Source organism: Martes martes (assembly GCF_963455335.1).
Source record: "Martes martes genome assembly, chromosome: 6".
Classification (NCBI taxonomy): domain Eukaryota; kingdom Metazoa; phylum Chordata; class Mammalia; order Carnivora; family Mustelidae; genus Martes; species Martes martes.
The window spans coordinates 77,547,298-77,691,476 of record NC_137893.1 but is presented as its reverse complement, the minus strand read 5'-3'; the positions used below and the strand labels follow the sequence as shown (position 1 = coordinate 77,691,476).

The window sequence follows — 144,179 nt, the reverse complement described above, 5'->3', positions numbered from 1 at the left end:
CAAAGGGTTAACAATGTTTGTGATAACAAAATAGCAATGTAGTACCAATGTTTGTAACAATAAAATAGAATCAGAAAAAAACAAATGGTCATCTAAAAGAAAAGAGATCATGATATGTTCACACATGAAATAATAAAACAGTACAGATAAGCAAACTATGACTGGCAACAACATAGGTGCCTCTTACACATATAATTAAGTGAACAAAGCAAGCATCAGAAGGCTACATACAATATGACACAAATTTTGTAGCTCAAAACAAGCAAAAATAGTACTGTGTTGTTTAAGCATACATAACAATTTTTTTTTTTTAATTTAAGGCAAGAGAATGATATATCTCTGTGTTGACTCTCAGAATAGAGGGATAGTGGGGGGAATCAAGTGGATAGGAGCAACTGGGCAAGCACCCAGTTTAAATGTAAAACATGGGTAACATTTTTTAATTCAATGACAGATTCCTTGGTGTGCACTCTATCATTACACCTTAGAACTTCTATACATATGTTACATATATTCTTGTAACATAGCAGGTGACAAATTTTTAACTGAAAATAAAGGGAAAATGTTCAAAAAATGACAATCTGGAAAAAAACTTTGTTTTTTGAAAAAAAAAATTGGGTATAGTTATACGTGAACATAACATGTAAGTCCTACCATAGAGAAAGGGCAATGGAAGAACTAATAGCAACAGATGACAGTGGGAGAGTCAGAATTACAATGAATTTACTGGATTCATTACTTGTTTTTACTTCATTAACTTTTTTGCCCCATCAAAGTATTCTGAACAATAAACTTAGTTTGTCCAACATATGGGAAGAATTAGACAGAAAATCTTTTATTTCACATTGTCATGCCCAGAACAATCTCTTTGTTTAACCAGAACACTGGCTTTGTCCTCAAATTTACCAGGGACAAGTAGGAGGAGAACAGTTATGACAAACATAAATTCAAGTGTTTTTGTTTAGTTTTTCTATGTATTTTTGTAGCCATTTTTTTCACCTAGAATTCTTTCAGAACTTTGTTATCTGGTTGTGGTACAAAACCTTTACTCTTTGACTTAATATGAAAGTGATTAGAGATGCAATGTACCTAGAAAAACTTGACCTCATTATTTCTCATCTCCTTTCAAGAGATTTTTGTCGCTATTGCTCCACTCCTTGAGGGTCTCAGCATGACAAGACCCTTGTCATGACGTCATGAGGATAGTCATACTTGCCAGTCTCTCTGAATCCACATGTCTCCTTCAGGAAATTATTCTGTTGCAGAGGTAATGTTTTAATCATCAAGTCACATCAAAAATAAAGCATGTCCTTGAATAACAACAGAACACTGCTAACAACAGGGACCCTTATATGAATGAATTTAAAATACTGACTTTTCTATTGCAAGGGTAAACTTTGGGTCATCATGTTTCAGGGGATATGTCTTAAATGTCTCTTATTCCTCAAAGTAAGAGATACAAGTGAATGAAATATGAGTGAATATGAGTAAGAGATATGACTGAACAACATGTTTCCCAATCATACAAATCTATTGATTACTAAAAATTAAAAGAAACCCAGAGAAGTTCTGCTTCATTAGCATCTCTAAATTTTTCATTTATTCACTATAGGAGAGAAATTAATAAGAGGACAGCATAGAAATTTAGCAGCTAGGAGTTAACTAGAAATTCCTGGACCTCCTAAATGACTTGAAGAGTCCTGTTCCTTCCAATTCTTTATGCTCTGGTCCCCTTATCTTCTCTTACTTTGGCTTATTCAAATTTACAGAAGCAAACTGAAGAGACAGTAACCCCTTAAAAGCTAATAAATGCCACATCAGTAAATATTTCCTGAATAGGACAGTAGATTAAAAACAAGAATCTGCAGCCCATGCCCTAAAGAGTTTGAGAATCAGAATCTTTTAAAGGAATCCTTCCATGCCATGAAGACTTCTTTATCCAGTCTACCTGATTTAAGGTCATTCAGCCTCCAGTGATAGGAAATGCCTCACTGTCAAAGGAGGCCCATTCCATCAGCTGACAGCCTAGTTGGTTAGAAAAAAATCTTATAGTAAACTACAATTTACAGCTTTGTAGCTTGCCTACATTCACTCTTTACCAGCCCATTATAATAACAAGCCTGTCCTCATGTCTACATAAGGATTTTAAAGTAATGCCTGTTTAAAATCTTCCCTTTTTCTTCTTTGTTCCACTATAATGTTCCCCAAAGTACACGGTTTTCATTTTTTCTTCAGGTTTCCCATTTTTCTCCTGCATAGTATTTTGTCATTTGGAAGCAAATGTAATATTTTAGGAATTAATCACCTTATACTATAGACTCTATAGCCTTCTATTACTGCAACCAAATATGATGCTAGCTTTTCTATAATCCAATAATTATGCATTCAGCAAACATTTACCAAGTACCTACTAAGCACTTGGTTTAGGCTAGGCCTTGGGGATTCAAAAATCAAGCAACCCCTGCTCTCATTTGGCTGCATTAAACTATTTGCTCATGGGAAGCATACGATCAGTTAAAATCCCAGCTCTTCTGCATTTGTGTCTCTGCAAGCAGGTCACTACCTCTGTCTACTGATGTGTAGAGACCTTTAACACTAATGTTCACTGACTTTAATCACAGCATTTCTTTAGGAATGATCATTTTAATTCTGGTTATCAAAATTGTATACTCTATTTGTTATTCCTTTAAGGCAAAGATTAGGGGGACAAAAAATTTAGCTCTCTCATCTTCTCAGGTGGCTTTTATAAAAATGAGTAGCACGGTGAAGGACAGATGCCTATAGTGAGTCTTCCACCTCTCTGCTCTCTGTAAATCATCATGCAGCACACCTTAGATGCAATGTTTTTAGCCAGATAAGATGTTATCACTTCTTTTTTTTAAAAGATTTCATCTATTTATGAGAGAGAAAGCACAGGGGGAGGAGCAGAAGGAGAGGGATAAGAAGACTCTGCGCTGAGCACAGAGCCCAAATCAGGGCTTTGAAGATGGAGGATGCAGGGCTCAGTCTCATGACCTTGAGATCATGACCTGAGCTGAAACCAAGAGTCAGATGCTTAACTGACGGAGCCACCCAGGTACTCGGAATGTATCACTTCTACCATTCATCTTACATTGATCAATTGATTCACAAATGAAAATTAAGATATGTTGTGCACATATTCTCCTGGTTTGCCATATTAGCCACTGGGCTACAAAAGGACATAAAATTTTTTTATGCCATATTCTCAGTGAACTCATTTTGAAACTTTGTGATGTAACAATTCTCCAAAGTACTCACAATTTTTTTACCACTCCATTCGACCCTTTTGTTAGGGACTGAGATTATCGTTTGAGGTCTATTCTTCTCAATACTCTTCTTTTCATCTTCTGAAAATTAAACAATCTACATTTTCTGTTACTTTTCATCTCCCACCCTTCCCTCTCCAAAATTCTGATTCTTCTGGAAGCAGGAGGTCAATAATGGACTTAGAGTGATAGCAGCAATGACTGAGAGGAGGGTCCTCAGGCTCCCAAACAGCAATGACTTTGAAACTCCTTTCAGTTCCCTTTCAAATTCTTCAAGTGAAAACTTAGCTCTAGTCTAATAACTAAAGCAGATACAGCTGCTGCTCTAGTTGAAGGAAGGAAGCAGAGCCCCTCTCCTAGAACCTTGCTTCTCCCACGTTAACATGCATGTGAATCTCACAGGAGGATCTTGGTAAACTCCAAGTCCGGGATCAGCAGATCTGTGGTAGGGCCCACAAGTCTGCTCTCTACCACGCTCCAGGTGATGCCCACGGGAGCAGCCTTCGTGTAGCGGGACCCTGGGCCATCTTCACTATATTTCTAGGGTTCCCCCAAAGAATTACACTTATGTGGCTCTAGCATTTCCACCTGTTTACTCATAATTACATATCATCATCTCACACTATGGTACATACAATTATGTATGCCTCCTCCCCGAAGATGTCTGTGTCCTAATCTCTGGAGTTTGTGAAATATTACATTATATGGCAAAGGGAAATTAAGTTTGCAGATGGAGTAAGTTTGTTCATCAGCTGACCTTAAAATAGGGAGATTATCCAGGTGGATCTAACTTAATCACAAGATTTCTTAAAAATAGAAACGTAACTCAGAGTCAAAGATGTGACTCTTACTGAGTCACTTATTATGCAGATACTGTATTGCTGGCTTTGAAGATGGAGGTTGGAGCCTGGATCTAAGGAATGTGAACAGTCTCTAGAAACAAAAAAAGGCAAGGAAACAGATTTTGCCCTTGAGCCTCCAGAAAGGAACATAGCCCAGATAACAACTTGATTTTAGCCCCATGACTTGTGCCAGACTTCTACCTCATAGACCTGCTAGATAATAATTTGTGTCATTTTAAGCCCCCAAATTTGTGGTAATTTGTTACAGCAGCAATAGAAAACGAATACGCCCTTCTCACCAAGGTTTTTCACCAGATAACTGAAGAGCCAACTCTAATGGCCTATATAATGACTTTCTCTTAAAAAAAGAAAAAAAAAGGATAATATTTGAGTGAATTTCTCCCTGAGTTGCTACTTCATTTTCACACTATGAGTTGTATAACTGCTCCAATGGGTCTCTTTATGTAGAAGTCCATGATTTCTGCATATGACAATAGAGTATACATTACTAACGCTGCATCTGGATGTAAAAAGAAAACAAATTGTTAAAAAAAAACGTAACTAAATAAATAAAAAGAAAGCAATGTTTTCCTGGGTTTATAACAAGATTTACTACTCAAACTAATTGCCTAGGGTCTGACTTTGAAGGTTATGTTCTGTTTTTCAGTGTTCAAAAATGTGTCACCATTACTGCTTTAGAAAAAAAGTAACTGAAAACCCATAAAATGATTTTCATTACTACTTTTCTTCCTCATGGTATTTAAAGAGAGCCTTACCACAGTTACCACCAAATGAGTTTAAATGTCAGCATAGTAACTTTTCCATAATTCTAAATTAGTTAGAATTTTGGTTGAAACAAACCAGTACAAGTACTAAAATTGAAAGCATCAGGAGTCAGGCCTCTTACATTAACAATCTTTAATTTCCCAGAAATTTTTGGGCAAAGGAGGGGGGGAAATGTCAATAAAATTAAAGTATTCTAGGACTGCATGTCTCTAAACAATTGAAGCTGCACCATGAAATAGTTCAACAAAGGAAATTACCTAAAAATAGATGCACACCATTTGCATGGCAAAAGCTCCCCGTAGCAAGTAATGAAACTGTCACAGAATGTAAATGAAACATCACAAAACCTGTGGATAAGCTTTATCTACTCAGATATAGTGGCTTCTGCTTCACACATCATTCAATGACCTAAATGCAAGAAACGGTCACATCCAAGTGCCAGCAGGGCTAGTGCTCAAGGTAAAATGTGTGACAGCAAAGCTTATCACACTGAATGTTCCCATCTCCCACTAGGAGGGGAGACCAGAGAAGAGGACAAAGGGAGGTCAGGGTAAGAGAGGCATCAAAGGAGGCCTTAAAGGGAAAAAAAAAATCAGGGAAGGGCTCCAGCATAAGAACAAAGTAGAATAAATAGAGGGGCATGGGACACTCTTCAATCAGGGTTTAAAATTTCAAACAAAAACTCACCATGATTTTAGAAAAAAGACAATTTGTTGAAAAGTGGAAAGGTTACTCACACTTCTGTGAGTTAAAAAACAGGTACCAATGAGGGCAAGGAACCATGGTCAAGACATTCCACAAAACCAACCCAGAGAAATCACCGTTGCTTCCTATACTTAAGGCTGAATACCATGGGCTCCTCTGCCACTGCTTCTCACACTGGATATTAAAAGCCTTTTTTGGCCCTAAAAATTTGGTATTACTGCCACTACTACTGCCACCATCCATCACCAAAATGGATTTTCTCCAGTGTCTGCTCTTTTGAATCAGTAACTTCTGGAGCACCTCATGGCTTAGTTGGTTAAATGTCTGCCTTTGGCTCAGGTCATGATCTCAGAGTCCTAGAATTAAGCCCCACATCGGGCTCCCTGCTTAGCAGGGAGTCTGCTTCTCCCTCTCCCTCTGCCCCTTCACCTGCTTGTGCTCTCCCTCCCTCTCTCTCTCTCAAATAAATAAATAAAATCTTTAAAAAAAAATAACTTCTTATTCAAAGCTGAAGGAGGACACACTTGTCTGCTTGGTCGAATGTAGGTTATGTGCTGGGATCCTAGATGAGAGAAACCCTGGGAAAGCAAACATCAAGCATTCTCAGCCTCTACCTTATGCAAGATAGGCTCTGCTTTTCTCCAAGACTAATTATAGGGAAATTCCAAAAATATAAAAAGGAACATCTTTCCAGATGTTGGTCAGCCCTCCAGTCCCTCAAAAAAATGAGGCAGATATCCATTACAAGAAACCCAAATTGAATGAAAGAGAGAGTGGAATTCATTTAGTGTTGATTTCATTCAAATAAGCCTGAAACATTTTAGAAGAGCAGAAGACAGAAAACCTCTTTCTACTTTCCCACTATATCTGAGTCACCACCTGCCGTACAAGAATATCAGTTGAGGGGAGCCTGGGCGGATCAGTTGGTTAAGTGTCTGACTTCTACTCAGGTCATGATTTCAGGGTCCTGGGATGGAGCCCTACACTTCGGGGTCCCCTCAGCAGGGAGTCTACTTGTCCCTCTCCCTTTACCCCTCCCCCAGCTGGTGCATGCCATGCTCTCTCCAAAAAAATAAATTTTTAAAATCTTCTTTAAAAAATCAGTTGATTCTGGGGTGCCTGGGTGGCTCATTGGGTTAAAGCCTCTGCCTTCGGCTCAGGTCATGATTCCAGGGTCCTGGGATCTAGCCCCGATCAGGCTCTCTGCTCAGCAGGGATCCTGTTTCCTCCTCTCTCTCTCTGCCTGCCTCTCTGCCTACTTGTGATCTCTCTCTCTGTCAAATAAATAAATAAAATCTTTTTAAAAAATCAATTGATTCTTTGGGAAATTATAGTAATGAGTCAACCCCAAGGATGAGTCTGCATAAAATATTAAACAAACATAATACCGAATATGAACTTACTGAAGATTAAGACCAACCTTAATTTTTTTTTCAGGCAAAATATAAAATCAAATGTCTAGCTTTCTGGTAAGAAATAATAAAAATAGATTATTGATAAATCATACACTATCTTAAGCATTCAATCTTGCTGCATTAGCCCTCTCTGTTTAATAAAAGTATGCAAAAATAACCTAAGCAGAATTGAATTCTTACTCTGTGCCAAACATGATGCTAATTTTTGACAAAATTATTCTATTCTATCTTTATATACAATCTTATGAAAAGAGATCCTGTGACCATTCCATTTTAGAGATAAATTAACAGACCTGCTTCAGTGAGAGACTTGCCAAGGGTCACACAAAAAGAGCAAAGTGAAGGCTCTACTCCACTTACATCTTCAAGTTCCAACCCTGACTCCAAAGCCCGACTTTGACTAAAAGGTCCTGTAAAGGAAGCTCAGCAAAGTCGACCTTTCTCATTTTTGTTTTATTCATCATTCTCTCTTCAATGTTAAAAGGAGCTTATGAAAACTTCAGCAACAAAATCTGAAATTGCAATTGAAAGTACCATGCAAGTGGGGGCTACTCTAGCAGTGCGAGGCCCTGGGAAAAATATTTTTGCAGAGTCATTACCGATATAATGTGTTTGATCTTAAAATACATTACAAAATTTATGGTCCTTATGAAGATTAGTAACTTATTGATAATGATTTAGAATAACAGGTAGAAAAGAGGTACTTAATTGTTTATTGTCCAATCAGTTCTTGTGAAGATTCTTCATAATGTCCAGATGCCGTCTCTTCCCGTTCAGGTCTAGGAACTTTTTCTGTTCTTCATTGTCAGATATCTTTCACTGTGAGACTATGTTATCATCACAATGCCATAGTTCTTTGGAGCCCATGTGAACGGCAACAACTCATGTCTTCTTGTCTCCAAGGTGCCCTAATGCTGTTTGCATCATTACTCATGATGCTGAATTATCCTTCCTGCTGCCTACAGATACTGGCTTCCAGTGATTAACCCAAATGTTGCTAATATTCTCAAACTATAAGTACACAACACAAGTACAGTCTTACCCAGAGTATGTGGGAAATGTAAACAACCTTTAATGTAGAACAACACATCTGACTATAATGCAATAATGTTGACCATACTCCTACCTTCCGTGCACTACCCTATTGTGGAGGCATAGGATCCATAGGCAAAGTGAGAATGATCCCTCTTATTCAAGAATGCGCATCCCTTAATTTGCATGGCTCGTTGAGAACAGCCTGACACATGACAAGGAAACCAGAAAGGAGTTAAGGTGGGCACCCCGGGTACCAGCAGTAGGGATGGGGAAGTGCCAGAGGAAAGGATGCATACGATCCCACTCTACACAAGCTCTGGGCTGTACCATGTGCAACATGTTTGGTTTTGTAAATATTTCGCTTTTTGTTGCCTCTCTATTTCATTATCTCTTATCTTCACTTTCATCAGTTCTCTTGATTCCCACTTTAAATATCCTGCTCCTCCTGTTCCATTATATATAAAATTGAGGAATTGGTTAATATATTGCAGTGGTTCCTATTTTGACAAATGCCTATATGATGCTGCCTCAAGAGCAAATTTTTTTTTTAAGATTTTATTTATTTATTTGACAGACAGAGATCACAAGTAGACAGAGAGGCAGACAGAGAGCGAGGGGGAAGCAGGCTCCCTCCTAAGCAGAGAGCCCAATGCGGGGCTCGATCCCAGGATGCTGAGATCATGACCTGAGCCAAAGGCAGAGGCTTTAACTCCTGAGCCACCCAGGCACCCCTCAAGAGCAAATTATTAAACAAACAAATGGACCAAATACAAAATAATCAAGAAACACAATCTACTAAATATTTGCCTTTTGCTGAACAAATGTATATGCTAGAGGACATCTGTTTGAATCTATCCTCCCTAGATATAAATTCATAGTTTTGATCTTGTATTTTTGTGTTGGCATTAACTGTGATCCAAACACTCTTTGACAAAGCACCCTGTGTACAAAGATCACTGAAAAAAATAACATTTGCTGGAGGCAAGTTAGATCAAATCATGGGGGGGATAAATAAAAAGTATACTTAGTATAAAATTAGCAAAAAAAGTATAAAATTAGTAATGTTGAAAGGTTTTTGTGTTTCTGAGCATATTATATCTATGGTGAAAATAGGGTGTTTAGAACACAGAATTTTGTTATTTTCTGTTATTTTATGTTGCCTTTTTTCCTACAGAACAATACAGTTAATGTTTTATCAGAGGTTTATCCTTGTCTTTTTCAGTATGTGATTTTATTTTTTTCTTAAACAGAATTCTAACTAGCCAAGTGTCATCTCTAATCCAATAATGAAAATAATAAGAAAAATATATAACAGAATTCTCTTAACAAAGTTTTAGATAGCAAAGGTTTCTATTGCATTAAAAGAAGGGTGGGCAAGTGGCTAAGTGTAATTCATACTGTGAGATACCTTCTTTGGTTAAATAAATGCTTAGTTTTGACAACATCTACAGAAAATTGAAACATAGGAAGAAAGAATCAGACGTACTCCCCACAGAAATTCCTTTAATTTTTGATACAGGCCAAACTCTTCATCCTTGAGAAATAGTTTGTATAGAGAAGTGTCCTAAATTCTTCCAACAGTGCACTGCTCAGCTGCTCCAAGTAATACATTTTGTCCTTGTACGTGAGAAAGTGTTTAGTAAAACCAGATGGCCAACTGTTTTCCTGTCCTGAAGCACTTAAAACTGGCAAGAAGATATTTGAGGTCAAAAACCTTACAGATCCTAATGACATGAACAGACACTTGAAAACTCTGGTTCTTCTATAATTAGATTATTTCGATTATTCTCCTCCACCCAATTCTTATTAAGTCACACTTGGTTATCTGAAAAATATTATTCTAATACACACAGAGCTCAAATCTCCTTCATCCCCACCTTTGTGGAAGTCTGTACAAACTACACTGTCATTTAAAGCATTAAGAAACCAATAGGAAAATAAATTAGATTTCAAACCAGCCCTTACTCTACCCATCTTTATTACTGGATATCCTGAGTGTCACCCCTCAATATTCAACTCAGAGAGATCCACTCATGGACCAGGACTCAGCCACATGATAAAATCTATGTGCAAAGACAAGTGCACGTTGCAGGCCAGTGGTTCTTAAAGGCATCTCCTAGGGATCGTGTTAATATGAAGTTTCTGACTCAGCAGGTCTAGAGTGTGGCCTATGGATCTACATTCCTAATAAGCTCCCAGCTGATACCAGTGCTCCTGGACTGTGGACCCTTTGGAACAGCAAATTTCCAAGTGTAGACAATTTCAGAATTCTCCTGCTGCCATGCCTCCCAACTTCTACCATGATGTTCCCAACCTCTCTCTCTTTTCCATGACCCACCTTTCACGACACCCCACTACAATCCCTTCTGTTAGCTCTGGTGCATGCATGAAGTTTGTAGGTTTGTCTGCCTCTCCAGCCTCCACATTTCTCATCGCACAGGAAGATTCTTTCTTCAGTCTCTGGCTTCTAGAATCCCTTCCTTCATGTTAACATCACCTCCAGAGCTCCTTGGAGGTAACCAGTGTTCAGACAGTAACAGTGGGAAGAAGGGGTAAAAGAAGACACTAAAGTACCAAAAGGACGTATAAGATAGGAAAGGTACCTTTGGGGAATCTGAAATCCATTTGAAAGATATCAGGTAATTAAACCTAAAAATCTTTTCAGTGCAAGCCTGCATGTATGGACCAAGTGATCAACCAGTACTTACGAATTCAGAGAGAAGAGTAGTTCATCACAATAACTAAAGTAGGGGAGCTTCATGGGAAACTGGAGAGGGAAACTCTACTTTAAAAGTTGTGTAGGGATTAAATGGGTGAAGTGGTGTAGGGATGACAAGAGCAAAGGTGCAAGGGTAGAAAAGTTTAAGCAAAGAATGTGACAGGATCAGTGAATTTACCTACCAGAAAGACACAAAGAGTTAATATGAAGTTCCTGAATGCCAAGTTAGAAAAGATTTATTTCTTTTCATAGGTGGTGGAAGACACTGAGCTTGTATAAGAAGCGACATGACTAAAATGATCTTACTTCCCACTTTTCCTGGGACAGTCCCAGTTTACGCCACTGTCCAAGCTTAATTATCTTTACTGATACCACCCCCTTTAACTTTCCAAAATGTTTCAGTTTGAACAATGTATTATGTGGTCTCCCCAGACCACATATATGTGAAATATATGTATTTCACATATATACTAACCATATAATGGAGTTAGTATTTCACTCAAATGGATTAGAACAGGGGTGTGTAGCCTGTAGCCCCAAGATGCCTGGTTCATGAATGGTGGACTATACAGGATGCTCGGAGAGCATATTTGCTTGGTGTAATTATGCTGATTATTACACGTGGACCAAACTCTTATTGTAGTTATATATTATATATCTTAGATTTATAAAATATAGATAAATTAACTAAGTACCAGGCCCACTTACAAATGCAGTTTATCATTAGAACTTTTCAAAACATAAAATTCAGAATGAATAAAGAGATGTATGGAAGTTACAAGTGAATTAGAATATAGTGAGAATGAGTTAAGAAGGCGGTGGCAGGGACACCTGAGTGACTCAGTCAGATTAATTGTCTGAGGTTAAGTGTCTGACTTTGGCTCAGATCATGACCTCAGGGTCCTAGGATCAAGTCTCATGTCAATCTCCCTGCTCAATGCAAGGTGGGAGGTGGGGGGTAGTCTGCTTTTCCCTCTCCCTCTGCCCCTCCCCCCACTTGTCTCTCTGGCTCTCTCTTACTCTCCCTATCTCTCTCTCATATAAATAAATAAATAAGTCAAAAAAAAAAAAAAGAAGGCAATGGCAGCTTGGGGGGTATGGGTAAGTTGCTGATCAGGATGGCAACAGGGGTGGGAAAAAAGTTAGATGTTATATACATTTTAGATGGAAAATCAACAGGGCTTAGAACCTGCCTGGTTACAAAAGGCCAGAGAGAGAAAAAAAGAAAAAAAAATTTTTTTTTTTTAGTTTTAAGGTTGGATGCCTGAAATAAATAAATACAAAAGAGGCTACAGAGTAGGACAGAGGGGAGTTCAGAAGATGGGAAGATGGCATGATCTTCAAGTGGACATATCTAATATGTACTTCAATATCTTCTTGCTTAGGAACTGGATCCTTTACTTTTACTTTTTATTTATAAAGTCATATCTATATTGCCTATCATATCTTGCATACCTATAGATCCAGAGAAAAGAAAACTCAGTGAGAATGAATCCTTCCATTTTTGTGGAGATGTCAAATTACTAGTTTATATTCCTTGTTTCAGAGATGTGGAGGCTCAAAACATTTACGTCATTCAAAAAAACAGTACTTTTTAGAAATTAAGTGATCACCACAGGAAAAGTCACACTATGTGACCTTAGATACCAACTCATGCCTAAATTCAATGACATACAAGAGGGTGTTTTTTATTAAAAATCATACATGAAAGAGAAAACTGATTTGATCTACATATGTAAGGATTATTCTGCCTTCTTCTTTACCTAGATTCAGTTCACATCAGCAATATATTCCTGGTATACTTTATCTTTCTTCAGTTCCTAAACCAGACGTAATTGGACTTGAATACTGCCTCAACAGGAAGTATAGAAGGATTGGGAGGCAAAATGTGACCTCAACCATTGAAGTTTTCTTGTAGCTACTGCCTTAAATCTATCCTTCTATTCACTTGCCCGACACTTAATTGTTCTTGTGAGTCCCATAGGTTCAGACTTCTCGGACTTTGAAACCTCTGGCTTACTGTATCCTTGGTCCTATGTTCCCTCCTGAGTCCTATCAGGATATCTGATTTCCACATGCAAGTACACCTTGACTCTTGCTTTCCATCCTCGTTTCTAGCAGCGTTTCAAACTAAATCTTTTGTAGCCAGGGATGTTTCTGGGCTTATTTCCACCAGGTAGTTTGGTGATACTAGTATTAAACCCAGATCATAATGTTAAAGGCTGGGGGGAGGGGGGAATCTTGCAGAACACGCAGTAATTTTACAGATAAGGAAACTGAACTCGGAGAGGTAAGTACGCAGAATCATATAGAAAATTGATGGCAGATTTAAGACGAGAAGCCAAATGTCACATCTTGTAGCTCAAGGTTTCATTTATCACAAGTTTCTTTATTCCTTAGCTGTGGTCTCAGTGCTAAGATCAAATTTAACAATAGTTGTAGCCTGATCTTTAGCATAATATGCATCATCCTATCATCCATGCCTTCTTCTTATCCTCTTACTGAGCTTCATTTACAAAATACAGATAATTCATTTTCACCTGAAAAACAGAGATACTCCTAGGGTGAAATATAATAGCTACTAAAGCAATTCACCAAAAAAAAAAAAAAAATTAAATTCAAACAACAGAGAAATAACATATCACCAGTTTGAAGGATATAAGGAATCTAAATTGTGCTGAGTAACTATCAAAATGAAAAAAATAGATACAGCTCAAAAACATTGTCACCTTAGTAATGTTCTTGGGGAAATCCTACTATCAAGGAGAAGTTTCCTGCTGTTCTTATAAGAAGTTAAAACTTTAAGATTTCCCAGGAGCACAGAACTAATTAGATTGTAAAGCACTGATTTATTACTATTTCAAAAGAAAAATTCTATATTCTAAGTCACCAACACTGATGCTCTAACAAGCTGAAAACTCATTTTGTGTACAAATTTCAATTCCTTTTAAACATAAATTAAAGAGACAGCACAAATGCAATATCCCAACTCTGATAGTTGTTACCAAAAAAAAAAAAAAAAAAAAAAGATAAAAAATCACTGTGGAATTCCCGAGTCTCAAATGCACATCTTGTTCCAGCAACAACCCACATGAATTTTGTCCTTTCCCACTAAAAACCAAAACACTAATTTAAGCACTTCAAAGCTAGCATGGTTTTTGTGCAAAGCACTTATTGGATGCTTGACATGGAAATAAATCAAAAGATGGTGAAAAAAAGGTTTTGTAGGAGAGAATGAGGATTCAGAATCCAGGTCAATGTATTCTTTTCCTCTCCCTTTGCTATTTTCTATAGCAATCCCAAAGAAGACTAGACATAAATAATGAGACAGGAAGAATAAAAATTTAAATATCTAACCTCCCAAGCCCTCAACAGAAATATATCAAAAAAGATAAAGCTGAGGCTTGCTTGGTTTCTCAGCTACACTGAGTGGGTACTCTTTTTGTTAAAAATCCTTTTGTGTATGCACCTTTAAATAAAATAAATAGAGATAAAAATAACAAGGTTTTTAATAAAACTAACAAAATGAAGAGTTGTTCAGTTTGCTTTGCTTTGAGGAAAATGGATACGGACCTCTGAGCTAATGAAAGTAAGATACTTCACATTTACAACCAACATTAGAAATTACTATGTCTCTGTTAGATGTTTTCACCATCAGTAAATTAGAGAAGCATAGAAGATCTTATTTCTTACAATTTTAATCTCACAAACATTCATGGTAATAGCAAAAAGCCCAGGCATAGGTCAATCCCCCTTGCTATACTTCTGAAAATCTCAGGAGGCAAAGTAACCCAATTTATTGAACAACTGTTGTGTTCCCATTTTGTTGCTGAGGGCATTAAATACAATATTTACAGCAATCTTAAGAAGTATACATTATTGACTTTCTACTAGCAAAAGACTATCATGGCTCAGACAGTGGGCAAATGGGAAATAAGAATTCAAACCCAAATTTTTCTTACTCCAAAACCCATTCTCTCTCCATAACACTTATGTTATTAGTGCTACTGCTAATAACTCACATAATCAACCAAATACGTGAATTCTACAGTGATGTACTGCATTTACTAAAAAGATTTTATAAGCTCATTTAATTGCACTTACTGATAGCTAGAGAGAAAATACTTCCATAATTATTTTAACAGGCTATCTTGTGAAAACATTTATTAACTACCACTGATGTACATACAACAAACAAACTCTTCTAAGTAATGTAGAAAACTCCCCAAACTATTCAGTGCTTCACTGAATACGTATTTACTTACTCTCTTATTTTCTACATTTCCCTACTACAAGTGATAGTTTAATGATAAGATGATTTCACAGATGAAATTCCAAAGAACTATCATAAGAATCAACTTCAAGTTGATTCCCATTAATAAATGTATTTACACCAATCTTCAATTTTTTATGAGTATCTAAGGAACAGCTGTTCCAGAGACCTGAATAAAGCCTGTGGCCAAGGAACAGTATGTGTTTCTATGGGACACTAACTAGCACATAGAGAGAAGTAATATTGACCTTATTGAAATCAATTTGTCATCAAGTGAACTATCTAGCTTGAATAATCTTCGTGGTCCCTCCAAAAACCCAGAAGTTATCTATATGTATTGGGTCCAAATATAGTCATATATTTGGTCACAAAAACGAGTCACACATGACAATTTTAGAAGAAGTCTTCAAACACACTTTCAATTTAAAATTACTTCAGATTATCATAAGAGGATAAAAATGTTGGTTGCTCCTTTATCATACAGGGACAACAATAATCCACATAACATTCAATAATCAGAAACTTCTTAAAGGGAAATGTCTACTCCTTTAAGACTCTGAACTTTGCTTTACTTTAGAAAAGCGTGTTTGGCACTGGATTAATCTTCCTCAAAGCCACATTACTGCTGAGTGAAATAACAAAACTAGATTATTTAAGCATGGCAGCCTGCTAGGCAGCACATTTCTGAGTGGTTATCATAGATCATACCTCAGGTAGCTGTTGTAAGGCTCCAAAAGCAAAGTGATTCACAAGAACTGCATAAATCAACAGAAATTATTTTGTTTGGCATTCATACTGCTATTATGAAGTGAAATTAATATAGATGAATAAAGAAAAATCTGCAACATGCTAACCTCTTCCTGTGCCTTCTCCTCAAGTTCACAACACCCTTTGGTTTGAATGTACCACAGGATAGAAACCACATGTAAAATTCTCTGGCTTAAAACAGAAATTTTACAGCTTGTACCTGGTTTCTGGCTACTCTACCACGTACATTACCTACAGACACCAGAAACATTGTCAGAGTCACCTAGGTGACAAATGAGGCAAAAAGACCATGGGTGCAGTGAAGTAAAGAGAGGGAAATGTGTTTTTCATACATTCAGTAGAACAATGTCATCCTCAAAGAACTTCTAGAAAAGCTACATCAATTTTCAACAGGTGATTTTGAGTCTCCTGCCTGGAAAGTTGAAGAAAGCAACTAATGAGGGCAACTGGGTGGTTCAAATGGTTAAGCATCTTTAGCTCAGGTCATGATCTCCAGGTCCTAGGGTTGGGATCCCTGCTCAGTGGGGAGTCTGCTTCTCCCTCTCCCTCTGTCCCTCCCCTCCACTTGTGCCCTATCTCTCTGTCAAATGAATAATGAGTAAATAAAATCTTTAAAAAAATAAGCAACTGGGGCGCCTGGGTGGCTCAGTGGGTTAATCCTCCGCCTTCGGCTTGGGTCCTGATCCCAGGGTCCTAGGATCAAGCCCCGCATCGAGCTCTCTGCTCAGCAGGAAGCCTGCTTCCCTGTCTCTCTCTGCCTGCCTCTCTGCCTATTTGTGACCTCTCTCTGTGTCAAATAAGTAAATAAAAAATCTTAAAAAAAAAAAATAATAAGCAACTAATGAGCACCAAACAACTGTATATGTTACCAAGGAAATTCAGACTGCTGGCCACTCTACCTGGAATTCAGCAAATTTCAACAAAAAAAAAAAAAAAATGCAAAAGCTTAGTTACAGAATATAATGATAATAATGATAGGTAACATTTCTTGACTATATATTACGTGCCAGGAACTTAACATTCATTACCTCATTAAGTAACAACACCCTGATTTTAGGAAAGTTCCATTTTAGAAATGATGAAACTGGAGTTCAGAGATCAATAATATCTTCATTCACTTGAATATTATCTCAATCAGGGCAGACCATATAATTCACTAATGTACCCTCAGCTCCAAAACAGTACCAACCACACAGTAGGTGTTCAATAAATAACAATGGGAAGTCGAAACAATTCCAAAGTTAAAGGCACTTCTCCCAATGCCATGGTACTACTCCAGAGATACAGGAAGACAAGAAAGAAGGAAAGAGATAGAGAAAAAAAGGAAATAAGAAAGAGAAAAGAAAAAGAGTATTATTATTTTTTTATTATTATTTATTTGATAGAGAGAGAGATCACAAGTAGGCAGGGAGGCAGGCAGAGAGAGAGGGGGAAGCAGGCTCCCCGCTGAGCAGAGAGCCTGATGTGGGGCTTGATCCCAGGACCCTGAGATCATGACCTGAGCCGAAGGCAGAGGCTTTACCCACTGAGCCACCCAGGCGCCCCAGAAAAAGAGTATTATTAGTGGGAAGAAAAATCTTTTATATTTTCACTGGTTTAAAACCAATGGATAATTATTTTTATATATCTGTCTGGCTAATGAACAACTTTATGCTTATAAATTGAACAAGTTAGATGAAATGGATAAATTCCTTAGAAACTACCAAATCTCACCTGAAAAGAAACTGATAACCTGAACAAAGAAACAAAAATTAACTTTTCCACAAAGAAAACTGTTTTCCACTGTCACAATCTTTCTCCCCTTGTATATAGTCAATAACCCATGCTTATCAATTTTTCTTTAAAATTTCAATCCCTCTCTTCTACCACCACCTAGCCAAAGCCTTTTTCAACTTTTGCCTGAATTAGTATAATAGCTTCTAAACTGTTACTCTGCTTTAATTCTTTCCTGGTAAAAATCTCTATATTTCTTAAAGCACTTCCTTTATTTACCTACTTAAAACAACTTTAGGATTCCCCTTTGTTTACAGAAACAGTCTCAACTCTTTTGGGAGTCAATTTCCCACAGGCCTATCATATTTTGTTCATTGTGTGAAACAAAGCACTGACTGCCCTTTGTTTTAGATTATTATTTTTGAGGATGTTTATAAGGAAGATAGATACAATGTCTCTCCCTCTGGAGCAAAAAGGATTCATGCTACTTTCCAGTCTAGAATATTCTAGTCCCCTAAACTCATGGATCCTCTCCTATAACGAAACCTACTGTGTGTAACAGATGTCTTTTTTCTCACTCTATGGGAATTAGGACTCAAGGAGGCAGCAAAAAAAAAAAAAAAATCTGATATTCTGGCTTCTGATTTTCTACCAGTCATAAACTGTCCTTCATCTCCGACAAAGGAATCTCATGTTTTATACCAGTATCCTTGAAACTAACTTTTTAGTTATCAGAGTAAAATTTCAAACCCTTCACAGTTTTTGAGAATTAGAATTTTAAAACACTCATGTCCAGTCGCCATCATATCAATTAATTCAGAATCCCTGACAGTGAGCCCTGAACATTGTTTGTTGTTGTTGTGTTGTTTTGTTTTGTTTAGTTTTACTGGCTATTTGGAGTTTATTTTCCACTCCATACGAGACATGCAGTTACAGGATGATAGGAAGCTTTGTGTGTGGCTTGGTTAGCAAAACGTGGAGTTCTCTCAAGTTCCTGTTTGGTGTTTTGCTGTTTCCATATGAAAAAGCCCAACTGTTTCTGCTTGCAGCAGCCTGCCCAGGCTATGAGGAGGGCAGGGGGTGGAGGGGAGGAGCTCAGGCAAGCCTAGCACCTCCTGAAGCCAGGTAGTAGTCATTCAGGATTGGGGCCTGGTGTTGGCTTTGCCAGGCAGGCCACCAGGCTGCTTCCTCATGGCTTCCAGAGCCAACTCACAGGTGACTGACAGTGCCACTGGCGGCCTGGGAAGATTCCAAGCATTCTGGGGACTCCACACTGTAGCCACAAACAGGAGAGTGGATTTCCCCCAGAAAGAAGCTTGCGCACCAGTGACCCCATTGGGCCTTGGGGAGACAGCGTGGTGAGGGATGGCTTCCCCAGGGTATTCCACACTTCCACAGCAGCTGTCAAAGGAAGTGGAACCAAGGCGGTGCTAGTAACAGTCATGCGGGGGAAGGGAAGAATGAGTGAACCACTGGAGGGGATGGCTGCCGCGCTGTCACTTGTAGACTGGTGGAAACTTCACTGGTGACCCCCTGCAGGCCTCGGGGCATGATCATAGGTGGCGGAGTCAGGAACACTAGGCCACTGAGCCCATTGGCAGAGGAGACCGCCGAAGGCTCACAGGGTCTGAATATTGGATTTTTTAAAGTTCCCCAGGTAATTCTAATCTGCAGTCACATGAATCTATAGAATAGGATTTATATTCAAGGCACTCTAAAATCTGACTCAAATTTGCCTCTTCAAACTCATTTTTCTGGTGGAAAATTGGACACAAGTAAAAGAAGAGACTATCTAAACTAGAGGAAGAGAGACATCTTGACCAGCGAGAATCGAAATACAGAAAATAATGATAGATAAATATAATGGAGAAAACAAGATTCTGAAGGCCACAGTAGCCATACAAATAGGAAAAAAAAAAAATGCACTGAGTATCCAGGATTGTTTGCTGTTAAAGAATGCATTAGGAAAAAATAAAAAAGGAGAAGTAGAGACCGAGATCTAATGGCTACTAGGGCCCAACAACATCTGAGAGAGGAAGACAGAGGTAAAATCTCAAAAAACAAAAGAAATGATCCCCCGAGGGGGACCAGAATCCTGGAAACTATCAACAGGTGGCTTCTCAAGCTGCAAATATAGAGTCCATTGTCAAAGTTGTTGAGAAACAACCCCTCAGGCTTAGGAAAGCCAAGACTAAGTGGTTAAAATAAAAATCTGCATAGATTTGAGGGGAGAAAGGCAGGATCAGCATAAAAATACATTAAGAATTATTAAGTGACTTTCAGAGCGACAGTGTGTCCTGAAAGTACACGCCTGAAACGGGGGTGAAATTAGGACTCTAAGGGATGGCAAACCAAAGATGGGGCACAGCACAGTAGAGCCAGACAGGACAAAAGCAGATGGAGTCTGAGTTACATGTTGGCCAGATGGGAGAACATCTCCCAAGTGGGATTATCCAACTCAAAATGTATAAAATGGACAAGATATATTTGACAAGCTGAGGTTTTGATAGTCCCAGAATCCCATTATCCCCCTATCAGCATCGACACATAATCTGGAGGAACAGGGTAGTATTACAAAGAATAAGTTAAAGGGGAAAAAAAGCATTTAGAGGAAGCAAAAGGTGCTAAGAGAAGGAAATGAAACAATTTAAGAAGCTGATTAAAAATTCAATTGAGGGGAAAATTAATTAAAAAAAAAAAATTCAATTGAGGGGGCGCCTGGGTGGCTCAGTGGGTTAAAGCCTCTGCCTTCAGCTCAGGTCATGATCTCAGGGTCCTGGGATTGAGCCCCACATCAGGCTCTCTGCTCAGCAGGGAGCCTGCTTCCCCTGTCTCTGCCTGCTGCTCTGCCTACTTGTGATCTCTCTCTGTGTGTCAAATAAATAAATAAAATCTTTAAAAAAAAAAATTCAATTGAGCTTCTCTGAAGATTTAACAGAAGAGTAGAGAAAAGTGAAACTAGAGACAAATATCCTACAGCTACAGAAGACAATGTGGGAGAAAATAATGTTACTCAAGACCCGGAACATTGAAAAACCAAGAACAATGCCTTAACCAGCAGGCCCCTAAGGACACAGTTTTCAGAATTACCAAAAGGAACTTCAGTTCAGAAATCTATCAGAGCAACCCGCAGGTTAGCGCTAAGGAATAACTTTCCTACAGCAACTCCTGGTATTAAGCACTTCATAGGAAAAGGAAAGAACAGGTGCAGGGCTAAAAAGGCCTGTCACAAGATACTGGATGACTATGTCTCTAGACAGCGTCCACACTCATGAAGCTCTGGAGTGTCCGAAGCACAAGATTCAGATAGAAAAATTGAATTGGAAATTGAAAGTGTATAAATAAGCAAAAGGAAAAGAAAAACACCTCAGAAGAGACCCATGGGCCAAAGTTGCCACCACCATGATTTCTAAGCTTAGAGGAAATAAATACAGAGTACATGGATAGCTTCCCTTCCCCAATTCTGTTCATGGGATAGTGCCAAAATTAATTCTTGCTAGAAGAGATCTCAGGCTTTCAAGTTCCCTGATCGTAGATCTGAAAGAACTGTACTCATGGAGGGGAATCACAGCAAGTCTGAACTGAGAAAAATACCTCCACCGAACTTCTTTCTCTCAAATACTACTGGGACTTTAGCAACACTAAATACAGGGTCCTCAGAACACACTCTCATTGGGATTTCTGCTCTGTGAGATTGGACTTGGTCTGTTTTCTAAATTAGGTGGGTGTTCAGATCATCTTTTGTTCTATTAAATCCTTGGACATTTTTTTAAAAAGCAATGGTATGAAAGAGGTAAGTAATACAACTCAAGGAACTAACTGCATTTAAGTGAAAAACTGACCACACAAGCTAAAAGAAACTGACTCTCCCCAGGCACCAAACAGAATTTGAAATTTGGGAAGACTTAAAGTCCTTTGATTTTAATTAAATTTTAGCAATATAATTTGAGACTTCAATTCTTTGGAATCTCCCTGAAATATTATAATTAGAAGACATTTATATTCAAGTTTGGGACATCTTTGTGCCAATGGCAGTTTATTACTAAAGTGTCTTAATGTTTGCATTCCGTCTTACTGCAAACCTGACTAGGGATTTTGAACATTATGGTCAGCCTTGGTTACAAAATACTACTTTAATTAGTGAACTGGTCCAGTTTATTTCAGAGCCTTCTAGGTGCTACATCTACACTGATAACTAGTGTGGTAAGAGGCACAGCAATTGGTAGGGAGTGGCCTCATGAAAATGGAAGTGGTCTCAAAAGTTTCTCTGGTCCCCTAGGAAGGACAGCCACACTCCTGACTAACCATAGAAGGCTTAATAGTTAAACCCAAGGGTTAAAAGCAAAAAAAAAAAAAAAAAAAAACTCCATGGAATTTGGCAAATCGAGGTAACAGGAAACTGCATGTATTCATTGATGAATTTGGGAAAAGGAACCAGAAAAGCAGAGCTGAAATTAAGCAGAGCTGAGATCCTTCCCACCCCTCCTCCTTTATGGGAACAATTTGCCTGCACAAAGTACACATTATCCTTTATCCTTAACACAACTGAAATGTTACAACTCTGCCCCAGGGGAGGAGGCCTGCCAGAATCCAGACAGGCCTGTGAGTGGGAAAGTCTATTTATGGGATTCACTATAGATGGAGGTCAGTATCTTTGCCACATACCCCAGTGTCCTAACAATTCTGGCCATAATAAAACGAGCATTTAGGTCCTCCTCAGCTAGATTTCTTTGTCTGTCTCAACTGAATCAGAAAACAAAGGAAAGATGCAGGTTGATGTTATGTACTGCTCTTCTCTAAACCCTTATCTGGGTCTCAAAGCCCAACCAACACCCTTTTGCCTCACACCAGACAGCTCTGTTACCCTCCTAACCTGAGTAGATATTTGAGTGTGACCCCTGGAACAGCATTATCACAGCTGGAGTAAAGAAAAGTTTACTGAATAAGCACAGATGGAATTGGATGATAGACTGGTTCCGGGTTGGTAAAAGGAAGAAAATTTCACAGATGACACCAAAAATTTTATCTTGGGGGGCAGGGGAAGAATCTGAAAAATGATGGCGTTGCTGTTAAAAAAAAAAAAAAAAGAGAGAGAGAGAGAGAGAGAAAGCAGAGCTTAGCCTGATGTCACTACTCTTTCAGCTTTACAAGCACTTACTTACTACGTACTATGTGCCAAGAGGTATGTTCTGAGTTAATAGTACACAAATGAAAGGGCATGGAAGAAGTTCTCTGCCAATCACCTTACTGTCTCCTGCCGGCAGCACTACCAGTAACATCAGTGGGACACAGTGGACAACAGAAGGTAAGTTTCTGGCGTGGACATTTTACTTTAATCCATCAAAGAACATGAAAGGAAGATCCAAATGCATGTCCACGACAATACAGTAGAATCCTTTTCTTCTCAATTCCCCTGCTCCCACCAGATTTCCAGAAACTCTCAGTCCCCAAACCCCTGGTTTCTAAACCCAAGATTTTTTTACTGCCTCTTCTCACTCTTGGTTCTTCTCTTTTCATTTTCCTTTTGCACCATCCTTTGCGATGTTCCCAAACCTTCGCCACAGACTGACTTCCTGAGGGACATCATCTGGAATGTCCATGACTCTTCTCCCCATGGATCAGCCCACTGACTTTTTCTTTTCCATATCCGCACCTACTGTCCTCACTTGACATTACGAAAATGGAATATCCTTTCTAGAAATCTCTGAAGTCCTCTGAAAGGTGGTAAAGGCAAGGAAGCTAAGTGAACACAAACAAAATCCTCTTCAAGGGAAATTAGAGGGGGTAGAGCTAAGAACACTTACACAATTTTGTGCAATCATAATTATAATAATAAGCATAATAATTAAAATATTGAGTGTTTACTACATGCAAGGGCTGATGCAGAGCACTCTTACACAGACTATTTCCCTTGATGCACCAGTTCTTTGAGATAATTACTATCCCTACTATTATAGTTGACTCTTGAACAACACAGGGGTTAAGGGCCCCCACCCCATGCAGACAAAAATCCATGCATAACTTTTGACTCCCTAAATATTTGCTAATAGGCTCCTTTTGATGGGAAGCCTTACAGATATTATAAAGCATCGATTAACACGTTTTATATGTTATATGTATTATATACTGTTATTCTTAAATTAAGCTAGAGAAAAGAAAATATTCCTAAGAAAATCGTAAGGAAAATGCATTTACAGTACTGTATCATAAAAAATCCGCATATAGGCAGCACAGACTGTGGGCCCAGAGATCTCTTGCTTTAACAGTGTGTGGACGGAACAAACCCGAGGCCACCCCTTCGGGCAGCCTTGGACCGCCCTCCAACCTCTTTTCCAGTCGCAACCCTCAGAGCCGTCATCGCAGCCATCCCCGGCCTCCAGGACCAGCCAACACTGGTGTTTTGTTTTCTTTTGTTTTGTTTTGTTGTTGTGCACTTAGCTCCTCACTGCCGTCAACCATGAGCCCCAGATTCACGGGAATTATTCCAGCGACAACACGCATCTGCGGGGCTCCTACACCTGCCTCTCTCTGGGCCTCTGTTTGCCTCGTGACGAAGTGGCTCTGGAGGTCTCCGGCCACGTCCTCTGGCGTCGCTGAGGAGAAGCGGGAGGCCTCCGAGCTCTCCCAAATGCAAAACCAGCTCGGAAACCGCGCCCTCTTCCCGGGCCTGCACACGCCGCCCCAAGACGAGTGGTAAAACCCAGGACGCCCCGCGGTCGTCACGGTCCTGGACAAGAACCTGCCCAGGCGCGGGGGTCTGCAGGCCCTGGGTTCCCCCCAGGCAGCCAGACCCCACTTCTGACTCCCTGAGGAGCCGCTGTTTCCCGGCTGAGAGGCGAAAAGCGTCAGGAAGGAGGCGGCCACCCCACTCTCCTCTGCAGGCTGGCCTGGGCCAGTCTCTGGAAAGGCTCAAGGTCAAGCAAGAATTAGGAGCCCCCAGAGCCCAGCGGGCCTTGAGGGGTGCCTCTGGCATTCCCCTGGTGTTAGGGTTTCTGCCAGAGCCTCTCCCTTTCCCCCCTGGGCAGATTTTTAATGACCCTGGAGCCCTCTTTCAGGCCCTGGGCCAAATGGAAATAAAGCTTTTCACAGCAAAAGGACAACAACAACAAAACGTTTTTTAAAAACCACGTGTAAGTAAATGGACCTGTGCAGTTCAAACCCCTGTTTTTCAAGGGTCAATTGTGTTTCTGTTTTAGTGCGAAGACAACTAAAGCTTAGGAGTTAAACATTGCCTGAGATCACAAAACTCAAAAGATGTGAAGTCAGAACTGAAACCTAGGCCTGCCTGACTTGGAAACCCTTAACTTTTTCATATCTTATTTAATCCATGACAACCATATCTCACCCTTTTCTTCCCATCACCCTCTCCAAAATTGCAATTATTTTAGATATAGTACAAAATACCAGTAATCTTAAACTACTTAGAGCATCACCGTACATAAAAGCATGTCTGTGGTCCCACCACATTGTCAGCACTACAAGTAATATTTTTTTTTCACTTAGAATGTCTAAAATGAAATACCTCCACCCAGTCCACCCAGTCCTTAGCATCCAAATTTTCTTTATTATATAAAGTATATCATTTTACACAAACACACACACACACACACACTCACTAGATCACAACATCAATCTGGAGTTCACTTTCTTGCAAAATCTCTTCAGTGAATATCTCCTGTTGATTCTTCCTTGAAAATGTCCCTCTGGTCAATCTTTCCAGGACTACTCTCGTGCCTAGCATAGGCCCTCATCATTTTAGACTTTGAAGTACCACAGTAATACCTTAAGTGAATTACCATTTCTAGTTTCCCAATTTTGACACACTACATACTGACTTTTCACAGACTTTTCAGTGATTCATCAGTCTTTAGACTAAATTCCACATTCTTTTGTCACAGTCTGACCCCTACATCTCTAATCCCCAAAGACTCAGCTCCAGACAAATAGTCTGCTCATTGTTTCCTGAATATATGTTCACATTTCTTTTTTGTAAGTGAAATACAAACAACTAATAGTATTTTAAAAATGGGCTTGTATTTATTCACAATTAAAGGTATGCTCATTTAAACAGTGAAATACAATTTTTAATCCAGCGGCTAAGCAAAGACAAAATTTTAAAAAGTGTTAATAAACACCTTTGGGAAAATAGGCACTCCAATTCCTTAACAACAAAAAGTACTTCAGTGTTTGGAGGGCTGTTTCTATCAAAAAAATGTAAAAGGCAGGGTACCTGGGTAGGGCAGTTGGTTGAATGACTCACTCCTGATTTCAGCTCAGGTCATGATCTCAGGGTCATGAAATAGACCCCGTTGAGCCCCCGGTCAGGGTCCACACTCAGCACAGAGTCTGCTTAAGACTCTTTTCCTCAAATTGGATAGTATTGTTTCTTTTTTATAATTATGTTATAATTATAATTATAAACACTTGATTGCTACATGTAATAAATGACTTTACTGGGGGGAAAAAAAAGTATGTCTGTGCTGAAATAAAAAAAAAAAAAGACTCTTTTCCTCTCTCTGTGCCTCTCCTGCCCCTAAAATAAATAAATAAATCTTTAAGAAAAATGTAAAAGACATCCCTCTAAGAAGTTGTGCTATAAATACTTTAACACCAGGAAGCAAATATATATATATACACATATATATATATGCACAAATTTATTTATTAAACATTGTTGTGCTATTAAAAATAATATCTAGGAAACAATCCAAATGTCAAATAGGAAATAAGTAACCAATTAAATAAATTATGATGCATCTATACAATGGCATACTGTGCTTTTGTAAATACATGTATTGTATACATACATGTGTGTAAATATCTTTAATTGATCTCTATGTATTAACATAGATGCTTCTGATATAACATTAAGCACAAAAATCAATTGTTGCACTAATTTCAATGAATCTCTAGGGAATTATGATGAGTTTTAAAAAGACAATCTTAAAAGGTTACATCTATTTAATTCCATTTATATAACATTATGAAATCACAAAGGTATAGAGTTGAAAAGCAAATTAGTGATTTCCAGGAGTTAGGGATTAGGGTTGTAGCTGTAAAGAGGGTAGCACAGGGGAGCCTTGTGGTAACTGAACAGTTCTAATCTTATTGTGGTAGGAACTACACACAGTCAAATTGCATAAAGTACTCACACATACTCACATGCACGAGTGCATATGCAACTGTTAAAATCGGAATTAGTTCTATGGATTGTACGAATGTCAATTTCCTGATTGATACTGTACTATGGATGTTAACCTAGGAGAAGGGTGGGTGAAGCAGGCAGGGAACATCCCTGAACACAATATCTTTGTCACTTTCCATGAATATATAATTATTTCAAAACAAAAAGATTTTTTAAAACAGAGGTATCCTCCCTGCATTCACTGAAAAAGCAGTATTGAATATAAAGATTTTGTAACTCTTACTAGAATAGAAGGCTCAGTGATGGTAGTAGTTTAAGAAGGGTATAGATGTTGTATAAAGAGGAGTAGAATTGTTATAACATGCTAATGTCATCCTATAGTCTTATTTTTTTTTCCTTATGTAGGAGATGGGTTATTGCAGATAAAATTACGGATCTCAAGAGATCCTCCTGGATTGTCCAGGTGGGCCCTAAATCCAGTGACAGTTATCCTTATAGGAAACAGAAGCACAGAAGATATAAGGGGACGAGGAGAAGGACGCAGGAAAACACAGCCAGAGATTGGCATGAAGCAGCACCAAGGAACTCCAGGAGACACCAGAATCTGGAAGAGGCAAGGAAGGGTTCTCTCGGAAAGCCCCTTGCTCACTTACTAAATCTTTTAGTAAACTGCAGAAAATAAAAAAGGGCAATTTGTAGAATGGGCATGTGGTTATATCTTAATGATGTAAAATATATAAATACTTATGGATTAAAATATCCATATGTCCACCCCTAACTGTTAATAATACTGCCTCTAGAGAATGTGTTAGAGCGGGAGACAGAGGGGGAATTTTGTTTTGTACACTATACATTTTTTACTTTCTTTTATATTGGTATGCATTTCTTTTTATAATTTAAAATTGATTCAGAAGATAATGAAGAGGAAGAAACAAAAGGGGAAAAACAGGGAAATGAATTTCTTCCTCTGAGTCTTTGTTCATCCCATTTTTCAAGGCCCATGTTAAAACCTTTCTTCTTACATGAGGTCTCAACAGAACTCTGAACTCCAGAGGTATTTTACATATTGTCTACCCTACATATTTGGGATTTAGAAAAGTGTTTCTTGAAATAGTAGATCCTGAAATCACAGGGTTCTCAAGAAATGTTTATCATTCTATTAAGAATATCTTATATTTGCTAAAAATGCACTGTGGTATCTACCATGACAAAGAGAAGAAAAAAGATAATATTTTGAGAAACATGGACTTTAATTAAATACCATAGTCTTAAACTTCTGAGTTGATTAGTGATTTAGAAGAAAAAAAATACAACCTTAAAAAATTACTCAGTTTTAATAACGGAAGACTTCAGGGTTTTTTAAACATGTATATTTATTTTAAAAAAGCAATCTAAGTTTTAGAGACCATTAAAACTCATATGAATATCTAATACATGATACTGTCCAACTGTACCAGTCCAGTGTTCCTCAATCCATTGCGGTTACCGTTTCCTACAAAAAAACCTGCCCTGCCCTCTTGTGGTGAAGTCTGTCCTATGCAACAAGCGTAAGGGAAAGCTAATCCAAAATGTATATGCCGCTGCAATCAGACCTCCTATTCCTTTCACTGATGTTAGGGAAGAAACGGGAATTGTTTGATGTATATGAAGGCATGGCAGCAATACACACCTCCAAGAGCTAATCTTAAATACTTGGATGTAGATTTTTGTTTCTTTCTGCATTGCTAGTTGTATAGTTGATGAAGGTTTTGACAGTTGGATATTTATCCTTCACTTGAAATAACTGAAAGAAATAGATATGATATATCAAAGTTTTCATAATTAAGAACTAAAAAATAATTTTATTCCAATCCCAAGAAAAAATCACACCTGAGTTTATTATACTTCAAACAATATTCTATACATGCCAATATCTCAAAAATATGAAACAATATCATCTCAATTATTAGATTATAATGCACAGATAAAAGAGATTTGGTTTTATTCCAATGCAGAATTAAATATAGAAAGGCTTTATGTATTGTCTATTGATTTTTCAACATAACTGTGCCTTGTACACCACCTAGAGGAAATTTGTAAAATTTATCCTGAACCACTTGTACTGATTGAACAGTCTCACCATGAATTATAAAATAGAAACTATTTTCACCTGCCTGACATGATTTTCAGTAGTCAATGATTTTCAATGATGAAGTAAGATGTCAGTTGGAATCTAACATGGATATTTATAGTTGAAATTACTTAAATTTTTTTTCATGAATATAATATAAACTCCAATTTCTCTTAGTAAATTAGAGAGCCTAAAGCTAGATCTTCTTTAACATTAAACCAACTCTATTTTTTTTAAGTTAAATGTAACACTGTGTTACCAACAGATAGTTTAAACAAGTAAAAACCTCTCTCCTTAGTTCTCCATAAAAAAGCAAAATCTGTATTACCGACAGGAAAACTGAAAGGTAGGTTATAAAAACTTGCAAACCTAAATGTTTTATTACCAAAAAAGAAGGGAAGAGAATTGAACTTCATTCCAACAATGTTTGGCAAATATCTTTCTGGGTCTCATAGCATCATTGTGGTTAAGTGAGCTAAATTAATAGTTACCCTACCTCCTATGAGTAAATATTTTTAATATGTAACTCTGTCTTTATAGAAGACAACTCCACTTATTTTCTAATAATAATTATTACTATGACTTACAAACACATCTTTTTAAATAGGAAGAAGCTTCTTACTCTTACTATCCTATATTGAAAGCACTTAATCAGAACCAAAATTCTATGCCTTCATTTCTTCTCACATTACAATCTTTCTTCCTCATTAGTCTCATTCTATAATAAAGTCTTAGTTAAATGCCATTGACTCCAAGTTAATACCTGTAATAAAGCTCTCATATCTATATATTCAAAAGCCAACTCAGGGAAGGATGCTTGGGTGGCTCAGTTGGTTAAGTGTCTGCCTTCAGCCCAGGTCATAATCCAGGCATCCTGGTATTGAGTCCCACATCAGGCTCTTTGCTCGGCAGTGAGCCTGCTTCTCCCTCTGCCTATCACTTCCCCTGCTTGTGTTCTCTCTCTCTCTCTCTCTCTGACAAATAAATAAAATCTTTTAATTTTTTTTTTTTAAAGCCAACTCAGAATCTCTATTTGCACCTCTCAGGGACATTTCAACTCAGCATGTTCAGAACCATCATTAATCTTTGCCCCAAAACTTGCTTCTCCTGCAGTTCTCCTTGGTTTGGGCCATGGCGCCACGAAACTTGAAAGTTATCCTCGAAAACAGCTTCTCTCTCTCATTGCAAATCTAATCCACTGTCCAGATCACTGATTGAGCTTCTAAATGACTCTTAAGTCGGTTTACTCCTGTCCACCTCCACTCCTGCAGTTCTACTTCAAACAGCCAACACTTCTGGCCCGGACAATTATCATAGTTTCCAAACTCATCTCCCTTCATCACTACTGCCTATACTCAATTCAACACCCAACAGCCAGACTGTTGTTTTTGTTTTGTTTTGTTTTCACATTGTTCCCACCCCCACAAACCCTCTTAAAACCTTCAGTGGCTTCCTAGGGATGGAGGTTTCAGCTCTGAAGCTACCTAAAAAGGCCCCGTTTCCCCAGCCTCATCTGGCCAGTACCTGCTTACCCCTCTCACGTCACCCAGCTCTTCCCTTTGTCTTCCAGGCTGTAACCACCTGAATTCTCTCAGTTCTTCTAGGCACCATCTCTTGGAACTCTTTGGAACAGATGCTTTTTGCCAAGAACATTCTTCCTCCCACTCTATTGTAATCTACCCTATTCTCAGTTATCCCTTGTTTCTCAATTCAAGCTCACTTTCTCAAGGAAATTGCCTCCTGAGATTAGGCCAGATGCCCTCTCTTACTTACCTGCCCCCTTTGGTATCCCCATGAGCATAGAAACACTCTGTGGTCTTGCTTTTCATTCTATTTTCAGTACATGGCATAGAATTAATAAGTACTTAATAAATATTTATTGGATGAGCAAATGAAGTCATGAATGTCAATGGACTTTTCTATCATCACAAGAAAAAAAAAAATCAGATGAAAGACAATGTAACTGTTGATCCCTTCTCTTTCTCAAGACTCAGTGGAAATAATAGTAAAGGTATATATAAAAATGGTGTAAACAACAATGAAAAAGAGAAGAAGAGCAGGACAACCCGCAAATGATTTCAACAAATTTGGGGAAGACTGAAAGGAGATAATGAACCAATGACTGATAAAAAAGGAAATTGCTATAAGGTATGTACACAGAAAGGGCTATATAGGAAGTTAATCTGCCCAGTGGAATCCAGAGGACTGAGAACTTGGAAGTGCCACCTACAGTGGAGAGCAGAAGCGAGGCACAGGCTAAAATTGTCAGGATTCCCTGAAAGAATTCAGACAAAACATGTTTTCTCCGTCCGCACCCACCTCTGTCACCAAATATCTTTCTCAAAAGGTCTGTCACCTAGCATTTTCCCTCATCACAGCTCTGAGTGAAAGAAAGGAAAAGAGAAAGAAATAATGGGGTGTGGTGGATGGAAGAAGGGGGGAAAGGAGGGGTAAAAGCAGCCATTTTCTTCTCTGTAATAATTGAAAACACTGCTTGGAAGAAGTAGGGCAGCTTGTGTGGGAGTTGGAACTCTGACATTTAAGAGTCCCAATGATAATGTTCAGTTCCCCACCCACACACCTTAAAACAAAGCTTGCCAGCACATTCACTGCCTTGGGCAGTCACTCACTCAGCTTTTCTGTTACCTCTGAAAAATAAATGGACAGGCAAGGACTACCGAAAATCTAAGGGGAAGAAACCTACAATATGAATGAGAAAGATCAAAATAAACAAAAATGACCCCAGGAAAAACATAGGTAACTCATTAGTAGAGGGATCTTTAAAAAATACTTCTTATTATATCTTCAGAGATATTCAAGAAGATACCATATAATAAAAGGGGTCACCTGGGTGGCTCAGTGGGTTGAGCATCCCAGCTCCTGATTTTGGCGCAGGGTCATGACCTCAGGGTCTTAGGATGGAACCCTGCATCATCTTAGCTCCTCACTCAGCAGGGAGTCTGCTTGAGCTTCTTTCCCTCTGCCGCCCCTCTGAAGCACCTCCCCCCAACCACTCTCTCTCTAAAATAAATAAATAAATCTTTTAAAAAACAAACCAACATTATAAAAAGAAAAAAAATTTTTAAATGATTGCTGTGAAGTGTGTAAACCTGGCGATTCACAGACCTGTACCCCTGGGGCTAATAATACATTATATGTTTATAAAAAAAATTTTTTTTAATTAAAAAAAAAGAAATTTAGATGTGGATCATGATGTGGTTCAGTTGTTAACCTGTAAAGGATTGGTAGTTTTAGCACATTTTCCTCTTTCGAGAATATTGCACATTTTCCCTGGTCACAAGGGTAGAATTTAAACTGGGCTGGACCTGTTATATGAAATCTGCCTTAGATATAAATTTGTTTCGGAAATTTAGGAAATCCAGGTTGAATAGAGATTTCCCAAATTTTCTAATAGACTTACCAAAAAATAGTTTTTCTTCCCTCACCCATAAAATATGAAAAATAATACACCTCTTCATAACATTCTTTTGAGTAGGAATGGATGTTAAACAACTTAAAAATGTCTTGGCATAAAGTAAATTTTCAGTAAATATAGCTGAATACCAGCTATTATTACTGTTACTACCATTGGTATCACCTTTATCCAGGATTGCAAAAATGGTAGGTTATGCATATGTAGCTTCAGAGACCATCTTGCTCATCACATAAGGAATGTCTGAACAAAAACATAAAGCCAAGGAAAATAAATTCTTATGGATGAAGAAAAAGACAGTGGCCAAAGCTTACTGAGTCTATAGATCCAACCATGCCTGAATGCCAGGATATTCTATTAGAATTCTGAAATAAATGAGCCAATAAATTTCCTTAAAAAAAAAAAAAAAAAACAAGAACAAGAACTGGATGGCATTAAAAATTAAAAGCCAGAAATCAAATGTGTTAAATTAAAATATGTTTCAAATTAAAATACAAAAGTTAAAAATTTTATGGAATAACAGAATAAGATAAGAAGTAGAAAATATCAGAGAAAATGAGACGTAGATAATTACTCTAAGATGTCTGACATTAGAGGGAACAGAGATTACAGAAAGGAAGGGATGATAGTAATAAATAATAATCATCATCGTAGAAGAAATCTCCTACAGCTGAAGTACTTCAGTGAAAGTCAGGTTGAAAGAACCCACGAAGTGTCTGGCTCAATAAATAAAACAAAGACATACACAGAGCCATATCATTGTAAAACCTCAAAACAACACATAAAAACAATATAGTTAAATTTCCCATTGTGAAAATTTAAAAAAATTCCTTAAAAGGGAACAAAGCACAGTCTATAATCAGAATTATCACAGTACTAGATGATAGAAAACAATGGAAGAATGCTTTCAGAATTCTAAGGGAAAATGATTTTCCACCTAAAAATCTGAATAGTAAAATCATTCATCAAATGTGAGGGCAGAAAAAAAAAATTTTCAGACGTGTAAGCGATCAGAAAGTTTAGCTACCGGGAACCTGGGTGGCTCAGTGGGTTAAAGCCTCTGCTTTCGGCTCGGGTCATGATCCCAGGGTCCTGGGATCGAGTCCTGCATCGGGCTCTCTGCTCAGCGGGGAGCCTGCTTCCTCCTCTCTCTCTGACTGCCTCTCTGCCTACTTGTGATCTCTGTCTGTCAAAAAAATAAATAAAATATTAAAAAATATATATATAGTGCTCAATTTGACTTTCAGAGATCAATTTGACTTTCAGTATTTACACAATCACAATAACATTTTCAGTGTCTACTGAATTTTATATTGTAGAATCAACTTATGGACAATATATATGAAAGTATTACAGAGCAGAACGTAAGGGGTGTGCACTTCAATAAAAGCGAAAGTACAGTGACAGAAGGGGACAGGTGGAAAGGAAAATTGGAGAATTGAAAGAAGGAAGAGGGCCTGTGTTTTATAGAATGGAGACAAAAGCTACTCTCTGTAGTTTGAGAAACAAGCAATAAAGGTAGTAAAAAAAATTATACTACCTCGACTAAACTAAAGCTATAGCATAGAAGATCAAATTTTTGATACAAATATATTTGGAGATGGGGAAGTTGTCAAATTTGGTAAAAAGAAGCTAACTCCTCAGCTATCATTGCAAGAAGTCAATAAATAATACTGTATACTGATTGTATACTGTAAATGTATACTGATACATTTAGGAATAAAGCACACTTTGGAGATATCTTAGAGACTTACTAGCTGTGTGAGAGCTGAGTTACTTAACCCCACAGTGCCCATTTCCTCATCTGTAAAATGAGAATAATAATAGTATTTCATGGTGTTTACTGTGAGGATTATGTTAGCTAATATATGCAAATCCCTTATAATACCTTGTGAGTGCCACATACAAATGAACAGATATGTATTTGATGCTTTTGATGACTAGTACTGGTGGAGATGGGGAAGGGAACTACGGGGCTCTTAATTTTCACTATTTATCCTTTATTTTACTTTTTTTGACAAGGATACTTACTGCTTTGATAACAAAAGTCACTTGTTCAAATAACTTTAAAAATCATGTTTTACCATTAAATAAGGTTACTTCCAAAGCTCAGAGATGCCAAATTTAAACTTACACAATGAATTTTTAAGCTTTGCTATAAACTAGTAAAAACTTAGGTGAGGTCAAATTGAATTAAAGGATTAATTCGAGTGCTACTAGGCCAAATTCTCATCCTTCTGTGATTTTTTGGGGCAAGAGTGTTTGGGTGCTCCACTCCTCTTTGCTAGGGTACGTGATTGTTCTTTTCTTTTTCTTCTTCCCTTTCTTTCATTCCCACCCCTCCCCCACCTCTTTTTCTCTTTTATTGTCTTCTCTCCCTTTGTTCTCGTTGCCCTGCCTCAGCTTTAGAATGCTAGTGCTTGCTTATCCCTGTTGGAGATATTTAATTTTCAGTGGCTTGGTGACCATGAAAATAGATATTTCAGAAATTAAAATTTGTTGATTTCTGTAACATAGTCATTATTGTAATACATGTCATAAATGCAACATATTCAATAGTATAAGTATAATGCTGAAATGATTTCCTAAGATCTCAGAAATGACCATACGTTTTAAATTTAAGAAAATAACTTTTTAAAAACTTTTAAATAAATATGAACCATACCGGGGCGCCTGGGTGGCTCAGTGGGTTAAAGCCTCTGCCTTCGGCTCAGGTCATGATCCCAGAGTCGTAGGATCGAGCCCCGCATCGGGCTCTCTGCTCCATGGAGAGCCTGCTTTCTCCTCTCTCTCTGCCTGCTTCTCTGCCTACTTATGATCTCTGTCTGTCAAATAAATAAATAAAATCTTAAAAAAAAAAAATGAACCATACTATAAGAGTATTCCAAAATTCTGTTGTCCTAATGAATCATTGAAATAACTCAGAGAAATCATGTCTTTAACATCATCTAGACATTTTTTGAAAAAAATCATACCTGTCAATAAAATCATTGATTGAGCATTCATTTCCTTATCATTAATTTAAGGAAAACTGATATAATGTTAACTATACTTCGTTTTTACAAAAAAAAAAAAAAAGGAAAAAGGAAGGGAAAGAAAAAAAAAGGATAAAAAAAGAAAAGAAAAGAAAAATAAAGGAAAACTTATGTTAACCGAGGAGGAAAAAAAATCTGATCCTCGGGAATACAACTCTGAAGTATATTCTGTGACGTAGTTTTGTTAAGAATAAGCAATTCTAGCGCTGGGAGAGTGGAACTTAGGAAATTAATCATAAACATATTTTGGGGTCCTCTTAAGATGAGATTCAAATTTCTTTAGTAGGTTTTGGGGGGGTTGTTTGTTTGTTTGTTTGTTTGTTTGTTTTTTAAGTGAGGTCTCTTTTTGTGGTTTTGTTTTTTGCTCAGCATAGTGCACCCATCTACAGGTCGCAGCAGTAACGCAGCGTGAACAGCAGAGGGAGCCAAAGGGGCAGGCCAGAAGGTTAACGTCAGAAAGTAGCATTTCGCCACAGCCTAACCCTGCTGGAACTTCTCAGGAGCGTGCATATGCAAAACTCGGCACCATGAGAATGTGCAAAGCATATACACGGAAATAACCGGGAGGTTTCTTTATTCTTAGAAGTGGTATTAAAGAAAAGGTCAACTGTCTTTAATGGTCCCCACTATTGCCAAATATTATTTCTCAGACAAATATAATGTGGGAAACGTCTTATTGTCAATTTATCTTTTAAATACTCTGGAAGCATCATTTTCAAATATTTCAGCACCTCTATAATTCCTGCTCTAAGTACCATCAATTAGTGCAAAGATCCAAGACTCCTTACCTGAAGATTTTCCACCTGGGGTTGGGAGGTAAACCAAAACAAATCCCTTGATTTCTCCAAAGAAGAACTTTTAGGGTGGCCCTGTTACAGACTTATTCCCACAAATAAAGCATGTTTAAATTCCTTTTCACTATCTCTTTTCTATTGTTCCATGTTTTTCTCACTTATTTTCTTCATATATTTCCTTCCCTTTGAATTTTACTTACTCATTTTTCTTTCATTTCCACAACTCCTTCTCCTCAAATGTCTCCCAATTATTCTTGCCTAGTTTTACTTTATTTCTTGTTCCAATCACATTGTGTTTATTTATCTCTTGTTCTATCACGTTTTATACTTCTGCTTTTGTTGCTCTTTCATTTCTAATATTTTTTCTCCTTCATCTGGTCTTTTTTCCATCAATAAAATTCCCTTCGTGTATAATCTTAGCCACCGTCTCAAGAAAATTTCTTTTTTCACATTTATTACAAAGCTATCTCTTTTCCACTTCTGTGTCACAGGGATAACACTATCTGGACTTTATTCACTCAGTTATTTTATAAATGCTTGATAGATGCTTACACTGTATAAGACACTTACTAGGCACCAGGGTTGGGGGCGGGGGGTAGCAAGAAGGAATGAATAAGGAAGATAAAAATGAACAAAACAGAATTCCTATCTTCTGTTGTCCATAACATAGTAACAGACACAAATAAACATAAAAGCAGTATAATATCAGTACCATCAGAAAAATATATTTTTTTCTGGGGATATAGGATTAACATGAAAAATCTTTAGAAGGAGGCAATCTCTATGAGGAGTCTTGGGGAATGGAAGAGTATCAATGAGTATAGCGAACAATATGAGGTGAAAGGGAATGATTGTGGAAGAAGAGCTGGGAATTTTGTTCGTTATTTGTCAGACAATAAAGGTAATCCTTCTGCAATATTCATAACAGTCTCTGCCTTTTGGTAAACCTCTCCCACCTTTCTGTAATTTCAGTGGGAAGGACTGAATATTGCAATTACCAATTCTCATCCTTTTAAATCTTTTTTTTCTATTGTAAAATAGGTAAAAAGAGTACTTAATTCATCAGGGTTTGGCAACAATTAAATGAGTTAATATATGTAAAGTACTTACAACTGTTCCTAGAACATATTAAGCACTGTAAAAGTGTTTCCTCTTGTTGGTATTTTTGTTATATTAAGGGTTAATTGAGGACAACTCAAATGCCATATACTCCTTCCATGAAGCTTTTTCTTATCTCTCCAAACCTCTCTGATCTTTTATTTCATTGTTCTCCTTGTTCGTGTTACCTAGTTAATATTTAATTACTCTGTAATTACTTTGTGTATTTTCATTTTGTGTGATCATAAGTTCTTTTGGCAGGTACCACAAAGCATTGTATACTTGCTTGATTTGTGGAACTAATATGATTGAGGACACCTAATAAGACTCAAAGAAACATTAGCTAAACTAATCAATGCATTCCATATCTTACAAGTTAATAAGTAACTAGTATGAAATATAAGACTGCTCATTTGTTAGTGAAAGTTGAAAATTATAAATATGTTTGGGCGATATCTAAAAACTGCTCAGAAAAAAACAAACAAACAGTATTTTACTCTTTGGGGGTTATTTGACAGTATCAGGGGACAATTCTTGGACATTTACTGTTACATAGCAATTTATCCACAATGAATTCATTAGTTAACTAAATTCTCACAACAACCCTATGAGATCTTGTAAATGAGGCTCAAAGAAATCCATGGTCACACTGTCAATAATAACAACAGAGCTTGGGTCCAAATCTGTGTCTAAAAACTCCAAGTATTGTTGACCCTTAACGCGGATTTGAATTACACAGCCCCACTTACAAGCTAATTTTTTTCAATACAGTATAGTGCTGTACATATATTTTCTCTCCCTTTGATTTTCTTAATAACGTTTTCTTTTCTCTAGCTTACTTTATCGCAAGAATACAGTATATAATACATATAACGTACAAAATATGTATTAATCGACTGTTTCCATTATTGGTAAGGCTTTCAGTCAACAGCAGCCTAGTAGTAATCTATACATAGATTTTTGACTACACGGGGAGTGGGGGGGGGGGTCAGTGCCCCAACCCCCACATTGTTCAAGAGTGAACTATATGTGCTCTGCTAAGATAATTGGAGGAAAAAAAAGGTTATTTTTCAGCAAAACAGGTATATTAATAGACAAAAAATTACGGAGATACAAATAAGTGAGAATAAAAAATCAAAATGCGTATTTCTAGAGTTATTCAAGGAAAGCTAACAAGAACTATCACATGTTGAAATTTAATTGATTTCTTTTTAAAATTTTTTTAAAGATTTTATTTATTTATTTGACAGAGAGAGAGAGAGTACAGCAGGGGAGCAGCAGCCAGAGGGAGAGGGAGAAGCAGGCTCACCCAGCAGGGAGCCCGATGCAGGACTCTATCCCAGGATCCCGGGATGCTGACCTGAGCCGAAGGCAGACACTTAACTGACTGAACCACCCAGGCACCCCGAAATTTAATTGATTTAAAAGGTTTGAATCATACAAGTTTATTGCAAAATCTCAAAACATATTAATATTGAAATTCTTCAACGATGAGACAAATACTTTCATCTTACAGACGATATGGAAAATGTTGGACACATACTTATCAAGGGAGCAAAATTCGTCATAACAATAAGGTACTCTAATTTTTATTTCATGTTTTTAAGGATCAGCTTACATTTTTTCTTGAGCCCGTGAGTAAGCCATTTCTTTAATAACTTGGAGTAGGATTAATGCATTATTAAATACAGAGTTTGCCTTTGGGTCAAGTCCTTTAGCCAGCTCTGGTTATTAACTTAGTTGATAGGGTGTTATGGAAAATTTGCTCTTCTCATGCATTCATTTTCAAAAAATTTTTATTTCAAAATATTTTCAAAAAATATTTATTGAGTATCTATAATGTGCCAGGCATTCCTCTAGGATCCTGAGATACATCAGTGAGAAAGCAAAGATCCTTGCCCTTGCAAATAAGGAAGATAGGAAAAAAAGATCCTTGCCCTAATAAAAGGGATTAGGGATGCATGAAAGGGCGGTGGTAAGAAATCGTTGCAATTTTTAAAAGGCTGGTCAGGATGGTCCTCATAGAAAAGATGGCAGTTGAGCAAACACTTGAAAGCAGGGAGTTAGCTTTGAGATACTAAGGAAAATGCATTCCAGGCAAAGAAGCTGTTTCTACAAAGACCCTAAGGCAATGTGTTCGTGATGTGTTTGAAGAGTTAAGGAGTCCAGTACATCTGGGAAGAAATGAGGGTAGGAAGAGATGGAACTTGTTGGCTTTTTTAAAAAAAATATTTGTTTATTTATTTGAGAGAAAGAGAGCGAGAGAGAGAGAGCAAGGGGAAGGGCAGAGGGAGAGGGAAATAAGCAGGCTCCCTGCTGGATCCCAGGTCCCTAAGGTCATGACCTAAACCAAAATCAAGTGTCAGATGCTTAACCAATTAAGCCACCCAGGTGCCCTGAACTTGGCTTTTGCTTAAAGGGAAATAGAAAGACTTTGCAGAATTTTGAGCAGAGTAGTGACATGTTTTGATGTATATTTGCAGTTAAAAATAAATAGCATAACGCCATATAAAAACTTAAAGTAGGCTAGCAAAGGGGAAAAATGATTTGGCTACTTTGAAAATACTGATGGTTAATGTTTTTCTTCTTAGATATTAAAAATAGTATATTCCTTAAACCTTCTCTAGTTCATGATAAATATCATGGACTAAACTATAATTCTAATAGAGAGAAATAATTATCTTTTCACCTAGGCTTAGAATAATGCCTTCTTATATCATCATAAAGTTTTGATATTAAAATAAAAACACTAATAGCCTTTAAAATATATTTGTCATTGTATCCAGTCATAAATCAACTAGGTTAGTAAATATTTGGATTAGCGTTGCTTTAATAAGCAGAATGGTTGGATTTTTTGAATGACCTGAGTTTTCGGTGCACCTGAAGGTCATGAATCTCAGGCAGAGAGCACATTAGCAGTCTCAGTTGCAGGACTTCCAACAATGCCAGTGTGCAAGGGAGGAGGAGGGACTAGATCAAATCAGAGTAGGAGAGGGAACCTGGCTGCGGCCCAGATGGGAGGGGCTGGCCAGCAGATCCTATCACAGTATTCAGTGGGTGTGGTGAACTGCTCCCCTACTTAGGCCTGCACGGATGCCCAGAAAAGGGAAGCTGAGGAATAGTTGGGCTGCTGCAATGTTCACCTAGATATTAGTTTGCTAAGGCTGCCATAAGAAGATGTCACAGACTGAGTATCTTAAACAACAGAAATTTATTTTCTCATTGTTCTGGAGGCTAGATGTGTAAGAGCGAGGTTTTGGGGTTTGGTTTCTTTTGAGACCTCTCTCCTTGAGTTGCACCTGGCCACCTTCTCACTCACTGTGTCCTCAAATGCTTGCTCCTCTGTCTGTGTGTTGTCTGTGTCCTAATCCCTTGTTATAAGGACACCCGTCATACTGGATTAGGGACCATCCGTGTGACTTCATAAATTACCTCTTCCAGGGCCCAATCTCCAAACGGTGCCATTCTGAAGTACTGGGAGTTAAGATTTCAACATATAAATTGTGTGGCCTGAGGTGGGAGAGGGAGGGGGGACACAATCCAAACGATAACACCTAACATCAAGATCTAAAGGAGCTATCTGGTTGAAGCAAGCCTCGGGACCAGAGCACCCAATGATGTAACTAAGCACTAGGCAAAGCAGGAGAACCAAACATGTTTTTGTTTGTGCTTGTTTTGTTTATTGCAGATATTTATGTTTTTAAAAAGTATCAAAGGAGTCATCATGAGAAATGCAGAACTTGATTGCACTTTCTTTACTTAGTATCATAGAGTCTCACTTTGACTGAGGACTAAGAGAGCAGCAGCCCAGCCTAGAGGGTGGGCATTCCAGGCAGGGCCCTAGATCTAGCATTGGAATTGGAGTGCAAATCAGGAAACTATCACTGAATCCCAGTCATAGGGTCCAGAAGAGTACAGAGAGTCAGAAGGGAAGACCGTCATTATTGACAGGGAAAGCCAAGCACTCACTCCAGGCACACCAGCTAGGAGACTTGGGGTACTGCATTTGGTTGGAATTCCTTTAGGGTCCTCGAAGCGTAAATCCTAAGTAAAATTGAGGAAGGACATAGCTTTAAAGTAAACAAAGTTCCAGATCAAACAGCTGAATATGTATCATACCTATTGTGAATGTATGAAAATGTGATCAAACCTCTCTAGGTCTCCGTTTCAGTGAATATCTTCCTAACACTAGTTCCTTTCCCTTACCCTTTCTGCACAGCTGACAAAGACTACGGTAGATCATTGCTGACAATGATGAGTTTAATCCATTGCGAAGTAAACTAGAACTAAACTGGCCCAGAAGCAGCATATCTTCAGCCACCAGTGCCTGCAAAGTCATGTGTAATAAAATGTATAGTTTTCTGGCTTTGCATCAATTTATTGTGAAAACAGCAAAGAATAAAGGTACTCCTTTAATTTCCACCTAATAGTCAAAACTCCCGGTAGCACCAAATATTAGATCCTTCTCTAACAAGCTTAAACGTTTTCTATTGCCATAGAAGCATGATGTTGATATTTCTGGTTGCTAGGAAGCGTCATAGTGCTGGATCCATACACAATAGCATTCTGTTAGCTCAAACACGGGGATTTTTAATCAGCAGGACTTTTTATATACCAGTATAATAATAGAAAGTGTAGGTTTACCATGCAAATTCTACAAGAAAATCTGATTTCACTAATCTGGAAAATAAAAGCATGATTATTTAAAGACACGTCTAAGCATTTCTCTCTCTTTTTTTTTTTTTTGGCAGCATCTTTCAGAGCGAAATAAATAAATAAATGAAGGCCTTGAAACAAAGAGGATGCCCATCAGTAAGTAGCAAAATGGCTGAATATATTGTGCTTCACACACACCATGGAATACCATGGAGTCATTAAAAGAAGTAAATTATAGCTATGTCAGTTAACTTGAAAGAATTTCCAGCATGCCTTGTCAAGCAAGAAAAGCAAAATGCATAAAATTATGTATGTGCTGCAATGTTCACTGGAGTGTTACTCACAATAGCCAAATGGTAGAACCATTTAAAATTTAAAATGTATTAATTTTAATTTATATTTAATTTTAAATGTTATTACATAATTCTTAATTTATAACTTAAACATATTGATGTAACTTTTATTTGTCATTTTTTGCAACTTGTTTTTTTTTAAGATTTTATTTATTTATTTGACAGACAGAGATCACAAGTAGGCAGAGAGGCAGGCAGAGAGAGAGGAAGGGAAGCAGGCTCCCTGCCGAGCAGAGAGCCCGATGTGGGGCTCGATCTCAGGACCCCAGGATTATGACCTGAGCCGAAGGCAGAGGCTTTAACCCACTGAGCCACCCAGGCGCCCTGCAACTTATTTTAAATAATATTTCATGAAATATATTCAAATTTGGATTTTAAATGTAATTATTCACTGAAGATGATTACATTTTTAATACTTTGATCATTACTGTCAATAGAACACTGATCATGTGAAAGTCTTGATAGCAACCTAACTAATGATTTTGCTGAAATAAAGGCAAGAAAACACAATTTTATAGAATAAATATATGATAATTTATGAATTACATATGTATTTATTTTATTGGTCATCTAAGACACCACTTCCCAACCAACAGAATGCCAGACAATGATAATTAAATTTGGTCTTTTTGGATATTTACCAACTTAGTGTGTTATAAAATTATAGCTTTATACATATCTTTCAAATGTATTATTATGAAGACATTTATCAAGGTAGAAAGAAAGAATATATTTTATTCAACAGTTTTGTTAACGTGATATGTGATCTTTAAGTGTTCTAATATATGTGTGTGGGCCTCCATTTTTACCTTGACCCAGGCTACCCAAGTCTCTGGGACTGACCGGGAAAGCCTTCTGAATACAGGACAGGACCTATGAGAATCAAAGATTAGGGTACCTACAGAAGGGCATAGGCTCTGGCTCAAGATATCCTGAAGCCTAGGTTAGTCAACAGTAGAGAAAGCCTAGCCAATACACATCTCCTGAATTCAGTTCACCAAGGAAAAATCACGTCCACAGCCATTAGCCTAATTAACAAAATATGTGGTGTTGATGAGATAAATAAAATAAAAGACAAAGCCTTCAGGGAGTAGGACTTTGATTGGTCTTTCAAGTGCTAACTAACCACCCTTGGAGTATGCATTCCTAATTAGGGTATTTCTAATGTTAACTAACTACCCCAGGGTTAGATTACAATGAATTATCACACTATAGACCAGTATTTTGAAGTAAATTATAGCAAATGTAGTAATCCTCATAAGATCTTTATAAATAAGAGTCCTGCCATTAATTAACAGTTCTTTCATGTGTTCTTGCAAGTCCTTGATTCAAACAAGGCCAGATTTTTCTCTGGAAGGTCAGAAGTCATTCAGTTCTATCTATTCTAACCACACTGTGAGCACAAAACACTAGAAAGGACTTCTCCCTTTCCAGCTGGTCCCTGGATGCTGCTCATAGTACTGGGCTAAACTTTAAAGAGGTTAGATATGTTCCAGTCATTGCCACCTCCCCCTACACACCTCTCAGATCATGACACACATACATGACAGTGGTTACCTCCTAACTGAAGCCAATTTCTTCAGTTTAATCTTGTTTTCAAGGTATGAGTAGATTTCTGTACTCAAGCCATGTAACCCAGCTCATTTAACTGTTCAAGGGGCTCAGATCTCCACCATCAAATGATTTGAATGCAATGATCATTGAAACCCTGTTGTCTAGAAAGACGAAGTCCGAACACCTATCTTAGCCACTACTTCTACTTGGAACAAGACCAGTCCCAGGGGAATGGAAACTGGAGCCCTAGCATGATGCTATTCTTAGAAATAATGGAAGGCTTCTTCTATCACAGACCATGTTACTAATCTACTACATTTTTCTATTGCTTCTAGTCTTTTTAAATTTTCTGGCCTTAAGTTTTCTTTCATGTCAATGTCCCTCTTCATGGGTCTGGGCCTCCATTGGGATATTGATTTGCAGATTACATGGAGTTCTATTCATCAGCTGGCTGTTGGGATACCTGTGAAAGAGTACCTCCACCCTACTTCCAGAAAGGCTAAGTAAGAACTGCATTTAAATTTTAGATCTCTCATCCGCACCGGCCGCTATGTGAGTTATTTGGCTTAGCTTAATGAGTCCCTGCTTCCTGTCCAACGTCAATAACTGGAGGCAGCTAGAGTTAGTGTGACCAAACATCCTGGTTTCCCGGGGCTGAGGGAGTACCCGAGGCATCGGACTTTCAATACTGAAACGGAAAGTCCTGTGCAAACCTGACTTATCACCTTTGTTGGGTGATGGGTACCTTTGTTGGGTGATGGGTCAGATTTTAGCAAAGATGGCAATACAGTGGAAGTTTCACGTAGGGCAGTCCTACCCCCAGTCCAGAACAAGTGGCACTAACGCATGTTCTACTTAAAAGGCTTATTCAGCCAGGGTCTCTCCACTCAAGTTGTAGCCTTCAAAAAAAGAAGTTTCTTCTTTGATCTAATTAAAAACTTTAAGAAATTAACTTTCACAATTTTTTTTTCATTCGCCACTTATTTCAAAGGTTACTATATGGTCTTTAAGCATTTTGCCACTGTTACCAAAGTGTTGGTTGTTTCATAGACAAATGACCTCAAGCCTGGGACTCTAACATTTTATTAATGACTGGCATTTTCAGGATTCTGATATTTGCTCCGCTAATAGCTCCTCAATCGCATGTCTCTCAGTTGAGCTATCCTTAGGTTTTCCTTCTCTTCATTTTCTTCTCTTGCCACTAAAAAGTTATACAGGCTGAGACCTAATAAGTTACAAGGAGTTTCCTTACTATTAAGTAGAGTACATTCTATCCAAAGGGTTTCAAAAACCGGAATTATTCACTCAACGAATATTTATTGAGCAGTTCTTATATTATTAGCACTATGTTTGCTGCTAAGGATACAACAGTGAACATTTGTAAACACAATTTTCCAGACCAATGAGGGCTGCTCGGAAGTAAATGAGCAACAGCTGTGGGGTACAACCTTGAGGGCGAAGTTCCATGTACTATGGAAGCATAGGAGAGGGGCAACGAATCTCAAATTAGGGAACTACTAAAGACTAAATGGTCTTAATAGTCATCTGTCCAGGTATTCATTGATTAATTCAACAAATATTTATTGAGAGTTGAACATTTACAAGACACTGTGATAGCCATTGCAGATAAAAATAAATCTAAATGGGACATAGTCTCTGAAAAATACATGTAAATATATAAGTACTATAATAAAGGTCGCCAGGGAAGTTTCATGAAAAGAGATGACTTCTGTATGGAATTGTACTTGACCTTGAAGGTTAAGGAGAAATGTGAGGTATAATGGGTAGAAGAAGGGTCACCAAGACAACAGCTTGTAGAGATATGTAGAAGTGTGAAAGAACATGACCAATAGGTTATCAAGCAGTTAGGTGTGGCTAAGGGTAGGAGTAAGGTTAAGAGTGTAGCCAATGATAGGTGGAATCAGAGCACAAAATGTCCTTTATGCCATCGTAAGGGTGTGAATTTATTTTGAAATTTATGGGAAGCTACTGACTGGTTTTAAGTCAGGAAGTGACCTTTTCAGATTTGTGCTTCAGAAAAATATCTCAAGATTATGAGGTGGGCTGAAGGAAGAAGTAATTTATCTGATCCTCAAAACCACTCTGTGTATAACAGGTATTTTCACTCACATTTTATGTATAAGCATCTAGGACTTGGAGGTGTCCAGTGATTTGTCTAAGAACCCTGGGTCATTCCAAAATTGAAGAAACTCAACACTTTGTCCAGATAGGATATAGATGAAAACCTCTATGCAGTTCACCTTTGGTTTCAATCAGGCTGTTCTTGACAATAATCTTTAAAAGCTAGTGTGCTGCTTGTACTGCTGATTTCAACTAGTTTTGCATAATTGATCAGATAGAATTTGTACAGTCTGAATCAGAGGCTTTGAAGCATCACACTGTTACACAATATTGCTTTTCTGTTTCCTAAGTAAAAGCCTAGGTCACTCATATTTTCTTTTTTTTAATCTTTTTTTTTTATTGTGTTATGTCTTCTAAATCTTACACCCAGGCTGGAAATGAACCATGGAAATATTTTAACTTTTAAAATTTTGAGTCAATAGGAGGCAATTCACTTTAAGAAAGTGACATTGTTATCCTCTAATATTGTAAAAATTTCAAAATTGTGGACACTGGGTCAAATCTGTTTCTTCCTATATTAATGGGATTTGTAAGCAGCAAATAATTGTGAGTTAGCTTGATTTGGTTTTCCTCCCTTCTCAGTTTTATAACTGAGCACAATACAAATACAAATGGGTCAGTAATAATTTTCTCTTCCCTTCAAAATGTCTCTAGTACTTTGTTTTAATTACAATAAATATTAAGGATTAAGTTCATGAAAAAGAAAACACAGTAGTTTAAATTATTTCTGGAACATCTGGATTTTGTTAAAAGGTGAAGGGTGAATAACAAATCTGTACACGTTTGTAAAGGAAGGTCAGTTTACTAATTTTTCTTTCTAGAATAGTGGTTCTCAGGGTCAGCAGTATCTGTATCACCTGGGTATTTGTGAGAAATACATATTCTTAGCCTGAACCCCAGACCTACTGAGTGGAGTGGGAGGAAAAGCAGCAATCTGTTTTTCCAGATGCCCTCCAGGAAACTCTGACATAAGCTAAAGTTTGAGGCACACTGGTATAAAGGAAAAAAAAAAACAAACCCGATATGTTCCAGAATACAGAAGAACATGGTTTCAGTTCTGGGCTGCTGGGTGGTTCAGTCAGTTAAGCATCTGCTTTTAGCTCAGGTCATAATCCCAAGGTCCTGGGATCAAGTACTGCATCAGGCTCCCTGCTCAGTGGGGAGTCTGCTTCTCCCTCTCCTCCTCTCTTCTGCTTGTGCGTGCTCTCTCTCGAATAAATGAACAAAATCTTAAAAAAAAAAAAACAAAAAAACATGTTTTCAATTCAAAAGCCATGTGATTTTAGATACACCATCTATTTCCTGGTCACATCACCAGGTTTCCTGGTTAATAACTTATCCCATTAGCTGGCCTCATGAGTGGATAAATATTATCTATATGATACTTGTTATTTGTTGTAAATAAAGTATCCTCCCTCCAAGTGACTTGGATGCATATGTAAGTTTGAGAACCATTGGTCTGTAAGATGCAATATATTAAAAGCAGAGCAGCTTCAGAAGTTGTAGTGCTCAACGCAGAATTAAAATGTAGGGTGCCTTGTTTAAAAATGAAGAATTTCAGGACAGTGACAGAGAGCATTAAACCAAACATTTGAAGTACAGGGCCCTACAAACCCACAAGCCCGCAACTACACAGGTCCAACGCCCAAAAAGCAGTTTCTGTTTGTATCTATACACATTTTTTTTTCAGATGCAAATAGTACAATGCCATGAAAGTAGGCCATATTTTCCCCTCGGATACTATCAATCTTACCTTCTGAACTGTCACTCTCCATAGACAGATCATGCTCATTAGCCTCTCATTTTTGCTCATTGTTGTCTTCCTTTCAGCTATCCCAATGCAACTGTACTTCAAGACCCAACTTAAGGTCACTATCCTCCATGATGTCTTCCCTTACTACCTTAATTTACTTAACCCTTTCTAAACTTTCCTAGTATTTTTAATGTCGTCAATTTAGCTTTTTCTAAAAAATGATAATTGCTGATCATTGTGTTTATCTTGTTTCTCAAGTTAGAATACGAACATCTTAAGCACTGAGGTGGTGCGATCATCATGCAATGGAAAGAGCACAGGGTTTGTATTTTTTTTTATTTTTTTTAAGATTTTATTTATTTGACAGACAGAGATCACGAGTAGGTGGAGAGACAGGCAGAGAGAGAGGAGGAAGCAGGCTCCCGGATGAGCAGAGAGCCCGGTGCAGGCTCGATCCCAGGACCCTGAGATCATGACCTGAGCCAAAGGCAGAGGCCTCAACCCACTGAGCCATCCAGGTGCCGCAGAGCACAGGGTTTTGAGCTTAATAAACCCTGGGGGTAAATTCCCTCTCTGATTTACTAGCTGCAGTACAGGTAAATTAATTCACTTTTGGGCCTCAGAATCTTCACTCTAAAAATGGGATGACAATATCAGCTTTATTGGGTTGTTGTGAGAATTAGGAGAGATAATAAAGCCCTGGGCATATATAAGTGCTCACAAATATTAGTTCTTTAATCCAGATATATTGGATATATCCTGCCATATACCTGATTTTGCTTCAGCAAGCAGACGAGGTCTGAACACGAAGTCACTATTCAATAAACATTTGCTCACTGGAAATTGCCTATATTTAATTTTTTTATGTATTATTTTATATGCACCCAGGAAATAAACCAATCCTGTGGTGAATTAGTATAAAATGTTATCTCTAACTTCTTTGTAAATTCTTGTATTCACATGCTGACTTTTGCAAAAAATAAAGTTTAATTTTGTACGATATTTCACATTGCCACACCCATTAATATTATCTTACATGGGTAAAAAGAGGGATAGTCGTATTTCCAATGAGGAGATAGCTAAGTCTGGCACTGACAGAATAAGGGATTACTCTAAATTACACAGAACCAGTGTAATTTAATATTCACTTAAGTGTCCTTGAAGTTGGGTTTTAATTCAGATATACTGACTCCTTGTCCACCCCCCCCCCAACTTTATCAGACAGTCTCTGGGAAACAAGAATATACTTGTTAAGTATGTGCAAGAATAATTATTTTAATTTATTACAAGAGTGCAAGTGAAACTTTTTCTTTTTATGCCAGGCTTATAGTTGTTATTCAGTGTCTGCTGAATTAAAAACAGCGTGTCACGTGCCTATTATCGTTCCTGGTTCACTGTAGTACATACTTATTAAGAGTGAGTTAATATTTAAATTCCTCTTTTTGATAAACGTATTTTAATGTAACCATTTTCTCCTAATGAAAATTTAAGGGCAAGGTTTACTATTTTTAAGAGTTCCAAGTTGAGGCCTAGCACGTCACGTTTGAAAGCTGCTTCCCTCCCCTCCCCCTAACCCCCATGTGAATTATTATACTTCCTCCTGACTGGTGCAATCCACACTTGCCCGCCAAACTGATGTCTGAAATACCCCTGAGGACTTTCTGTAGACTCCCAGCCACAGCTCGGAAACCCAAAGCCGTTTACACGTGAAGCAACCAAACACAGTCCACTAAGCCTAAGGTCCGCTATAGTGACGGCTCCTGTATAAAAGGCGAATGAGAAGGCAGCGCCCCCTTTGTTCCCACCCCCTCTTGTCAGCAGCAGCCTATCGCTTTTCTTTGTTGTGCGATCCGCATCTGGGATTGGACGGAAACGGGACCAGCGCGAGACCAGTGCGCACGGGCCAAACGCCGAGACTTGTCCGTCATGTGCGGCCGCCCGTCCACCCCGCCTCGCTGCGCGCCTGGCGAGGCTCGGGGGGCGGGGCCCGAGAGCCGCTGCGCCTGCGTTGTGGGCGTTCTCCCGGAGCAGCAGCTGCCGCCGCCGCCGTCGCCACTACCGCCGCCGCTACTGCTGCCGCCGTGTTCGGGTGTAGAATTTGGAATCCCTGCCTCTCGTTAACAATGAAGCAGAGTTCGAACGTGCCGGCTTTCCTCAGCAAGCTGTGGACGCTTGTGGAGGAAACCCACACCAACGAGTTCATCACCTGGAGCCAGGTACGGGTGAGGGCACGGCGGCCTCCGAACCCCCTGACTAACCGCCTCCTCTCTCCCTCCTTTGGGGTTGTCTGTCGCGGCCTGCGACTCGATGCCTTCTGCGAGGCGCGGGGTGGCGGGGTAGCGTGGGCCCCGGCGTTCAGTCTCGCTAGGGACCCTTGTATTGTTCGCGCGGGGAGCCGCGGGGGTCCGGGCCAGCCCTGCTGGCTCAGGCCGCGGTGGGGGAGGGGCAGCCCGCGCCGGGCGCAGCGGCCCGGGAGGCCCCGTAACGGTCCGGCTCCGTCCGCGTTCGGAACCGGCCCGGCAGCACGAAGGCGGCCAACGAGCCGAGGGCGCGGGAGCCACGTTATTGCACACTCATTCTCCGTCCTCCCTCCGGGCTCGCGGGCTACGAATCGCTGAGGACACGGAGAGCCCTGGGCGCAGGGGTTTGTTTGAGAAATCTTTACCTCAGCGACCTGGTTCTCACTAAAAAATATACTCCGCTTTGCACCTGAATCTTTCTGAGAGCAGTCAGGGATATAGGAAAATGTTCAAACGCAGTAAACGCAGGCTACCGGTTATCAATAGGTTTTCAGATTTTATGTAGAAAATGGTACATCATTCTTTGCGAATTTTGAGCCGTTTGTAGAAACAGATTTTTATGATTATTTTAATAAAAATGCTTTTATACATAGGTGTTCAGTAATTTAGAAGCTAAAATGAATCACTAAATTTCACTGAACAGTTGCTGGGAGAGTGGTATATGATGCCTTGATTGTTGGTTTGATCGCAACTCTGCCACTAAACAGGGATGACCTTAGTCAAGCTCCTTATCTTGTCTGGCCTAAGTTTCATCGTCCTTAAGATGAATGGGTTGCCTGGGTGATCCAAGACTTTACAAGTTCCAAATACTAAGATTCTAAGTAGAATGATTATTACATAAATAATGCATTTGCGTTCAAATGCACTCTCAGGCTTTTGGAATAATTTTGTAAAGTGGGGTGGATTTTTCTTATTTTAGGTGATCACCTGTTTGGGATATTTTCTTGTTTAGTGAAAACTACCCTCACAGTGCCTGGCACCTGTTAAGTGCTGAGTAAATGTTGCCTTCTGTTTTTCTCCCTTTTCGATTCCCTTCCTATTGTAGAAGCTCTCAGTTTTACTTACTTTTATCTTAAGAGGGAGCACTGTATTGAGTACCTGAAGTTTTTGACCACTGTAACACTGTATTCTTTCTCATATTACTGTCATTTGTTCATTTTTTTATACCCCTTCTAGGACTTAATTTTCTTGAAGGTCAGTATCATCAGCTGGATGGTGTGTATTAAGCATTCGATGAATCCTGTACAGTCGTACAAAGAAAGGTGAAAATAATAAAGCCAGCCGCCAGCATACACTTAAAAATAAACAGATGTGTCATGCTTTTCATCGGTCAGAAGGATTAAAAGTTGACAGGGATGGATCAGCACAGTCTGCTGTTACTCAGCCTTGTATTCATATTGGAAACTGGACTGAGAGTCCTCCACCCAAGCTGATTTTATCATACCTTTTTGGCTTGTATGGCCATTTAAAAATAACTCTTATGTATCCCATTATTAAGTCTAAACTTATGTTTTACTCATTTTCTAATATATAATGGGACAGTTGAAGTATAAATTCAGTGAGGGCAGAGACTGCGTTTGTGCCGAGGACACAATAAGTATTTAATACATGTTTGATGTATCAAGGAAATCCTTAGACTGTGTAATGGAAATGGTGAGAATGATAAAGATAGAATTATGCCTGAAAAGACTCTTAGGGGTAATCTGCTTTAGCCTCATTATTGTATAGATGAGGATTTGAGCCTTAGATTAGATTTCTTATCCATAATTACAAAGCTAGCTGTTATTGGAGGTGGGACCTAACATAGATTTCTGACCTCCCAGATTAGTCTTCCATCAACAGCACTTCACTTAATGTAGGTTGGTACAATATTTAGCGTTATATCAAAATGTTATCCTTTTGCAAGTCAGTGAACAGTTCTGGATTAAGGTTGTCTAGGGCTTAGCTTGGTTGCTTAGGAAGTCTGTCTCTCTTACTTTCCCACAGATTTTTCCAAAAGCAGTGTTAACAATGAAATGAAAGGTAAAACTAAATAAACAATGATGTTAAATGGAAAAAACAAAATAAGTTACGCTCATCTTTTAGAAGTTGCTATTTATGGTTGTTTCTGGTTTCCTTCAAACATATTTTGCTGAATTTCTGTTGAGGTAATTTAGCATTTATACTATCTGAGTGAAAATCATATTAAGACCTTTTAGAAGCAGCAGATGTTTTGGAAACCAGGCAATCTTATATGCAATTTTTTTTTTCTTCACTTGTGAAAAATAATTTATTCCTCTCGCTGGAGTGTAAGGTGAGCGGGGAGAAAAACCAACTGCAGTTTGAAAAGCTTGGCTTAGTATTCCTGAAGACTTACTTATATAACTAGTTTTCCTTGAAACTTGCAGTATGACAAAAATGAAAAGTGAAATACCCCCGTCCTTATGATGAATTATAAAAATGTAATATTCCAGGCAATCAAAATTATACTAAATATGTTATCAATTCAAACAATGGAAATGCCTTTAGATCCAGAGTGTCTTTAAAACATTTGTACATATTTTAATTTTTCCCATATTTTCCCCTAAAAAGTTTCTTTTTTCTTTTTTGTTTTTACATTTCCTATAGCTACAAACTTCTATATAGCTATTTTGGTTCTAGTAGGCTGTCTGTTGCCAGAATCAGGGACAGAGATAGTGCTGTTGGACAACCTAAAGCTGTTTTAAGTGTAACCAAGTCCTAAACAGAAGGCACCAGTTTAACTTGGAAGCAACTGCAGATACTTGATATTCAGGGACAAGAGGTTGTGGAAGTTGGAAGCTCTTGCCATTGATAGTGAGGAACAGCCTTTACTGTTACTGAAATTTGATAGTGTATTTTGAAGTGAAGTAGTTACAAAGGCAGGAAGGAACTGGAAGTCATTGTTTTTTAGTGTTATTACCTTTGTCTCTGTTCTTCAGATTGTTTGAGAAGACCAAGAAATAATTTCCACCAAAGACCTTTGGTGCCTGGATGGCTCAGTTGGTTAAGTATCCAACTCTTGATCTCAGTTCAGGTCTTCATCTTAAGGTTGTGAGTTCAAGCTGCACATTGGGCTCCATGATGGGCCTGGAGCCTACTTAAAAAAAAAAAAAAAAAAAGACGTCATACCTATCTGGTCCACCTTTTTATGCCCTTTGACATGTGTTATTTCTCCATCCCTCTCAAATCAGCAAGACAAGTCAGGAACTAAGAAGGAAATGGAGCAAAACCAGTATTGGACTAGTGCTTTCTAGCTATTTTGGATGAATTTGAGCATCCAGAACTTGATATTTGGGTATCATTTTGAACTTCCCAGCAGCCATTTAATTATTACACTATTCTCAAGTAAAAACAAAACCACAATGTGGCAGAATGGGAGTAAAATCCACCTTAAATGAGTCTACAGAAAAGTTGAAAGACTGATTGATGAGTATTTTTAATTTGTATACATAAGAGAGAGTGAGAGACTCAGAGTAGTTGGTGAACATTTATAAGTTATGGATTGTTTTAAAAAAAGTTACAAATTAATATTCTGAAGAATTTTAAAGTAATGGGACTGAAAGATGATTAGTAAGAATATTTTGAATGTTTTTAACTTACTACCAGTTCAAGCAGTAACAATTGTTATTATTTGGAAGCTTGCCAATCATTATGGGTAAAACCTAAAAAGAAGCTACCCATCTCTCCTGCCTCACTCAGTAATGGCTTTCTGACCCCTGTGGAATGTTTTGGGAGAGTTCTGTATTGTATTGTTTGAGCCTCACAGGTTTAAATGGCGGTAAGGTGGAATTCTTGCACTCAGAGGTTCTCTTCTAATTTTAGAGTAGAGACTGAAGGAATAACATAAGCAGAGACACAGAATATGGGCGAATGAGGGTTGTATGAGAGGGAGAGCACATGGCAGATACAAGCAAGGGGCAGTCATCATTTCATTTCATATAATCCAAGAGTTGAACTTCTAAAATGATATTTTGGTCCACTGTCACCAAAAATTCATTTATTTGATCACTTACAAATATTTATCATGAATATGTTGTGACCAGATAGTGTCCTAGGTAGTAGGGATTCATTCAGTAGTGAACAAAGTGGCTTCATAGAGCTTATATTCTAATGGAGGACACTGATATTAAAATGTAAACAAACAAACAACATAAACACAGATAATGTAGTTCAGTTAGTGGTAAATACCATAAAGGAAATAAAACAGGGTAAAGAGAGAGATCAGGGTGCAATTAGGAGACCAGTGTCACGTAGTATAAAAGAAGAAAACTGTTTTTAAATATAAAGAGGGAAAGTTTAGTAGAATTACGGTATCAGGGGGATTAGAGTAAAAACTCTAAAGAATATAGGATTGGCAGTTATAAAAAGAGTATGACCACACCTCACTTAATGGCAAAGAAGGCACTGGTGGAACTTACTGGAAGTTCATCCTTCAAGATATACTTTTTTTTTTAAATTCTTTTAAGATTTTATTTATTTATTTGACAGAGAGAGAGAGAGAGAGAGATCACAAGTAGGCGGAGAGGCAGGCAGAGACAGAGAGAGGGGGAAGCAGGCTCCCTGCTGAGCAGAGAGCCTGATGCGGGGATCGATCCTGGGATCATGACCTGAGCTGAAGGCAGAGGCTTCAACCCACTGAGCCACCCAGGTGCCCCCAAGATGTACCTTCTAAGGCAGAGGTTTGCAAACCATGGTTCATGGGCCAGTCATCTGTTTTGTAAATAAAGTTTAATTGGAACATAACCATGCACAATCTATTTACATATTGTTTATAACTGCTTTGCTGCTACAATGGCAGTATTATGACGTTATGATCTACAAACCCAAAATATTTACTATCTAATGCCTTAAGAAAAGGTATCAGCCCTTGTTCTAAAGCACCCTTAACAGCTGTTCATGGGGACCTGTCTTTCCAGATATACTCTGATTTGAAACCTCCAGAGAGAGAGAGAATGTTGGCCTTGTGGTGCTGACCTTCTGTACTGCAAGAGCTAGGTGCTGGAGAACCTGCTTGCACTGTAGGAACCTGCCGTTGTTAAAGAAACAGGAAATAGGAAGGAGAACCCCCTTCTTTTGTAGTATCTCTCTAGTGTCTTCCATTGACAAAGCTTATCACCATGCCATCTAGAAAAAGATATTTAAAGGACCCACCTCTATATTTGCAAAGCAGACAGTGAGGAATGAATTTGGAGCAATAAATTGATAAACTAGCACATAACATAAATGGGGTTTGTGGGTATTTTAGGTAGACTGATGAGGAAAGCTTCTCTGAGGAGATGTTTGAGCAGAGATCTGAACAGTTTGAAAAGATGGGCCAGGCAAAGGGGAATGGCAAATGTAAAGTCTTGAACGTGGCATGTTCATGTAATTGGAGAAGGCCCATGTGGTTAGAGTATCTGGAAAATGTAAGATTGAGGTCAGAGTAGGCAGGAGCAGGTGGTATAGGGCCTTAGGGCTATGGTAAGGACACTGGAAATCTAGGGAACTAGTTTGTAGATTATCACAGCTTTCTACTATGTGAGTGAAAATAGTGTGGCTGAGACTAGCATATTTGCAGTGGAGATGATGAGAAGTTGTTGGATTTGATATTTACTTCAAAGGTAAAGCAGAACTTACTAATAAATTGTCTGGAGTTGCAGAAAAGACAGAGAAGAATTAAGAATGACTCAGATTTGGCCTGAACAAACAAGATAAATGATGACCCCATTTGCTCAGATGGGGGAAAATTCAGAGAAATGCAGGTGGATATCGTTTGGCCATATTAACTTTGAGATTACAGTGGACACTAGTGTTACTTGAAAACTGTTTCGTTTAGCTTAGATTTCATCAACCACACTTGGTCCAAGGACCATGCCTAATTTCAGAGGAGGTGAGGAAGTTCGGTGATAGGAAGGAGAACAGGAATATTTTTGAACAGCCTGAATGACTTCTACACTCCCAGGACATCTAAGTGGAAATGTTGAACAGGATGTTTGGATATAAGACACTGGCATTCAGGGTGGAGTTTGGAGCTTATGAGTGGTAAAGCCATGGGACTGGATGAGATCATCTAGGGAGACAAATGAAGATAGAAGCTGAAAGACACGTCATTCTGATTTTCAGAGGGCAAATGAGAATAAGAAAACCTAGCAAAGGAGAGTGAGAAGAAACAGTGCAACAGGAGAAAAAACGGGAGTGAGGTCATAGAAGTTAATGGAAAAAAATGGTTCAAAATCTAGAAGGTGATCAATTGTGTCAGCTGCTGTTATGTATATTCTTATATACTTCTCCTGGTGTATATAAGCAGGAATTTAAGATTATATACTTATATTAAGATTGGAATTGCTGGAAAATAGGGTGTGAACTGTTCAGCCTGAAGATAGTTCAAATTATTTTCCAAAGAGATTGAATAATCTTATACTCCTGTTAGCCAAGCATGAGATTTTCCATTAATCCACATCTTCAAAACTTGGTATTATCATTCTTCTTAATTTTTTTACCAATCTAGTAGATGTAAAGTATTATCTCAATGAGGTGTTAATTTATATTTCCGATTAGTAATGTGTTCAAATACCTTTTCATATTTATTGGCCATATGTGTTTCCTATTCTGTGAAGTACTTCACCATTTTTCTATTGGGTGGCTTGTCTTTTAATATTTGTAGGAATTCCTTGTGTATTCTGTATGTTCATTCTTTGGGTCTGTGTATGTCTTCTCCCAATTTGAGGCTTATCTTTTCCTTTTGATGAATACAGGTTTTTAATTTTAGTAGAATATATTCATCTTTTTTGTTCATGCTTTTTGTTTCTTCAGGATGTTTTTTCTTACCTCTTCTCTAGGGAGAGAAAAATACTTTTCTATTTCTCTTTTTTTTTTTCCTGGAAGTTTAATAGTTTGCATTTTATGTGTAAGCATTTAATTCATCTGGAATTGATTTTTGTGTGTGGTGCGAGAAAACCATTTTCATTGTTTTCCATATAAATTTTCAGTTGTCCTAGCTCCTTCATTGAATGTTTCCTCCTTTCCATGGTGATGTGTATTGCTCCCTCTGACTTAAAGCAAAATTACAGGTAGATACTATGATTTTTGCTTCTAGGTTCTCTTTTCCATCCCACTGAACAGGGTTTTGTTTTTTGGTTTTTGGTTTTTTTTTTGCTCTTACCACGTGTCTTAATTACTGTAGCTTTATAGTGTGTTACTTTTGGGAGGGCAGCTTATCCTTTAGGAATACCTTGACTGTTGTTGGTCTTTGCTCCTCTGTATGTTTTAAAATCAAGTTCCATTAAAAAAACTTACTGGGATTTTAATTGAGATTGCATTGAAACTGTAAATCAGATTAGGGAAAATGGATGTCTTTATGATATTGAATATGCCCACAAACAAGGCATATTTTTAAGTTAATATTGTTTAATAAAGTTTTCTATTTTTTGGTAATTAGGTCTTGAACATGTTTGTTTGATTTTCTTCCTAGATATCTTAAGATGTTGTAAGTGGTGTTCATTAGTTAAAATTACATTTCTAGGTGTTGCTAGTAGTTAAAAATACGAATAACATTTGTATGTTGATAATAAATTGGTGAGCCAATCATTTTACTGATATGGGATCTTGAAGTGTACATCCGTACATCTGTGAATGATAGTTTTGTTCTTTCAGAACTTGATACCTTAAAAAAAAGTTTTGGTTTTGTTGTGTTTTTTTTTTTTTTTTTTTTTTTTTTTTCCAGTGGCTAAGATCTCAGAAGTAGTGATCATGAGATCCCTTTTTCTTATTTTTAAAGGGAATGTTTTTCATATTTCCCCCCTTAAGTTATTAGCCATTAAAATTAAGAATTTTTTTTAAAAGATTTTATTTGTTTATTTGAGAGACAGAGATCCGAAGTAGGCAAAGAGGCAGGCAGAGAGAGAGGAAGGGAAGCAGGCTCTCTGCTGAGCAGAGCGCCCGATGCAGGGCTTGATCCCAGGACCCTGAGATCATGACCCGAGCCGAAGGCACAGGCTTTAACCCACTGAGCCACCCAGGTGCCCCCAAATTAAGAATTTTTTAATTTATCTTTTTCCTGTTGATACCATCGAAGGGAGGGGGCATGCCAGGAGGGAGGCTACAGAAAAAAAGTTGACTTTGGTGAGTAGGAAGATGGATTTGAAATAGATAATAGGTTGAGAACAAAGTGAATTAAAGAACATTATGTAAAAATGTTAACAGATCAAAAATTTAAGTGTGAAATTTGAGATGGTCGGGGCAGAGGTAATAGATGTGATTATAGTTAATAAATCATCATACTTAATAAAGTCAGTAGTTAGATACACTGGAGTGGATGAGATTGCCTAAGGAGAGAGTGTATAAGGTATCATGATCAAGGATAGAAATCTGAAAAACACTACCTCTTAATAGGTGAATACAACTGAAAGAAAATATGAGATAGGAGACCCAATAGTATATAGTTTCAGAGCCAAAAGAGTAGAGTATTTAAGGAGGGGATTGTCAGTAGTGCCAAATGAAATGCCACAGAGAGGTGTGGGAAAATCAGGACTGAAAGGAAGGCATTGAATTTGAGATTTTAGAGAAAAACGGTCTGAGTAGAGTAAGGGAGAACAAAACCAATTTTTAGCAAGAATATGTAGATGGTACTACATTAGGGAAGGGGGCTTTGAAATATTGTTTGTTAAATTTTGCAGTGAAGGAAAAGACAAATGGGGCGGGTAGATTGAGAGGGAAGTAAGGTAAAGGAAGTTTTTTAAGATAGGAAAAAAACATGCATTTTAAAGAGTTATTGCCTAATAACCAACTCTGATTATCATCAAACTTTTTAAATTTTGCCAGTCTAATAAGTGAAAATCATTATTTTATTTATTTATTTTGTCTGTACATTCAATTATAATGAGATTGGGCCCCTTCTAAATTTTACATTGGGTTTTTCATCTTACTGGTTCGTTAGAAATTTTTAATTATGCAGTTACCTGTCATAAATATCTTAAAAATGTTTATGTTAATTGACTTAATTGAATTTTCATAATAACTCTATTATGACTTAGTTTTAGTTTCAGACACAATAGAATTCCAAACAATAGGGGGACCCAGGTGGATCAGTTGGTTTAATCATCTGCCTTCCTCTCAGGTCATGATCAGGGGACCCTGGGATCAAGCCACACATGGCATCCGGGCTCCCTGCTCAGCAGGGAGTCTGCTTCTCCCTCTGCCTGCCACTCCCCCTGCTTATTCTCTCTTTTCTCTGTCAAATAAATAAATAAAATCTTTAAAAAAAAAAAAATCCAAACAGTGCTTTAAACAGAATAGATACATATTTTCTTTTTAAGTCTGAAGATACCTTCTGGTCTTTTCAGCCATACTTAGTTTCCACCTCAGTGGTTGTTGAAGCTTTAGTCATTATCTTCAAGTTCCAAGAAGGGATATGGGATATAGGGGTTTGACACTTTGGATCTTTCCCCTTTTAGAAGCTTTTCTGGAAGCCCTACTCAGTCCATTCTATTTATATCTTAATTGCCAGGTGTGCATTCAGCTGCCTCTGTTTGTTAGGGGTACTGAGAAATGTAGTTGCAGCATCAAACAGAATTGTGGTTCTGTTAGTAAGAAAGTTTTTGCAAATGAATTTCTTTGTTTTTAAGGCTATATGATGTTCCATTGTGTGTGTGTGTGTGTGTGTGTGTGTATGTATGTATCACAGTTTCTTTAGCCTTTCTTCCATTGAGGGACACTTAGGTTGTTTTCATATCTTGACTATTGTGAGTAATGCTGCAATGAACATGGGAGCACAGATAACTCTGTGAGATACTGATTTCATTTCCTTCGAGTGTATACCCAAGAAAGGAGTGGCTGGATCATGTGGTAGTTCTATTTTTTATTTTTTTGAGGAAACTTTATGCCATTTTCCATAATGGCTATACTGATTTACGTTACCACAAACAGTATTATATGAAAGTTCCCTTTTCCCCACATCCTCACCAACACTTGTTATTTTTAATTTTTTTAATAATTGCCATCCTAAAAGATATGAAGTGGTAGTACCTCATTTTGGCTTTGATTTGCATTTCCCTGATGATTAGTGATATTGAACGCCTTTTCATACATTTCTTGGCCATTTCTTTATCTTTGGAAAAATGTCTCTTTGTTTTCTTTTTTAATCGGTGTCCTTTTTTTGCCTTTTGAGTTGTATGTGTTCCTTACATGTTTGGATTATTAACCCCTTATCAGATATATTGCTTGCAAATACTCTTATTCTGTTAGGTTTTCTTTTTATTTTGTTGTTTTCTTTGCTCTGCATAAGCTTTTTAGCTTGATGGAGAAGGTATGTTAATTAGCTTGACTGTAGTTGTCCTTTATGTATGTAAATATATTAAATCATGTTGTACAGCTTAAAAATACACAATTTTAGTTTTAAAATAACAAAAATAAAGTAGAAGAATTTGGAAATAGGGTAGGCAGCTAGCAGTTTCCATGAATAAAATATAAATTCTTACATTATGACTTCTAGGTTTGCATCATAACTTCCAAGAGCATGGTTATAAAGAGTGATTGAGCAGTGAGTTAGCATTGAGCTTTTGCTTTTTGGTTTCCAAATGGAGAGTTCATGAACGAATTTTTTTCTCCTGATTTTTCCCCAATTTGAATGTTACCCGTACTTATTACCTGTTAAATTCTCAAGTAGATTTGTTGCTGCTTCTGTTCTCTCTAATTCCATTTATTTATTTTTTACTATCTATTCTTTAGTGCCAAACTCTTATAAACACTAAAATTCTGTCACTTTTATAGGATAGGGTTAACACCCCTCTTTTCATTGTTTTTTGTGTTTTCTTGCCTGTTGTTACATAATTATTTTACAAGTGAACTCTAGTACCTGATATTTGGTTGTGTTAGCATCTCCTCACATCCTCTCAAAAGATTTTTTTGATTGAGAATTTATTGCGAATGTATTGGTTAATTAGAATTGACAGCTCTACAGTACTGTATAGAGAAAACTATAGTTTAATATTCTCTTAAATGTTCTGTATATTTATCTTTAGCTATGTAAAATTTTTCTATTATTGGAATCTTTTATTCTACTTTAGTTTTAAATTGTTACTGTAAAATACACCTAACATAAAATTAGCTATTTTACCCAGTTTTAACTATATGCTTCAGTGGCATTGGGCAGATATACATTATTAAGCAGCCATCGCTACCATCTCCAGAATGGTTTTCAACTTTACATACTGAAACCTCATACTCATTAGATAATAGTTTCCAAGTCTTCCTTTTTCCTAGACCCTAATAACCATTCTGTTTCTGTCTCTGTGAATTAGACTATTCCAGATATCTCGTATAAGTAGAATAATAGAGCATTTGTCCTTTTGTGGCTAGTTTACAGAATTTCCTTCCTTTTTAAGTCTGAGTACTCATTGTGTGTATATTCCAAATTTTGTTTATCCGTTCATCTGTCAGTGGACATTTGGGTTGCTTCCGTTTTTTGACTGTTGCAATAATGCTATTATGAATGTGGGTATACAGATAACCTTTCTGAGTACCTGCCCAGTTCTCTGTGAATATACACAGATGTAGAATTGCAGGATTATATAGTAATTCTGTGTACAGTTTTTGTAGGAACTACCATACTGTTTTCCATAGCAGCTGCACTGTTTTACATTTCCACCAGCAGTGAGAAGAGTTCTAATTTCTCCATCTCCTCCAACACTTATTTTTAGTTTATTTGGTGTTTTTAAAAATAATTGCCATCCTAATGGGTATGAAGTGGTGATTGTGGTTTTGGTTTTCATGTCCCTCATGATTAGTGATGTTAGGCATCTTTGCTTACATTTTATTAACCATTTGTATATGTTCTTTGGAAAAATATTTGCTCATGTCCTTTGCCTATCGCTTACTGGATTGTTTCTTTTTTGTTGTTGAAGTTGTAGAAGTTCTTTATTATGGATATTAACCCCTTATCAGATAAACAATTTGCATATATTTTATTTGATTCTGTGGGTTTCCTTTTCACTCTATTGATAGTGTTCTTTGCATAAAAGTTTTTACATTTGAGGTAGCTTCATTGGTCTGTTTTTGCTTTTGTTGCATGTGCTTTTGATGTTAACCAAGAAATCATATTAACCAAGAAATCATTACCAAATCCAGTGTCATGAAGCTTTCCCACTTAAGTTTTCTTTTCTTTTGTTTTTTTCAAAGATTTTATTTATTTGAGAGGGAGAGAGAACATGAGTGGGTGGAAGGAGGGCGGGGTGGGGGACGGCGGGGACAGAGGGAGAGGAAAAAGCAGACTCCCCACTGAGCAGGGAGCCTGATCTGGACTGGATCCCAGGACCCTGAGATCATGACCTGATCCGAAGGCAGACTTAACCAACTGAACCACCCAGGTGCCCCCTTTTCTATTATTTTTATAGGTCTAGCATTTATGTTTAGGTCTTTGATCCATTTTGAGTTAATTTTTGTATATGGTATAAGGTAAATTTTATTCTTTTGCACATGAGTATCCAGCTTTCCCAGCACTGTTTGTTGAAAATTCTTTTTTCTCCTTAGATTGGTATTAGTACTCTTGTCAAAAATCTTTGGACCTTATAAGTAAGGGTGTATTTGGTGGTTCTTTTTCTGTTCCACTGGTCTGTCTCTCTGTGTTTATGCCAGTAACATGCTGTTTTGATACTGTATTATAGTAAGTTTCAAATTATTTTTTTGCATGGAAGAAGACAAGTGACTTTAAATATTAATTATTAATCTGATAGTTTACTGAATTTTTAAAATAGTTTTTCAGTTATTGTGCGAAGATAGGTCTGTTGCAATTAATGATAAAATACGACTTCCTCTTACAATTTGTCTTTTTTGTCTAATTGCATTGGCTTTAAAACAGTGTTAAGTATTTATGTTGCATACTTACAGTATTTCTTTTCTTCTGATTTAATGGAAATTCTGATATTTCACCTTAGTGCATGATGCAGCTTTGGTTTTAGACATACTCCTAAACTTTTGAGGTTGACATCAAAAAGCTTAATTATAGTTTGGCAGTTAATTGCAGCTTGTTTCTTGTTGCTGTTAATAGTATCATGAAAGGACTGCCCTGTTTTGGGGTTCATATTGTATCACCTAGGAGGACTTCAGCAAATTAACTTTTTCTTTCTTTTTCAGAATGGCCAGAGTTTTCTGGTTTTGGATGAACAAAGATTTGCAAAAGAAATTCTTCCCAAATATTTCAAGCACAATAATATGGCAAGCTTTGTGAGGCAACTGAATATGTGTGAGTATGGGCAGTAGTTTATTTGGAGTACGTCATCAGCCACTGATTAAACCATTTTTTCCCATTAGGTTGATAAAGGAAAGGGAAATTTTTTACTTTTAATGTAGTCATCTAAATTTTTTATCTTTTTCAGATGGTTTCCGTAAGGTTGTGCATATTGACTCTGGAATTGTAAAGCAGGAACGAGATGGTCCTGTTGAATTTCAGCATCCTTACTTCAAACAAGGCCAGGATGACTTGTTGGAGAACATTAAAAGGAAGGTGAGCTATTTTTAATGTGATTTATTTGAGGCATTACCATATAGCATACTTGGCCAGCACAGTATTTCACCTGTTGAAATTAAGACTGTACAGAAATACACAGGTATTCCTTGTTGGGATGACTCAGACTAATAAAGCTTTAATTATTTCCTTCTGTTTTATATTTTTCTCTGCAGTTAGCTGTTCTGAAAGCTCTGTCTTCAAATATGTTCTAGAGGGAAGGAAAATGTTTACATTCTGACTGAGGGTGAGGAAGCATCCGTATTGGGATGGCTCACTCCTTCTAATTTAGCTTAAAAAATGTAAGCTGATAGAATGTTGACTCCCTGGAGGGCTTTTTCTGTAGTTCACTGCTAAATATCCAATGCTGAGAGCAAGTCCCTTGCATATAGTAAGCACTTAATAATACATTTTTAAATGAATGGTGTCTTTTGCTGAAATAAAATATTTTTACTAAATCCACAAAAGAGGGGGATAAAAGAGTAATGGACCATGAAAGAAAATGTCCTAGTGTGCAGCTGTTACTGCATAAATTTATTAAATGTGGAATGTGATAATAAAGAGGCTTGGGGAAATTACAGAGAGGTTGGTGAAAGGGAATGAAAAAAAGTGCTTAAATTTTTCCTGCTCGTGGAAACTTCTCCACATTAAAAAAAAAATAAGATTAATTATTTCTCACCCTCTGTCTTTGAGCTATGAAGTTTATTCCTTTTATAGAATCCTGTTTTGGGCTTTTTGGAACTAAATCTAAGTTCTTAAATGGGCTACAAAACACACTTAACAATAGGGAAACTTTGAATTACAAACATGATGTTTAATATTTTATTTCCCTAAATTTGCTTTTAAAAGGTTTCTTCTTCAAAACCAGAAGAAAATAAGATTCGTCAGGAAGATTTAACAAAAATTATAAGTAGTGCTCAGAAGGTTCAAATAAAACAAGAAACTATTGAGTCCAGGCTTTCTGAATTAAAAAGGTAAAATATTTCCAAATATAATCTGAATATAGAGGTTGGTATGTGTGTGTTGGGGATTGGAGGTTAGTGCTTTAAGTACTTAGTTCACATTGTTGAAGCCAGGATAAAAGGTCATTTTTCTGTAAGTATTGTTTCCCTTTAGTTTTGTAGCCCTTGATACCGCAATACTGTATTTTCTTGACAGTAGTCAAAAGAATTTATAAATCTGGGCAATTAAAACAATTTGATGCACGAGTCTCACTGATGAAACAGTAGATCTTTAAATCAATGTAGGAGAGAAATACAGTTCTACTTAGGTTAGCTTTCATATGATGTTCACAAACATGAGGGCACAGAAGCTGTAAAAAACACTGCATATATGACTTACATCTTCTTTATGGTGGTTTCATAAAACTTTCCTATGTTGGCCTATCTCTTAGGGAAAAATAGGACACAAAAAATAGGGGAAAAGGATGCAGGAAACTTGCCCTGCTTGGTATTTATCTTACCTAGACATGGTGAAGTATTATTTAAAACTTTTATCTACAGAAACATGCTTTTGTTTCATTGCAATTCTTGGCACCATTACTTGCCACAGTAACAACTTGTATATAGAGTAGATGTGTACTTCATCTTAGTAAGTAGTTGGCATTTTCTCTTATCCTAATAGGGGCCGAGGTCTTGAGAATAGTTATTTTATGTATTCTGTATCCCATTTCAAATGTGGGAGAGCTGTCTTGAAAGCTTAGCTATCTTTAGTTTAGCTGTCTTAAGTGTCTTCATTAAGAGAGTAACCTTGAACTTCATTCCCTTCTTGAATAAGGCTTAATTTTAAGCTGTCCAATTTTGAATATTTTATTCAATCTCTTATGCCAGTTTATTGTACGTATCTTGTGTCTCCTGAGATGCCCTTTGACCCAATTCCTTGAATCTCAGGTTTGGCCCTTAAGGAATGTGATCCCGGACTCATCCTCTAAGTTTTAGAGGTAACCATTCTACTTATGTTTAGTGGGCAGATGATAGTATCTTTTTAAATATCTGAGTCAGAGGAAATACCCTAGTTATTCAGTAAGTGTATTAAAGTTTTATTTTTAATATCTTCTATATGTAAGATACAGAAGTTCCTTTTGTAAGAGTTTAACTTGAGGAAGATGGATATTATGGAAATTGATAAGAGCAAAAATTAAAGTATTTAATAGGTGGATTATCTTTCATGCCTTCTCAGTGTTGTTGCTGCTAACATTTAGTAACTGCAATTTCAATAAAAGTTAGTGAAGGAAAAGAAACTGTTACTACAAGGCAAGTTACTGGTTTGTCATATTCAGACATGCTTTGAAAAAATTTTTTTTGGTGTTTTCATATGTTTGAAACAGATCTTAAGATAGATAGTTTTAGGGCCTGATTGACTTTTAGATTGACCTCAGCACTTAACTACGAATAATTTCTGTGATCTTAGGTAAGTCCTTGTAATTCTTGGGTCTCATTGTCCTCCTCTATAAAATGAAGTTAATAATTCCTTTCTTGGCTGACTTTATAGAAGTATAAACAAGAAGTACACATAAAATGCTTAGCATAATCCCTAGAGCATAAGTAGTGCTGGGTAAATGTCACTTCCTTTAAGATTCTTTTCCAAGATTCTTTCCTCAATTCACTTGGTAGCCATAATTGAAAGGTTAGTTTATTTTAAACAAGAAGTAATGAACCACATTCTAAGGGAAGTAAATTCCCTGCTACTATGTGGATATAGGCATGAGTCTTAAATTTTTATGTTTATATTGCCATGAGTAAAAAGTAATATAGTTAGGAAGGAATGGTTCTGGAGTTGTAGCAAGATAGTTGCCATTTTATGTAATTAAACCAAAGTTTTTCCAGTTTCATGAAGATATATAGCAAAGTTTTTCTTTTTTTTTTTTTAACTAAAGATATTGAGATCTGACTTTCTGACTAAATTTTGTTTTATTTTTTAATAAATGATAACATAGTGAGAATGAGTCCCTTTGGAAGGAGGTGTCAGAATTACGAGCAAAACATGCACAACAGCAACAGGTTATTCGAAAGGTAAGCTTTTCTCCTCCATGGCTATAACCTGCCTTTGTTTAATTATAGTACTATTTGTGACCCAAAAAAAGTCTCTGTTGAATAGTTAGTGATTGGTCTTAGTTCTTTTTTTCTTTTTTTTAAAGATTTTATTTATTTATTTGACAGAGATCACAAGTAGGCAGAGAGATAGGCAGAAGGGGAGGAGGAAGCAGGCTTCCCACTGAGCAGAGAGCCGGATGCGGGGCTAGATCCCAGGACCTTGAGATCATGACTTGAGCCGAAGGCGGAGGCCTAACCCACTGAGCCTCCCAGGCACCCTTGGTCTTAGTTCTTATATATTGGGTTCACATACAGTAGTGAAATTATGAAATCAAACGAATTAGGTCAACTGTTACATTTTCTTTTTAATAAGAAACATTTCTCATTTAGCTAAATATGGTTATTCCATACTCTCAGATTAAGTCTCACTAGTTTTTAGTAAGTGACCTTTGGCCTGATAGAACATCTTTAAAGATACTTCATTTTTAGAAACATAATATACTACCGGTTTCTTTACATTTTTTAATATGAATGACAGCCTTACTGCGTGGGTTTGTTGTTATTGTTTTTACTATTATTTTACTTGAAAGGGGATAGATATGGTCTTTGAAGACAGATGAATAAAATTTTCAAATCAGTTGACCAAATTATGAGTTCTAAAAAATTAGTCATCATTGTATGCCATTATTAGTCTCTGTGGAAAAGCAGTTAAAGTAATCTGTCGTAAAATAAATTCTGGATTTTAGTATCTGAGCTGAAAATAACTGGGGGAAACTGACAATCTCTCAGTTGCATTGTGTCCTTGTGATTTAGTCTTTTCATATCAGCTTTCATATGTTAATAAGACTTGAAACATAAAAGTAATTAAGGCAGCTATTTTTTGCTCATGAGTAAACTAGACTCTTAAATTTAAGCAACAGGTTTTTGTGGGGGGAGGAAGGGTGGGAGTACTTCAGCTGGTTTGTGCTGAGATGCCTTTAGCTAAAAATAGGGTTATGACTGACAGGAAAGATCTGGGTCTAGTGGAGCAAGCTTAGAACAGAGATGAATGGTTGCAGCCTTTGGCCTGTAGTCAGAATACTGGGGTTTTTTTCGTCTGTTTTTGTTTTTTTCCAAATCAGTATGCAGGTGAAGGTTAAATATAGAATTCACTTCTAAGTGTTTAGTCCAAGTGCATATATTTTCAGAACTTCCCGAGCTGATTCCAGCCTGAGCCCTGTTAAGAATACCTCATTTAAAACTATAGGTGTACAGTATTAAACCTGTACTTTATTTTTTAAAAATCTTTTAATCTTCTCCAGAAAACAATGTTTTATAGTTAAATACTGGCTTATAATACTATATTTTTTTTTCCTAAGAGCAGAGAAAGTTGGCAAAATACTTACATAACATTTCAGTTTTTCATGAAATCTGACATTCTATCTGTCAAATTTGAATTTGAATATATGTGGTTTTGTGGAGCTAGGGAGTTCTCATAATGCATAGTGATAGCTGATAATCTTCTCTCTGTTCCTGGAATTGCTTCAGACATCTGCTATATACTCCTTGGCCTTGGATTAGATGGAATAGAGTTACCTGGTACAGGTGCTTGTTACAGGGTAGTATAATAGTACCTGTTAAAGAACTTGTCAGGTCCAGAAGTCAGATGCTATAAATGTTAGATGCCTTTTCTTCTCCTTCAGGGAGCAAGCTTTGTATAGCATGATGCAGAATTGTCATAAGAGAACTAATATGTAAAATAAATGTCAGGAGAAATTTAACCAATGCTTCATATTCTTATAAATTCAACCACTAATGTTTTTAGAATTTTTCTATAATACTTAGAAATTAACAAAAGTGATTGAAGCCAAATTATTTCAGAGATACTTTTAGGCTTAAATTTTCTTTTCATCAGCCATCAGTCAACATTTGCTTTTGAATAAACAATTTAGTGGCTAATTTCCTTTTCAAGACTGTAATGCTGTTTAACTTTTATGCAAAGAGTCTAAATAGTCCTTCAGACACTTTTGGCCTTTATTTATAACCTCTCAGTGATACACTGCTTTTCATAGTTCACCATATGATCCTCACCTTTTTCTTTAGGAAGATGACAATAAATTTCATACCTTAAGCCAGTGATTCTCACATTCACATCAGTATCACCTGGAGTACTTGCTAAACATACATTGCTGGACCCTGTCCTCAGAATTTCAGGTTCAGCAATTTCTGGAGTGGGGTTGAGAATGTGTGTGTCTAATAGGTTCTTGGGCTAATACTGCAGGTCCGTGGACCACACTTTAAGAAAACTGCCATAACATGAAAGATTGTTTGCATGTCTTGATCTGCTTAGTAGTTTTTTCCTTTTAAATTTAATCTAGCTCTGAAGATAAAACTAGCTTCTCCTGATTGGCAGTATGGGTATCTTGGATGCAAAACTATCCAAACCAAAATCTGCTCATTGTTTATTTGAAAAAACTATATGTATTCCAACTTCAATATTGTGAATTTATTTTTGGATAACCTCTAGTTAACTCTATTTTGGGGTTTATCTCTATTTATATATAATTAAATACTTCATGACACTATATATTTTTTAAACATTTTATTTATTTGTCAGAGAAGGGGAGAGAGCAAAAGCAGGGGAAGTGGCAGGTGGAGGGAAAAGCAGGCTCCCCGCTGAGCAAGGAGCTTGATGTGGAACTCCACCCCAGGACCCTGGGGTCCAGACCTGAGCTGAAGGCAGATGCTTAACCAACTGAGCCACCCAGGTGCATCCCATGACAATATTTTTTATTAAGCCATTATTTTTCTAGAATAAGCCAATAAGCTTTTTCTACCTTGAAAATTTTATGCTCTCTTCTGAAAGCCAGCAGTCTCTTTTGCCTCAAATTGTATTACCTAGTTTAAGAAAAATGTTGCTTGTCACTTCCCCCCGCCCCCCAAGCATAATCTTCTTGAAAAAATTTTAAGTAAAAACTTAGGATCTGTATCTGGGCATGCATGGTTCTTAGCATAAAAACAAATAACTGGGCTGAGTATTAGGTAGATAAATGGATGGGTGGGTGGGTGGATGGATAGATGGATGGATGGATAGATGAATGTCTTAGGCATCTTGGTATCCTAGGTATCTGCAACTTTTATTTTATAACAGGTTATTCTTCTGCCTGGAAACTGATATTTCTTTAGATATCACTTGTAGGATGCACCTGAGATTTCAAATAGTTAAAATGTGAGAAATTATGTGACTTAGAATAGCAAATATATAGTATTTGATTTAATTTTCTAAGACTTACAATATGTACTTAGGAATTGAGTCTATGATGGAAAATTTTTTATTTATATTTTCCTTTTAGATTGTCCAGTTTATTGTTACGTTGGTTCAGAATAACCAACTTGTGAGTTTAAAGCGTAAAAGGTAAGTTTTTGTTGTAAAACACTTCGTTTGACCTATTCATGAAAAACTAAACATTTTAGTGTTTAACCATGAATGGCCTGCATTTCCTAAGTATATGTCTGTTGTCCCAGATGAACAGTCCTTGTTAAATTATACTCTCAGCATTTCATGAGTAGTGTTACTTCTTTCTGCGGTCAGCCTGCTAATGTTTTTCAGAGACAAGGATAACCTAAATGGTCACTTTACAGACACATACATAGTTAATAAGAAATCCATTTTTATTCACATTAGCAGTTTAATGTATCATTAGTAGGCTTCAGTGAGGGAAACTCTTAAAAGGTCGTCTGTTGAAAAAAATAAAAAATTTTCTACTTGATCTCATTGGTAAGGAATTTGAAAACCTGTATATTGACTGGCTTGTGATACCGAAAAATTTAGTAACTGCCATTGTCATAACTAAAGCTTAAGAAGGATAGTGGACAAAAGAATAGTTGGAAGGAGAAAAAACTTATCTTGTAAGACTAAAATTTTAGCAAAGCTTGGTTATGGTTATACTTTATGCTATGGCCTTAACTCTGCTTCCACAAACTAATTCTTATGATATCATCTACTTACTTTGTACTATGTTACTGTAGTTCATAAAGAGTGATATGGTTTGGTCAGCAATGAAATATATTCAGAGAGAGTAATTTATTTATTGTATTTAACAAAAATAGTACAAAAGAATGGCAAAATCAAAGTCCTGGACATAGTCATCCCCTAGTTTTTCTTCCTAAGATATGACCATTTTTAAGAGCTTATTTTGTATCACCACCTGAAATCTTTTATTATTAAAGTGTTTATGTTCATGTGAGGGTAAGATATTAGAAGCAGTTTAAATTTCTTGTATGTTTGCTTCACTGAATTTAATGTATATATGCTGATTTTCAGGCCTCTACTTCTAAACACTAATGGAGCCCAAAAGAAGAATCTGTTTCAGCATATAGTCAAAGAACCAGCTGATAATCACCATCATAAAGTAATTTTTTGTTTAAATTCTGTTTTATATTTGTTATCTCAAACCAGGTTTTATTACAACAGTATTTCATGCACTCACCTTTGCAAAGTTCAGTGAATAATAATCTAAGTGCTCATCCTCCAGCTTTATCAAATCATGACATTTTTTATTATTTGGTTTAGATTATTTTAAGAAATAAAGCATTATAAATACCATTTATTATATGATGATATGGGAACAAACCTGTTCCCAGATTTGTTTTTTGCCTCCTCTTCAGTCTCTCCTAGATGAATCTTGAATTAGTATTTATCATCCCCATGGTCCTTTTATATGTGTGAATTCATGAACAATATTTGGTATTACTTTGTATGTATTTAAACTTCATATAAATGATATTATTTTGCACATATTGTTTTACATTTTTACTTTTTTCACTTTGCTTTGCTTTTGAGATTATTAAACAGATTTAGTTCATCTCAACTACTACCTGATAGCAGTTGAATATTATGATAATGTAATTATGTATTTATCTGTTGGTTATTTTAGGTTGTTTCCAACTTTTATTATCAATTATGTAGACTAGATTTTTTAGCAGTTGCAAAACATTTTTGTTTACCTTTATTTTTGTCATGGGCTGTCTAGATCATTTGTCAAACTTAAACCCATTGGCAAATCAGTTCAGTCCAGAGTATAGACTTCTTTTAATAGATGATTGTCATTGTTACATTCACATCTTAGAATTCTAAATACTGCTTCAGATTTGTTACTAAAGTACCAAGATTTTTTTTCTTGAGTAAATCAGAGTTAACATCAGGTCTTCTTACCACTGTTTCAAAGTAAACATACCTAAGGATTGAAGACTTAGTGTAAATGGATGAAGATTTTTTAATTTAACTGGATTTATTTATTTTTAAGTCTTTTACATCTTTTGCCTCAGATTTGTCTACTGTTGAGATTTATAGATTTATTCATTATAATAATGAGTTTAATTTGCTTTAGAGAATTGAATGGCTTTTTTTTTAGGTACCTATGATCTGAATAGATCTGTAGCTGAATAAAAAAAAATATTGCTAAAACTTCAGGCTGACATTTAACTGTGGAATAGTTGAAAAATTTTTTTCCTATTAAAGCATTTTAATAAGAAAGAATAAGGCATATATCAAATAGAGTAGCTTGAGATAAAATAATCCTCATCAGCACAGTGGCCATCTAGTTATGCTTGAAATTCCTGGTGAAGTTTTAAGACTTTTTTTTTTTAAACCGTTTGGATATAAAAAATACTTTAAAAGGTGAAGATCTTTCTGAGGCATGCCACCTTCATGATTCCTTACAGTAAAAGAAATAGTTAAATAGAATGAAGTAACACACCTCCTACCTTTGCAAATTGGTTCAAATACCAATTAGTGTGTAAGTCCCATTAGGGCAGAGAACATAGCTAAATTGTTTCCTTAATATTTAGTAAATAATGGGTGCCCAGTTAGCACTTTTTAAATGGTGTCTTGTTTGGTAGTCAATATAATTACAGTTTTGTTATTTTTTGTTATTTTGTTATTTTTGTTATTTTCTCCCTGATTTAGGTTCCACACAGTAGGACTGAAGGTTTAAAGGCAAGGGAGCGGATTTCAGATGACATCATTATTTATGATGTAACTGATGATAATGCAGATGAAGAAAATATCCCAGTTATTCCAGAAACTAATGAGGACGTTATATCTGATTCTTCCAAGTAAGGAAGTTACAAAGTAAAATTTGTGAAAATATTGGTTACTTTTGTTATCAAAGAGCTTAATTCAAAACAACTTTACTCTGATAAACTACTATCAAACTCATATTTGGATTATTAAACTGAAAAAGCCAAATTATTTAACCAGATGTTCTCCCCTCAGCAAAAAGACTTCCAACAAAAAGTAATGAGAATTCGGATTTTTTTTAAATTTTGGAGTTAAACATCTTTAATTGATCCTTTGTCGTCTCGCATCGTATGATGAATCAGTATTTGTGATTAAGCTTCTCCCCAACTTTGGGGAGAACGTTTCCATGGAGAAAGAATGGACAGAATGAATTTATTGAATGCATTTGAAAATGTAATTGGTTCTTTCTCATATTGCTGATCTAGCTGTAGCCAATACCCTGATATTGTCATTGTTGAGGATGACAATGAAGATGAGTATGCACCTGTCATTCAGAGTGGAGATCAGAATGAACCAGCCAGAGAATCCCTAAGTTCAGGCAGTGATGGCACCAGTCCTCTCATGTCTAGTGCTGTCCAGCTAAATGGCTCATCTAGTCTGACCACAGAAGATCCTGTGACCATGATGGATTCCATTTTAAATGATAACATCAATCTTCTGGGAAAGTGAGTGCTCATATAGATGTTATCTGAATTTATTTGCTTTCTTTGTTTACTTCACATGTTCTATTCTCTTCGAATGATCTTCCTTTCAGATTATGAATCCATGTAATCTATCTTTGTTTTTGGTCAGGGCTGAGTTCTGCATATGTTTTTTTGAGAAGGATTTAATCATGCCGAGAGAGTCTTGAGATTTTCTTGGCAATTCCTTAGATTTCTTTAATGAGATACTTGTTTTGAATGTTCATAAATTGCATGTATGCATATTTATGTTTTTATTAGGACTATGGAGTAACACAATTTCTATTAAGGTACTTTATAGCATAAGAAACCAGAAATTAGCATTAATAAGTAATAAACATTTTATAATTTGTAGTGTAGAGGAAAAAAGATAAATTCAGACTATTGTTGCAGAATCTTTTCTGTAAATACTAAAGTTTTGTGTAAAGGCTGTGAGTTCTCAGTTAACCACATTTTCAGGAATCTCAAGTACTGAATAGGATCTCTTAAGATAAAGAATTTTATAATGTGATTTTAAATGTAAAAACAAGGAAACCTAATATTTGATATTTTTTAAAAATCTTTTTTCCTTAGGGTTGAGCTGTTGGATTATCTTGACAGCATTGATTGCAGCTTAGAGGACTTCCAAGCCATGCTGTCAGGAAGACAGTTTAGCATAGATCCAGATCTCCTGGTTGATGTAGGTACTTTGAATAATCTTTGCTGTACTGGCAGTTTGTGTATTCATGTATATTGTTTATAAATCAGTACACCTTTTTTGTATTCTCGCTGTTTTTGCATTTTCTTTTTTTTAAATGAATGATTTTGTTTATCAGAAACAATGAGCAGATGGGTTCAGGACAGTGAAGGAGGGTAATCACTACCTGTTTCTGAATAGCAGCTCAGTTAATCCTCCTGTAACAACATATCAATTCTGTTCAACAGTACTTCTGCTTCTTTGGACTTGTTGCAGTATTTGTTCTGCTCTAGAATAGATTGTCACTGAATAGAAATGGGTGGAAATTTAGTAAGAGAGTTACTTAGACAGGAAACTGCATGGAGACACTTTTTAATACTTTGGGTATTAATGTTTTCCACTCACATGAATTATATTTTAATATATTTGCTATATTTTTAAAATTTTTATGTCCTGAGTCCTAAGGTTATCTTGTTCCAGTCCCCACCACCACCTACATGAGTATCACTTCAATGTTGTCTGGACTATGAATCCTTATCTACCATTTCTGGCACTAACTACCTTTTTTTGCTGTCTTCCCTCTTGCTCCTACCACTCCTCTCTCCCTTATGGCTTGGTCCCATCCAGATGAATGGTCCCATCCAGATGAATATTGTTTTCTCCCTGATTTCCATTTTCTGTTGTAAATATGTTTCTGTATCCTGAAAAGGTTTGTTGCTTTTTTTTTTTTTTCATTTCTGCCTTAAAATGCAGTCTGTCACATCAAAATATTCTGTAGTCTTGTCCTTTTAAGAACTTCTTAGTGAGGCTAGAGGGAATTAGTCCTTTCTTACTCTTCAATCTTATTAATTTGCCACCTTACCAATCTGCTTCTTAGTCTTGGTCAGTATCCATTATTTGATTGTTCTTTTTAAATCATCATTATGTCACAGGATGAATTTCACTTTCTTTGAAGATTTCCTTTCAATACTTTCCATACTGGCCTGTGTTATCATCTTAAGGGAATTCAACACCCATATTAATGACCTACTTTATTAATAGTAATTTGTCAGCCCTTCTTGATTCTGTCAGTCTTTGTCCCCATCCCGAATACAGGGACCTTTTAGAATATCTGTCCCTTAGGTCATAAGAAGGAAACAAAATTCCTTAATTCTGACCACCCTACAAAGCCTTGCAGTCTTCTAGGTTATTTTAATTTAACCTTGGAATGTTTATCATACTTGTCTGTCTTCAAGACCTCATCTCACCAACTCTTCCCTGTTCTCACAGAGGATAATCGCAATGCCCTGGTTCTCTCATAAGTTGGGGAATCTCATCTTTTTTTTCTTAGAGGAAGTGCTTACTTTCTCTTTAAAGCTTATTTGTACACCTGCCCTGTGCCTCTCTGTTTTTCTATCTTTGTCCTTGATCTTTCCCATCTTGCTTCAGTGGGTACAGATCTCCGTCTTAAACATTTTGATGTGTGGCTCTGCTCATTTACCATTTTGCCTCTCTAATTCTTTAACTACAGAACTTTAGAAATGAGTGGCTTTATTTGTTACTTCTTTTTTACTCCATATTTCTTTTGAAATCCTGCATTATCTTGCTTATTCACTTGAAGCCTGTGCTGCCTTGGTTTATCCATACAGAGTAGTCTCCAGGTTTGTTTTTTTTTTTTAAATCAGGCCATTGGTCTAGTAGGTGTGTTTTGAATCAGACAGATTTGGGTTTCATTTGGCTCATGTCACTTACTGGCTAGCTATTTAACCTTGGAAAAATTCACCTCTCTTGCCCAGTTTCCCCATTTGTTAATTGTGGCTGATGCCTAACTTGAAGGGCTCTTTTGGGCAGTATAAATAATTAGTGCTATTACTGTTAATACTGGTTATTTTTGACAGTGAGACTTCTGTTGATTTTAGAGTCACTGGACTTCTTTGTTTTTTTATCTGTCTTCCTAACTATTCTTTGTTTACTTTGTTTACTCTTTCTTTTTCTTATTGTTCTCTACCTGTGTGTAATCCCCAAGGTACCCATTATTTTATCTTTTTATTTGTTCTAAGTCTCTTCTTTTTCTGTCCTTCCTTTGTGAAGGGATTTTGGCTTATAGGATTACTCTCAAATTTATATCTCTAGCTCTTAATATATTTTTGAAGTAAACTTTGCTTGAATTCTGATGCCATCATCAGTTAAGATCTTGCCTTAGATTTTTTGTGTATAATGCCAAACTTTTCTTTGTTCTCTAAATGAGTTATGCTTCTCAGCTTTCTTATTTTCTGTAGTGATATCAGACTTCTCTTTACTCACCCAGAATAGTAATCACTGAGTCATTTTGGTTTCCTTATCTTTATCTCATTGTTCAGGTCCTGTGTATTTTCAAAAATAGCACTCACAGATAATCCCTACTTTCTGATGCCTCTCTCATCTAAGACCGTCATTATTTCATCCTTGAATTATGCTGACTGTAAAAATAACCCATTGGTTGCCTTGTTCTCTGAGATGGCAAAGACGGTAAGGACATGAATAGGTATGCTGAGTTCATGGGTTCTATGCAGAGTTCAGTTCTTAGTGACTGTGTAGAGTCAGCAGGAGAGGCTTGGCTATAGGATTCAACCAACTGTGTCAGCTCCTCATGTATGATCTACTTTTTTCTGCTTCACACTCTGCATCTGCTGGGAATACATGAAAGTGTCCCTAATTTAGTGGGTGGCATTGAGTGGGGCAAAGAAAGAGTGAGGGGCTTATACTCTACAGATGCCACTTTCAGTAGGGACAAAATCTGGTCAGGTCTCAGAGGCAGTGACAAGTTGAACTTGGCGGAGATTGGTGGTCATGTAAGCTATCTACTCTTAAGGATCTGATTCTCTTCCTTTACATGGATCAGTAGGTAGTATGAAAGGAAGGAAAGTTAACCAAGGAAAAGGAAGAACTGGGGATATTTTTAGGGCTATCATGAAAGTGGAACTTTTTTTTTTTTTTTTTTTTTTTTGGAAAATGGAACTTTAAGGAAGAGGAATCAGTGTCTAGAGACTGTGGAGGAGGGATCTATCTGCATTTCGTTCTGTCCTGTGAACCATTTGGTGTGTTCATTCTCTTAAAATGCTTTAATCACTATATTTCCTTGCTCAGGCCTGTTGCAAGGCTCTTACTGCTGACAGAATGTGGCCTTATGCTCTGACGGGCCTTGCTTTACTTCTTGAACTTTACACATACAACCTACTATTCAACTCAGAACTTTTATGTTATTTGGACTGGTCATCTTATCTACTGCTAGAACTTACCCACCCCACCCCCAGCCATTCCTTCTTTATTATTGTTAATGTTATGATTTATTCTTCTCTCCACTCTCTCCTTTACAAGTCCAAACCATTCTTCAGGGCCTAATATGTGTTGGATAGCTTCATCAAGACTTTGTTTCATCTTGAGCGTGCATGTGTGTGTACGTACACACACACACAGACATGCATGATTTTCTCCTTTCTCTCAGTACTTTTAATCTCCACCATCCATTAGTATTATAATATTGGATTGTATCTGATTGTATGTTGCTATTTGATGTTGTTCTTGTCTTTTAGATTGTAAGCTCCTAGAGAGCAGGAATAGTGTCTTCATCTTGTATTCTTCATGATGTCAGTTGATGTCAGTTATTTTTTAGATGCTCAGTAAATCCTTGTGGAATGAACAACTGAAGTTTATGACTTAAAAGTTATGTCTGTAAACTGGCTGGACTGAGAGGCATGCAGTAAGCAGTGGTCTTAGCATTTACGTCTTCTGTTGCTAGGTGAGGTGAAAAGAACCAGCAAGGAGGTATGCCATTTGGTCAGAGGGCTTCGTTTGAGGTGTGATTTAGGAGCCACCATCATAGAGCAGGTTCTATAAATTTCTCACATAATTAGCAGGTAGTCAGTGAAGGCTTACTGTCAGGGCAAGGAACTCAGCCCTGGATGCCACTTAAAACCAAAGGCATTTAGACAGAAAATAATAAGGAAATAAGAAGTTGGGCAAACCACTATTTGTCTTAAGTGATTTACCCCACTGTTTTATGGAGAAATTCTTAAAACATCTGATGCATGGGCTAGCTTGCTCTGCTTTTGTATGTTTTTTCTTTCTGCTTTCCTGCTTTTCTCTTTCAAACTGTTTTACTGTATGAAAACTTCCTAGTGCAGGAGCTACATCTCTTTACCCAACATGGCTGTATAAAAATTTTGAACACGCAGTTAATTCTTTTTTAATATTTTTTAAACTTATCATCTTTCTTGTTTGGTCTTTCAGCTTTTCACTAGTTCTGTGCAGATGAATCCCACAGATTACATCAATAATACAAAAGTAAGTTTTAATTCATGTTGCTCAGGACCCATAGCTGTAAGAATCTGAAAAAAAGCCCTAGTAAGTAGAGAGCAGTATCACTCCCAGTTACAAAAAACATTTTGTATTCTTACCTTATATGTGTGATCAAGACAGTAAAATTCTAGCTGAAAAAAAAATCTTTTGGTTATGGGGTGAGTCATTGCCCAATTTTATAGGTACCTGTGTGATTAACAGTATGAAATGAGCCCTCAAAGTGCTGGGAAATAACTGACTTAAACTTGGCATGTTCAGGTGTATCACTGAAACAAATTATTAAAATATTTTTTCATGTTTTATGTGCTTCAGTTTGCATTCTTATTCTTTCTATAAACAGTGTCTCAGCATTTTTTATTGAAAATCCACTGGTACCCATATTCTTAAATAGTTCCTTCATTTTATTAGCATGCAGTAAAAGCTCAGGGATTTGAACTAATTTTTTACTAATTGTAGGTAGAGCAGGTTGAAACAATGAAGTATGGATTTTGGACAGTTTTTTTTTTTAAAGTAATGGTTTTGTTATTTTGTTAGTCCATTTGGGATTAGCAAATGTTGAAATTCTTTAGAACTGGTTTTTAATGAGTAATAAGGACAATTTGCAGTTAAGAGCAAATGATTAAAGTCATTCTGTTACTTTGTATATTGCTTATACAGTAGGCAGATTTTTAAATGTTTTTAAAATAGATTAGGTGTATACTCCGTTTGTCTTGCATTTATACCAAACTGTTCAGTCCCATTTTTTTATCGAATGCAAAGGTGATCAAGTCCTCTGATATTTGTACAGGTTCTAGATTAGTGGACTTAAAGTTTTACTTGTTTTTTTGTTCTTTGTTGTCTAAAAATGAACACTTAGATATAAGTAATTAGAGTGAGAGAGTAGAATTTTTCTAATGTCATGACCAGATCTTGTGCATACTCAAAGTTACAGGCTGTGTAACTTAGAGTTGAAAGAATTTGTGAATTTTTGGACTAAAAAGTTGATTGTACATTGAATATTTGGATAATTTTTATCAGGGGTTAGCATACTTTTTATAAAAAGGCCAGTTGGTAGATACTTCTTTTTGTAGGCCATATGCTCTCTGTCACAGCTACTTAACACTAATTGTAGTGCGACAGCAGCCATAGACAATACATAAAAGAATGAGTGTGGCTGTGCTTCCATAAAACTTTATTTATAAAAACAGGCAGCATGCTGAATTTGGCGCGTGGACCACAGTTTACCTGGATTTATATTTTAAGTTTCTGTGGATTACCTCAACACCCTGGGTTTCAGTAAATATGGTATTATTAAATGTTAGCTCTTAAAGTGAATGAACCCATATCATGCATTCATTTAGTCAATGTGCTGAACTGTTTGTTTATTGCTATACATTGAGTCATTCTTTATTCTTGGATTATCCTCTTTATCACAAAACCAATAGCTTAATTACAGTTCTCAGGAATAGCAGTTAAACAGCAAATTGTATATTGTTCTGAAGTGCTATAGAGAAATTAGAGAATGACTTTTCATTATAGTTCTAAAATCTAATGTTTTCAAATAACTGGCACATCAGCTGTCATTCCCTTGCTCATGACAAGTATTGTATTAACATAGAACACAACACTCTTTTTCTAATATATCAGGATACTTAAACGCTTCCGTAGAGCCATCTAAGTGGCCATTACTAACAAATAAGAATTTGCATGGGAGATGAATTCCCTTTGTCATCCTGGTTCTCATATGTTTTAAAATAACCAGCATCCTTGAAAACTACCTATTTTAAAAAGTAAAAAATAATGATGGTATTCTTGCCTTAATGTTTGTTTATTGTGATTGCTAAATCCGAAACATTTTTATGTACATTTTTGGGAAGTTTTAATTTCTTGTATCTTGAGGTCATTATTTCAGAATCTGGAAACTTGTACTGCATCATTTTATGATGATTATCGGCAATTTTAGGAATTAGTGTGTTTTCTACACCGTATATACTTAGTGAGCATGCAGGTGTCTGGGACTTAACAGCTATTTAGGGAAAATTGTGAACCTCAGCCCCTCAGTTTGAACATCGTTGAAAAGAGCACTGAAGAACTAAACAACATTAAAGGTTTAATCCCCTTTACAATCAGATGTGAGGAGAGAAGACAGTGGTTGAAAGAAGCAACTTAAGTGACAAAAAAGAACTGAAAGAATCTCAGAAGGAGAATGAAGAAACTTCACCTCAACTTTGAGGCTTCCAAATACAGAAATAATAGTTTTAAGGATGTCACCATGTCATCCTGAGCTACTCTAAATATGTTCACTTATGCTAAATATTCTGTTTGTGAGTGAAATGAGTAATACACATTTTTAATCAAAACTGTTTGAGTTTAATTGTCCTAAAGAATTATCTTTTAGTTTGAAACCAGCCATCTTTGATTCGTTCCCATCTTTTACCTCTGACAAATTCTGTCTGTTCTTTTGAAATGCCCCCTCTTTTCATACTTAACTGTCATCCTAGTTCAGGTTCTTTGTTTCATCCACTTGATGACAGCAATAATTTTCTTAACCGGTCTTAACCAGTCTTACCTATTCAGATCTCTTTCTCTCTCTAGTTCTTCTTTCCTGGTGTTCCCTTTTCCCCTGTATTTCAGATAATACACCAATATTCACATACCGTACCAGCTTTTTAAAATTTTTTTGCTTTTTTTAGGAATATATAAAATGTGAAACAAGTATTTTTTATATTATTTTTTCTCTTTTAGTCTGAGAATAAAGGATTAGAAACTACCAAGAACAATGTAGTTCAGCCAGTTTCAGAAGAGGGAAGAAAATCTAAACCCAAAACAGGTAGGTATAAATGTAGTATTAGTTTTTACAGATTTTTAAAATTAAGTGTCATACGTAGAAACTAATGTGAGCCAAGGAAAGTCTTTGCCTTACTTAGCAGTTGAACACAGAATGTACTGTTCTCAGTTCTATCAAGGTTTCAGCTTATAGAAAAAATTAAATTGGTGAGGTACTAGTTCTTTAAGTCATTTTTTTTTTTTAATTTAACTGTAGGAGAACTGAAAGAACTCTTTTAATTGTTGAATGAAAGACTTTTCTGACTAGTACATTTTAAAATTTACTGACACAAAGTATCCTATTTCTTGTTTGGGTGTATAAGGGTAGTGATTGCATATATGCACAGCTGTTTCCATTTTTTCCACCTTCAGCTTGAACTCTGTATAAGCTGGTGATAAAAGAGCATTTTTCTAATCTTTATTATAGATAAGCAGCTTATCCAGTACACTGCCTTTCCACTTCTTGCATTCCTCGATGGGAACCCTGCTTCTACTGTTGAACAGGGGAGTACAGCATCATCAGAAGTTATGTCCTCAGTAGATAAACCCATAGAAGTTGATGAGCTTCTGGATAGCAGCCTAGATCCAGAGCCAACCCAGAGTAAGCTTGTTCGCCTGGAGCCATTGACTGAAGCCGAAGCTAGTGAAGCCACACTGTTTTATTTATGTGAACTTGCTCCTGCACCTCTGGATAGTGATATGCCACTTTTAGATAGCTAAATCCCCAGGAAGTGGACTCTACATGTATATATTCATCAAAATGATGAACTATTTATTTTAAAGTATCATTTGGTACTTTTTTTTGTAAATTGCTTTGTTTTGTTTAATCAGATACTGTGGAATCAAAAGCATCTTTTGCTTTTCTCACTTACACACTCTGGCAAAGCTTTCAGATGTTACTCAGCTACATAGGTACACAAGATTTAATGCACATTGTTGGCATATCTCTAAGTTGGATTCAAATGGCCATTTTTCTCCAGTTGTAGTAACTTGGATTTCTTTTTTTACGTATATGCCCATTAACCCCAGTTAAACTTTTGTTTGTTTTACTTGTTTGATGCTGTCTGTTTGCATTGAGTGTAAGTCACTAGAACTAATGGTAGAACTCTTAAACCTTTGTCTGTTCCAGTTACTTTTATTAAATATTTTTCACTTGGCTTATTTTTAAAACTGGGAACATAAAGTGCCTGTATCTTGTAAAACTTCATTTGTCTCTCTTGTTCAGAGAAGTTCATTCATGTTCAAAGGAAAGGCAAAGTAAACATGAGTGCTTGCTGTCAGAAACGGCTCCAGCTCCATATATATAAAAAGAGAGGGGATGGGATGGCATCAACCCCATCCATCTCGTTGGACTAGTTTTAAGTAAAAGTTTTCTGATTTGTTTGTGTTTTTTTGAACCATACTATTTAGTAAAATAAATATAATGAATGTTGCGTACTAATGTCTGTTACGTGTCTTCTTTAGAGGTGACACCCACATGTAAAATTTTTTCCTTTTTATAGGAAGTAGATAGATTTAAATTGTAAACTGTCTGTTGTCCATTATTGATTCACACCAAGATCGCTGTGCCTCATCTCAAGAGTTAAACTGTGTATTACAACAAGAAAGGAATATAAGGTCTCTAAACTTAATGTGTTTTAAAGTTCTTCTGTGTTAAAAATTATACTGGCTTGCTTCCTATATTTCTAATAAAGAACTAAGAGAAGTATGCCTCTCATTGTCCCAGACGAGGTAAGAACATTATCACTGGATGCCACCCAAAGGCCTATAATTTTTGTCCTTAGAGATGGAACAATAACACTTTATCCCTTTGGAACAGTTGCTCAGGAGGCTTATAGAGCTTAATACAAGGCAGGCACCACTTTTATCAAGGTGAATTCTACCTTCCGGCAGAGCCTGGAAGCAGAGCAGTTTATATCTGAATATTTTATAGGGCTATTTAATGAGGAATTACAAATATGGCCCTTCTCGTGGCCATATTCTGTCAATATCCTGGAATTTCTATTACTATGATGTAAAAATTCAAAATAAAGCCTAGCACAGAGAGATAGGAAACCCTTCCTTAGCGGATCTTTAAACATTTGGCTCTGACAGTGGCATCCTGGTGAACTAATTCAAGTCCCCAGAAGTTAGTTTCTACATGAGCCATAGAAGTCACTGTCCTAGAGGTTGTTAAAGTGAGAACAAGAATTTAGAGCCTGAGAGACAGAAGAGACTTTTCTTTTTCCCTTCTTTTTCAGTGTGGAATATGATTAAGTTTCTTCTCTTGGGGACATTTTGGAGCTTTAGAAATATTCTAAAAATCTTGAAAAATATGTTCCAGTACTTTTTTGAGTTGAAATTAAAATTTTTCACCTTTAGTTGGAAGGAATTTAGGGTATTGATAATACTACCACTTAAAAATATAACTTAGTTTAAAAAGTTATGTGCTTTTTAAAATGTATCTAAAGGAATCTAAATACCATACTGATTTGATAACCATCATCATCCATTCCACTTCTCCCAAAGAATTTTATCCTACTTTTATTATGTGTGAAAGTCCTACACTGAAGATACTGTCATACTTCTCTGCAACTAAATTTGAAATTGTTTCCTATAACCTTAAGATTCTAAGCATTATAAAGAAATTTGTGTCCAGTTATATACACAGTTCATCAAAACAGTGTAATTATCCAAACCATTTTCTCTATCATGGAGTTAGATTATTTCTACTTCATAAACAGGGTGGCTGTGTAACTGAATTCTGATAAATAAATCAGAAGTGATGTACAGAACTTCCAGGTCTGGTTTGTGAAAACCTCCCCTCTGCAATCCTCCTTGCTCTTTTACCCCTCCACTAGCCTGATGCAGAGGAGTATATGGCTTCTGAGTATACATTCAAGAAGGAAGAAATTTGGCTTCCTGAATCACTGCTTAGAAGAGAGCCACCCGTCAATCTTGGACACCTATTGTAGACTTCAGGTGAGTGGAGAACAAACTATTATGTTCTGCCTTTGGAATTTTTTGGGGAGGGGGTGATCTTACTGTTCACTAATACTCAAATTTTGGCAAACATTAAACAGCAAAATTGTGTGAGAAATAGCATTTTTAGTGGAGTGAACAGGTCTTGATTGGGGGGAAGGAGTATATCCCCAATTTTTTTTGTATCTGAAGGTGAAGATTATCAGTGTAAGAGCATCAGTTTCATTCCTCTTTGTTTTTGTAAGTGTACAACCCTTAAAAACTTTGTAATACAAAAAAGTATATGATGGAAGGAGTTTGGTATAGCACTATCAGTCCTTTTAACTCCTTCATAACTATATACTAGAACTATTGTATTTTTTAATGAGTTACCCACTGGTGACTTAATTAGATCATCTTTCAATTTCATCAACAGCAAAAATAACCGGAAACTACCTGAATTGCAAAAGGATTCTGCCCCCAGTGTCATTCTTTCTCACCAGTATTTAAAATTTTGTCTTTATTGGGTGTTTGAGATTTTATCCAGTGCCGCAGTAATGCCTTAGGTTCAGAATGCCTAAGAGATACATCTTTGTTAAATGTGGAAAGTAATTGTTAAAGAGGGATGATGCCCTGATGTTCTTAAGGCATCTTTTCAGGCAGATCCAAATTCAGGAAGGAGTAATAAGGAAATTGAAGATCTGGACACTGATCTCTAATACCTCTTGCTTACCAGAGGAAGTCTCTGTACTGTATGGATAACAAGTACCACAGTATGAAGACCATTAATTTCAAGAGTGCCCCCCATCTTCATCCCCTTTATATTTAACTTTCTTTCATTTAAGGGGGGGTAGTTGTAAACATCGGCATCAGAAATCACGTAGAACAGAGCTGAATATTCTTTCAGAGTGTGTCACCTTGTTTTTCATAGGGATGATGGTATACTCAAGTGATGAGGCTTAAATTGACAATAGTCTGCAGACTGGGAAGATGATGAAATGGTATTTGTTGTGATGAACATATATAGAATGTTACATTTAAGAATTAGAGCCTAAATGTTCATTTCAAGCACAATGAAATATTTTTTTGAGAACTGGTTGCGTATTATGCCATAAAGCAAATCAGAAAATTTCATGGAATTAGTATCAAACAGACTAACTACAATACAAATAAATCAGACCTTTACAATTACAAGGAGTATTGGCATGGTATTTTGTGGAGTGACCTTCATTTGGGTTTACTGTTTTTCCCATGATTATAGGAGTTAATGGGTTTGGGGTAGAAAGACCACAGGGGTGAAGTGCCGTTTTCACCATTTCTCAAAGTATCTTACTATTTTTTCCTCTGGAGAACCCTAATACACTTAAAAAAAAGGAACAAAAAGCTCTCTTTATCTTATATCTTAGAACATAGAAAATCAAGGGTGTAAGAATGGAGAATCTGCCAGTAAATGGGGATGCTTTCAGAGCTGTGACACGGCAGTACTAAAAGTGTGTTGGGCTGGCCAAGTAGTGACAAGTTGAAAAACATGTTAGGTCTTTTAAAAATTGAAAGTTGAAGCTAATCAAAACTAAGCACTTTTGCTCTGCAAAAGACCCTGTTCAGATGGAAGAACAAAGATACAGAGTAGGAGAAAATATTTGTAAACTACTGATACAGGATGTGTACCTAGAATATATTAACTCAAAACTCACAAATTATAATAATAAACCATCCAATTACAAAATTGCCAAAAGGCATGAATAGACATTTTACCGAGGACCTATAGATGGCAAATAAGCACATGAAGAGATACTCAACATCATTAGCCATTTGGGAAAGGCAAATTAAAACTATAATGAGATAACACAATATTTCTATCAGAATGGCTAAAATTAGTGACACCAAATGCGGGCAAGGATGCAAAGAAACTGAACAGTTCATGTATCAATGGTGTGAACACTTCAGAAGATAGCAGTTTCTTGTAGAACTAATCATTTAACCTGCCCTCAAGGATTCTTCTAATTACTGGTTCCAAAGAACCACTGATAACTTTACTTTCATCATTGAAAGAGTATTATAAATGAAATGATACTCTGTAATCTTTTGGGATTGGCTTTTTAATACAGTAGCATACTTCCTTGGAGATCCAATCAAGTTGTTTTGTGTACCAAGAGTTCATTCCTCTTTTATTGTTTAGTAGTTCATGGTATAGATGTATGACTGTGTGTTTAAACATTTCATTTAAACACAGTTGAAGGACTTTTGGTTTGTTTCCAGTTTGGGCTACTGCAAATAAAGCAATGAACATTCTTGTATAGGTTTTGTGTGAACGTTAAGATTTTTCTGAGTAAAATGCCCAAGACTTTATAGACACTGTCTTGCCTATAATATTGGAGAAGTCATGCCATTTAAAATGAATTACTGAATAAAATACACCAAGCCTTAGTAACATATATGGAATAGAGTACTTCATTTCTATTTGTTGTTGTCAAGGAACTTTTTTATATCCTCTTGTGTCAGAAAGCATCCATTTGCAACTTAGGAAAAAATGCTTATGGGATACAGGTTAAAAATATTCTCCAAACTAAACTGGCCCATCTACTAAAGGTTCTTTAGGAGAACATGACTTTAATTACTTGAGATCCAATTTCATGGGTTACTTATAACCAAAAGGGTGTAACTACCACCTTTAAAATAATTCAGGTTTTCAGCAAATAAAATGGACAGTAAACCCTGTTTCGGGTTCCTTTATACAGAAGAGAAAAAGTATTATAGTGACCTAAATTTGAGTTGCTAAAGAATTAGTACACCACACACTTTCTCTGAATTCATTTATTTAGAGATAGAACACAGCCATTCAAAATGATGGAACACAATATCAACACACAGAATAAAGTTGGGGAATTAAGTTGAATTGTTATCTTTCATTTACATTAATAAATACCTTAAAAGAAGCAAATGTAGATTTTAAGATTATGACACTAGTAACATATACAAGTAACTAAGTTTCTAAGTTAACTGTCATACTGCTTGATTTTCAGGTTGAAAGACTATAATAAACTATATATTTCAATTAAATGGCAGCAAATACAAAAGCATTTTAAACATCTTCTGAACCTATTGTATAGTATACTATAAGCAGTTTATATTCTATAGCATTCCATCGTTCTCCTGGCCTCAGTTTATGGGTAGAAGGCAAGCTGGACACCAGCAAATCACATAACGAATTAACCACCACTAATGAGGTGTGTAATCTATTATGCATGTATTTTGAATAGAAGTTGTTTTTCAATGCCAAAGAAATGCCAGCTGTTTTTGGGAAACTTGGGATTTCCTAGCCTGGTCACTGGTTATCTGAGCTTCAGTTTTCTTCATTTCTAAAATGAAGTCTTGGACTAGATTTTATCTAATTAGCTCCTGAGGCTTAGTCTATACTACAGTAACGTCCTGTCAAAAGTTTACTACCTTTGATTTTAATGAACTTTCAAAGTACACCTTCTAACCCACGATTATCTTTTTCAAAAGCTTTGTCTAAATCCTTCAGAGTTCCTAACATCTCCACTGAACCTATACTTTTGCATATGTTATAATGACTAAAACAAAGTTGGTATGTTGATATGAAAGGCCATCCCTACCCAGGGAAGATTACAACCTAATGGGTATTCAAATTTGTAACCCACCATCCCCAATCTTTCTATGACGCCTCTGTCTCTTAATCTCCATCATAATTTACACTGTTGTCCATCAAACACTTCCCTACCTGTGTAAGCTCCTTATCTTCACATCAAGGGAAAAACCTGAAAAGATTTTTCAGACAACCGGCATTTAAGTCACTTGTTTATACAATTTTACAATAGCTACGTTCTTTGCAGTCTCTTATAGAGCAAGGCATCAAATATTTCAAAAGGCAGCCATACATTTCCTTTTATACTTTCTAAAACAGCTTAGGGACTAGCACAATTTAAAAATCAAACTGTCAAGAAGCAGTTTTGTTTTTACTCTTAATTTCACAGACACAGAACTAAGGATAAACCTAACAATGTCCACTTTTCACCACCAGACTTCTAAATCTCTCCCTTTGTAATTCATTCTAACACACATATCGATGTGCATGGCAAAAATACAATGATAAAATGACAAGCAATAAAATCTATTTCATGCCAGAACACTGGAGAAGTTACATAGGAAGCACACACATACACAACTTTACAAAAGTTGGGAATACTGTTAATCTCAAACAAGCAATGATCAAAGTGGGACTTTCATGCCAGAAGTCCTGTTCAATCAAAATCACGATTTGTAAGAACAAGTGGTGCCACTAGTGTCCAAACATACAACACAATGCCAATCCAACTAGAAGAGATTTTCACCCATACCGCTGTCCACTGACTCTTCATCTCGCGAGAAGGCTCATACCTAAAATTTAAGAAAAAAATGAAAGAATTAGATTCAGCCATCATGCTACTTAACTTTACTTCAAGGTGTTCTTTGTATACAGTTTGTGGTAACAGATACACAATTGCTGAGCTAATCTGTTGCCCTGCTTGTGATACTACTATAGCAGCTAATGTGAAGGTAAAAATTAAGAATTTCCTTTAAAGGAGTAAAGGACATTGGCCTTCTGAAGTAGCTCTTTTACTAATACTTGGGTTCTTTTATGTACAGGTCCCCACTTTCTGTACGTTTGTTAGGCCACTTTGCTTTTACAAAAAACCTGTATGAGTAAAGTAAATGGCTTTTTTCTTGAAAGCAAAATTTCTCTTCGTGTTTCTTTCAGTCAGCAAAAGCAGGTACTAGCATAAGCCTTTAATAAAAATGAAGTAGCATAATGCAAACTAACAAAGTAGGGGGGATCCTGTACTTCTGGCTTAGCAGTCGTAAGACAGCAGGGAAATGGACTGTGATGCCTGGTTAAGTAAGATACTGTTATAAAAGATTTATCAATTCTAGGGCCGCCTGGGTGGCTCAGTCAGTTAAGCATCTGCCTTCTGCTCCGGTCATGATCCCGGAGTTGTGGGATCGAGTCCCACATTGGGCTCCTTGCTCAGAGGGAAGCCAAGCCTACTTTTCCCTCTGCCTGCTGCTCCCCCTGGCTTGTGCTCTCTCTCTCCCTGATAAATAAATAAAATTTAAAAAAAAAAAAAAAAAAAAGACTTAACAATCCTATCCTGTATAAAAAGTGTAATCTCTTCCAAGTGTATATTGGAACCACTCTCTCACTTTCAGCCTTTTCAGATTTAAGAGATTCAGAAGGAAATACATTCCAAATTTAGCTGGTTTTTGTACAAATGAAACATACCAAAAATATTTTTCATCTAAAGGTTTCTTTTTTTTTAAGATTTTATTTCTAATAATCTTTACACCCATCATGGGGCTTGAACTCATAACCTGGAGATCAAGAGTCACATGGTCCTCTAACTGAGCCAGCAGGGTGCCCCAATCTAAAGTCTTAATGTTTAATGGTATCTGACAGCCAAAGCTGTGAATTACTGAACACTACACGGATTCTTATCACTTAATATGCTGCAGTGTAGGAATTTTTAAAAAAATACTTATTCTTTTCTTTTTTTTTTTTTAATTTATTTATTTGACGGACAGAGATCACAAGTAGGCAGAGAGGCAGACAGAGAGAGAGGGGGAAGCAGGCTCCCCGCCGAGCAGAGAGCCCGATGTGGGGCTCGATCCCAGGACCCTGGGATCATGACCTGAGCCGAAGGCAGAGGCTTTAACCCACTGAGCCACCCAGGTGCCCCAAAAATACTTATTTTTCAATAGTAAATGTCAGTAAAGTCTGCTCTTAAAATGAAGAATAATCTAGTATTAAGATGGTAATTTCTGTAAAAAATGTGTTATTTCATGAAGCTTCTGATTTTAATCTCTTCAAGATTTGGAAGTATTTCAATATTAATGCCAAAGCAAGGAAGTAAAGTCTGCACTTCTTTTTTTTTTTTTTTTTTTTAAAGATTTTATTTATTTATTTGACAGACAGAGATCACAAGTAGGCAGAGAGGCAGGCAGAGAGACAGGAGGGGAAGCAGGCTCCCTGCTGAGCAGAGAGCCGGACGTGGGGCTCGATCCCAGGACCCTGGGATCATGACCTGAGCCGAAAGCAGAGGCTTTAACCCACTGAGCCACCCAGGCGCCCCAAGTCTGCACTTCTTATACTGATCTCATTTAGATGTAAATTTTGAAATACACTGGAGGATCAAAAGTACTTCATACCACATGTTTTACATATAATGCAACGATGAAAAACATCGAAATTTCCACATGCAGTTTTCATGAAATATAATTACCTGTACCAGTTGGTAAGGGTCATCATGATATAAAGTGAAGCCAAGAAAAGCATGAAGTGAAAGAAGGAATAACTGTAAGTAACACCATCCCTTTCATTATCTACAGCTCGGTGAACATCGTCTCCATCCTCCAGTGATCCATCACTTCTGGCTCCACCATCTTCTATTAATGTTGATTCATCACTTGTTAGAGTCAATTTATTAACCTGACTGTTGTTTGAAGTACGGATGCTGCATAAAAGACAGTTAAGAAAGAAGGAAAAAGGGAAAAGGGTATTTAAAAAACTGATTTTTAAATGAATGGCTAGATTTCTTGTTAAAAAATAATCCACAGTTTTTCTTACCTTGAATAAAACACACATAATAAAAAGAGGATCAGTCCTATAATTCCTTGAGCATGCCACCACTGGACAGACTGCCCCTCCTTTGAGATAGTGTTTGTTGTATTGTACCCAATTATGCTTAGTAGACTTGGGTTGCAGTTTGTTTCTGTAATGCAAATTAAGGTCAAATTAAAATGCCAGACAGTATAAGAAGTAATTTATTTTGGGGGACCTAGTTACAAGTGTTTTTATTTTCATGCCCTTGCATATTCAAAAAATTTTCCTGGAAAAAGGCACAAATACAAGAAAAAAGTAATCTGAAAAACTTGTATTTATTGATAATGAGACCTTTTAAATATTACAGCACTAACTGTATAGAAGTGCCCAGAAAAGTGTCCAGAACGGAGATGATATTAAGCTCTAAACTGATCAAGAAAAAGGTGAAATTTAGATGAGCTCCGTAAGTATAATAAAACCCTAGTACAGTTAGGAATAAAATTCAGGTGTTCTAAATGAAAATATAGTGGCTTTTCCTAATATATATTGTGAGAGAACAATAGTGACTTTATGAAATTTATAAACTTGTCAAAGTACACTGCTATGTAGGCAAGGGAGCTTACACATAAAATTACCAGTTAATTAGAATTTTAACAAGTGCTTTGTGGAAATGTCCAAATAAGTCATAATGACCTAATCCATACTGTTAACTCTTGTAAGAAAAAGTAAAGTTTGTATTCACTAAAGTATCCAAAATGTTTCTCTCTTCCACAAAGTCAGATATATCAACTTACCATTTTATGATGAAAACAATCCTTAATTAGGGGGAAAAATAAGACAAAACTGATTCTTATCTTAGAGCCATTCAGATAAGAGTAAGCTCTAAAGCAAATTAATAAAAAATTTTTTCTAACTACATAACACCTGAACAAAAATAATCTTTTCTGTAATACTAAAAACAGCCTTCCTCCCACTATTGATAAAGCATCTACTGAGTTTATAAACTTGAAATCAGATTCAGATAACATTTTGTAATTTTAAGTAAAAGGCACCATTTTCTTCCTTTTCAAAATCAGTAACTAATTTCTTGCTCATCTGTTTCACCCCAAATGATTTATATTGGCTTCTTAATCTCATGGAATGCAATATAACTGGCCTATAAAGAGATTCATTAGAAAGCCCAATTATATTCACTTGCAAGGTACTCACAGACAAAAATAGTATCTTAATTAGTTAAAAACAAACAAACAAAACTATACTCCTTAGGAATGAATCAAGGAGCATTTTAATAGCTTTTCTAATATATATATACACGCACACACCCACTATATAGATACACACACACACAACCATAAATATGACTGTACAAATTAGGTATATTTGTTATAATTTTCATATGATTATAATTTGTTAGTGAAAGAAGCAAAGTGAAAAAAATACACAGCAGTACATCAAATATGAAAATGCTATTATTTCCATACTGTTTTCCTCTAGAAGCTTATTTTTCTTTTTTAAAGATTTATTTACTTATTTTAGAATGAGAAAGTAAGAGCAAGAGAGCATTGGGTGGCAGGGGTCTGAGGGAGAGAAAGACTCTCAAGAAGACACCCTCCTGAGTGACCCAGAGATTGATCTCAGGATCCATGAGATCAAGGACCTGAGCCAAAAATCAAGAGTCAGATGCTTAACCCACTAAGCCACCTAGGCGCCCCAGAGGCTAATTTTTTAAATAGCTTACTTTCACAAAATAATCATCTATGAAAAAAAAAAAGTTGTAAAATTCATTAAAAAGAAATAAAGGGCACCTGGGTGGCACAGTCGGTTAACCGGCTGTTCGGCTCAGGTCATGATCCCACGTTCCTGGGATTGAGCCCCACATCGGGCTCCCTGCTTGGTGGAGAGCCTGTTTCTCCCTCTCCCTCTGCCTGCCGCTCTGCCTACTCACTCTCTCTCCCTGTCAAATAAATACAATCTTTAAAAAAAAAAAAAAAGACACTTCTCTTGGGGCATCTGGGTGGCTTAGTGGGTAAAAGCCTCTGCCTTTGGCTCAGGTCATGATCCCAGGGTCCTGGGATCAAGCCCCGCATCGGGTTCTCTGCTCAGCAGGGAGCCTACTCCCCCCCAACACCCCTCTGTCTGCCTCTCTGCCTACCTGTAATCTCTGGCAAATAAATATATAAAATCTTAAAAAAAAAAAAAAAAAAAAAAGAAAGAAACCCAAGCAAACAAAACATACCAGGTTCATTGGTCATAGCAGACCATGTCAAATACATTGTGTAGACTGTGATTACTGAAGACTGTAACAAACCAGATCTTGGCTGTGATTCCTACAAAGAAAAATTAAGACAAATAAATATTCTGACATCATTCAAGATTTAGGGGAAACTTAGAAAAATGGAAGCTTCATAAAAACTAATGATATAAAGATCATACTTGGATTTTTGGCAGTATAGACATTACAGAAGCACCAAGGCAGAGGAGCATGTTGACACTGATGAATGCTTTATTTTCTGAACAACTGGCTGGATGAGTATAATAAACAAAGAACAGGACGATAGCAACTAAAGACAGCAGGTAATTCAGAGCTGTAGCTGATAACAATGCTGTGAAAGAAATATAATTGGACAATTAGAATGTTATCACGAATATTAGGAATTAGGCATAGGGCTCATTTTAAAAACAATCATTCAAAACGTATTTTAAGCAACTAACACAGTCTGCATTATGCAGGCTATAAAAGAAGAGAAGAATATTTCTGAACTTTATCACAGTGATTTTATAGTCCTCACACATAGCTCACTATAGTATTTTCAAGGACAGTAAGGTAACATTAAAAATTTCATTAACAGTAATAGCTCCATTACAAACACATTCGCACACAGTGGCCTTAATTTTCAAAATACAGAAAAATAAAAACAAAATTACTTAATGCTAAATATGCTTTCCTGTACTGATTATTTTTTATTTAAAAAAAAATTTTTTTAAGTAGTCTCCATGCCTAATGTGGATCCCAATTCAGAACTTGAACTCACAACCCTGAGATCAAGTCCAATGTGTAACTGAATGAGCCACTCAGGCAACCCTTAACTAATTATCTTTAAAAAAAATTTTTATTATGTAACAGTAAGCCATTATTATTTAATAACACAACCCAAGTTTCTTCTATGTAAGTTAAAACACACAGTGTGTTTTTGTGCTAATGCGTCCTTAATATACAGGTGTTTATGCAGATGTGCCTGCCGGGATCCACCCAACAAATATTTACTGAATGCGGGCAAAGTTCTAAGCACTGGGGATACAGCAGGAAACAAAACAAACTCTTGCATTAGGTTTGCATTAAAGAATGACGTGTTCTATAAAAGTGAATTTTCCAAATGACTGAAGCTTATTTCTTTGGATACTAAACTCTCTTTATTTTAACCACTGAGATCAAATAAACTAGTTGTGAGAGAAGTATCAGGCTACAGATAAGAATGAATATAGCTTTCAATCTGATTTAAAATATTTAGTGGAAACTCTTACCATTGCACATAAAAATTTATATTTATGGCTTCTTTTGAAAGAAATCAAAAAATCCAAGCAATACTGAGCCCACATTTCCACAAGGCAACTACTGTATGAAACTGAGCAGCAGTTATGCACGTTAAATAAAATACGGTCATCACAGTTCTGTTTGCACAAGGATTGCCTATGCACTTTAACCTGAGTCTCTTCCCTCCTTTTCATCATCTGGGGCAAGCAAATAAATTCTTATCCCTGTTCTGCAGTATAACCATTAGACTCAAGCTCATCATTACAAATAAAACAGCCATAGTACTTTAAGAACCCCATTACGTGTTACACAAAAAGGCATCTTTCCACTTATATAAAAAGAAATGTTCTAGAGTTGCTTTTTATATTTTTTCTGCATGCTGATGTTTATGAATTATGCCACTGTTTATTTCTAGCAGTCCTAGTCCCTTTAGTATTTTTAACCTGCTGTAAAACAGGAAATTAGGCTGTAAAAAGTACATACTGTCAGCCATAGGACACAGCCTTTGCAACATCTATTTTAGCCATTCAAGGTACTCTGGATTATTTTCTGGCTCTTAGGTATATTCTAATCAATTACCTAAAAACTATTTCAACAAGTAAAGTTGTTGACACAATATGATAAGATGCCACTCACAAACTTTTGAAGTAAACACCGCTTCACAAAAACATCATAAAAATCTTGACTTCCCTATAGTCTACATATATGCTCTCACCTTCAAAGTTCACCTGTCTTGAAGATGCTCCGAGAAAAAAGCTTACCTGCATACCAACATCTTGAGTTCCCTTCTTCCATTTTTTCAACCCATGATTCATTCCATGAATGGGCAAAATCAATAAGTAAGACTAGCTGTATGAGGATGAAGCAAAAGGCACCTGCCATGCCTACATAAAACCACACTGAAAGAAAAAAAAAATACAAATCAGTGGCTGGTTCACTTTTTATTATTTCACCTTCGTAATCATAATACACAAAAGGAACTATTTTACACAAATGCCTTGATTTTGCCAACAGGAGGAAAAAAGGAAAAGAAAAAAAAAGTAGTGTTACAGTTCCAAGAAATAGTTATGTCAGTTTCTTTATAAAATATAAACATCACACAATTATGAAAAGATTTATTACCAGTTGTAAAAGTTCCTTCTGGAATGAAGAAAGCCCCAATAATAATCGCAATTGCTGCAGCAAATTTAAAGAACCAAAATCTGAAAGAAATAGAAATACAGTTTACTAATACAGGTTCACTCAATAGTTTCATGTAAATAGTTTCATACATGAAATCTTTTTTTTTTTAAAGATTTTATTTACTTATTTGACAGACAGAGATCACAAGTAGGCAGAGAGGCAGGCAGAGAGAGAGAGGAAGGGAAGCAGGCTCCGTGCTGAGCAGGGAGCCCGATGCGGGGCTCAATCCCAGGACCCTGGGATCATGACCTGAGCTGAAGGCAGAGGCTTTAACCCACTGAGCCACCTAGGTGCCCCCATACATGAAATCTTTTAAGAGCTTCTGAAAAAAGTTTATGTGACTGTTTAGGACCGTTTTAAGAAAGATTGATTTATAATTAATTCACTATGAAAAAATGAGAATATCAGTTCTATATTCACAGGTTTATTTTAAATAATGAATGGGTATAATGCTAAGTGAAATTTAAGGAAGAAAACAAATGAACAAAGAAAAAAAGACCAAAAAAACCCAGACTTTACATACAGAGAACAAATGAGTGGATGCCAGAGGGGAGGTGGGTGAAAGAGATAAAGGGATTAAGAGTACACTTATCCTGATGAATACTAAGAAATATATAGAACTGTTGAATTATTATATTGTATACCTGAAACTAATGTTAACACTGTATATTAACTTTACATGAATAAGAAAGTAAAAATAATATGTGAAAGTATAAGGTGCACTGTACAAATGAACAGGTTTTATAAATACATGATAAATGCTCCATCCAAAATTCTGATAATAAAAAAAAAAAAACACCAGCTTTTAGGACATCAGCATCTTGATGGCAAAGTCCCTATTTTTTGGTTCCCTTGTTCTTAACAACCAATTAGGCTTCCAAGCATTAACAGAAGGGTCTCTGCGCAGCAGGGTGTGAGATCAAGAAACATTTGCCAAGAGACCCAGGGAAATCGTCTCCAGCACCTGTGTATTTGGTCATAGGCAGACAGACTCTGGTATGGGCTGCAGAACTAATAAACATCCCTAACCCCTCCCACCTTTTCCCAGTTGGGGAAAACCTAGACTGCCGATGTACGCAAATCCCCATGAATGAGAGACAATTTATAAAAGTCTAGCTCTCCTGAGGGAAGATTCCAGCATGGCCTGTGTGTGTGTCGGGGAGATGAGTTTCAGTGCAAGAGAGGGGAAGAGGAACTTTGTCAGCACCGTCTCTACGCCGTGGCAAGAGAGTATGGACACTACCTGGCAGCAACCTCTCCCCTGGGGCAAAACGAGAGCTGTGAGTGATAGCTACCTCAACTCTGTGGGACAATTCTAAAGAAACCCATTTCTCTCCAGAAGCACCCAGTTTATGGAGGCGGGACCTCCATGACTAAGGGGGAACAGGAAATGGGGAAAGCAGCAGCAAAGAACATCAAAAAGCATTAAAGGAACACAGTTTCTGCCAATTACATTCAGGATTTAAGCAGGAAATATGTTCACAAGTCTCTGGGAGATCCTCAGCCAAGGATATTTCTGCTGGCTGTGTGGGACTCCAAACACCTGGAGTACTAAACCCACACCTCCCACTCTGCCGCCAGCTCTCTGTGTGTGCTCCCAAGTGTGGCAGAAAGAGCCAATCCAGAAATGAGAGTGCTCTGAGAAAAACACCACCATCTGTAGGGAAGGGAGAAACCACAAACTTCAGCCGTAGTGCCACCTTCTGGAAAACAAACAAAAAAGGACTGCCAGTAGCCAGTAAAGTGAGTTTTAAGAACCTGAGAAGTCATAGAAGCTTAAGACTTCTTCCACAAAAGGGAGCAAGAAGTGTGCAGCCAGTATATAAACACAAGGTCACAGAGAACCCCAGATACATAACAGGATCAAGAGTACACCCCATCTGAAGGCAACCAGTAGAGACCTGAGTTATCCGCTACCTCAAGCAACAACACAAAACTACAGGGAACAAGAAAACACTCCCATCAACAGAAGATAATAATCCAAAAACTGAGCGCAAAGGCACAGAATCTTGCAAACTAGTGAATAAAGAATAATAGCTGCTTTAAGGAAACTCAATGAGCTACCAGAAAACACAAAAAGACAAAATCAGGAAAAAAAAAATACATGAACAAAACGAGAACTTTAGCAAAGCCAGAAACCATAAAAAAAGAACCAACATCTGGATCCAAAGAATATAATGAAAGAAATGAAAAATGCAAGAGAGCACTTGCAGCAGGGTACATCAAATGTCCAACAGAATCAGCAACCCAGAGAACACAAATTTTGAAATACCCACGTAAGAGTGAACAGAGGAAAAAAGAATGAAAAAGAGTGAAGCAAGCCATTTGATCTATGGTATCTAAATATTAGAGTAATTAGTGTTCCAGAGGAGAGGAAAGAAAGAAGGGGGTTGAAGTTTATTTAAAGAAGTAATGGAGAATTTCCCAAGCTTGGGAAGTATTATACACCTGAATTCATAAATCTAATAAATTTATTACTGCTATTATCTCAATGCAAAAGACCCTCTCCAAAACACAAACTGTCAAAGATGGAAGAAAATCCTAAAAGCAGCCAGAGAAAAAAGGATCTTAATCTACAAATGATCTCCCACTAAGCTAGCAGTGGATTTCTCAGCAGAAATTCTACAGGCCAGGAGAGAGGGAAACGACACATTCTAAGTTTTGAAAGAAAAAACTGCCAGCCAAGAATATTCCTTCTACCAGTCATGCCTCAGATATGAAAGAGAAATAAAGACTTTCCCAGATAAATAAAAGCTGAGTTCACCACTACTAGACCTATCTTGCAAAAAAAAAAAAAAAAAAAAAAAAATTGGTGACAGTACAAGCTTAAATGAAAAAAATGCTAATTAGTGATATGACAGCGTATGAACATATATAACAGACTGGTGAAGATAAACAGTAAGATTTAGGAAACTAATTCTATAATATGATATGTTAATATTTATAAAGGCTAGTAAGAACTATTAAAAAACTACACTATGTTAATACATAATATAAAAATTCTTAAATTGTGACATCAAAACTCTAAAAGGGGAGGATTAACTGGATAGAGCTTTTGTATACAATTGGAGTTAAGCTGCTATGCTAACAGCTTAAAATGGCCTGTTTTATCTAAAAGATGTTTTAGGTAAGCCCCACAGTAACCACAAAGCGAAAACCTATAGTAGGGTCACAAAAGATAAAGGGAAACAAGAAGCAAAGAACACCAATTTACAAAAGCAGGCAGAAATGGAGGAAAAAGAAACAACGGAAATACAAAACAATCAAAAAGCAATGAATAAGGTAACATTACTAAGGCCTTACATACCAATAACTATTACCCTAAATGTGTATATGACTAAATTTACCAATCAAAAGGCATGGTGTGGTTAGATGGATAAAAAACCAAGACCCAACTCTATGCTGCATAGAAGACTCACTTCAGATTTAAGAAGTCTCCCAGGCTCAAAGTGAAGGGATCGTAAAGGATATTCCATGCAATTGGAAAGCAGAAGAAGTGCGGTTAGCATACCTATATCAAACAAGAAAACTTTAAGACAAAAAAGGTAACAGGAGGGATGCCTGGGTGGCTCAAGTCAGTTAAGCGTCTGCCTTTGGCTCAGGTATTCCTGGGATCAAGCCCCGCATCGGGTGGGCTCCCTGCTCAGCCAGGAGCCTGCTTCTCCCTCTACCTGCTCTGCCTGTCGCTCTTCCTGCTTGTGAAAAAAAAAAAAGGTAACAAGACAAAGAAGGCTGTTATATAATAGTAAAGGGGCCAACTCAATTCTCCATGAAGATACAATCATAAATATACATATACCCAACATTAGAACACTTGAGTATATTAAGCAAATACTAACAGATTTTAAGGGAGAAATGGGTAACAATAACAGTAAGAGACCTCAATACCCCACACTTTCAGCAATGGATAAATCCTCCAGAAAGAAAATCAACAAGGAAATGCTGGACTTGAACGATACGTTAGGTCAAATGGACTGAACACATTTAAAGAACAACCCATCCAACAGCAACAAAATACACATGCTTCTCAAGTGCATACGGAGCATTCTCTAGTATGAACAGATCACATAACAGGACCCCAGAAAGTCTTTTTAAATTTAAGAAGACTGAAATCATACCATGTTTTTTTTTTTTTCCAATGACAACAGAATGAAACTAGAAAGGAAACCTGGAAAATTTCCAAGCACGTGGAAACTAAACAACACACTTCTGCAAAATCAAGAGATCAAAGAAGAAATCAAAAGAGAAATTATCTCTAAACAAATGAAAATAGAAACAACATAATAAATAAAACATACAGAACACTGCAAAAGCAGTTCTGAATGGGTGAAGATATTCGCAAATGACTTATCAGATAAAGGGCTAGTATCCAAAACCTATAAAGAACTTTTCAAACTCAACACCCAAAGAACAAGTAATCCAATCAAGAAAGGGGCAGAGGACATGAACAGACATTTCTGCAAAGAAGGCATCCAGATGGTCAACAGACACATGAAAAAGTGCTCAATATCACTCGGCACCAGGGAAATACTAATCAAAACCACAATGAGATACCACCTCACACCAGTCAGAATGGCTAAAATTAACAAGTCAGGAGACGATAGAGAGGATACAGAAAAAGGGGAACCTTCCTACATTGTTGGTGGGAATGCAAGCTGGTGCAGCCACTCTGGAAAACAGTATGAAGGTTCCTCAAAAAGTTGAAAACAGAGCTACCCTATGACCCAGCAATCACACCACTGGGTATTTACCCTAAAGATGCAAATGTTGTGATCCGAAGGGGCACGTGCACCCGAATGTTTATAGCAGCAATGTCCATAATAGCCAAACTATGGAAAGAACCTAGATGTCCATCAACAGATAAATGGATAAAGATGATGTGTATATATACACATCTTAATATATAGAATACACACACACACACACACACATATATATAAAAGATGTATATATACAACAGAATACTATGCAGCCATCAAAAGAAATAAAATCTTGCCATTTGCAACAACGTGGATAGAACTACAGGGTATTATGCTGAGTGAAGTAAGTCAATCTGAGAAAGACAATTATTATATGATCTCTCTGATATGAGGAATTTGAGAGCAGGGTAGGGGTCTGGGGGGTAGGGAAGGAAAAAATGAAACAAGATGGGATGGGGAGGGAGACAAACCATAACAGACTCTTAATCTTTATCATAAAACAAACTGAGGGTTGCTGGGGGGAGGGGGGTTATGGAGAGGGTGGCTGGGTTATGGACATTGGGGAGGGTATGGGATATGGTGAGTACTGTGAAATGTGTAAACCGGACAATTCACATACCTATACCCCTGGGGCAAATAATACACATTATAGGTCAATAAAAATAATTAGTAAAAAGATAAAAAAAATAAAGAAAATAAAAAGAAATATGCGTTAAAAAAAGTTCTGAGAGGAAGTATATAGTGAAAAATACATATATAAAGAAAACAGATCTCTAATAACCTTAACTATATACCTCAAGGACTAGAAAAAGCAAGGACAAAGTTAGCAGAAGCAGGGAAATCACAAAGATCAGAGTGGAAATAAACGTGATACAGAACAGAAAAAAATAGAAAAGATCAAAGAAACGAGTTGATATTTCAAAAAGATAAAACTGACAAACCTTTAGCTAGACTAGGAAAAAAGAGTACTCAAAATAAAAAACAGAAGAGGAGACATTACAACAGATACTATGGAAATACATTCATAAGAAACTGCTTGAAGAATTTTATGTCAACAAATTGCATAACCAGAAGATATGGATAAATTCTTAAAAACATACAACCTATCAAGACTAAATCAAGAAACAGAAAATCCATTAAAAGATGGGCAGAGGAACTCAGCTATTTTTCCAAAGACATACAAACGGCCAAAAGGTATATAAAAAGGTGCTTAGTATCACTAATCATCTGGGAAATGTAAATCAAAGCCATTATGAAATATCATCTCACATTTGTTAAAATGAAATGGCTATCAAGAAGACAAGAAGTAACAAGTGTTGACAAGGATGTGGTGAAAAGGAAACCCTTGGCACTGCTGGTGGGAATGTAAACTAGGTCAGCCACGATGAAAAACAGTATAAAGGTTCCTCAAAAAAAATTAATAAAAACTACCATATGATCTAGCAATTCCACTTCTAGTTATATACCCAAAGGAAATACAAACAGGATACCAGAAAGATACCTGCTCTCCCATGTTTACGGCAGCATTATTCACAATAGGCAAGATATGAAAACAACCCAAGTGTCTGTCAACGAATGAAGAAAGAAACTGTGGTATAGACAGATACACAATGGAATGTTACACAGCCACAAGGAAGAAGCAAACCCTCCCATTTGCAAGGACATATATTAACTGTAGGCATTGTGCTGAGATAAGCTGAAGAAAAACAAATACCATATGATATCACTCATAGGTGGAATCTAGAAAAGCCAAGCTTGTTCAAATTGAGAACAGAATGGTTAACAGAGCATGGGGTATGGGGGGGGCAGAACTGGGACAGGTCATTAAGGGGAACAAACTTGCAACCAATACATAAATCCTGGAGATCTAATGCATAGCACAGTGACTATAAACAGCAAAACTGTATTACAGACTTGAAAGCTGCTAACTGTTCTTACCACAAGAAATAAGTAATAACTGTAAGACATGACTGAGGTGTTGGCTAACCCTACAATGGTAATAACACTGCAATATACAAAAGTATGAAATCAATATTTTGTAGATGCTAAATCTACAATGTTATATGTTAATTATATCTCAATTAAAAAGAAAACACATGTAAGGAAAATGGTTAAGTGTGTTACAAGCATGCTACTTTGACTAGAGTGTTATCTCAGCGAATAGCTGTCATAGCCATTCTATGATGCACGTTGAAAAGTGTTTAAAAACACATTTAATAAATATAGTTGTAAAAGTGCAAATAACCAAATACCAGTGACTACAAGAACAAAATAAACAAATCAACCTGTCACAATATATTTTTCACTAATATTTGTATTTCTCACTTGCTCATTCTTCCTGTCTTATTTATAAATAAGCAACAGCAAATATTCAAAAAAATTTTTTTTTAATTTATGGGGCGAAAAGAACAGATAAAACTCAAAACATTCAAATTAAGTACCAGAAGTGATGCTCTTCATTAAGGAAGATAAGTAAAAGGGACCCTAAAGTTTTTTCCTAGATTGTCTAGTACAACCTTTTAGAAAATCACCCTGCTGAGGATTAAAATTTGTCATTTTGGTCGCACTGTAGGTCTAAGTAACCAAGTTCAATTTCATGTAGTAATAATACTGATCTACCAAGAACTACGAGGAGAAGGAAAATGAGTTCCCTGTTATTAGTAACAGATATGGTAGGTCCCCTCCACCTTTTAAAATTTATTTAGAGGGAAAGAATGCACAAGCAGGACGGACAGAGGGAGAGGGAGACAGAATTGCCAGTAGACTCCACACTGAGTGTGCAGCCTGAGGCAGGGCTAAATCTCATGACCTTCAGATCATGACCTGAGCCAAAACCCAGAGTCGGGTGCTCAGTGACTGCTGCACCCAGGTGCCCCAGTAGATCCTCTTTTTATCATGAACTATAAAACATCAAGCATCAGAGATTATACCAATAAATAACCCAAGGCTACTATTTAATATCTGTATTTCTAAAATCTGATATTCTCAGTAGAGACAAAAAGATATTTTTACCTGGTCATTCATGAATAACAAATCTGAAAATTGTATAACTTACTTTATAGTTTCTTTAGACAAACTAAAATAACTGAGAAAACACTACCAAGACTTTTGTATTGTTCAAAGACATACCCATTATGCACTGCAGCTCTTGGATCACTGCTACTCTTCACTTTGATCATTAGCAGAGAGAGGAGAAGATAGAACATAGCCAAGCCAAAGCACAGACGGTACACAGCTTTATAGCCAACCAAAATATTACAAGGAACAATGCCTTTTTCATTTTCACAAAATCCCGGAATCTAGAAAAAACAAAGAGTTTATGATGTCAAGTTTTTTCAAATAAAAACAAGTTCTAGGTAATCAAATAGTTTCAGGTTTAGAAAACAGAAATATGCTTTACAGTTTCTGCTGAATATGTAAGCAAGGTAAGTCTGGAACATTTTCATCAGCTAGATATTTAACTTTCTTTTCACTTTATTTGAGCCCATGATAAACTATAAACTGATCCAAAACTGGATGTTTATTTTGACTTGCAGACTTAGTCTAAATGTCCTAAAACTTGCATTCTCCTGTGATTATTTCAATTATCTGTATAAAAGAGAAATACAATCAATAAAAGCTCAAGGAATTATAAAGTAAGTCAGCTTCTAAATACCAAGGAAAACAACAATGACTTCTTGAAGCCAATGCGACCTAAATACATTTTGAGTTTTGGTCTCTTATTCTACAGGTGTTATTTTTGATAATGAATTGATCTGGATTAAAAAATAGCTGCCACTGATTTATTTTTAACTTAGAAATCTGAAAAAGACTGGATGACCATTACTAAAGTCACACTGGAATCAGCACACACACACACACACACACACACACACACAAAGGACCTTAAATGAAATAAATGGGAGCAATCCTCAGAACCACATACACTACTCCTACATATGAGAATAAATTTCCTCTAGAAAATGTTAAAGCAAATGGATATGCCAAATATGACTGTTAATTTGTGCCTTTAAAACCAAGAACTTACAATTGTATTTAAGCTAATGGAGAGGCACTACTTCCTTTTGCTAGTTCCTACACAGTCTATAAACCCTTTCCTGGTCTCACTTAAATCTCACCTTTCCAACCCAGTTTAAGCCCTAGGGCAGTGTATACTTACCCATACTCACTTGCAACATGTACAGAACTAGACATCCTTAATTATCCCACTCCCTTGTGTGGTAGCAGGACACCACCTGGCAAATTCCCATCATTAGTCAGGTTAAGGTTAGTGAGGTTAAGCTAGTTCAGTAACAATCCCCAAATTATCAGTGGCTTAAAACAGCAAATATATAGTTTTTGTTCTTGTGCATGTACATAACTGGTTCTGATAGTCACATCAGGAGTGTTGGAGAAGCCACCATTTCAAATGATGTACATGTTGTGACAAATTGAAAAAAGGAAATCTTGTATCATTAAGTAGAAGCTGACATTTATTTCTTCAACTCACAACTCACTGATGAATAAGTATTAAAGACATGGCACTCTAGGAAATGCAAATCATTGATGACCTTCAGAAAGCAGAGAAGCAGAAACATTTGGTGATGAGAATTAACATCTACCACCTAAACTATTTAAAACCACAGTCAACTGGATCCACGACAAAACCATATGTCTTTTGCTTATAGCCAAGGACTTGAGTAACATTAGCTGGTCATCCACATTTAGTATGTACAACGCTAGTTCTTTTAAAATCATAATAATATCATTTTCCAAACTTTCACCATCTTTCCTTATCCTAAAGCCAACATCAAGCAGATACTGTGCTTTAAAATGGAGGTCAACTGCCATACTATCCTTCTCAATCTCAAATTTTCTGTTATCATTCGTCTTGTCTTGGTAGAAAGCCAACTTCTATAACTTCTCTTGATCACCTCCTCCCTCTCTCCCTCATACAGATTAAAGCTCATATCAAAATATAAATGATTAAATCTCATTCTAAAAAATCTTTTCCTTAACTCAGCTGCCCTCTGAGACCATCATCTTTGTTACAAAACTCCTCAAATCAGCAGTTTATTACTACTAGATACATTTCCTCACAGCTATTTGGGTCTCCTTCCACTTCTGATCCCAGCACTCTAAAGAAATCACTTTCTCAAAACACTAATAATATACTGGCTGTCAAATACTTTCCTCCTAAGGTCTGCACAACAGGGCATTCACTTGTTTCACCCCTTTTCATTGTTCCTTCTAAGGTTCCCTTTTCTCTACCAACCCCTTTCAATAACAGCTTTTGTAAAAGTTACAGTCTTGCTCACTTTGAATGGTCTTCTTCAGCATATGCTGCCATGGTTTCGATTTTCATCTCCATTCCCAAAACACCTCCAGCTAAGATTTCTTTTTTGTTACATACTGTGTTTTCTACTTCCTGTTAGATACACACACACACACTTTCTCAAACACATATGTAGTGCAATATTCCTAAGTCAATGTTTTATAAACAGTATTTTCCTCATTTCCTTTTATAACCTGACTCCCTGAAAAAAAATTTTTTTAAAATAAAACACATCCCCCTATCCCCCCACCCCCCACAGTTAACAGTAACAGTTTCCTGCTAGTTGCCCAGAATCAGAATCTGGGTATTATGTATGACTCTATCACTGCCAGTTTTCAAATCCAGATTCAGTTAATTCTACATTCAGAAAAGCTACTGCTGGCCCCCTATACAATTCTTGATTACACGACTAAAAGAGCCTACACATTTAACTACTTGACTTCTAATTATTAGACTAGTCTTCCTAAAGCATACATATTCTACTCAACAAGCTCTTTATCCTCATTTTACTTCCTATTTTTCAATCTCTGCATATAAAAGTTCTCATTCTTAGAATGTTGCTTTTTCCATGACACCCACTGAGTTCTGACATTTAACTGGTTAGAATTACTTATTTCTACTTATGACCACAGAACATTTTCTGTACCACCATCACAGAAGTTAAGCTTATATTAGTCTTACATTGCTTTCTTTCCTAAAAGATTATTAGGATTACTAAAACTGGAATTATAAGTTATCTTACTTTGTTCATTACAATTTCCAAAACCCAACAACTGGTTTTAAGCATACTCATTACAGGTTCAGTTAATCAATTAAAAAAAAAAAACAACAAAAAAAACCTAACCTTATTCAGTTGTTCTTCCATTCCTGGTATCAGCATTACACAAGCTACACACACTCCAACAAGAAGGAAAAGTGCATAGATCAATCTAGTTACAGTAGAGTTGTTTCCACTAGGACAGCATCGACACAGCAAACATGGGGCACTGCCACATAAACATGGTATCTGGGGAAAAGAGTATTAAAAATTAGTATGTTTTAAAATGATACACTGAAAATTTGTTTCATCTACTGAAAAAAAAAAAAAGACTGATGTTAAAGTAATTACCAAGAAACAAAATGTATTCGGTTCACATGTAATTATCCACAAACTTTCTGTGTGCTTTCTGTGTAAAGATGGACCAAAGTTAAAAATTAAAGTGTTTAACCTCTAAGTCAATTAAAATGAATCAAATCAGCTATAACAACGAAGGAAAAAAAAAAAAAACCCAACAGCAGCAAAGAGTTCAGCAAAAACAAACAAAAAATCCTGGGATAATAACAAGCCCATCTCTGGCTCCTGTCCTCTAGTCCCCAGGTATCATACTGGCGAATTCACAAAATTCTGAGAATTCTCAAATACCCCGGAAGAGAAAAAAAAGGGAACTGGTATCCTTATCTTTTCCTCTTCTGAGATGGTAGTAGTGAAAACTCAGGCTAGCTAACTTTCTCCCCTGGAACTCCACAGTAAACTACTAGAATATACCAGGGAAACCAGGTAATTACCTCACCAGGAGAGATGAACACTGATTAGTGAATCTGCCAATATTTCAGAAAGGTTAAGTGTTAAGTGTTCTCTCAAGGACTCACCATAACCCTGGCTGAGCTCCCCATACTGTCAGACTTCAGAAAGTTGGACAGAGTAGGATATTCCAACCTTAGAGCTGCAGCTCTGGGGGAAAAGTCTCAGAAACCAAGGGAAGGGAGTATGGCAGCAGTCATACACACTATAGCAACCAATATAATGCAGAGACAAAGCTGTTTATAGTAAGCGTAAGTAAGAAAGAAATAAAACTCATGGCAACTATGCACACATACTCTAGCAAAAGAAATAAATAAATAAGCACAACCCCCGGGGAAGTGGAAAAAAAGGGTGAGGGAGAGACATTTGAAGAATCCTGCCTGAAACAAAATAAAACTTAGTAAAAGGAAATTCTGTACAAGCGTTTCACCTGAACTACAGAAAAATAACAAAAACCAAATGTAAAAGAGTTCAAAAATGAAATGGGAAAAGAATAAAATAAGATAATGAAAAGAGAAAGTCAAACTTAAAGAACACTATCAAGGAACACAACAGACACGGCTGAAAATAAAATTACAAACAGAAAAAAGCTTGAGATAATTACTACAAACTTAGGTCAAGATGGAGTTAATAGTGACCAGACATACCCTACTGCCTTAATCAATGGAAAAAATTAAACAAAAAAATGTTTTTTTCAGACAATTAACAATAGGAAATGCACAACAGTAATTTCTGAGAGAGGAAACAATGTGAGCTCCATGACTGAACTGATCCATCTTTCTGCTTGGGGAAAGCTTCCAGAACAGGGAGGAGAATCTAAGCAGAAGCCAGCAGTCCACCTCAATTAAGGAGACAATTGGGAGCTGGAACAGAGTTGGTCATTGAGAAAAGTAAAGGCAGCTAGAGTTTACAGGGCAGAATCCTGGAGAAAAGAAAGCTACAAAGTGAGCTCTGGAAATCTGCAGAGGCTTCAACTTGAATCTTCAGCAAAGCACTGATCACTGCAACCATCTGAATAAAATACCCAAGGAGGGGAAGAGATGGTATTCCCACCAGCCACAGTGGAAAAACCTTGTAATCCAGGAGACAATGAGTTACAGACTATTACTCAGAATAAAAGTAAGGCATAAGATTAAAGGCTACTCCAGTCTTACTTAACAAAGCATAAAGGAAACAACAAAAACATCAAATTTTCTTTAAGTAACTCACCTATGCCCAAGAACAAAGTCCCCAATATTTTCTTTTTAAAATACAAGCATCCAACATCCATGAAAGTAAAATTTACAATGTCTGACATCTAATAAAAATTTGACAGTTATGCAAGAAAGTAGGAAAATACAACATTTAATAAGAAAATCAATCAAAATTAATCTGATTAAACACAGATGACTGAATTATAGACAATGGCATAAAAGTACTATTTTAACTGTACTTCATACTCTAAAGGAATATGAAGGAAATTAAAAAAAACCCCATCAATATGTTAAGGAGAGCCACGGAAGATAGTATAAAAGATCTATACAGAACCTGTAGAAATGAAAAATAAAATAACTAAACCAAAAAATACTAACATACTGCAAAAAAAGATCAGTGAACCCCAAAACACAGCAAAACAAGTGAGACAAAAATGCTAGGACAAAAATGAAAAGAGCAATGTTGACAACTTCAAGCTGCCTAACGTAAGTGAAACTGGAGTTCTCAAAAGGGGAGATGATCAGAAGAGTGCTACTGAGGAAATAACTGTCAAAATATTCCCCAATTTAATCAAGAGTATAAATTCCCAGATCCAAGCTCAATGAAATTCTAGCAAAATATACATGAGGGAAACCACACCAACTCATATCACAAACAGCTTAAAAACAACCTTAAATAGGGATATATTTAAAAACGAGGCAGAAAAAATTAAGGCTTATTATATATAGAAGAACAAAGAAAAATGTCAATTTTAATTAAAAAATTGCTAGCACATTAAAAAAAACCACAAACAAAATTTTAGGCTCAGGGAAAGTTTTTCAAAAATTAATCTAAAATAAAACCACTTTCAGACAAAGGACAAAAGAATCCAAAACTAGCAGACCTGAACTACCAGAAATGTTGAAGGAAATCCTTCAAGCAGAAGAAAGATTAGACCAGACAGCAGATCTATACAAAAGGAATGAAGAACAATGTAAATGGCAAAATACAAGGAAACCCTTTAAAGGATAATTATCCTTTTTTTATTATGTTCAGTTAGTCACTTACAGTACACATCCTTAGTTTCTGATGTAGTGTTCAATGATTCATTAACTGTGTTTAAAACCCAATGCTCATAATACATGTCCTCCTGATAATTATCCTTTTAAAGCAAAAATATTGTGGGCAGTTATAACAAAGGTGGAAGAAAAATATATGATGACTGCAAATAGCATGCAAGAGGAGACATTCAAGACATTCAACTTTATACAACTCCACGATTCTTAAATTGTAAGTGGCATGATTGGAAATGAAAACAGATTGCAGAAAGTTAAAAATGAGTAACATACACCCTAGAGTGACTTCTGAGAAACTCAAGACAAAGAAGTATGCTAGTAAAGCGATGGAAATAAAACAGAATACTGAAAATGGCTAATTAATGTAGAGTAAGGCAAAAAACCCCAAAAGCCAAAAAACAAAAAAACCTACAGAAAACGAATACACATACAGAAAATAGAAAGATGGCTGATTTAAGCCCAAACATAATCACACTAAATGTAAATGGCATAAAGACTCCCAACAAAAAGGCAGAGAATTATGTTAGATAAAATCTTGAGATCCAATTCTCTCTTCTACAAGAATCTTACTTAAATACAAAAATGCATATAGGTTAAGAGTGAAAGAAAGAGAAAATGAATACCATGCTATAGTAGTACCAGACTAAATTGATTTCAGAGCAAAAAATCCTGCCAAGGTTAAGAAGGGACACTTCATAATGAAAAGGAGACATACATGGGTATATTCATGGAGGAGACCACTAATCCTACATGTTTCTACATTTAATAAGAGAACTTCAAAATACACTAGGGAAAAACAATAAAACTGAATAGAATAACAAATTCGCATTTATAGTCACTCGTTAAGTAGCCAAACAAAAATCAGTGAGGATAAAGAAAATTTGTACATTATCAATTAATTCTGCCTGACATTTAGGGAATACTCAATATAATCAAAGCAGGGCACCAATTGTTTTCCAGAATGCACCAAAACAGACCACATTTTTGGCCATAAAACAAATCTCAAATTTCAATAAATATGCAAAATGTCTCAAATCAAACAACCACCATGTATTCTTGACCAACAATGGAATTAAGTTAGAAATCAGTAATAGAAAAAATAATGGAAACTAAGTAACACGCTTCTACTTTACTCACAGAGAAAAAAAAAAAAATTACAACAAACAAAAATAACACATTACATTTGTGAAACTTACAATACTAAATAACTACATTAGACAAAAACGAAGACCTCAAGGGAACAATCTGAGCTTCTACCTTAAAAAAGAAACAGAGGAGGGAGCAAGATGGAGAAATAAGAGGCAGAAATATCATCAGGTCCAAGGAGTTCAGCTAGTTATCAAACCATTCTGAACACCTACAAGCTCAATAGGAGCTAGAAGAAAACAGCCAATTCTAGGAACAGAAAATCAACCACTTTCTGGAAGGTAGGACTTGTGGAGAAGTGAATCTGAAGTGACAGGAAGATAGAACACAGAGGAAAGGGCCGGCTCCCGGCAAGCAGTGGAGCAGCGGAGCACAAAATCAGAACTTTTAGAAGACTGCTCCACTGAGGGATGTCATCCACAGGCTACCTGGGGCATGGGGTGGGGTGGAACCCTCATGGGGACAGTGCAATCTCAGGAACCATGGGGTCACAGAAAGACCAGGGGTGCCCGAGTGTGGCAGAGCTCCCAGGTATTAGAGCAGGGAAGCTGGCTGCAGAGATGGAGCTAAGAAGGGGGTTCTCAGCTCAGGGTTAATGATCTGAGGCATAGTCGGGCTACTACTCTTTGAGCAGAGACCACACAAGACGCTGATCTGAGGAGACTCTCTCCTTCCTCCTCCGAGAGAAGCAGCGCAGTAGCGCTGCAGGAATCTGCTGGGTTTGGAGACTCCAAATGGGGCTGTGCACCAGAGATAGAAATGCTCGGTCACAGGCCAGGAGCGCACAGAGCACAGCCGGAGACCAGGGAGACAGGAGTGATTGACTGCTTTTCACTGGAGGTGCACTGAAGAGTGGGGCCCCGAGCTCTTGCCTCCTCCAGAACCACAGATTGGAGGTTGCCATTTTCATTCTCCTCCTTCAAAGCTGTACAGAAAGTGTTCAGGGAACAAAAGCTATCAAAAGCTAACCTGAGCACATTACTTAGCTGGTCCCTGGCAAGGGCGGTGCAATTTCGCCTCGGGCAAAGATATTTGAGAATCCCTGCAACAGGCCCTTCCCCCAGAAGATCAGTAAAAACATCCAGCCAAGACCAAGTTCACCGATCAATGAGAACTGCAGAACTCCAGAGCTAGGAAAAGCAACACATAGAGTTCACAGCTTCTTTCCCACGATCCTTTACTCTTTCAAAGTTAAATTTTTAAAAAGTTCTTTTTCGTATTCTATTTTTTAAAAATTTCCTCTTTATGTTTTTAAGGCTTTTTAACTATTTTATCTTACCAATATCTTTTTAAAAATCTTTTTTTACTTTTCTTTGTTATACTCATATTTTATCCCTTCACTGTATTTAACCTTATTTTTTACATACATATAGATTTTTCTTTAAAATTTTGGGATATAATTTCTTCTAATCAAAATATACCCTAAATCTGGTGCATGGCTATGTTCTAATCTCCAGCCTGATCACATTTTTTTCCTTTTTTTTTTCCCCCAACCAACTTCTTATCAATTCCTTGTTTAGAATCTTTTTAAAATGTCATCTTCACAGTCATTCCCATTCCTTCATCTTGTTTACCCTTATTTTTGTATATATGTTTTCTTCCTTTAAAATTTTGGGAGGTAGTCTCTTCTAACAGACCAAAATACACCCAAAATCAAGTGTGTGGCTCTGTTCTCTTCACCAGTCTAATTAATGTATGTATATGTATGTGTGTGTGTATATATATATATATATATATATATATATATATATATATACACACACACACGTGTGTGTGTGTGTGTATGTATATCCCCGTTCTTTTCCCCCCCCCTTTCTTCTCCCCCTGGTTTCAGGTCTCTTCTGATTTGTTAGTGTATATTTTTCTGAGGTTGTTGCTACTCTTTTGGTATTTTGTTCTCATTCATCTATCCTTATCTGGATAAAATGACAAGGCAGAAAAATTCACCACAAAGAAAAGAACAAAAGGCAGTACCGATGGCTAGGGTTCTAATCAATACAGACATTTGTAATATGTCAGAACTAGAGTTCAGAATGACGACTACCAAGGAGCCAGCTGAGCTTGAAAATATGCAGCCATGAATACTATATATAGTTAGGCTGTCATTGAAAATTGGAGATAAAACGCTTCCAGGACAAACAAAAATTAAAAAGAATTTGCAGACACCAAACCAGCCCTACAGGAAATACTGAAAGGAGTCCTCTAAGAGAGAGCCTTAAGAGAGATGAGAAAGGAACAGAGACAATACACAGTAACAGTCACCTTACAAGCAAAAGAATGGCACTCAATTCAGATCTTCATTCTTTCATTTTTCATTCATCTCTTTCAATAATTACCCTAAATGTGAATAGAAAAAATGCCCCCAATCAAGACACAGGGTATAAGAATGGATGAAAAAACAAGACCCATCAATACGCTGTCTATATGAAACTCATTTTAGACCCAAAGACACCTCCAGATTTAAAGTGAGGAGGTGGAAAACAATTTACGATGCTAATGGACATCAAAAGAAAGCTGGGACGACAATCCTTATATCAGATAATTAGATTTTAAGCCAAAGGCTATTAATAAGGGATGAGGAAGGACACTTTATCATACTTAAAGGGTCTGTCCAATAAAAAGAAATAACAATTTTAAATATCTATGCCCCTAACATGGGAGCAGGCAACTACATAAGCCAATTAATAACAAAATCAAAGAAACACACTGACAATAATACAGTAATAGTACGGGACTTTAACATCCCCCCTACTGAAATGGACAGAGCATCTAAGCAAAAGATCAACAAGGAAATAAAGGTTTTAAATGACACACTGGACCAAATGGACTTCACAGATATATTTAGAACATTCCATCCCAAAACAACAGAATATGCACTCTTCTCTAGTGCACATGGAACATTCTCCAGAACAGATCACATCCTGGGTCACAAATCAGGTCTCAGCCGGTACCAAAAGATTGGGATCATCCCTGCATATTTTCAGACCACAATGCTCTAAAGCTAGAACTCAATCAAAAGAGGAAAGTTGGAAAGAACTCAAGTACCTGGAGGCTAAAGAGCATCCTACTAAAGAATGAATGGTGGGGCGCCTGGGTGGCTCAGTGGGTTAAAGCCTCTGCCTTCAGCTCAGGTCATGATCCCAGGGTCCTGGGATCGAGCCCCGAGTCGGGCTCTCTGCTCAGCGGGGAGCCTGCTTCCCCCTCTCTCTCTGCCTGCCTCTCTGCCTACTTGTGATCTCTCTCTCTGTCAGATAAATAAATAGAACCTTAAAAAAAAAAATAAAGAATGAATGGGTTAACCAGGAAATTAAAGAAAAATTTAAAAAGTTCAGGGAAACAAATGAAAATGAAAACATAACTGTTCAGAATCTTTGGGACACAGCAAAGGTGGTCTTAAGAGGAAAGTATACAGAGGCGCCTGGGTGGCTCAGTGGGTTAAGCCTCTGCCTTTGGCTCAGGTCATGGTTCCAAGGTCTTGGGACAGAGCCCCGCATTGGGCTCTCTGCTCAGCAGGAAGCCTGATTCCCTTCCTCTCCCTCTGCCTGCCTCTCTGCCTACTTGTGATCTCTGTCAAATAAATAAGTAAATAAAATCTTTTAAAAAAGGAAAGTATATACCAATACAAGCCTTTCTCAAGAAAGAAGAACAGTCTCAAGTACACTACCTAACCCTACACCTAAAGGAGCTGAAAAGAACAGAAGGGGGAAAAAAAAAAAAGCCTAAACCCAGCAGAAGAGAAATAATAAACAGCAGAAATCAATGAAACAGAAACCAAAAGAACAGTAGAACAAATCAATGAAACTCGGACCTGGCTCCTTGAAAAATTAATAAGACTGATAACCCCCTGGCCAGACTTACCAAAAAGAAAAGAGAAAGGACCCAAATTAATAAAATCATGAATGAGAGAGGAGAGATCACAACCAACACCAAAGAAATACAAACAATTATAAGAACATATTATGAGCAACTCTACGCCAACAAATGTGACAATCTGGAAAAAATGAATGCATTCCTAGAGACAAATAAACTACTAAAACTGAACCAGGAAGAAACAGAAAACCTGAACAGACCCATAACCAGTGAGGAGATTAAAGGTGTCATCAAAAATCTCCCAACAAGAGCCCAGGGCCAGACGGCTTCCCAGGGAAATTCTACCAAACATTTAAAGAATTAATACCTATTCTCTTGAAACTGTTCCAAAAAACAGAAATGGAAGGAAACTTCCAAACTCATTTTGAAGCCAGCATTACCTTGATCCCATAACCAAAGACCCAAATCAAAAGGGAAAATTACAGACCAATATCCTTGAATAACACGGATGCGAAAATTCTCACCAAAATACTAGCCAACAGGCTCCAACAGTACATTGAAAGGTTTATTCACCACAACCAAGTGGGCTTTATTCCTGGGCTGCAAGTCTGGTTCAACATCCATAAATCAATCAATGTGATACAATATATTAATAAAAGAAAGAACAAGAACCATCTGATACTCTCACTAGATGCTGAAAAAGCATGTGACAATATATAGCATCCTTTCTTGATCAAAACTGTTCACAATGTAAGCACAGACGGTACATACCTCAATATTATCAAAGCCATCTCTGAAAAACCCACAGCAAATATTATTATTTATGGGGAAAAACAGCTTTTCCCCTAAGGTCAGGAAGACATCAGGGATGTCCACTATCACCACTGCTATTCAACACAGTACTAGAACTCCTAGCCTCAGCAATCAGACAACAGAAAGAAATTAAAGGCATCCAAATCGGCAAAAAAGGAGTCAAACGCTTACTCTTTGCAGATGATATACTTTATGTGGAAAACCCAAAAGAATCCACTCCAAAACTGCTAGAACTCATCCAAGAATTCAGTAATGTGTCACGATATAAAATCAATGCACAGAAATCAGTTTTATTTCTATACCCCAACAGCAAGACAAAAGAAAGAGAAATTAAGGAGTTGCTCCCATTTACAACTGTACCCAAAACCGTAAGATATCTAGGAATAAACCTACCAAAGAAGCAAAGAATCTGTACTCAGAAAACTATGAAGTACTCGTGAAAGAAATTGAGGAAGACACAAAGAAATGGAAAAATGTTCCACGCTCATGGATCAGAAGAACAAATATTGTGAAAACGTCTATACTACCTAAAGCAATCTACACATTTAATGCAATCCCTATCAAAATACCATCAATTTTTTCAAAGAAATGGAACAAATCAAATAATCCTAAAATATATATGGACCCTAAATAGCCAGAGGAATGTTGAAAAGGAAAGTCAAAGTTGGTGGCATCACAAGTCCAAACTTCAAGCTCTTTTACAAAGTTGTAATCATCAAGACAGTATAGTACTGCACAAAAACAGACACATAGACCAACGGAACAGAATAGAGAGCCCAGAAATAGACCCTCAACTCAATGTTCAACTAATCTTCAACAAAGCAAGAAAGAATGTCCAATGGAAAAAAGACAGTCTCTTCAACAAATGGTATTGGGAAAATTGGACAGCCACATGCAGAAGAATGAAACTACACCATTTCCTTACACCACACACAAAAATAGACTCCAAATAGATGAAAGACCTCAATGTGAGACAGGAATCCATCAAAACCCTTGAGGAGAACACAGGTAGCTACCTCTTCAATCTCAGCCACAGCAACTTCTTCCTAGAAACATCGCTAAAGGCAAGGGAAGCAAGGGCAAAAATGAACTATTGGGACTTCATCAAGATCAAAAGCTTTTCCACAGATATTTGCAAATGACTTACCAGATAAAGGGCTGGTATCCAAAATCTATAAAGAACTAATCAAACTCAACACCCAAAGAACAAATAATCCAATTAAGAAATGGGTAGAGGATATGAACAGACATTTCTGCAAAGACATCCAAATGGCCATCAGACACAGGAAAAACTGCTCAACATCACGTGGCACCAGGGAAATACAAATCAAAACCACAATGAGATACTACCTCACGCCAGTCAGAATGGCTAAAATTAACCAGTCAGGAAACAACAGATGTTGGAGGGGATGCAGAGAAAGGGGAACCCTCCTACACTGTTGGTGGGAATGCAAGCTGGGGCAGCCACTCTGGAAAACAGTATGGAGGTTCCTCAAAAAGTTGAAAATAGAAGTACCCTATGACCCAGCAATCACACTACTGGGTATTTATCCTAAAGATACAAATATAGTGATGGCAAGGAGTATGTGCACCTGAATTTTTACAGCAGCAATGTCCACAACAGCCAAACTATGGAAAGAACCTAGATGTCCATCAACAGATGAATGGATAAAGAAAAAGTGGTGTGTGTGTGGGGGGGGGGGGGTATACAATGGAAGAGTATGCAGCCCATCAAAAAAACCACAAAATCTTGCCATTTGCAATGATGTGGATGGAACTACAGGGTATTAGGCTAAGCGAAATAAGTCAATCAGATAAAAAGAAATGTCATATGATCTCTCTGATATGAGGAATTTTAGAGGCAGGGCAGGGGGTTGCAGGGGAAAGGAGGGAAAAATGAAACAAGATGGGAGTGGGGAGGGAGACAAACCATAAGAGACTCTTAATCTCACAAAACAAACTGAGGACTGCTGGGGTTGGTGGTGGGGGTGCGGGCAGATAGGGTGGCTGGGTTATGGACACTGGAGAGGGTATGTGCTATGGTGAGTGCTATGAATGGTGTAAGACAGATGATTCACAGACCTGTACCCCTAAAACAAATAATACATTATTACATATTAAGAAAAAAAAAAGAAAAAGGGTCATTGGACACCTCACCAAATTATACAGATGGCAAATAAGCATATGAAAGGACATCCCACATATTTCATATGCGTATGGGAAATGCATATTAAAACTCATGTACATACAAAAGCCTGCAAATGGATGTTTATAGTAGCGTTATTCCTAACTGCCCAAACTTGGAAGCAATCAAAATGTCCTTTAGTAGGTGAATGAACAAATAAACTGTGGTATATCTAAAAAATTGTACATTATTCAGTGCTGAAAACAAAGGAGTTCTCAAGCCATGGAAAGACATGAAGAAACCTTAGATGGGTATTACTAACTAAAAGAAGGCAACGTGAAAAGACTACAACTTGTATGACTTCGACTGTATGAAATTCTGGAAAAGGCAAAACTGTGGAGACAGTAAGAACAGGCAAAGCATAGAGGATTTTAAGGGGAGTAAAAATATTCTGTATACTACTATAATGGTGGCTACATGTCATTATACATTTGCCCAAACTCCCAGAGTGTCCAACACCAAGAGGGAACCATACTGTAACTACAGACTTTGGGTGATTATGTGTCACTGTAGGTTCATTAATTTTAATAAATGTATCACTCTGGTGGGGGATGTAGGTTCAGGAGATATACGGGAAATCTTTGTTATCTTTCTCTCAATTATTCTATGAACCTAGACTACTCTAAAGAACCTCCCCCCTTTATTTTAAAGTGAGAAGGACAGCATGAGTGTACAAGGGGGTGGGGGGAGGGATGGGGGAGAGGGAGAGAGAGAATCTTAAGCAGACTCCATGCTCACTGCAGAGACCTACACGGGGTTCAATCTTACGACACTGAGATCATGACCTGAACACGAATTAAGAGTCAGACACAAAACTGAGCCACACAGGTGCCCCTAAGAAAAAGCCTTTAAAAATAAAGGCTATATGGGATGCCTGGATGACTCAGTTGGTTAAGCATCTGCTTCTGGCTCAGGTCATTGTCCTAGGGTCCTGGGGATGGAGCCCCCCCCCGGGGGGGGGTCCTTGCTCAGCAGGGAGCCTGCTTCTCCCTCTGCCTGCAGCTCCCCCTGCTTGTGTGCTTGCTCTCTCTCTCTCTCTCTCTCTGGCAAATAAAATTAAAGAAAGAAAGAAAGAAAGAAAGAAAGAAAGAAAGAAAGAAAGAAAGAAAGAGAAAAATACATTGTAACCAGGTAGGGTTTAGTGAGAAAAATTAAGGCTGACTGAATTTTTGAAAATCAACCAATGCAATTCATCACATTCACATAATAAGGAAAAACCATTTATGGTCATCTCAACTGATGCAGGAAAATCACTTGACAAAATTCAATAGCCACGCATGATAGATCAAACAAAACTTTCTGCAAAGAAAACACCATATCCTCAACTTAATAAAGTGTATTTACAAGAAATCTATAGCTGCCATCATGGTGAAAGTCTATTTCCCCTAAGAGTCAAAACAAGGCAAGGATATCTGCTCTCATCACAGATATTTAACTTCACACTAGAGGTTAGCCCAAAGAATTTTGAAAAACAATACTGGAAGAAACACAATACCTACCTTCCAAGATTAACTTTAAAACCACCACTAATCAAAATAGGGTGGGTTTAGGCAACAGTATAGGCACAAATAAATGGAACAGAATAAAGTTCAGAATAGACTTACATAAATAAGGTAAAAGGATTTTTTATTAAAGTGCCAAAGCAAACCAATATAAGAAGGACAATATCTTTAATAAACAGTAATGAAATAATGGTTTATTTATCTATCTAAAAGAAGAACCATAAGGGTTGCCTAGATGGCTAACTAGGTTAAGCGTCTACCTTTGGCTCAGGTCATGATCCCAGGGTCCTACAATTGAGCCCCATGTCAAGCTCCCTGCTCAGCTTTTCCCTCTGCCACATACTTGCTATCTAATAAAATAAATAAAATCTCAAAAAAATTCTTAAGCCACAATCAAACCATGTATCAAAATTAACTGAAGATTTCTTAGATACAATATGAAAAGCAAGACCCTCAGAAGAAAGAAAATTGATAAACTAGGTTCCATCAAAATTAAGAACTTTTGCAAAGACACCTTGAAGAGAATTAAGACAAGCCATAGACTTGAAAAAAATATATGGGAATCAGGTAGCTGATAAATGATTTGTACTGAGACTACATAAGGAATTTTTAAAACTTAATTAAGTAAACAACCAACCAGAATAAAAACTGGGCAAATTATTTGAACATTTTAAGAAAGAAAATATATGGATGGCAGGTAAGTACATGAAAAAGTGCACAATATCATCAGTTAGTAAGGAAATGCACACTGAAAGCATTAATGAGATACCACCACACACACATTAGAAAGGCTAAACTCAAACTCAGAATACCAAGTACTAACAACTCTCTTTGCTGGGATTAAAAACTGGTACTGCTATCTTGGAAACCAGCTTGGTAGTTTCTTATAAGTCAAATGTATGCTTGTCATATTGCTCAGCAATTCCACTGCTAGATATTTCACCTGAGCAAAAGAGAATTTCCCTTCACCTGATACATGGATAGTAAGTTGTGGTACATCCAAGCAATGGAATACTATACAAAAATAAAAAGGAACAAACCACTACTACACAAAACATGAATAAATCTCAGTGAATTATACTCAGTAAAAAAAGCCCAACTCAAAAGGCCACATCATGTGTATGATCCTATTTATTTGCCTTTCTGGAAAGAACAAACTCTGGAGAGACAAAAAACAGGTGTTGCCAAGAATGGGGATGAGAGAATTTAAGGTGCTAAATTCTTCTGAAGCTAATTTTTCTGAAGCTGTTATGTAACTAAAGGATTTCTCAGGATCACAGACCTGTATATTACAAAGTGTGAATTGCAGGTAAATTCTAACAACTAAAAAAAAAATGACAAAAATACAGAAAAATAGGGGGTGCCTGGGTGGCTCAGTGGGTTAAAGCCTCTGCCTTCGGCTCAGGTCACAATCCCAGCGTCCTGGGATCGAGCCCTGTATCGGGCTCTCTGCTCAGCGGGGAGCCTGCTTCCTCCTCTTTCTCTGCCTATCTCTCTGCCAAGATCTCTGTCTGTCAAATAAATAAATAAAATCTTTAAAAAAAATTACAGAAAAATAATACGGAAGGAAAACAAAGACAATGTAACATGAAGGTAACTGGTGTCCTTAAAATAGAGAATCCTCTAAATAAACAAAAAGGGGGGCGCCTGGGTGGCTCAGTGGGTTAAACCTCTGCCTCCGGTTCAGGTCATGGTCTCAGGGTCCTGGGATGAAGCCCCGCATTGGGCTCTCTGCTCAGCAGGGAGCCCGCTTCACCTCCCCCCCGCCCCCCGCCTGCCTCTCTGCCTACTTGTGCTCTGTCAAATAAATAAATAAAATCTTTAAAATAAATAAACAAACAAACAAAAAGGAGATTCAAAGATAGAATCCAAGAAAAATTTCCTTAGATGAAGAAGTGAACCTGTATTTTCAGAAGAATACTATTTTCTTTTTTGTTTTTTAAAGATTTTATTTATTTGAGAGAGAGTAAGCGAGAGAGAGCACAAGCCAGGGAAAGGCAGAGGGAGAAGCAGACTCCCTGTCAAGCAAGGAGCCCGACACAGGGCCTGATACCCGGACCACCGCCTGAGCCAAAGGCAGACGCCTAACCCAGTTTGTTCCACAGAAAACTATTTTCTAGACAAGAAAAGTGATAAAAGATTTAAAGCCAGACATACTTAGTTAATTTCAAAGAGAAGTAAAAACTCTTCAGATATCCAGGCAGAGTAAACAAGTCAACAGAACATGTGAGATGTGTTGGGAGGGAGAGGACATCACAGTGTTGTTAGACAAAACAGGATTCACAGAAAACACTATTAAATTCTGAAGGAAACGGGTATACTATTAATGCCTCTCAGAAATGTAAGAGACTTTTTTATATACAGAAGAATTTAAAGATTTCAGCATCCACAAATTCTTGTATTATAAAATTTAGTCAATTAGGAGAGAACATTAAATTAAAAAACAAAACAAAACTGGGAGAAGCCATGTTTAAAAAGTGCTTTGAGGTTTGACACCACTTATGTGTACAGCAGTAGTTCTCAAAATGTAGCAGGTATCAGAATCCCCTGGAGGGCTTATTAAAACAGAATGCTGGGCCTTAGTGTTTCCAGTAAGTCTCCAGTGTGCTGATGCTACTGGGTCGAGGAAATACTTCAAAAATGACTTGTTTAGTTCTAAAACTAAACAACCAGGATTATTATGGTTATAAAACATAATGGTCACATATAAAAAATAACAAATATACAAAGAGATTCTGGTTAAAGATGGCAGACTAAATATGTGAATTTACCCATGCTCCCAATAAGATAAAAACAAAAACAAAGGGCTTTTTAAAAAGAGGAATAAACTAAAAAGGTCAAAGACTTCTGGTTTTATCCTCCTGTTCTTCTTGACCTTTTAAGGCCTAGGAAGTTGAATTATAAGCCATTGAAGGAATAAGTTAAGCAATAAAATTTGTAGAGAATTCCTAAACAGATCAGGAACTGGTGGCACCAGGTAGCCTCCATAACTGAGGAAAAAGGTAGAGATAAAAATAGGATTCATTAAATGCTTTTTTAAAAGCAGTTAAGACTCAGATTTCATTCCGTTTTTTTGCTCTGGCCAGCTGAAGAGGATAAAGCAGAATTTCTCAAGGCTGGCACTACTGGTATCTTGGGTCAAAAAATTCTCTGCTGCTGGGGAGCCATCCTGTGCAGTGTAAAATGTTTAGCAGTATCTCTGGCCTTAACTTACTAGATGCTATTAGCACCTCTTACCCCAAATTACAGCAAAAGATCCCTGCAGACATTGCCAAATGTCCCTTGGGGGCAAAACTGTGCCCAGTTGAGAACCACTGCTACAGAAGGATGTCCTTAGATGAATCTTTTTAGAAAACTCTCCTCATAAAGAAATGTTTATTTAACGTTCAACAACTCCTTTATTTTTATTTTTTTTCATTAAATTCCAGGAACACTAGATTTAATGCTTTGTTTAAAAATACATGTTTAGAATGCTACGATCCATCCATGTACGTATACACTGAGAGAGAAGGAATATTATTGGTAGTGGCTTTTTTTTTTTGTGACACTTTTTGTACTCTGCTATGCTTGACTGTTCAGTGACTATCAATCATTTCTGCAAATACAAGTCATTGTACAAAAAAAATAAAGATCTAGCAAAAGCTGACACAAAATAGGTAGGCAGTAATCACTAGCTCTTTCTTCCTTTTTTTTTTTTTTTAAAGATTATTTATTTATTTATTTGACAGAGAGATCACAAGTAGGCAGAGAGGCAGGCAGAGAGAGAAGAAGGGAAGCAGGCTCCCTGCCGAGCAGAAAGCCCGATGTAGGTCTTGATCCCAGGACCCTGGGATCATGACCTGAGCTGAAAGTAGAGGCTTTAACCCACTGAGCCACCCAGGCGCCCCACTAGCTCTTTCTTCTTAAGTATACTAAATATCTTGGACAAAAAAATAATAAAGTCCAATCATTCAAAAAATCAATTCTAGTCCTCAGTATCATTGTTGATATTGGGGTGGAGAAAAGCACTGAAGTAGGCATAAATTGCTGGTAATGTAGTTCCAGGATTAGGTGAAAGATCCAGATATTTAAGTGGTTAATGTAATCACTGATCCAAAAGGCAGCCACATGAACCAAGATTTATGATCAATCTAATTCTAGGTCACTTAGCAAAGAAGCTCAAAATAAAAATTAAAGCTCCAATCAATATACAACAGTATTACATGTATTTTTTCTTTTATGTGCTTTTTTCATAGCTCAGAAATTTTCTACAGCTGTTTTATAAATCAGAAAAAAAAAAAAACCTTACAAAAATAGATTAAGCCTCAAAAAAATCTGAGTAAAAAGTAAGCCTTGTTTAGATACAGTTTAACTGTTCTAATTTAATGACTTGAGTACTTTTGAAAATTTGAGTAAGTTTTGGATTTGTCAAAACCTTTAAGTAAATAAGCATATTGACTATTAAGACTGTTGAAAAATCGGACTTAATGCTAACAAACTACACTAAAATTGAACAGTTCATGAATAGAGACAAAAGCACCAAGAATGAAAGGAGGAAATATCACATACTCCAAAGAATTACATACTACAGAGTCAATTCCTAGGCTGGCCACCATACTCTAGCACACTTAAGATCAACCTTGGCCACCCAGCCTACCTGCCAGAGATAGTGACTTATTAACAGTGACTAAAATGCAGTGTCAATTTTATCAGTTTTCTAGTCAATAAAGGTGAAGAACTAGTTGTAAAAACTTTAATAGGAATATAATTTTCCATATTGTTCACTGAAGTGATTTTCTGATTTAAAACACATAAACATAAAAAATATATATATTAAAAAATCCTTTCACCCCTCCCCCCAACCATAATTGTTTTTGAAGGAAAAAAAAGGTGTTCACCATGGTTCTGGAGAGGAGAACAAAACTGGAAACATGAATCCCTCCTTTTAAGTCTTTACTATACGCAAAGAACATGCCTACTTGATAAATGGCCAAAATCTGACTTTACAAATCACACATTCTTCCTACCCCCAAAAAAATAAAAGTAATGTTTTAAAATTTATTATTCTGTAAATCATTTAATACCCTATGCCTCTTTTGTATTAAACAGACTCAAGTAGATATTCCAGTTTATTACTGAGATTAAAAATACCTGGTTTCCATGCCCAACTACAAGAAGAAATATAATCAAGAGAATGATCTCAGTTGAATTAACAACCTCCAGGTATTATTTTATTAAAATTTAACACTTACAGTTCAAGCAATATCAGAATTTTATGAAAAAAAAGTGATTTATGTAAAATAATAAAAATTGAGTCGTGTATATAATGGGAATCATTTGGAAAATCCGACAAGCGATAGAAGTGGAATTTAGAAATCATGGATTAAAGAAGTATGATTTTAACCCAAATACCTCGCCCAAAATTACAAATAACCTTAGTAACTCTAATGTTAATATGTTGTCTGTTGGGGGGGGTGGAATGATTATCTTAAACTGAAGTTTATTTGCACCACCTGAATAAAGAAACTGTACCACTATAATGAAAAATGGTATCACTCTAACGATGCTATCTAATTAAAATGCAACCTACACCGAATTAAACATTTCAGATTACAGAAGTATCCTTTACGTCAAGATACAAGATTTGTAACACCACTGAACTGACCAGCTTTTACAGATACATACATTTATTACTTGAAAAATACAGTAATTTCTTCCTAGCATGAAGGTCGAGGACCCAGCCACAGAGCTACGACTAAACAGTATTAGTAAATATTACCACCAGCCTGTCCCAAATAGCGGACGTTTAACTGCAGAGTCCTCCCGACAGAACAAAGAGGCCGACATGCCTCCAGGGATGACAGTGCTGCAGTCTGAGGTCGCTGGGAACAGGACGAGAAAAGACAGGGTACTCCACGGAATGGGCCTAAAACCTACGTACAGACGGCCTACGCAGACACAGGAAAAAGAGCAACAAAAAGGGACCTGGAAGAATGGGGAGTAGCTTTCATGAAAGCTACTCACGAAAGACAGTTGGGGGTGGGAAACTACAGCTGTCTTGTCTTTGCTTCTCCCATCGGGGTTTAACCTTCCATCTCACTGCTCCTCACGGCCACTGCTGACAGCTCTACGCAATACTCAGGGCCCTAAAGCTGAATTGGCGTGACCACGGGATACAGGGAGAAAATGGGGACGGAAGGCACTCCCTGTTGGGTGGGGTACCACCGTTACCTATGCAACCCATCCAGCCCGGCTCGGGTTCCTGTCGCCTTCGCCTCTTACGCTTAGCACCATGAAGGTCACTAAAAACCTCCTTACCCAGCTCGCCATGGAGCACAGTCCCAAGACGTTCCCCATCTCCGCAATGTCGCAGGAACACCGGCAGGCAACAAGATGGAGACAGTACCTCTCCACCCTTTCGGGCCTTATTTACTATTTGCGAGCCACTTCCGGCGCATAGCTCACCCCGCCCCTCAGCTTTACGTCACTTCCTTTGAGGCCTGAGTTGGGTGGGGTGGAGGAGGGCGTCGTGATGAGATTGCGCGTGCGCATCCTTGGAATTTGGGGCTGCTTTCGGAGCAGAATTCTCTTACCGCGGGCGGAAGTTTTTGGCTAAAGCAGTGATCGTAGTTTGCCACATTAAGGAAACGATGTGAGAAAAACTCACCATTGCTTAATGTTTATTTGACTCCAAATTCAGTAGAGGCTGAGGTGGTGGTTGATGATTTTGTCCTCTAATTGCTTTTGAAGGATTGCCTTCTCGGTGCTCACACGTTCGTCCACTTATTTCTCGTTTTCACACTTTTGCGTCTTTTTGCCCCACTTACATTCTCAGATATTCCTGCAGGCCACTGCCTAGGAAAAGTTCTATTGGGGTATTTCCATTCGTTTGGGTACTAACAGTTCTTTGTATCACTTTTTTTGTTGTTGACCCTCATTTTAATTTCTCGTCCAAGTAAGATGTTACAGGAAGTTTGCCCGTTCAAAAATTTTAATTAGGTGAAAAGACATACTGATTATAAAGACTTAAATATGGCATTGATTTTATTGAACGTCATGAGCTGTTCAGGGGACATTTGGAATCCTTGCAAATTAAGTGGTAATGATCTTCTCCAGTGAATGTACACAAAGTTCTAATTCTTTTTATAGTGATATAAAAAGATATTCTGGGAGAACAGTTTGGTGCACAGAAATAAAATAGAAATAGTGTTTGTCATTAATAATGACAGTTTTATAAAGATTACAAAAATTAGATGGGTGAAGGTGAAGTAACACCGAGGAATCTAGAACTGTGACCATTAAATAAGGAGCAAAAAGGAAGGAATGGAATTCGGTAAAAGACAATGGGTTTAGTTTGGGCATGTCGAACTTGAAGTCGCAGAAATGCTACCCCTCAGCACGTGAAAATGCAAGCTTAAAAACCAAGAATTAATGAGATGCAAAATTTAAAGGAACTTAAATTGACCTTAGAGTTGAAGATGTCAGCCTGAAAATAAGCCAGTTCAAGAAGCAAAGCATTTAACAGGAATCAAAGAATTTCAATTCAGGGTACACAGATTTATGTAGAATCCCAAATAGTGTCCAGATTTCAGGAGGTTGACAGGATTTTCATTAAAAAAAAAAAAAAAAAGGAGGAAGATCGGGTAAATAGTTTTAAAGAAGAGTTCATTGGTACTGACAAGTAGGGCTGGATTTGCACTCATTGATTGATCGGGTGAAGTGATCACTAGGCAAAAGTTCATTTTTATTAGTCTTTTCAAAGGGGATATTCTCCTGCTTGTTGACTTCTTGAATGTTGACCATTTGGCCGAGTTCAAGGTTCAAGAAACAGGATCTGAAAACCAGTTCTCCTGAAATGGCTGTTCTGGCTCCCTTTTAAAATGGCTCTACTTAAGTCATTTTTAAAAAGATAGAGGATTGAGGTAGATATCCAATGAGAAATGTTGTAGAGTTACAGGAGTCCTTAATATGAATCCAAAAAATCCAATAATTACCACTGGAAAAATTATCAAGTGGGGTGAAGCTATTGACTTAGTTTTTAACTTCTCACCGTGGTGAATTTTAAATTCTGCTTTCAATATACATTGTGAAAATAGTGTTAGTAAGGTACTTGGCTTCTCAGAATCTCAGAATCTTTGTTAATAATATGTCAACCTTTAAGAGTTGAGGGGATTAAATGATAATCACGTAGTCCTATAAATTATAGCACAGCGTAAACCTATTGTAGACCATAAATACAAGCTAGTTTCCCCCAAAATAAATTGTCTTAAAGGATGAATAAAATTTATGCATAGTTTATATTGTACAATACAAGGAGAGAAAGGATCTATGAAAAGTATGTTACGACTTTAATCCTAAAATAATTAAATTTTAAATGTAAACATGTTTAAATATTTTAACATATGTTCAATAAGAATAAGCTAGGAGTAGATTAGGACAAAATAACCTATAGGGGTCAGTATAAACTTAGAATTGCAAGAGGCCGTATCCTGATTAAAGACATGCTTTTGTCAGTGAGGACATATTTTGATTTTTTAATCAAAAATCAAGACATAATAAAGGTAAAACACCCTCCTAATTTATTACCTTAATATTAAGATAGCCTATGAGCAATTTTCTTTCCACACAGGTTTTTTTCCCTCCCCCAGCCCAATGTAAGCCAATAATTCCCATGACAACCAGATATGTCTATACCAGTGAAGTAGATGAGTACAAAAGTATAATATTTATTTCAGGAAGAACATATATAAATTTAGGGAAAAAGGCAAATATTCACAATGTAAATAATGAAGTGGATAGAGAATTCAAATGTTTCTAGGGTTTAAATACTATTTTATAATCATTTAGAATGACTACTTGAAGAAATGCTAATGGCATTTCTAAAACATTTTGCTTTTCAAGGGCAATTAGGTAAAATATGTTAAGGATTTATTGTCCTTACATAGGAGTTGATAAAATTTAATGTTATCATATATTGAAGAACTATTAAAATCAAGCATTCCTTCACCAAAAAATGTTATTAGGCTGTAGAAAGGAGTCAACTATTTCTATTTATGCATTTATCAGATTTTTGAATTCTTACTAAATACATTATTAGGGCAATGTTTAAATCATCACTTTCCAGTAGAAATATAATGTGAACCACTTTCATAATTCAAAATTTTCTAGTAGCCACATTAAAAAGAAAAAGGAACAGATTAAATTAATTTTAATAATATTTTAATGATACATCTAATTTAACCCAATATAATTTCAACATGACATTAATATAAAAATTACTAATGAGATGTTTTACATTATTTTTCATGTTTTCCTTTTTTTTTTTAAGATTTTATTTATTTGAGAGAGAGTGAACAAGAGAGCAAAGCAGGGGTAGGGGCAGGGGCAGGGAGAGAGGAAACAGATTCCCCTTGAGCAGGGAGCCCAATGCAGTACTGGATCCCAGTGTCCTGGGATCATGACCTGAGCAGAAGGCAGCCACTTAACAGACTGAGCTACCCAGGAATGCCTCTTGTTAAGTTTTCTAAATCTAGTTTATATTATACATTTATAGCACATCTCAATTCAGACCAGCCACATTACAAGAGTTTGATAGACCCCACATTGTACAGTGCATATCTAAGTGTGGGGGAGAATGAAGCAATTATCCAAAGGACCCAGTACAAACTAAACAAATAAACACAATTTTCTTTGTATAAATCATTCAGATATTTCAGAGTAAAGTGGTTTTGAGCCTGCTAATTTACTTCAGACATTGAATTGGTTTCATCTAATTTAATTTTGCATAAAAATCAAATCTGAGAGACTGTAGGAAGGGTAAATGTTAAGTTCTTATAATTTAGGCTAATACTTTGATTCAGGCATGGTTAGACATTGTACCACAGTTCAGCAATACCAAATGTTAGTCTTCAGTAAGAGAGAAAACAAAAGAATTTGCTAATATAGTAATACATGCAAATTATGCTTTAAAAAAGGAGCTTTCTCATGCAAACAGAGTCCAGAAGATGGACTTTTCCCATTGAATCTCCATATAGACACAACCTTGGATTAAATGTCAGTTGAGGAAGTGTTTAGAGACATGCTTAAATCTGGAGTAAGGATGCCTGTGCTTAAATGCTACCCCCACCTCAAATTAGCTGTGTAATCTTAGGCAAATTTCATTTTTTTGCTTCAGATTCATCAACTTTAAGATGGGAGAGTAACAGTACCTTCTTCACAACGTTGCTGTGTGGATTAAATGAAACAAGCAAAGTGCACAGAAGGGTGTTAGGCTTCGGTAAGTACTCAATAAATATTATCTACTCCTAGATAACAGGGACTTTTCTTCTGTTTTCTTTTTCTTTAGTATCTCCCCCCACCCCCGTAGTTTCTTAATGTTTGAAACCCTGTGTCTGGCTCTCAGTCAAATGTTTCCAACTAATTTTCTCCGTAATAAAACTGAAGGTAGAATACGGTAAGGGCTTCAGGTCCTGCTAAGTAAAAAACTACAAGACAAAACAGGCCTTTTCCTTAATTTGTATTAACTACTAACCTTGAAAATAAAACTGTCAGTTATTTTGTCAGCCAAAGAAGGGTTTATTCAGGAATAGCAGAGAACTGCCATCCAGGACAAGCAAGCTGCAGCAAAATCATAAGCAGGTACCAGAAACAAAGGAAAGGAGTGTTCTGTAGAGGAAAAGGGTAGCTGGGAGGGACTATTATAAGGCTAAAGTCAACTGGAGTAAATTGGGAGGTTGAAGTATAGTGGCTTTGCACTGGCTAGGCTGTTGCCAGGCCAAGAAGAAATCTTCCTTTCCCTGGTAGGAACTTGCAAGGTCCCGTTCTTCTGTTGGGTGTGCAATTGGTAACTGGTGCTAGATGTAAGTGCTCCCCCTGCTGGCCGCCGGACTTCATCTAAACGAGGTTTTTTGTCGTTGTTGTTTTTAAATTTTCACACAATTTATCAAAGTACAACTCCCATACATTGTTTTGTTAAGAGAATGGTTTTTTCTTTTTAAAATCTTACTAAATACCCCATTTCAGGAGGAGGTGAGAATGGAGCCGTTTAGAATCTATCCTGGAGGCAGAACAGTTCTAGGATTGGTTAAATTATGCACTTGAGTCTGATAATTTTGAAAGAAAGAGAGAGAAATTCTCTGTACCCTCCTTACACCTTACCAAACATCTCTTTTCCTCAAGGAAGGAAAGTATTTTCCAGAAGCCCTGACCACCTGCCATCAGATTCTTCTTCAGTCTCAAGATCAGAACTGTGTTATATGTATCTGCTTTAAACAATTCTTGAGAAAAGGAGTGGAGATACCATGATAGATTTACTCATCAGTATTCCCACATAGAGCCCTGAAGAACATAGTCTCGGATCAAACATGAACAAAACTGAAGTTCGGTTACCAAGCCACCTCAGGTCTAGAAGCTGCTTCAATTTCAAGCAAACTTTTAAAATTCAGTATATAACTTCTCAATAATAAAAATTAGAATTAAAATACCATTTTCATAAGTAAATAGAAAATGTAAATTTTTTAAAAGATTTTATTTATTTATTTATTTGACAGACAGATCACAAGTAGGCAGAGCAGCAGGCAGAGAGAGAAGGGAGGAAGCAGGGTCCCTGCTGAGCAGAGAGCCGGATGCGGGACTCAATCCCAGGATGCCCAGATCATGACCTGAGCCGAAGGCCGAGGCTTTAACCCACTGAGCCACCCAGGTGCCACGAAAATGTAAATTTTTATTCACAATAATTAGGAACTTAAATTAGTAGGATACTAAATTTCTTTTTAAAAAAAGATTTATTTATGTATTTATTTATTATTTAGAGAGAGCAGCGGAGAGGGAGGGAGAAAGAGAATCTCACGCAGATTGTGCTGAGCATGAGCCCAATGCAGGGCTTGATCCTAGGACCCTGAGATCATGACCTGAGTTGAAATCAAGAGTTGGATGCTTAACTGACTGAGCCACCTAGGTGCCCCAGAATACTAATTTTCTATAAAATAACTACCCATCTTCTTTTCTAGGAATAAAATTCTTTTTAAAAAATAGATTTTATTTATTTATTTGAGAGAGTGAGAGAGAGAGCAGAAGCAGGGAGAGTGGCAGGCAGAGAGAGAAGCAGGCTCCCCTCTGATCAGGGAGTTCAATGTGGGACTCAATCCCAGGACTCTCGGATCATGACCTGAGCCAAACGCAGATGCTTAACCAACTGAGCTACCTAGGGGTCCTGGAAATAAAATTCTTTTGAAAGCCAAATCTTGTTTGCTTCAATCTCATTTTCTATAGAAATGATTGCTAGATCTGAAAGTCTTTCCTGTGACATTGTACACCTCAACTAGTCGTCAGTAAGTTTTAATTTTGAGAAGTCTCCACTGGCAAATAATATTGCATAAGTATATTTATATATTTACATAAATAAAAATATATATAGAATATAAAAATTCTGAAAGCTGTAAAAGTATTTGGAACTAGTGCTAAATATAGTAGTATTTTAAGAGCAGTCACACCAAGGATGTTCAATTATTGGCATATTTCTCTTGCATAAATTGAAGTAGCATAATACATATCAACCCTGTTAAGATAGACATTTATTTTCATCAATTTGAAATTAGTTTTAACAAAGTTAATAGATAAGATACTTCATTAGAATATAGTAGAAAATAATTGTACAAATTACTCATCACTAGAGTCAGTAATATTTATACTACAATTAAGTGTGTTCCTATTAATAAAAATTTGTATGCTGTAAATCATGCTTACTTAGATGAGGAATCCCTGTATGGTACCTGTCCTGAACAGTTAGACCTGGCAGCTCTACCCTGTAGTCAAGAACAATGGAGACAATGGTTTGGGGATGGATCTAATACTTAAACAATTGCAAAATGATTAGAAAAAAAATAATTAAATATCTTCAGGTGAGGTAAAGATATTTAATTTCCCCTGCTCGGTGGGCTTCACAATGTCTCAGGTGCTGCATTTTCTTCAAGCATATATATTACTCTGAAGTCATGTGCATTTTTATTCCTGGTCTAAAGAATAAAGTTGAAGGTGCCATGTAGCTTATCTGCTTATGTCTCCAGTCTCCTCTCCATTTCTTCTGTCTCCAGTCTCCTCTCCATTTCTTCATTTTTCAATTATTTATTCTTTCTACAAATATTTTACATTACTCAGTATGAATACATGTCTTTTATTACTCATAATTCTATTTTAATAGTGAAGACATTTAAAGCAATAGATTTTTCCCCTGAATAATATTTTCCATTTCTTATAGTATGAAAAGTTCTCCCTTTCATTGCATTATATAAAGGTTATGATTTCCTTTAAAATTCCCTTTTTGATATGAATGTTTCCAGCAGTAATGATATTTCTCAATTTCCAAATAGAAAAGACTTTTCTAAATATTACTGGCTTACAACTTTTCTAATGTTATTGGCTTATGTTATTGGTTTAGTTTTTCAGTGTGTGACCAAGCATCTGATTAGTTTTTCTAAACGTTTCACTGACATAAAAAGGAAAAAGTACATTGTCTATTAAAGGAATTTAAAGATCCACAAATCTATTAAATTAGGGTTATTAATCTATTATTTAGTTCCTTTGTCTTTATTTTTTATTTGCTAGATAAATCCAGTTGTAAGTGGGGTCTGCTGAATCTCCACTGTAATTAAGTTTTTAAATCACTTTTTTCTTGTAATTTCTCATAGTATTTACTTTGTGGTTAGTTGTTTCTTTGATATGTTAAAGTTTATGGTTATATTAACTTGTTCAATTATAGCTTTTTTATTACACTGAATCCTCCTTCATTCTGCTGTGTCATACCTTAATATTCACTTTCTCTGATGTTTATATGACTATTCCTACTTTCTTTTGATTTGCTTTAAATGATATCATTTGCTGTTTTAACTGAAGCAATCAGCATTCTTACACTTCTTCCCTTGTCCTCTTGCCTCAGGTTTTGTTATTTTGCTCTTTCTAAGGCATGAGGGCCTATAACATTTTTGTTCTCTTCTGACCCCCTCAGCTCTATGTTTATTTTAATATTTGTTCTATAGTAAAATATAGTCAGTGTTCATTTCCAGTATTTTGCTGTAGTTTCTTAAGTTATCTTTTGGTTAGTGAAGTTCTTCTCTGTGGATTCTCCAAGAAAGGACTGATGAAAACAAGATTCCTTGAGTTCTTCCTTGTTTTAGATTGTTTTTGCCTTTGTGTTTGTATAGTAGTTTGCCTAGAAATAAAATTACTGGATCACCTTCTCTTTTTGTAAGGGTTTTTTTTTTTTCTTTTAGGTGTGTATCAATTGTCTTTTTTATTTAAATTAAATGTTTCTGAGAAGTCTGAGCTCAGTCTGATTTTTTTCCCTCTTATATGCAACCTAATTTTTTTAACCTTCATCTTCAAAGTGTTATTTTATTAATTCCAAGTCCAGTAACTTCAGTAGGATATATCTTGGTATTGAACATTCCGAGTCAGGTTTCTCTGGAGTATGGGGAAACCATTTAAAGGAAAATTCAGATTTTTTTTTCAAGAAAGTTATCTTGAATTATAATTGTAAATTATTTGCTTATTTCCATTATTTTATTTTTCTCCTATAAGAACCAACTATTTAATGTTGGCTCTCTTACCTGTCTCCTATACAAACTCTTCTCCCTAACCATTTTAAACTCTCCCTAACCATTTTAAACATTTGTTTTATGTTGTTTACCTTCTACCACTTAGTGCCTCACCTCTGCTATTAACATTTCTCTCTTCCTGTTATTTCCTCATTTCTTCACTGAATTCTTTTAGTCTTTGCTTTGATCTATTGCTTCACAGAAGTCAGTTTGCTTCTTTAAGGTCATGGTTTCTCTGATTTATGAGCATCATCTGCTATTTGTTTTTCTTCTTCCTCTTCTCATCATTCTTGATAATATTTTTATAAAGGTTGTATGCTTATAATATTTTAATTTCTCATCTTAAATGGTGAATTTGGTCCTGGACTTAGTAATTAAAGGAAATTCATATGGAGAAATGGCCAGCACCGTGTTCCACCCTATCTGAAATTTTCTTTTGACCTGGGTTTTTTTGTTTGTTTGTTTTGTTTTGTTTTGTGGTTTTTTTGTGTGTGTGGGGGAGAGTATGAGGGGTGTTATTTATATTTTATTTCTCCTTAGTCAGTGCAAATTGTTTCTATCCCCTACCACCCTGCAAAAGTTTCTCTTTTATCTTTCTTCTGTTTTTTCTTCTTTTACTACAACAACTTCCTATCTACATATATGAGCTTATTTTCATGATCCTCAGATAACCCTTCCTCTGCTTTTCATACCCAAACTAGGCCCATAGAAACATTATAACCATTGTCTACAGTTGGTTTTCATGATTGCAAATAAAGAATTTAGTTTTTCACATCAAAGTGTGCCCTTTTCCACTGAGAAGTGGATTTTGCTGGTTCTTTCGGGGATCTATAGCCAAAGCATCCCCTCTTTGCTTCCTCTTGAATGTATCCCCTTCTTTTCTCTAGTAATTTTTGTCACACTTTTCTTCAATTTCACTTGGAATTTAGCTGTCCCCTGATTTTACTTTTATCATATTTTTGTTTTTCTTTCTCCTCATTCAATTTGTATGACTTCCAGAAATAGACTAAGCAGAATGCCAACTTCCACTTCCACCTTGAAACTGGAAATCTGCTCTTGTGACTTGCATTTTATTTTATGCTTAAGTCACTCCACATTGCTTGGAGTTTACCCAAAATGCCATGAACTTTTTAATCTTCCTGTCTTTGCTTCTGTACATATTTCTACCAGCACCATTTCTCATAAATGCTTTTATATAGCTGATACCAATTCATCAGCTAATACTCAGTTGCAGCTCCTGCAAGAAATCTCCTGACAGCTTCTCCTTTCTTTGGCTTATCTCAAACATTAAGTATGATGATTTATCTACTCTCTATGAGGCCTGAGCAGTTTTGCATGCCTACATTTATTATATTGTTACTGGCATCTCTTGTTGTTATTCGTTGTGCTTTTATCTCCCAACCATACTAGGATTCTTGAGAATAGTGACTGTCTTAGGCATTTTTGTATCCTCAGGTAAAAAAATGTTAGGCATGTGATAAACAATCAAGCTAGCTGAATGAATAAATACATTATTTAGAGAGACAACTCTCAGAATATTTGACCAGTAACATAACATTCCTGAGCATAAAAGAATGCATTCATTTAGAATTTAGTTTTTAAAACATTTATAAATAATAACATGTGTAGATATAACTAAAAAGATTAGCAATTCAGCTGCGGCAACATTGGTTTGTGTGATTAAGATTACAGTGAGTGAACCTATTCATTTCTCAGAGATTTCCATAGCAAATTTGCTATTCAACTGGAAATGTAATTTTTATTGCTTCTGGTAACCCACGACCCACCTAAAATCTGTCATCAAGTAGTGCTATTTCTGTTTTTTGTATCCTCATCAGTAATAATTATTGCAATTGGATTGTAGCTGACAATTCTCATTCTGCAGTGTAAGAGAAACATGGTATTATTCTTTTTGTAATATATAACTGGAAAAGTTAGCCTTTCAGTAATATAAAAAGTAATACTTTCATGTAATCTAACATCATATATATTTTTTAAATTTAATTTTATTTTTTTCAGTGTTCCAAAATTCATTGTTTATGCACCACACCCAGTGCTCCATGCAATACGTGCCCTCCTTAATACCCACCACCAAACTCACCCCACCCCACCATCCCCCCCCAAAAACCTCAGTTTGTTTCTCAGAGTCCACAGTCTCTCATGGTTCATCTCCCTCTCCGATTTCCCCCAGCTCACTTCTCTTCTCCATCTCCCAATGTCTTCTGTGTTATTCCTTGTGCTCCACAAGTAAGTGAAACCACATGATAATTGACTCTCTCTGCTTGACGTATTTCACTCAGTATAATCTCTTCCAGTCCCATCCATGTTGATACCAAAGTTGGGTATTCATCCTTTCTGAAGGAGGTATAATACTCCATTGTATACCTGGGCCATATCTTCCTTATCCACTTGTCTGTTGAAGGTTATCTTGTTTGGCAACTGTGACCATTGCTGCTATGAACATGGGGGTACAGATGGCCCTTCTTTTCACTACATCTGTATCTTTGGGTTAAATACCCAGTAGTGCAATTGTAGGGTTGTAGGGTAGCTCTATTTTTAATTTTTTAAGGAATCTCCATACTGTTTTCCAAAGTGGCTGCACCAACTTGCATTCCCACCAACAGTGTAAGAGGGTTCCCCTTTCTCCACATCCTCTCCAACACTTGTTGTTTACTGTCTTGTTGATTTTTGCCATTCTAACTGGTGTAAAGTGGTATCTCAATGTGGTTTTGATATGAATCTCCCTGATGGCTAATGATGAACATTTTTTTCATGTGTCTGTTAGCCAATTGTATGTCTTCTTTGTAGACGTGTCTGTTCGTGTCTTCTGTCGATTTTTTGATGTGATTATCTTTTTGTGTGTGTTGAGGAGTTCTTTATAGATCTTGGATATCAGCCCTTTGTCTGCAGTGTCATTTGCAAATATCTTCTCCCATTCCATGGGTTGCCTCCTTGTTTTGCTGACTGTTTCCTTTGCTGTGCAGAAGCTTTTGATCTTGATGAAGTCCCAAAAGTTCATTTTCACTTTTGTTTCCTTTGCCTTTGGAGACATATCTTGAAAGAAGTTACTGTGGGTGATGTCGAAGAGGTTACCGTCTATGTTCTCCTCTAGGATTTTGATAGATTCCTGTCTCACATTGAGGGCTTTTATCCATTTCAAGTTTATCTTTATGCATGGTATAAGAGAATGGAAAAGTTTCATTCTTCTACACATAACTGTCCAATTTTCCCAGCACCATTTATTGAACAGACTGTCTTTTTTCCTGCTTTGTCAAAGATTATTTGACCATAGAGTTGAGGGCCCATATCTGGGCTCTCTACTCTGTTCCACTGGTCTATGTGTCTGTTTTTGTGCCAGTACCATGCTGTCTTGGTGATCACAGCTTTGTAGTAAAGCTTGAAATCAGGCAACATGATGCCCCCAGTTTTGGTTTTCTTTTTCAACACTTCCTTAGCAATTCGGGGTCTCTTCTGGTTCCATGCAAATTTTAGGATTATTTGTTCCAGCTCTTTGAACAATGCTGGTGGAATTTTCCTTGGGATGGCATTGAAAGTATAGATGGCACTAGGCAGTATAGACATTTTGACAGTGTTTATTCTTCTGATCCATGAGCATGGAGTGCTCTTCCATCTTTTTGTGTCTTCTTCAATTTCTTTCATGAGTGTTCTGTAGTTCTTCGAGTACAAATCCTTTACCTCTTTGGTTAGGTTTATTCCTAGGTATCTTATGGTTCTTGGTGCTATAGTAAATGGAATCAATTCTCTAATTTCCATTTCTATTTTTTCATTGTTAGTAGTCAGAGATAAAGTAGGACACTACATCACTCTTAAAGGGTCTATCCACCAAGAAGATCTGACAATTGTAAATATTTATGCCCCCAATATGGGAGCAGCCAACTACATAAGACAACTGTTAATCAAGATAAAGAGTCATACTGCTATGAATACATTAGTAGTAGGGGATCTTAACACGCCACTCTCTGTAACAGACAGATCATCCAAGCAGAAAATCCATAAAGAAGAGCATTGAATGACACATTGGACCAGATGGACCTCATAGATATTTACAGAACATTCCACCCTAAAACAACAGAATACTCATTCTTCTCGAGTGCACGTGGAACTTTCTCCAGAATAGACACATACTGGGTCACAAATCAGGGCTAAACTGATACCAAAAGATTGAGATTACTTCCTGCATATTCTCAGACTACTATGCTTTGAAACTGGAACTCAATCACAAGAAAAAGTTTGGAAGGAATTCAAACACTTGGAAGCAAAAGACTACCCTGCTTAAGAATGTTTGGATTAACCAAGAAATCAAGAAGAACTTAAACAATTTATGGAAACCTATGAGAATGAAGATACTTTGGTCCAAAACCCATGGGATACGGCAAAGGTTGTCCTAAGAGGGAAATACATAGCCATCCAAGCTCCCTCAAAAAAATTGAAAAATCCAGAATACACACCTTAAAGAACTGGAGAATCAACAACAAATTAAGCCAACCCCACACACAAGTAGGGAAATAATCAAGATTAGAGCAGGGATCAATGAGATAGAAACTAGGGATAAAGTAGAACACATCAACAAAACGAGAAGCTGGTTTTTTGAAAGAATCAATAAGATCAATAAACCATTGGCCAAATTAATCCAAAAGAAGAGAGAGGACCCAAATTAATAAAATTATGAATGAAAGAGAGAGATCATGACTAACACCAAGGAAATAGAAATAATCATCAGAAATTATTATCAACAGTTATATACCAATAAGTTAAGCAACCTAGATGAAATGGATGCATTCCCGGAAACCTATAAACTTCCATAACTGAATCAGGAAGAAATTGACAACCTGAGTAGACCAATATCTAGGCATGAGATTGAAGTAGTGATCAAACACCTCCCAAAAAACAAGAGCCCAGGACCTGACAGATTCCCTGGAGAATTCTATCAAACATTCAAAGAAGAAACGATACCTATTCTCCTAAAGCTGTTTCAAAAGATAGAAACATAAGGAAAACTTCCAGACTCTTTTTATGAAGCCAGCATTGCCCTGATCCCCAAACCAGGGAAAGACCCAGCCACAAAGGAGAATTTCAGACAAATATCCCTGATGAATACAGACGCCAAGATTCTCAACAAGATCGTAGCTAATAGGATCCAACAGTACATTAAAAAGATTATCCACCATGACCAGGTGGGGTTAATCCATGGGATGCAAGGGTGGTTCAACATTCACCAATCAATCAATGTGATAGAACAAATCAATAAGAGAATAGAGAAGAACCACATGGTCCTCTCAACTGATGCAGAAAAAGCATTTGACAAGATACAGCATCTGTTCCTGATTAAAACGATTCAAAGTATAGGGATAGAGAGAACATTCCTCAACTTCATAAAATCTATCTATGAAAACCCATAGTGAGTATCTTCCTCAATGGGGAAAAGCTGACAGCCTTCCTTTTGAGATCAGGAACACGACAAGGATGTCCACTGTCACTGTCGTTGTTCAACATAGTACTAGAAGTCCTAGCAACAGCAATCAGACAACAAAAAGAAATAAAAGGTATTCAGACTGGCAAAGAAGTCAAACTCTCTCTCTTCACAGATGACATGATACTTTATATGGAAAACCCAGAAGACTCCACCCCTAACTACTAGAACTCATACAGCAATTCAGTAATGTGGCAGGATACAAAATCAATGTACAGAAATCAGTTGCTTTCTTATGTACTAACACCAGATATCTTAATGTCAAGTTTAAGGGTTTAGTATTCACTTTTAACTCCTTGAGAAATATATCTCTGACATTTAGCAATATAAAACTAACATATGTCTTTCTCAGTTTTGCATGAGCAAAACTGCATTGAACTTGGTTTTTTAATTACTCTATAAACCTTTTGGAAATAAAGACAGACCCATGAAAAAGAACATCATATAATATTTTTTTCTTTTTTGTTTTGAAGAGAAGGTAGTACTATTAGACTATTTACTATAAAGAATAAATATGAAGGAACACATTTTATTGTTCAACCAAACAAAAGATATAATAAAATAAGTTATATACATACTTATTGTTAGGAATAATCAAAATTGTGTTGTCTGATAAGTATTTATAAATGGCAATTTCTAATATATTGACAGGTACTTTCTCTATTTGCATATGGCTGAATAGAAGGTATATCTGTGGGTGTTTTATATTATGTTTGATTAAATATACCTGGTATCTAAACAGGAATACCTATATATATATGCTAAAGAATATTTTTCTTTCATTTCTAGAAAAAGTTTGCAATGAAGAAATGAGTTAAAGCTTAAACTGGGACATAAAATCGTTACCTTTATTAAACTGCTTTGACAATTTCTTGTTATTTTTAAACAATGACAACTCTACTACCCCTCAAGCAGTGTTGGTTAAATAAACTGCTTATCCTCGAGTTGTTCAAATATCTTCTATGTATGGTGTGGGTTGGTAGTCTTGGTACAATTCTGAGAGGGGAACAGAAACAGTGGCAGATAGCTCACCAAATTTCCAGAAGTGAAACAAATGGAAAATGTTGGAAATGGTATATAGTCATCAAGAATAAACAAATGTCACTACATTTATCATGAAACTCAAGTAATCATTCAAATCTGTTATATTGTAAACTTAGAAAATTCTCATCAAAGTATAAAATAAAATTTAAGAAAACTATGAACACTTTGGTAGAACTCTTCAATAGTACAATTGCTAGTACTTTGGTATCCATGTGTATGTATCATCTTGCTTAGTCAGGAGGAAATCTAGTGATGATTCAGAGTTCAGCATCTTTGGCAAATTCCTTAAACAGTTTGTCTTAGTTCTCTCATCTGTGAAGCTGGGAAAATTATAATATTTACTTTTTTTCTAGTTTTATTGAGAAATAATTGACATACGTCACTATACAAGTTTAAGGCCTATAGCGTGATGGTTTGTTTTACATGTATTGTGAAAAGATTACCTTAATAGATTCAGCTAACACTCATCATCTCATATAGGTACAATATAAAGAAGAGAAAGAAGCGAAAGAAAGAAAAAATTCTCTTTGTGATGAGAACTCTTTGGACTTACTCTCTTAACAACTTTCCTGTATATTATACTGTGGTGTTAGCTATAGTCATCATGTTGTACATTACATCCCTAATACTGATTTATTTTATAACTGGAAGTCTGTACCTTTCGACCAACTTCTTCCAGTTCTTCATCCCCAACCCTTTGCCTGTGGTAACTGCAAGTCTGATCTCATAGAAACTCATATGAGTTTGGGGCGGTGGGTTTTTTGTTTTGTTTTGTTTAGGTTCCATGTAAGTAAGAATGTATAGTATTTGTCTTTTCTCTGCCTGATTTATGTCTCTTAGCATAATGCCTTCAAGGTCCATACATGTTGCTGCAAATGGTAGGGTTTTCTCATTTTTTATGGCTCAGTTATATGCCACTGTGTGTGTGTGTGTGTGTGTGTGTACATACACCATAACTTCTTTATCCATTCACCACCTGTAGACACTTGATTTGTTCCCATGTCTTGGTGATTGTAAATAATGCTGCAACCAATATGGGCATATAGATATCTTTTGAGTTTGTGTTTTCATTTCCTTTGGCTATATTCCCAGAAGTAGAATTGCTGTATCATAGTTCTGTTTTTTAAATTCTTTTTTAAAGATTTTATTTATTTATTTGACAGAGTGAGAGAGAGAGAGTACAAGCGGAAGGAGCAGCAGACAGAGGGAGAATTGGGCTCCCTGATGTGGAACTTGATCCCAAGACCCTGGGATCATGACCTGAGCTGAAGGCAGATGCTTAACCAACTGAGCCACCCAGGCATCCCCATTTTTTTAATTTTTTGAGGATCCTCCAGGCTATTTACATAGTGGCTATTTACATAGTACCAATTTTCAGTCCCAGCAACATTGGACAAGGGTTCCCATTTCTTCACCTCCACACCAGCATTTGTTATCCCTTGTCCTTTTGATGATGGCCATTTACTAGGCATGAGGTAATATCACATTGTGGTTTTAGTTTGCATTTTCCTTATGATTAGTGATATTGATAATTTTTAATGTGTCTGTTGGCCTTTCATATCTCTTCATTGGATAAATGTTTGTTCAGGTCCTTTGCCCATGTTTTCACTGGATTATTTTTTGTTGTTTTTTGTTTGTTTCTTTGTTACTGAGTTATATGAGTTGTTTATATATTTTGGATATATGGTTTGCAAATACTTTTTCCCATTCTATAGGTTGCCTTTACACTTTGTTGATGGTTTTATTTTGGTGTATAAAGCTTTTTAGTTTGATGTAGTTAATTTTTTTGCTTTGTTGTTTGTGTTTTGGATGTCATATCCAAAATATTATTACCAAGACCTATGTCAAGAAGCTTTATTCCTATGTTTTCTTCTAGTAGTTTCATGGTTTTAGGTTTTATATTTAAGTCTTTAATCCATTTAATTTTTGTGAGTGGTGTAAGATGAGATCCAGTTTCATTATTTTACATGGAATATCCAGTTATCCTGGCACAGTTTATTGAAGAGACTGTCTTTTCTCTATTGAATATTCTTGGCTTCCTTGTCAAATATTAGTTGACCACATATGCTTGGGTTTTATTTCTGAGTTCTCAGTTCTATTCCACTGACATATTTGTCTGTTTTTACAATGTAACTATACTGTTCTAATTGCTATAGCTTTATAGGATAGCTTGAAATCAGGAAGTGTGATGCCTTCTGTTTTGTTCTTTCTCAGGATTTCTTTGGCTATCCAGGATCTTTTGTGGTTCCATAGAAATTTTAAGAGTGTTCTTTTCTAATTCTGTAAATTATAATTCTAAATGCCATTGGAATCTTAATAGTTACTACATTGAATTTATAGATGGCTTTTGGTAGAATTGACATTTTAACAATATTAATGCTTCCAACCCATGAACTTGGGATAGCTTTCCATTTATTTGTGTCTTCTTCAATTTTTTGCATTAATGTCCCTTGTAGTTTTCAGAGTGGTATCTTTTACCTCCTTGGGTAAATTTATTTCTAAGTATTTTATTGTTTTTGATGTAAGTGGGATTCATTTCTTAACTTCTTTTTCATAAAATTTGTTGTCAGAGTTTAGAACTTCTACTGAATTTTGTATGCTAATGTTGTATCTTGTAACATTACTGAATTCTTTGATTAGATCTAACAGGTTTTTGGTTGAGTCTTCAGGTTTTCCATATATAAAATCATGTCATCTGCAAATAGAGATAATTTTACTTCTTCTTTTCAATTCTGATACATTTTCTTTTTCATGCCTGATTGTTCTAGCTAGGACTTCTAATACTATGTTGAGAGGAGTGGCGAGATTGGTCACCCTTTTCTTATTTCTGATCTTAGAAGAGAAGTTTTCAACCTTTCACTATTGAGTATGAGTTTAGCTATGGGCTTGTCATATATAGCCACTATTGAGATATGTTCCTTCTGTTCCTAATTTGTGAAGAGTTCTTTCTTCTTTCTTTCTTTCTTTCTTTTTTTTTTAATCATGAATGGATGTTAAATTTTGTCAAATGTTTTTTTGGTACCTGTTGTGATAATTATATGATTCTTTTCTTTCTATCAATCTTTCTTTCATTCTTTCTTTCATTCTATCACATTGATATATCACATTGATAGATTTGTATATGGTGAACCATTCTTGTGTCCCAGAGATAAATCCCACCTGATCATGGTGAATGATCTTTTCAATGTGCTACTGTATTCAGTTTGCTAACATTTTTTTTTTTTTTTGAGAATTTTTGAATCTGTATCTCTCAGGTATCTTGGCCTATAATTTTCTAGTAGTATCCTTTTCTGGTTTTAGAATCATTATAATGCTGGCCTCATAAAATGAGTTGAGAGTATTCCTTTCTCTTCAGTTGTTTTGGAGAGTTTGAAAAAGATTGGTGTTAATTTCTTGTTAAATGATACAATTGGTCTATTCAGATTTTCTATTTCTTCCTGATTCAGTCTTGGTAAGTGATATGTGTTTCTAAGCATTTTTCCATTTTTTTTCTCTTTTCTTTTCTTTTAATGCAAGAAATTGAAGGAACTAAAGGAAGGAAGCTAGACTTCCTTCCTTTCTTCCATCCATCCATCCATCCACCCATCCATCCTTCTTTTTTAGAGAGAGGCGAGAGAGTGGGGGTAGGGCAGAGGTAGAGAGAGAGGGAGTGAATCTTAAGCAGGTTCCTCGCCCAGCATGGAGCCCACACTGGGGCTCAGTCTCCTGACCCTGAGATCATGACCTAAATAGAAATCAAGAGTCAGATGCTTAACTGACTGAGTCACCCAGGCACCCCTCCATTTCTTTCAGACTTCTAGTTTATTGGTATATAGCTGTTTACAGTAGCCTCTAATGATCCTTTGTATTTCTGTGGTATCAGTTGTAATGTCTTCTTTTTCATTTATAGGTTTACTGATTTAGGTCCCTTCGTTTTTTCCCCCTCGGTTAGTATAGCTAAGGGTTTGTCAATTTTGTTTATCTCTTTAAAGAAATAACCCTTAGTTTGGTTAATCTTTTCTGTTGTTTTTCTGTTCTTTATTTAATTTATTTTCATTCTAATATTTATTATTTCCTTTATTCTGCTAACGTGGGGCTCAGGTTGTTCTTTTTCTAGTTCCTTAAAGCATAGAATTAAGTGCCCTATTTCCGATCTTTTTTACTTCTGTTGTAGGCACTTATTTCTATGAACTTCCCTCCTAGAACTGCTTTTGCTGCATCCCGTAAGTTCTGAAATGTTAGTTTTCCATTTTTATTTGTCTCAAACTTTTTTAATAACCCCTTTAATTTCTTCTTTGATCCATTAGTTATTCATAATTTCTATATTCATGAATTTTCTGGTTTTTCTCTTGCTGTTAATTTCTAGTTTCATGCCATTGTGGTTAGATAGGATACTTGGTATGATTTCAGTCTTCTTGAATTTGACTGTTTTGTGGCCTAACATATGGTCTTTCCTAGAAAATGTTCCATGTGCTCTTGAAAAAAATATGTATTCTATTGTTGTTGGATAGAATGTTCTATATATGTCTGTTAGCTCCATTTGGTCTATAGTGTTGTTCCGATCTTCTCTTTCTTTATTAATTCTCTGTCTGGATGACC

At 36.6% G+C, this 144,179-nt stretch overlaps 2 protein-coding genes across 6 annotated transcripts; one reads left to right on the top strand and one right to left on the bottom strand.

Annotated features, from left to right (window-relative positions):
- The first annotated feature begins 49,618 nt into the window (after window positions 1-49,618).
- Window positions 49,619-85,096, top strand: HSF2 (heat shock transcription factor 2). 4 transcript variants are annotated; one of them, XM_080807257.1, is made up of 13 exons: window positions 49,619-49,832; window positions 63,024-63,132; window positions 63,266-63,393; window positions 64,243-64,367; window positions 66,329-66,404; window positions 69,758-69,819; window positions 70,729-70,816; window positions 72,373-72,521; window positions 72,912-73,151; window positions 73,740-73,845; window positions 78,091-78,144; window positions 80,884-80,968; window positions 81,392-82,667. In XM_080807257.1, the coding sequence occupies exons 1-13, from the start codon at window positions 49,740-49,742 to the stop codon at window positions 81,682-81,684; spliced, it is 1,608 nt and encodes a 535-aa protein (XP_080663383.1). In that variant the 5' UTR covers window positions 49,619-49,739; the 3' UTR covers window positions 81,685-82,667. The 4 variants fall into 4 exon arrangements, with proteins under 4 accessions (XP_080663383.1, XP_080663385.1, XP_080663386.1 ...); XM_080807259.1 differs by lacking the exon at window positions 81,392-82,667 and adding an exon at window positions 83,805-85,096 and having other exon boundaries at window positions 49,622-49,832; XM_080807260.1 differs by lacking the exons at window positions 78,091-78,144; window positions 81,392-82,667 and adding an exon at window positions 83,805-83,925 and having other exon boundaries at window positions 49,622-49,832.
- Window positions 85,097-86,700: 1,604 nt separating this feature from the next.
- Window positions 86,701-124,926, bottom strand: SERINC1 (serine incorporator 1). 2 transcript variants are annotated; one of them, XM_080807256.1, is made up of 11 exons: window positions 124,794-124,926; window positions 106,075-106,236; window positions 103,046-103,215; window positions 95,157-95,236; window positions 94,796-94,933; window positions 92,936-93,105; window positions 92,739-92,829; window positions 90,527-90,671; window positions 90,183-90,413; window positions 88,263-88,302; window positions 86,701-87,683 (listed from the first exon to the last, which is right to left on the bottom strand). In XM_080807256.1, exons 1-11 carry the CDS (start codon window positions 124,830-124,832, stop codon window positions 87,666-87,668), a joined length of 1,284 nt encoding a protein of 427 aa, XP_080663382.1. In that variant the 5' UTR covers window positions 124,833-124,926; the 3' UTR covers window positions 86,701-87,665. The 2 variants fall into 2 exon arrangements, with proteins under 2 accessions (XP_080663382.1, XP_080663381.1); XM_080807255.1 differs by having other exon boundaries at window positions 86,713-88,302.
- Window positions 124,927-144,179: the final 19,253 nt, after the last annotated feature.

Excerpts from the sequence above, each read along its gene's own strand:
- HSF2 (XM_080807257.1), top strand. The coding sequence starts at position 49,740 with ATGAAGCAGAGTTCGAACGTGCCGGCTTTCCTCAGCAAGCTGTGGACG. Across the intron at positions 66,405-69,757 it reads AGCAACAGGTTATTCGAAAG|ATTGTCCAGTTTATTGTTAC; the intron begins GTAAGCTTTTCT and ends TTTTCCTTTTAG. Across the intron at positions 78,145-80,883 it reads ATTACATCAATAATACAAAA|TCTGAGAATAAAGGATTAGA; the intron begins GTAAGTTTTAAT and ends TTTCTCTTTTAG.
- SERINC1 (XM_080807255.1), bottom strand. The coding sequence starts at position 124,832 with ATGGGGAACGTCTTGGGACTGTGCTCCATGGCGAGCTGG. Across the intron at positions 92,830-92,935 it reads CTATACTGCCAAAAATCCAA|GAATCACAGCCAAGATCTGG; the intron begins GTATGATCTTTA and ends TTTTCTTTGTAG. Across the intron at positions 88,303-90,182 it reads ACCCTTACCAACTGGTACAG|GTATGAGCCTTCTCGCGAGA; the intron begins GTAATTATATTT and ends CTTAAATTTTAG.